The sequence below is a fragment of the Tyto alba genome, unplaced genomic scaffold, assembly GCF_018691265.1.
Source record: "Tyto alba isolate M040663 unplaced genomic scaffold, T.alba_DEE_v4.0 Super-Scaffold_7, whole genome shotgun sequence".
Taxonomy (NCBI): Eukaryota; Metazoa; Chordata; class Aves; order Strigiformes; family Tytonidae; genus Tyto; species Tyto alba.
Window position 1 is genome coordinate 31,159,517 of NW_024881328.1, and position 144,179 is coordinate 31,303,695.

Here is a 144,179-nt window from a genome sequence, read left to right on the forward strand (position 1 = left end):
TGCAATTTCAACACTGCACTCATTTAGATGCTTTAAAAATATTATCCTGGAAAGTTAGTTCAATATGGTAATAGTTCAAAAAACATCTTACCTCAGAAAGACTGCTTATTTCTATTGCAGTTAAGAGGTTATAATTCAAAAATGCTTCTATTTCTATAAGAGTTTTATTCTGCAGAAAAAGAAGTCATTTTAAAAATATATTTTAAGTGCTCTGGCTTAAGAAAAGACAAAATATAAAGGTGAATCTATGTTGTAGAGGTGTAGTGAATACTATGCTATCAGATAATGTAACTTCACAAATCTGAGATGTACATTTTAAATCACCATTTTAAGAAGCAATATTAAGTTTCCAAAAAGATAAAAGCTTGGTTTAGCTGATCTAAGTTTAAATGATATTATTTGCAGCATACCAAACAATTTAGTTTTCGACGAAGCAAGTTATTATGAAGCTTCAGCTTTTCTACTTCCTTCTGAAGAAAAATCTTCTCATTCTTTAGCTTCCGAGAATTTTCCTTCTCCACACTCAAAGCCACAGCTAATGCTTTATTATTTTGTTTTAAAGATACTTTAAACATAGATGAGTTATCTAAAGGAGACAAGATTGTATTATTTTCAACAACTTCAATTCCAGGCCTTCTCTGCATGAACTATCACTATATAACAACATTTGTATCTATAGGTTTTGGTGGAACAACAGCAAAGACTGATGTTTTCTAACATAAAACTGTTTCTCTTGGCTGTCATTCTGATCACTACTCTGTTCACTTGAAATTCATTTCATGCACTGATTCTGTTCTAGTCTGGATTTTTAAAAATAAGGTTATTTTAGGAAAAAATCCTTTAAAAATTGATAGTTTCACAGGCATAAAAAATACATTTTACAAATTAAAAAGTTCAAACATCTTGAGTTTAAATGTGAGTTTTGACAACAGAAAGAAAAAAGCTTTAAATTAGAAATATAGCTTCCACTGTCCTAATGAAAACCTGCCTACTCATATCTGTTACAGAATGTTTTAGGAACTTTTTTTTTCCCCCAGTGAGACTGCACATTACCAAGCTGGATTTTTTTGTACACATTCATAGTATACACAGAGTTAACCTGAACTCAAGGTAGAGACAAATCTGATTGTACTCCTTCAGTACAAAAAGGAGCAAGGTTAGCTTGAAATCTGCTCCAACTACATCTCTTCATTGTCTTATGTTATTACTTCTGTGATCTGTTATCCAAAATTTGTGAGGCCTTATTTCTCTGCTTTGAGAAACAGGCAACAGCAGTGGAATCCAGTTAATCCAAACATTAAGCTTCGAAATTACTATTCAGTTTAGTGAATTATTTGTATTACCGGAGTGTGGAGATTGCTAAAGGACATTATGCATCTATACTGTCTATTTGTCACAGAAAATTAGTATTTTTTACATAAAGCTACAGTAAGTTCAAATATATACATACAAATAACAACAACAAAATATATATATGCACTCAAACAACAAAAATTTTTGCCATACCAATCACAGAAAGAGAAGCAGCAGTCAACATTCACTTAACCATGATGCTTGAATTAGAGCTCTGAAATAAGTGTTTTACTACATCTATAGTTTCTCTACCTTTTGTACAAGAGGATCTGAGGTGTTCCATACTAATGTTTTTGTCAGAGCCAGAAACAAAACCCAACCACCTACCATGACAAACCTGTTTTAATTTAATCCTGATTTACTGGGAAAACAAAGTACCTTCTGGCAAGTGATTAAATCAGCAGATTAGTATTTACAGTTTTCCTTGATTCAGTAAATGACTCAAGAGTTTTATATAAATACTATTTTGCAAATAGGAATACTAGGTATTTTACCATGGCAACTGTATTTTAAAAGGTCATTGATTTTAGTCATTTTGGTACCTCAGTTTTCAGACACCCCAAATGGACATGGATGTTAGAAATGTACTTGAGCATACTCTTTTAAAAAACACTGGCATGCCAAAGAGCAAGCAGTGAAAATACTCAGATAATTAGGTGAATAAACAACTTACAATCACATGTTTTAACTGAGACTCTCTTAAAATTCTCAACATATCACATTAATATTTTTAATAGGGAGCAATTCACCAAATCATGTTAAATACAATTACTATTCCTTCTGAAGTCATACATTCTAAGTACAGTAAATGGCTTCAGTTTTAACAGGACTTACTTATTAATTTTGTTTTGATCTTAGATGCTAAAGCAGCACTGCATTTTGCAGTATGTGATGTTCCATCCCTCTTCTTCATATGTCCTTTAGCAGCATCCAAGGTGAAAATGGTAGATGATTTGGCAGTCACTTTCTTATCCATTGTCAAAATGAACCTGTACATTGTGAAGAGGAATGCCCAAATAATACATATCTGTCTCATACTTTTAAAAATTAAGTTTCATTATCAGGAATTGTTATCTCTGAAGTTGGGAAAACTGATTCTGTCTTCACCTTTGTTCAATTAATTCAAACAAGTTAGTGAATTGTTCCTTGAGGCTCAAGTCACACTATCACAGAGTGGCAAAATATTTAACTAATAAACATGAAGAATAACAAGAACACAGATTTTTGACCTTGTCCGTTCTATCGATCCAAGTTTATGCTTAAAAGGGAAAAAACCCCAAGGTTCTAACACTTCACAATATGACCAGACCAGCTTTTACTTTCACAAGTCAGATTTTAAATCGAAGCATTTAAACAAACCGCGGTGTAAAGGCTACAGATGTAAACACACAACGAGAGAGACTTGCCGCCCGGCCCAGGCAGCGCTCGGGCGGTGTCCCAGCCGCCGCCGCTCCCCCTCACAGCCGGGCGGCAGCGCGCGCCCGCCCCCGCCTCGCCCAGGGGCCGCCAACGGCTGCGCGAGCGCCAGCGGCCGTTGCGGAGCGGCCGCGGGGCAGAGCCGCTCGCGCGCCCCCAGCACGTGCCTCCGGGAGGGGCGCGAGGGCGGGCGGCGTCAGGCGAGCGCCTTTGCTAAACCATTTTAAATACCAATCATGAATAATGCTAAAATTAATAAATAAGCACTTTGTATAAACACTTTGCATCAATCCCCCGTACACTGTGAGGAAGGGATCAGGGAACTACAGTTATTCCACCTGCCTGTCAGAGATTTTTATAAAGACTTTGAGATATTTGGCGTTCTGTTCAAAGAGTTTCTTTCCTTTAGGTTAGAATGAGAAATCCAAGGAATTTCTTGTCAGTGGAAACTTCCATTTCTTTTTAGCTGTTCTTTAGCTATTAATAGATGACATAACAAACAATTATTAGACAGTCTTCAAGACACTTAAGAAAAAAAAATTATAAATTTAAAACCCAATACATTATAGCAGGTATGCATGATGCCTGCATACTTGTAAGGCTAGGCATCCCCAATGACAGAATTTGAGCTAGCCCACTTTTAGTTTTGTTTAAGTAATATTAGGACAGGGAATTGCAAGGAAGAATTTTAGTCTAATAAAATGCTTTTCCCCAAATTGCTTTTTGAGCCTCAAATCCCTTGCTCTTTAACACTCCTTTCACATACATTTTCTTTCACTGGCTATATGTGCCTAGTCCTACCATTAGTTCAGGTGGACATTAGTTCCTGAATTTGATGCAGGAATCAGTACATTTATAGAAAGCAGTTTTGTGAAAACCTTAAGAGAGTTAATGTTTTAATTTATTTGAAGATTTACAGAGATGTGGAAGGTTGAAATAAAAACCAGCATTAGGTTCTGTAATGCAGTAATCATCATTAAAATGTTATCTTTCCATGTGCTAACATTACAACGTGCTATAAGATATATCAAAGGAATCACACAGTAAGTATCAGTGGCATTATTGGAAAATGTACCATTATGAACTTACTCTTTTCATAATCTTTTTCAAACAGCATGTGGAAAGTCTCTCTCTTCTACCTTTTGTTAATTTGTGTATGATATATGGCACAGTTTCTCAGTGTGTCCCTGAAGCTGCAAAACCCTATGTTTCTATGTTATCCCCTTAAAATACAGATTTGATCCAGCACACCTTACATACCTTTGGTACATTTCCCCTTACAAGGCAACTTGGAAGTGACTGCAGCCACTGTAAAACTCTGGCCAAATAAAAAAGTAAATGACCTTACATAACTTTAAAAATAGAAAGCCAATCAAATAAAACTTACCTCTTTATCCTTTCCAGAAGGCAGTGTTTTCCTCCAGATCAAATCATGAGTTTTCATTTCCCCCACTTTTACAACAGTCCCAAGTCCTGAAGGAGCAATCACCAATTTGCCTCCATTTAATGTTTATGTAGCTACTGTGGGCAATAAATTTAAAACAAAACGTGAAGTATTGCATTTCCACCTGTGGTCATACTTTCCTTTACACTCTGCTGAGGAACTCCCACACTGTAACATTTCACATGCAAAAATCTCCAGTTAATTGCCAGCTGCTCAAAGTGAGGAAGATCTTAAAGCACTGCCAGATTTCACAGCCCATATATTTTACATATATATTAAGAGCAGAATTCTGGTTTTCAGGCTCCTATGACTGCAGATTCCACCTCTGAGAAGAATCTTGGTTGAGAAATTAATCCTGTAGGGTCTAGTAATGTGTGAGCTATGACTAAAGCACTTCTGGTGGGCAGATTATGTAGAACAGCTTCTCCTCTGTGGATTCTCTGATGTCCAACAAGGCTTGAGCTCATGCTATTGTTTTTTCCTGAAATCACAGTATTAAGAACACATCTTCCTCTAATCACACCCTTTCTTGTACAAGCTTAATGAAAATTCATTTCTTAATGCCTCTTCGCCTTCGTCAAATTTGATGAAACTAGTAAACTGAAAAATATACAGAGGATGAGGGTGTAAGCCTGGCTTCTTTTGGAAACCAGCGAAAAACAAACCAAAAACCTCCCTGTGTTCATTTCCCAAGAACATGCAGCTCAAAATGCAGTTTGCTTGTGCAGGTTGGTTACGCTGCATGCTTCTATACCAAGGACACACCGTATCAAGCTTGAATAGTAATGATATTTCACATGGTTAAATCTGAGGTCCAAAACAGATTGCATTTTGTTTGTGTGTGTGTGTGTGTGTACATATGTTGACTGAAACCAGTTGTGATCTCCCAGTGCAGAAATACATGAAGGAACACTGTTGAGACTTTTGATGAAAAACCAAGCCAGCTTAAAGGAGAAAAGTATGGAAAGCTGAGGCTTAATTAATAGAATGTTTTAGACTGAGAAAGACTGGAAGTATATTGTAACATTTGACAACAGTAGCCACATTTAAGTTGCAGTTGCCAGGTATGAAGGGAGTAAGGGACAACATACATTATATCCTTACTAAGGATATTGTTAAATCAGACACCATTACTCCACAAAAATAATCTATTATACTGTTTTTCATTTATTTTACAGGAAGTTCAACATCCATGAATTATCAGTCTGTATTGCATTCATTGGCACGTTGTAACTTGTGCGTTTATTTCATTAATTAGATATTAAGCATTAAAGACCTGGCTTCTAGGTACATTCTTAGCCAAGAACTGTTCAGAGAGCACAAGAGCCATAGTTCTTGGGATGCCATTTCCTCTCTTTGTAGCGACTGTAGCATGCTTAGTTGCTAAGAAAAATGAAACACATGAAGTATTTACTGTAGCTGTAACTACCATTCTAATGCAAATCTGCATTAAGATAAAAACAAGCGAGTTCTAAGTAGTAAGCAATCACTCAAAGAGAATTTATCTTCCTCCAAGGACCAGATGCAACATGATTTAGATGGCTCTTTCCTTTAATGTCCTTCACTTGACTGAAGGGAAGCGTGAATTACAAGTCTACAGTCCTAAATATTAACTGAAAACACAGTAGCCTATGAATATATAGGTATTCTTAAAATCAAAATGTAGTAACAAACCAAAATATAGTAAGCTACACAATTGGAGCTGTAGCTGCTCTGTGATTATTTGTTACACATCCTTTGATTTGTCCCTTTAGCAAATTAACTTGTAGTTTAAATACCTTATATATGGTAACAAAACACCTCCAAATGGAAATGATGAGTAAAAAACAAGGATAATACAAGACGAAAATCAATAGGAACTGTAGATATAACTGAGTGGATTTGCTAGGTAAATAAACTATTTAAATACAATATATGCACATTTCTTATATGTGCAGTGTACAGTTAAATAACTGGATTTTTACTGGACTTCGGATAGCAATTAAAAGATATTGCTACCATTTGGGATTTAGTTATCTCTTACTATATTTTCTAAACAAATAATCAGCTCATACATTCCAGAAAGCTTACAGAAACCTCATCTGTGTAAACTTTTGCATACAACTGCTAGTTATTTGGCAGTTTTATTTGTGGGCGTAGGTTCTTACTGCATATTATGACAAAAAATAAATTCTTTATTTGCTTACAAAGTTAAGTGGGAATGAGACAATGTTATAAACTTTTTTTTTAGAAAACACATCTGCATCTTAGAGCCATTTCTCATGTGCACAGTAACTTTAATAATGAGGCTGAGACAAAAGCATGAGAATCTGATTTCTTTACCTTTCCATTGTTTATGCACATTTTGTTGATCAAGCAACTGTATGTCAGACATTAGGAATTTAATAGCACAGTTTCTGCAAGTCTTTGTGAAATGGCTGTTTGAGGGTGAAGCACCTTGCCTGCATTCATCCATGCTATTTTAATGCATTAATAGTTTGCTCTGAAAAATGCATGTAAGTCTGAAGCAGAAAAAAAAAACCTCTTTCACAGGCAAGCAACAGGAAGCAAATTCAAAGCTATGATGCATGCATTCATATAGATTAGCTAGAAGTAAAGACTGCTACTGGCACACAAGCTAGTGAGTCTGCTCAAAGGACAACCAGCCGTGTCAAGAGGCCAGAAGACACCAGCTGACCTGAGGCTACTTTTTTCTGCCTTTGCCCATTTTAACCAAAGCAGACCTTTCAATCTTCAGACTCAGAGCACATACCAGCACCACATCACCCTTGTGAAATCACCTGTCTCAGTGCTGCCGCAGGAGAAACCAGCGCCCGGGCTTCCACCTCGGGCCAAATGGGAGCATTGCGGGTACGGCTCAAGATGTTATATTATTGAGCCTGCAGAAAAAGCAGTTGAATCAAACCCGCTTTGAGTAAACACTTGTAATTAAAAAAAAAAAAAAAATCACGAGGTTACGCGGGTCAGCATCGCTTCAGAGACCGCAGACAGCAAAGCCGTGCCTGAGGGACCCCCACCGGGAAAAGTGGGGACGGCAGGGGCAGCAGAGCCACGGGTGGCCCTCCACCCGGCTGCCCCGCCACCCTGGCCGGTCGGGAAGCCCGGGCGGCTGGCGGTGCCCCCGGGAACGGCGGTGCCGCAGGAGCACACGGGCTGCCTCCCCCCGCCCGGCTCCGGCCCGGCCCTTCCTGCCGCCCGGCCGCCATTTTGCGAAGCCGAGGCAGCCCCGCAGGCGGCCCTGCCGCGGGAGGCGGTGGCGCAGGTAACGCGGGACGGCGGCCACCCCCAGCCCGCGGCCGGTCTCCGGGCGGCCCCGGGCGGGGAGCTGAGCCGCCTTCCCCGGCTGGCTGCCGGAAGGGTGGGAGGGGTCCCCCCTGTTCGGCGGAGCAGCGCCCCACGACAGGGAGAGAGGGAGGGAGGGAGGGAGCGCCCCGGCCGGCGGTGGGGGTGGCTGTCCAGCTGGCTCCTCAGCAGGCTGCGATATCGTCAGTTAATTTTGGTGAAACAATAGCAGATGCCTGGGCAAAAGGCGCGGAGTGGGAGTTGGTAACCCTCAAAGGGCGTGCTCTAAACAAACTCGAAAATCAAACCTAAAAAACCCCCCACGTTTTGAAGATTCTATTCTGCTGCTTGCACCAGTTTTTCCTCCCCTTCCTGCAGGGAGCTCAAGGCAGGCCCAAGGAAGAGTATTTACTTGCAATGTGGCATTAATGATGTGACAGCTTCAACAACTAGTTAAAGCAGCCCTGAATAAAGATCAGATTTTAAAGAAACCAAGTTGTTACTAGTACAAAAATAATGCACTTTTAGTGCTGTAAACTACACTCAAGGTTTCCCAGAAAGTCCTTCCAGTGCTCTGCTCACACATACTGACCATGTAATTCTGCTTACCCATTCATCTCAAAAGAGTAATCTTTGTGTTTCCCAGCAAAGTAAAATGGCAGTTTTTTATAGTAAAGGTGTATAATATTTGCCTATTTGCACTAATACGTCTTCAGAAAGGTTTTCAAAGCTCATTTTACAGTATTGTGTAATGTAAGAGCTGAACTAATACTTAGGTCTTGTATATAATCAATCTTAACTGGCCTTACATTTGTTTGTATCTGTTTCAGGTTTGAATAGCTCGTAATTAAGATTGTAATTTATAAATGCAATGGAAGAGGGCAAGACTGAAGATGTCCAGGGTATTCTACGACTTAATGTGCGAGGATGTTTATACACAGCCAGGCGCGAGTCTTTATGCCGCTTTAAGGATTCAATGTTAGCTTCTATGTTTAGTGGACGCTTTCCTCTAAAAGTGGATGAATCAGGTAAATATGTTCAAGCTGTAAATATGACGTTCTGATCAGGGAGCTCTGTGGCAAATACATGCTTTTATATATATTTATGCATTTTACAGTACCTATCTTTTCCCAATCTGCTGAGAATCAGTTGGCTTCTTTAATTCCAGGACATTTATGCATGTATGACTTTATACTTACAAGTAATTAATCTGAATTCCACAAGACTACTTATGTTTGCAAACAGCCGTGTTTGTGCAGTGCTTACCTCTGCCTTGTCCCAGTCCAAACTGTGGCTTTGGAATGTGCTTCTTTAGTATGAATATGAAATAGATAAAATTGAAATTGGCAGAGTATTTGGTATTTAACTTGGATTCTGTTTATGAATGCCTGTCTTCTCCAGAGGCATCTCACTGTGTTCATTACATAAGGAGATTTGGGTCTAACCATTGTTTCAGAATACTTCATTACCCTGTAGGCATTGCATTTTTCACTACTATGGCATGATACGACAGCTTGAGCAAAACTATTCATGGGTCAAATTTCACACTTGTTTGTGACTTGGAAATCCTGCCAAAGTATGTCCAGTTTAAAGATATGATAGATGGAGAATAGTAATTCCTTAGACACTTTTGATTCTTTAAAATTTCTGAAATGTTTAACATTTTTATGGGCAGGGCTTTGCTACTGTTTTCCAGTTTCAGTGAACAGCCTATTATATACAGCTCTGTATAGTTTGGTAAGTTTCTGTAGTGGTCCTTGAGCCCAGCAGGCAAAGGAGAGAAAAAGAAACAAAAATATAATGTAAAACTTGAGCAATATTCTGGGAGGGTTAGACTAGAGGTACACTGGAGCTGATTTTACTTTTAACAGTTTTAAATTGCCTAGATCCAAAACTGAAAACATCTCTGCAATAGCGAGAAAAGATGTATCAGCGGTTAGAATTAGAAATGCATCTAGATATAGATTTTAGCATTTTAAGTGGAATACAGTACATCTGAGGTTGTACATTGGCATGGTCCTATGCAGATTAGTAATTTCACTGACATTCCAAAGAAATGTTTACTGCACTAAGAATTTTATCTTCAAATAACAAATATTCCAGGGAAACAAAATAGTAGGTTTAAAAGAATAGAGACAGTATACTTGCTTCTCCTAAGTAAGTAAAACTAGTACAGAAGTTTTATATAAATGGTTTACTTGACGATTTGATAGAATGTGACAAGTTTGTCTTTGCTTGCTGGAAGCAATATTTTAAATTGTTTTATTTATATTTTCAGGAGCATGTCTAATTGATCGAGACGGAAGCCTGTTTAAATATCTTTTGGATTATCTTCATGGAGAAGTTCGGATTCCTAGAGATGAACAAATTCGAATTGCACTGCAGGAGGAAGCAGATTATTTTGGCATTCCTTATCCATACAGTCTATCTGACCATTTGGCCAATGAAATGGAGACATATTCTTTAAGGTCAAATATAGAACTTAAAAAGGTCTGGACATTTCTTACATTTTAAAAGTTGTACTCTCTAATCTGTACCATTCATTAGCATCAGATACTAAAACTGTAGTATATGTGAGTTAGCACTTTTTAATCACCCTGTTAAATCACCAGTAAATTCAGAGTTTTAGGTTGAGAAATCCTAGAGTTGATAATGCAGTCGTAGTAGTTAAGGACATTCCCCATCATTGCAGTACAGCAACAGTTTAAATTTGACTCTGTTTTACATGCAAGTCTGTTGCATAGTAGGAGTGACATTGTTTAGTTGCCTATTTGGCTTCAAATTTTATTTGAAATTACATTTGATCCCTTCAAGATGTTTGTTTGTTTGTTTTTTCAGTTTCACAAATTCATCCTAAAACTTGAAAGACAAAATGTACTTTTCCATTTTTTCAGAACAAGAAAGGAAAAAAGAAAATTAATATAGTATTTAAAATCCTACTTAAGAGTATCATAACTTAAAAGCTAGATCTAATTAACTGATTGGAAATCAACTTACATTACCTGTCTGGCAGTGTTAGTCCTGACAGTCATCTGTGTTCTCTTAGTATGGTATTGTTCCATCTATTTCACATTCTCCCTTACTCATTTCCTTTTGAAAAGCATAAAACATTTACAGGCCTTTCAGTTTCTCTTCATATTAGGGATTAGCCATGCCTTTAAGTATTTCTGTTGTCCTTCTGTGAATTTCTCTTATTTTACAATATTCTCTGTTAACGTCAGATAAGAAATACAGCACACTTTTTTTATACATCCTTGATTTACCTAAAAGAGCTCACCAGTACAGTTAATAAAACTTAAATATGAAAGCTTATTCAACTAAAAATACTGTATTCTTACTAATATTTTGTATGTTTTATATTTTTTCCAGGCTTTGTTAGATTTCTGTGATTCTTATGATTTAATTTGTACCAAGCCTACAGTTTGGGTCCTGCACTATCTCAACACTTCTGGAGCAAGCTGTGAAAGTAAAATTATTGGTGTGTATGCCACGAGAGCTGATGGGACTGATGCAATTAATAAGGAATTAGGAACAAAAATTCATAGTAAAAGCATTTACAAAAGGTAAGATGTCAAACACATGAAAACACTATGAAGTGAGAAGGAACACTCATAATAATACCTAAAAATTATTATATATAGCATAATATAGCATTATTATACTATAAATCTGTGGAAGGAATCGGATTCTTTCCAGCTTTGAAAGCAGCTGGCTAATACAATGGTCACAATAAACAAATAAAAAATAAGATAAAAACTAAGCATGGAGTACAAGAATTTGAGAGTCCACAAGAGGTGGCTAGCATGCAGTTGCTGTAAGTTCTCATTATGTTTTACTTGCTATTTTTAAAATGTCTCAACCATTTAAAATTACTTTCTAATCCAGGATGATATTGACACTAAACACAGTGAATGAATCCCTATCCAGAAAAAGTTCCAGAAATATTCACAAAGTTGGTTGTGATTTATGCAACTGTATTTTGCAGTCTTCTAAGGTAGCTGAATGAAGTATTTCACAGCAGAAAGAACTGAAAATGAATTAATTCTTTAAAGAACATGTATGTCTCTACTACACTATCAATGTATTTTTATGACAGTAAGATAGTGGTAGACCTGTACTTCTGAGTGTCTGGAAGCAATTTGTCTTTTTCTTGGTCTCACAGTACAGTGTCAGAAGCGTACCTCACTGGGTACCTTTTGAAACATGATTAAGATAGAACTTTTGATGTTTCATCATCTTTATAATTAAGATGGATATTTTCCTAAATTTAGGCTCAGACCAGTAATACTTATTCAAAGAGTATTTGGACACATAGTATCAGATTTCTGTCCTCCTACTGTGTTTTCCCTTTCAAGAAATTATTGAGATTTAGAAGAACAGATTTTATACCATTAAACCTGTATTTATTCTTTTATGAACATCTATACTTTCATGAATAGCCATTTTTAGCAATATGTGTTCACAGGCATGCAGCTTATAGGAAAATGGCTATTTAGAACCTCTTATACAAATGAAAATGAAATTCAGGTAACATTTTCCTTTCTACTTTACCCAACATTTAGTTTTAAGTCCTTATAGTTAGGATTTGGTAAAAAGAATGATACATTTCACCAGTGTTATATTTTTATGGACTTAGCTAGATTTACCACATAACTGCTACCTTTAAAATAATATTTCTAGAGAAGCTGGAAATAATGTCCAATACATCTGGAGCTATTACTCAGTAGCTGAGTTGAAAAACATGATGGATGCTTTCGATGCCTGGGAAGGGAGAGGTAGCGTATTACTTTTTTTTTCTTCTTTTTCAGTAGTACTACCTTTTTTACAGAAAAATATTTGCCAATTAACTATGATAAAAACTGCATGCATTTTCACTCATTCAGTAAGTAATATGTTGTAAAATATCCCTTAGTAGTGGCTATTTCAAGAAAGAAAATAAGTCTTAAGGGATGTTCCAAGAAGGTGACGAGTTGGCATAAATGATGTAGTGAGAGCCACCACATGCAAGGGGCGATAGCCTGCTGGCATTGGGCACTCTGGTGGAAGCCCTAGAAGCACATTGGCTGTAAGCAGCGTTCATGTCAGCATAGTTGCAAAGCTGAAATTCTACATAATAAAATACACATGCTCATTTAGTCAGGAGTATATACACATAACATTATGTTCTCCCAGCTCAATAAACATCCCTTTGAAATACAGGTGTCAGCTACTGGAGAGTGCCTCAGGAGCTGATTGAATGTTGGACTCTTGAAGAACGCCCTTTGAAAGGCAGTTTGCATCATATGCCTCCAGTTCATAAAAGGTATGCTGATTTGCTTAGGTGACCTAAAGCAGAAATACAGCACATTTTTTTTTTTTTATGATTTCAGGTTCTCTGAATAGCTATGAATGTTGCATTTTATCTGTTTCTTCCTATTTACATTTTTATAAGATGCCTTAGAGAGCTTAATTGAACTGAACTTGCTGAAACAAATTACCTTTTTTAGGCTGCTGAAAGTCTCCATTCTATTCTACCTCTTCAGCCTTTAAAACATCACTTTAGAGTGGGAAGGAGTAATTTCAAAAAGTAGAGAACAGTATTATTTGAATGGACTGCTAAAAAAGAAATTTAACTGAAAACTTTCAAAGGTTAACTGATTTTCCCATATGTGAGATGTACATATTTTGTTTCTTTAATTAAAGTTCACTGTTTTACAGACGATTAATTGACTTTACTGAAGAGGAAGACTATTTACCATGTAAAGTGGGTCCCAAGCCAATTCGATTCTCAGGTCCCTCAACAAGCACCCACATCAAAGTCAAGAACTCAGCTTCATTAAAGGTAGCTGCTTGCAACACTTCACGTTCTGCTGTCGCTCTTAAACCACCCAATAGTGAAAGTTTGATGCTGCACAAAGTAGCTCCTGAAACTATACCCACAGCGTGCACACCGGTGCCCAGCAATTCCCAGGCTCCCTGTGGGAGGCAGAGTGCTGACAGTGGGACACAATGTCAAATGACATTCAAGATTGCAGTGTCTCGGAAGCCCAGAAACAACCGTGTAATAAAGCTGAAGCGAACTCCACTTCTTGTGACACCATCTCAGCCACCTTCTTCTGTATCCAGTAAAACAAGTGAAGAGGACAGTGCTGCTGTTGAAATTCCTACTACTTCCATGATACTAAACAAGAATGAATCAGTTGTATTAGCAGAGAGTATTAAACTTAAGAATAATAAAGTGGATGGATAATGTTTGACTCAGCCCAATAGACTGGATAGCTTTGCATCATCTGCTCAAAGAAGAGATCATCATCTGGTCATTTATTCAAAGATTTAGTAGAAAATTGTTATGAAAAAGTTTGTGAAAAACATAGGGTTAAATTGTTTTAAGTGAGCACTGCTTTATTTCTAAATATTTTTCAAATGTTGGGGAGGAAGAAAAATGAATTAAAAGTCCCCCTCAAACACAAAGCATGTACAGTCTAATGTTTCAGTATCTTGAATTTGTATTTTTGTCAGGCTGTACTAGTACAACTGACCGTTTTAAAGGGAGTACTTGCACAACATAAAAGAAGACCTCTATCAGATTTAACTACAGTTAATGTTGACTAGAGTTAACTTCTGTAATTTGTATCTTTAAAGTGGGGAAAAATAGATAACAATAATTAGCTTTCATTAGATACAAGTTGGCCACAAACATGCAACATACTGAGTAGTATGAAGATTCCAGAAGTTGCATGCACTTACTGGTACTTCTGGTGAGCATAAGTCACCATATTTTGTTATTAAGAGCAATGAAAGGGACCGCCTTTGCTTGTATACAGTGAGAAAATTCAGAAATACAGGAAGGGAAGAAGTATGCCTAGGGAGTTTTTTTCCGTGAACCCGAGACCTATGTGTACTGCTTTCCTAACGTGGTGTCATCTGCCAGGGGGTGAGGCTGCTGCAGGAATGTGGTGCAGCCTTGGCATTTTGTATCGCACCACCGTGGGATGTGTTTTCTACAGCTGCAAGGAACCTCACAGGTCTGAGTTACACCCGGCCTTCCCCTGTCCTGCAGGTCCTTTCAAATGAGGAGGGGCCAACTCCAACTTCTGTGCAGCAAAGTAGTGTTAACTGAGAAGCCCTGGTTTGAAGAAAGATCAAAGAACTCCTCCTTCCCCCAGAGCAGGATAGAGGAGGCCAGCTTGTGCCAGGGTAAATTGAGTAATGATACTGAAGAGCTGCTGTATGTTTCTGTCAGCAATGGACAGTCAAATTTGGCTCCCTGATTTTAAAAAGCCCTTTTAGTTGTTTAAATCAGTGAACGAAACTTGACTTGCTTTGCACCCTTGCTTGCTTACAATTCGGTGCTGGGTTATTTTGCTGGTTTTGCTACTGCATTTGCTTTTCCAGCATAGTAAATACAGCTGGCCCTAAACGTTGAGAAGTCCTATCACATTGCCAAAATGCAATGTTCTTAAAATTCCTGAGACTATTAGAATTACAGAAGGGTTCTTTAAATGTTTTATTTTCTAGATCACATTTTCAGGATTTTTTCCTAACCACAAGAACTTGAAACATCATTCACACAAGTAAAAACCCCAAATTTTCATGTACTAACATACTTTTAAGGAGCCAATTTACCATGAACAATAGTCACTATAAAGGTGTGCAGTACTGTAATTTTCTGCTATTAGTTGAATATATTGAAGACCAACTTACCTTTAGAATCTTTAAGCTAGTGATTTTTCTTAAAAAATAAAACTGAAGAGCAACAATCCCAAGGCTTTTCCTATCCCAACCAAAAAAAGTTTCACTGTAGGAAAGACAAGGCAAAAACTACGCAAAGATACTAACAGTGTAATCTCCTACTCTTTGAGCATGCAATTCATTGACACAAAGTTTGTGAAATTTACTTATCATGGTTGATTGAAAAGCAGTTTGTAATACTTATCCTCTGTGTGACTCCTTCTTCAGTATTTATTGAATAGCTGAGCACTTTACCATGCACCTTTAAATCTTTTTATGCTTCCTAAAGCAGATTTCCTTCAGGTTTTGATAAATTTAGAAGGTTTCTACAAACACAGAATCATAGAATCATTTGGGTTGGAAAAGAACCTTTAGGTCATTGAGTCCAACTGGCACTGAAGCTCACAAAGATCGAGTCCAACATCACCCTAAAGCTCACAGAAAGTATGGAATTTTGAATATGTACAAGAAAAAAACTTTAAAAATAATCCTACAGGACTTTCTGAGTTTGCACTAGCTCAGTGTTTAATTATTCTGGTAGCACAGTATTTTTCATGTAACATTCATGTCTGTCCTAGACATACTGGCTTGTGGTTAAAAGGGAAAAAGAAGGAAAAGAAACAAACAAACAAGAACTCCCTTGAATTCAATAGATGAAACTGGCTGTGATGGGGAGGTAGAGCAAGACTAATTATTTTTTGAGGAACTTGATTTTATTTATTTGTTTTTAATTGGATGAGGTGCAAACATGGCCTTTTAACTTCTCTGAGTAGGCACATACAGCATCTTTTTAATACCTGTGAATCTTGCTAAGTTTCTCTCAACTGATGGACTGATACTAAACAGTTCTATGATAGCTGAATATAATTAACTGTAAAAATAGCTTTGTTCTCTGGTGCAACATACATGAACATTTTAGTACAGTTTGTTTTAGTAGTTTGCCTTAATAAAATAGCTCTATTGTCTCAAATCTCTGGCAAATTTCTACTATATTCTCATGTGGGTATGTGGCACTGGCACTTGAGAACTCTGGATCCAAAGGGGCCTCTGCTGCAGTCACAAGTCTATGAACAGGAAGGATGCAGCTGATTTATAAAATCCCTATGAAGCCCAGTCACTACATGGGCAAACAGACTCCCACCAAGAACTGCCCTGCATACAAACTCAGACCAGGTGTTCCCCTACAACAGGGTGCAGGAAAGCGCTAGAGATCAGTTTCTCCCTTCCAGAATGACTAGCTTCTCTTTCAGGGTGACATTCCAAACAGGCCTAAATAATATAAGTTTTCCAAATAGCTTGGCTATGTTAAGTTACCTTTTCAGTTTTCCAGTTGTGTATCTGGTCCTTTATTTTGTTGAGTTCTGCCCTTACTCTGAATTTAATCTTACATAGAAGATAAACAGATCCAACCTGCTTTAAAATACTGCCCTTTAAGGTGTGTTTTCACTTTTGAAAGAGTGTACAAAGTGCAGTGGGAATTCCATGTCTGTGTTTGAATGATGCTAAACAGCTGTATTTACTTTGCAAATTGAGGGTGTTTTTCTAAAAAAGACATCTGGCCTAAAAGTCAAGCCTTGTCCTGCCCTTAATCTCCTCAGTGAATCCCTTACTTTAAAAGGAGTATCACACATATCTAGCTCTGTAATTACAGGATTAAAAAGAGTTCTGTTGAAGATGGGCCCAAGAGCATCCAATTACTTACAAGTATTGTGGACAGTAAAACACTCTGAGAAACTGACAGATGCAATTCCAAGCACAGAGAGACACAAGAAATGAAAGATGAAGAGATACTGTTCTGACACAGCTACACTTCAGTGCACAACCACCTCATGTAGTTAAAACTTGTATTGCAATACTAAACCACACTTGGTGTGCTAAGACTGCAGCATTCCCATAACCAGCCTAACCAAATCCACACTTATACCTCTCCTCAAAGAAATTGTGTTCGCATCACAGTCTGAAGAGAAATGCTGTCTCTCGCCTGTTAGTCCTGGGTCTGTCACACACTGAGCCGGCCATCAAAGGTTAGCTGGTACTAATGAGACCAAGGTTAGTGCAGAGTTATGACTTGTGTTACAGATTTTATTTATTTGCAGGAGCCAGATTGTGAGAAGCTGACTTATGGAATAAAATAACTTTCAATAATCCTGTCAAGTGGAGAAGCTATAAAGAAGGTGTAAAAGTCACTACAGATAAGTTAGATTTTCTGGGTTTTTTGGGGTTTGTTGTTGTTGGCTTGTTTTTTTTTTTTTTTAGAGGGGTTATACAAGGAGACAAATTAATTTCACAAATTATGTACGGACAATATAATAAGATTCCTGTGTAATATCTGCATGGAAGTTATAATTACATCTCTTACAGTGAGATTACAGGTCAAACTGTAAGGCAGCAGATAAATTTTGAAAAAGCTATCTATCTGATGGGTGTGCACAACAGATTCTGGAATTCCAGTTCCATTTACTAAAAACATTCAGCTTCAAAGCATGATAGGTAATTACCTAGAATAGGAGCAGTGCTTGCAATGCTAAGAAAGCCAGTGTTCAACTATGCATGTTTATTTTCTTTCACCACTCTTCGAGATGAAGATGAGTTATTTGCCTTTTAAAATCAGGTTTCACCAATATTCACATGTCGAAAACTGTATACAGATATCAAGAGAAATAAAAACAATTAAAATCACCCATAAGGAATGCACCTCACTCTACACTTTTGAGATTATTTTTCAAGGACCACAGATGAAAAGTAAACCAGTCAATTCTAAGGGAGCTTGCAGTCAGCTAACAGAAAGTATTAGGCAGAGGAAATTGGTAAAAAGCAATAGCAAACAATAACCTAGGAATAAACTTTTAAAGATACTCAGGAGCCCTACTCTTACTGACCTCTTACACCTTTCTGATTCTGACACATGGGCCACTAGTTCACTTGATACCAGATCTGAATTCTGACACTTTACTATGTTAATAACTTACACTAAAAGTATGCCCAGGATAGAGGGGGCTCTCATGGGAAAGTTGTGTCCACTTGTGGCAGTGGAATCTAGCTAAAAGCAAACGCCTAGTCCAATCCCAACTCAGCTGAAAGCCTCCCACTCATACCAGATGAATTAAGCAAATGCAATTTGAGTAATAACACAAAGGTTAGGCACTGCGAAGCAGCAAACATCAGAATATTTTAGAAAGAAGATTTTAATTTTTTGGAAGAAACAGATTTTCTGAAATACAGAGTCAGAACATTAAGACTAAGATATTTATTTTAATAGAAAACTTGGATGTAGTATCTGCTCAAATATGTACCTCCACATTCTGCTGCATGTTGCTGCAACAAATTTATTAGTCATAGCTCTTGTTACGGACAGATGGTTCCTACAGCAAAAATATAGAAAAATAATTCAGATTCAAGTCTAGAACACCTGCAACTTTTCATATGCAAAAAAATAAATCCAACTAGTCTTAGAAAAGTGGATGATAAGGATGGAGAATAGGTCTGTGCATCTGAATAGCCATGACTATATACATTCCGAACTTAAGAAATGAGCATTTTTCCTTAGCCTCATAAAAATAGTTTGTCAGTGAAAAATACCAATATGTAATACATTTAATACAATTTATACTTGAATTTAAAGATCTCAGATTATGGAATAAGATAAAATCAAATGTACTGCTTTTTCAAATGTTCTTGTATATAACAATACTCTGTGTATACAGTGTGCATGCATGTACGTGTATACACGCACAGAAAGAAAGAGATGTATAGAGATTTGCTGAAAAATTCTACAAGATTATCTGATTTCATTGCAGACCACAGCATACAGACTTCCTGGGATCCTTCTACCACAGGCTGCTCTAAAAAACAATAATATTGACTGGTATAACCACATATCTACAACAGATTTTTGCTAATGTGATATTAATTACCCATTTATTTTTCCAATCTATATTTCATTTTTCTAAGTAGTAAATGCTGCTTTGGTAAGATTCTGTACTCTTATGACAAAGTAACTGTGAACACATATTGGGGAAAGTCTTGAAAGTATGAATTAATTTTGATAATTAGTAAGTAATAGAGATACCAACAAGTTTTAAGCAGCAACAGACTTAAAATGACTATGTTCCGACTTATTTTCTTCACCAACAAGCATCTCGAGCAAGAAACTAAAGAGATTAAATTTCTGCCTGCCATCACTGTGACATTTTAAGCCACCAAAGTCACAGCTGGCACTGAAAGAACAGTGGCATCAGCAGAGACCTCCATCCTTGCAGGACATAAATTGCATTGCGACACTCGGCCAACACCGTCTCGGAAGGGCCTCTGATCTGTGGTGTCTGGTGTATGATGCTTTCGTCGGCTCTTTTCGGAATGTGTCGTATTCTCTGTGGTCCTTGTAGTTGTGGACTGCTCTTGATTTCTCATAGATCCTTTATTTTTAGATCTGAAGCTGTTATGTTGCTGTCTTCTGTGTTCAGACCTGGAACCACTCTTGACATTATTTTGATCTGCCTCATTACTGGCACCTTGTAACTTAAGAGACCCATTGAGCCGGATGTTTTGGTGCTGTGAGTTGAATCTTCGTCTCTGGCTGGAAGGCCCATTCTACCCAGAAAGAAATTGGATAGCTGTGAGATTATCTGAATCCTTCCAGCAAGACAAGAAGTACAGCAATCAGAAATAACAAAAATTGCAGAATACAATTTTTGGTGTACCTAGGAGAGGGAAAACACTATACAGTTTTGATTGTTGCTGGAGCAAATAACACTTAAAAACTGAACCATGAGTAACATGCTACATCTGAGTAGCATGGAAATACAGATGGCAGGTTCACCACTGATGCAAAATTAAAATCTGCCGTGATTCAAGAGAATACAGAAAAGGAGATGAAATACTAGGCATCTCAACAGCAGCAGTTAAGAAGCACTGAATAACTTGATACTGACTGATTTTTTCCAAAATCATGAAAATATCTTTCCTAGTAAAGTATTGTGTAAATACTACAGTATGACTGCAGGAAGAAGAGAAATTCACATGTAAATTAAAGTCAAGTTAAGAATCCACATGGTGGAAGATATGTCCATCTTGTGGTATCTTGCTCAGAGGAAGTTTTGATCCTTAGTGGGAACTGGCTAAATTGCTTTGTTTGCATGACTGCCAGGGCAGCTGATGCCATAGATGCACTGACATTATGTAAAGTTCCTATGTTTCTCTTCAGGCACCTATTCAAGCCTAAAATTCCTACTGTTATAAAATTCAGACCAACTTCAATGGCAGCTTTACCTAAGCACAAAGTACAAGTACATTCTAAGGTGCTTTTGTAATGAAATAGCTACCAATATAGCACAATACTATAAGCTGTATTATACATCTTCTGAAATAATACGCTTTTAAACCTGACAGAACTCCACTTTCAAAGTCTATCTAATAATCATGCTTCAATAGCACATCAACTGATCATTTGCCAAGGATCAGGAATAAACGTTTCTCCATTGTAGCATGTAGGGCATTCCGCTATTATTGAGAAATTTTCTTTTTCAGTCTATTGACTGCCACTAGTCACTTCTGAACACCAGACAGCGGTCTTTGCTGATATGGCTTTTCTGGTATTTCCACCTTGTACATTCCCACTACCTTGAAAATATACACTTGCATTTTTCAAAAATTTTTAATTAAATATATGGACTGCAAATGAGTATTTGCTTTCGTATAAACAGCTTTCAATGCTGCATATTTTTCTGAAATTTTTGAAATAATTTAGCTTAGTTCATAACTGGTTTCTTACCTGCTTATTTGTTGGGATTGCTTGGGAAGAAGATTCTGTAGGATTGGAAGAAAGATGACTTTGTACTTTAGTGCTGGCTGTTTTAATATCAGAGTTCTTGGCACTACTAGAGGACTTTCGGGTGTGCGTATTCTGCTTGCCAGTTGTTGCATGTGAGGTCATTGAAGACAGCACTGAACTACATGGGGTTCTTGAGGAATAGTTGTTCTTTGGGTGAGAAACTATAAAAAAAAGTATTCCGTGTTATCAGTTAAATGATCAACATCTAAACATAAGGCTGTATTCTTACCCTGCTTACAGTTAGTTTTGGTAGCATTGTTACAGCTTTACTTTAAATAATGAAGTAAGCTAGATAACTAGGGTCAGAATCAGGCCATGGCATTTTAATTCTGTAAAACTGCCTCATTGTGAAGCACTTCTGTAGGCAAAAGAACCAATGTGGTGGAACTGTGCTAAAACTGGCAGGAGTCTGGCAGTAGGCTAGGCTCTGGTCATCTAAGAAAACTTTTCAAATTTTGTGGCACCTCTTGGTGTGCTTGCGAACTTTTAACCAGTTGAGCTGAACACATGTGCTGTCCAGACTGCCCCACGCACTGCTGTCCTACCACTAGTGCTCCTAATGGGAGCCCTTCAAGCAATAAAGGAAGAAACACGGGAAGGAAGCGAGTGGTATGCCAGTAACTCTCACAACTGCTTGAAGTCAAAGGAAGTTGTGCCTGCAGACACCAGAGACTAAATTTGAATCCAAATTATTCTTTGATCATGAAAGGCTGAAGATGTTGACATTTGTGGTCTGTATATGTACTAGCTATAACACAGGTAACAGCCATGAAAGCTTCCTTAGTATGTCTAAATATTTTTGAAGATGAAAAAAAAAGTCTAGTGCCTGCTGCTCATTCCTCTCAAAGGAGATTGCTAACAAAGGCTCTTCTGTACCATGGATATATATAAGAACTGGAGCTGAATGCAGTGCACTAATCCACATCATGTAGATCACGGCAGTCAGCATCATCAGGAACCACTATTGCTCATCTCAGTATATTCCTGCTCCCTACTTCTTAGTGTTTTGAGACCACCTGATTTCTTAACCACTTCCATACCTGGATGTGAAGTGCACCAAACAAACCCTTGATTCCTACTTCTCTGCATTTCCACAAGCTCTTCAAACTGTCTGCCTCTGTGCAATGGCTCATAAGCACTCTCGAAGAGGACTCTGAGGCTATCAAAGTAAAGTTCTCGATCTTAATTTGCTGTTCTGATTTTTCCGATTATGGAATTTTCCTGCTTCCTTCTGGTACAGATGACAAACCAGAGGATCAATTCAGTGAAACACCTGTTGTTTTATTTAAGAGATACTTCTATTTTTCCACTTATAGTACAGAGAAAGAAGAACGTGGAATAATTTTAGCAACTGAGCATCATCTGTTACATTTTTTGAGGCTCTTATTCACTTCCGTCAACAGCAGCTATTTCTCCCACTAGGTGTCCTCTTCATAAAAACAATGCAAGGATCTGGACAATGAACTGAATTTTCTGTCCTAAGTTCAGTGAGGCCAGCTGTCACTGAATTCTACTGCTCTCATCTAAAACAGACTGCCGCACGTGGAAGCCCATATAAAAACACAGGTCCTTGTCATAAAAATGTATTTTTAACAAAAAAGATGTACAAGGAAGGAGTACAACCCACCGCCAAGCATTTTGGATATATGTCAGTCCAATTAGTTTTTTTCTTCCTGTCCTTCATTGTGAGTGTATGCTGCCTACCCTCTTCTCATGCTAGAACATGCCTTCCTTTGCACAAGCCCTGTGGTTTTGGTCGCTGCTTTTGTTAAAGGCCTCAACAGTGGCTGTTCTTAGCTATAGTCCTGGTATAAACTCTCTTTGAGGGGTATTTGCAGCTCCTAGCAGGGTATGGGCCTTGTGAGATGCTCCAAAGAGAAATGTCTTTTGCACTGAGGAGCTCTTATCAAAGACATGTCAACAGCATGAGTTGCTCATCTAAGGTCACTGAGGGCAGGTTAGATCTAAATTCTTCAGACAGTCAGTGCACTATCAGTCATTTGTATGATGGCACTACCTCCCTGCAAATAGCAGTTTGACTTCACTAACCTGATGTGTTGGTTCTGGCTGGGATAGAGTTAATTTTCTTCACAGTAGCTAGTATGGGGCTATGTTTTGAATTCGTGCTGGAGACACTGTTGATAATACTTAGTTACTGCTGAGCAGTGCTCACACAGAGCCAAGGACTCTTCTGCCTCTCTCCCCATCCCACCAGCAGATGATTTGGAAACAGGAACATTTAAGGACTACCTTTAGCTCCTGAAAAACCCAGTGAATACTGTCATCAAGTTGGGGAGTTACTTCCTAGCAGGAGAGACCTGAAATGGTCTCATTACGTTATTCACACAGAGAAGCTTCCAATTTGCTAGTTATTAATAAAGTACTGAATTTCAGTGTTCCCCAGAGCTGACCCTTTTTTCCACTTGGAAATCCTGTTTAGATGGAAAACTCCAACTGACCTGAGTAATACCTGGAAATCTCTAACAAAGAAGGCACTGTGCACATGCAGATGGACTGCACAGCACACGTATAGTGAGTCTAACGTGTTGCATATTGTCAAGTTAACTTCTGTGTGTTCAGCAAGTCTGCTGCAGCCAGATATACCTTTCATGTCAGGCTTGCTGCACACACACACACACACTGGCAGTACACATGCCATCATTTCTGCCAGCATTTCCTGAACAGGTATGTGGAACACTGTTTTGAGAACTTCAGTGTGAGAAATCACCACCACTTACTTTCTCCACAGAGCTGAATTTGGGTCTTCAGCTGTTCTGTATCACAAGAAAATCGGGCAGACCTGCCCAGTTCTTCATCATATTTCCGTTCACTCACAAAGTGCTGCAAAAATACAGACAAATTAACAGTGATCTGCATTCTGAGCAAAAGACTATATGGGTGGTACAGAAACCAATCAATACTTATCTTAAGTTCACTTTAAGGCTCAGCAAATACTTGACCCTGCCCTGTACACAGGATCTCTATGCAGAACCAAGTATTTTCCCATCCTTGCCAAATTGCATGTCTCACAGCCCAGCGATGAGTAGATCACTCCTGTGCTTGGGAAGTGGGTCATTTCATTGGAGCATATGTGTTTGATCACTGAACCTGAAGCTATCAGGTTTACCTGTTAACTGAGTCTGATAAATGATACACAAACAGCAGAACTCCCCACTGCTACACTTATGAGGTGATAGCTTACACGTCTCTGATAGCGCCTGTACACTGCTCAGAGGTGCTATAATGCTTTAAGAATGATATGCTTTTCCCACGGAAAGCTATTGACCCTTTGGCCCATAGCAGGAATGAACAGCCTGGGCATGTCAACATGACAGCTCTTTCTTGGCATTTATGCTAACAGCTAAAATACCCAAGCAGAAGTGAACGCCTGACCTTAATTTCAGCCCTGAGTTCAGACAGTTGTGCTTCAGCCATCTGACTGGCTAGGTCTGTCAGCCTCTTCAGCTCTTCAGCTTTCTTCTGTCGAGCAGTCAAGATTTCCACTGCCAAATGCCAATAGTAGATAATTAATGCTAGGAAGGTATGTTGCTCTGTAATTCATTACTCTTTGGGCATTAACACTGTGCATCACATGAGACAAACACACACATCTCTGACCCCCGACTTGCAACTGAACTTCTAATATGCTGCTTACACAGACTAAGACAATCACTGTTTTTAATTGAACTGCCTGATGTTCAAAAAGGTCTGGAAAGGGGATAGCTGTCAGAAAATTGAAGTTAAACCAATCCTTCAACATTTAGACAAACAGGGGCAGAGACATGTTTCTTTGTGTTTTCCAGTGCTTTATTTTTAAGCATAAAATCAGGGAACCCTCCGTCAAGACATGGAAAGAAACATTACATTGAGTCAAAATCCTGTTTCTGAAGACACACTGTATTTTATTTACACAGGGGCATTTCAATTCCTCTGAAAAAAATCTGGTCATATATAGTTCACGTTAAAATCACCGGCACTGTAATTTTGCTTTCAAGTACAGAATATGCAGTTACATTTCTAGAGCAAAGAAGTATTACAAACGCTAACAGTCTTTTCTGGTAGAAAATTAAATATATGCAAGCTCTATTACCTACATGGTGACTCAGTGTAAAAGCAGTAACTAATTGGCTGGTGGGATCAGCACTTATGGCAGAGAGGAAAGACAGCATCTAAATATAAAATAGTAGCAAACATAGTCTTTTGTCTAGAACTTATGCCTACAGTAAGGATGAGTGGTAGTTGTTATAAACTATCCTAAGGCCACAGACTGTTACAGCTGTGGAGACTTTGGCTTTTTTGACTTCTTTTGCCACAAATTTCCAGAGCAGACTTGGCAAGTCACCTAACCAGATCATGCTTGGTAATGTAATTTTTTAGGTGAGAATTAATAGTATTCCATAGAGCATTTGTGTTTCAACCCATTATCATTCATTTAATCAGATGGCACCTTCTTTTGAAAGTATCATAGAATGGTTTGGGTTGGAAGGGGACCTTTAAAGGTCACTTAAGTCCAATCCTCCTCCCACGGGCCGGGACACCTTCCACCAGACCAGGTTGCTCAGAGCCCCGTCCAACCTGGCCTTGATCCCTTCCAGGGAGGGGATGTCTATCCTGTTCCACCTACAGCATGGTCCAGCAGGCATGGGGAGACAGAGCTGCGGCTGTACAGCTATGTGGTAGTAACCAAACCATGACAGTGTGTGTCACACAGGGCAGGGAAGGCAGAAGGTGACTACAGTTCCTTTAGCCCTGTCAGTAAATCTGTGCCTACATTATTACTTATGCCAAGAACAGAGGTTTATTTATCTCTCTAGCTGATCCTTTAATTTAATTTTTGTGGAATATGGTCTACAAGTCTGAGAAACTTCTATCAGATTAAATGAACAGTTTACTAGCTGTTTGTCTAATAGTTCTGCTTTATAGCTTATTCTAGGTAATACTAATATTGTTTCTCCCCAAGGTCAGCAACCCCTTTGCTGAAGTGACTGTCCAAACCATGTGATCTCATCTCATACTGACACCTATCTCCACATGAGATGCCAGTCAAATAGTCAAATACCCTTTTTTTTTTTTTAAATTATCATATTTGCCAATTTTCCCAGTATTGACAGTAAGAGTAAGATTACCCACTGTAAAATAGTCCTCCAGTTTAGCAAAGAGGTGTGAAAATAAGTAATAATGTAAATCTTGGTTAGCACGTTACAGTTCTGTAGCAGCTTTCTGCCTAAAGTTCTGAAGGCACGTCACAACCCTGCAACAGCACTGAGAGACAGCAGAAACTACACTGTTAAACACAGGTACATGGGCCACCCAATGTCACATGTGGAATCAGCATGAAAGCAGGGAAACAATCTGCCATATGCAAATGCAGCACTTCACATACCTGTATATAAGAATTAGGTGTAATTTCCACACAAATTACTACTACACCTGGCCGAGATTAATGAAGGGGCCCTATGATACCATCAGCCCTGGACAATGGATTTCCAAAATGTGTTTTTGTTTATGTAGTTAGGCCTTAGATCTACGTCTGCTCATATGAGTGGGAATTTTACCATTGGTTTTCCTGGGATAGAGTGCTTGCCCTGTGGCTGATTATGGCTATCTGGTCTCTGCAGGTAACCAAAAAGCTGCTGATATGCTTCCATCCGCAACCTCTCCCCAGAATAACACAGAACTCCAAATCCACACCTATTTCATGTTAGTGGTAGAAATGTTAGCATACAAAATTCCAAACACAAACTAATGCCAGTCTTTGCTGTAACAACTCAGACCTTTTAGTTTTCACAAATATAAAACTGCAGGAGACTTAGCTAGCAATGGAGGATTTAGATTACTTTTTTAAAATAAAAATTTAACAAGTATACATTTGTGAACTAAGCAAGAATTCTAAATGCAAATGAAGGATTCAAGAATGTTACATATATTTGTGACCCTTCTTGGAAGGACCTTAAATTCAAATATCAATAAAAGGATTATATGCATACATAGCAATGATATTTTCATTTGCCAAGAAAAGTATTATTTTACAGTTACTCTTCAGTTTCTTGCTTAGCACTCTCTATTGAAACACACACCTCCTTGATTACTGGGCTATGAATACCATATCTCAGATGGGGTAGAAGACAGATATTATGGTATCCTAATACATGGCTCATCTTGCCTTTTTTTCCCCCCCCCCAAACCAGAAAATAAATAAATAAATATTTTATTTATATATATATATATATATACACACACACACGCACAGACACAGACACACCCTGCCTATGAAAAAAACAGAGACAACATGAAAGCCTGGAATCAGATTGACTCCCACAGATTAAGAAAACAGATTCTAATAAACATCTGGCGTTTGATTTTTTTATTGTTCTAATTCATAAATTTGTTCATTGTCCATAAAAGCTATGCAAGGCCACAAAACAACCTATTTCCCTAGTAATTTCAAGTATTCTAACTCATATAAGTGATATAAGCAAGCAAACTGTGATTAAAAAATGGAAACAAAATAATTGACAAACTGTAGAAATAGGAAAAAAAAAAAAGCATGGTCAAAAAGCTCTGATAAGTAAGCAGAAATAATTTAAATTTAAATTTAACTTCATATGAACTTCTGGTTTACCTTAATTTAATAATATTGAAATTTTGATGCACAATACTTACAGATAAAAACTATATAGACACTACCCCAGAACATTAAAGACATACTTGATTGTATATATATACAATGAAAGACGCTGGAATACTGCTGACCAAATTTATGTACTATGTAATTTTATGCCAAACAAAACAAATGTTTCCATGACTATTCCAAAAGTTCCCTGTGTATTTTTTTTACTTACTGGCTTCTTCTTTAACTTTATCAATTTCTGCCATTAATGACACTTCTTTGTCTACGATGCTAAAAAAGGAAAAAAAAGAAAGAAAAACCACAATTTAATCCATGGCTAGAACTCAATCAAAAGCTGTAACTACATGAAAACTTCAGACCTTAGTTATGGGCAGTTTTGAAATTAGTAAGACTTTAAAAATGGAAGCTGAAGAAACAGCTAGGCAAATTGACTACTAAAAATTAGTGATAATCGATGTATGCCGATTTACACAAACATCTCACTGGTCTGTCCACGTGTCTGCGCAGATGTGGAAGTCACTCTGACTTACCTCTTCAGAACTGCCTGGGCACAGCAGTCCTCAAATGACCAAACAGTCTTTTTCCTAATTAAGCCAGATATACCATTGCTGCTGCCCAGGTTAATACAGCTTAGCTCTCAGTAAAATATTATGAATAAAACAGAATTGAAGCCATGTGGAAAGAGATCCTTCTCTGCCTTAAATAGAGATATTGCAAAATATATCAGCATAAACAAGAAAACAGTTTGTGTGTAAATAAGCATTAATCTATCTCCATAACAGAGGTCAGCTTCCTTGCCCCCCATTCTCTCCAGGACCGGAAAACTGTGCTTCTACTTCTAACCTGGCATTCTTAGAGGTCTCATGTGCCTCTCCCTTCACAAATCTCTGGTGTGCAACGCCTGACAGTGCTTTTAAGCTGTCTAAGTGCAAACTGATCAGATGGGTCTAAGTGTAGGTAGCGGGTCTGGTAAATTCACCATCAACCTGGTGACATTGTTCACTGAAGCACCACCACTGCAGAATGCTCTCCAGTGGATAGTGCTTCGCTGTGCCACTTCATTTTCCCCTCACTAGATTATTCTTAGTCATGTTCACATTTAATAAACGCCACCAATGTCAACGTTTGTTTGCATAAGTGAGTAATCTCAAGCAGTTGGAGGGAAATTGCAAAGAATGTCAAAACACCAGGAGTTAAATCTAGGCATGCAGTCAAGGGAAGAGTGGAGTTCTCAACCCTTTCAGTAAAATCATCCTTAAATGTAAGCTTTTGCACCCAGTGAAGATACTGAATTATACGTGAACTAGCTTCCATCAGAAGGAAGATGCTATAGAGAATTCAAGACCAAAACATTTGTCTAAAGCACCCTTAGCAAGAAATGAAAGATCCTACAGAATTCAGTGGGCAGCAATCAAAGACAGATGACTTACAGAGGAGAGAATGACTGATGAGTTGTTAACTAAATCAGGGAAAGACTAGGCAGGGGGCAGCGTGGGGAACACATGGCAGATATACAGCCGACTCAACCAGAAACTTAGCAGCTAGAATGTGTTCAAGTGCCATGCAGCCTTCCTTGAAATCTTCCCATAAATTAACCAAGCCCACACAGCAGCTTTGCGACAGAAGTTCTGCAGAGTCCTACCCCGAGGCTTTATCAATCAACCATGCCACCTCTAGAGGAGGAAAGGCTATTACCTTTACACTGCCTCCCCATAGCCAACAAGAGGGACAGAAGCAGGTTGGCTGACAGCAAAGGATGCAGCAAGGCAATAAAATTGTAGCACAACACATTTTTCTGTTTCATACACATAAACAAGACTAAAAATATTGGTTTGGCCTGCCAGATCAATTTAGTGTGACCTACACACCAGAGGAAATAAAACAGCAGGGTTTTTTATGGTAGAGCAAATCAGTTAAGAGGCATACACTTACAATAAAAGGACACACTTGTTCCACTTGGCCTTCAATATTCTCCAGGCATAAGCACTAAGCTTGGACTCCAAATAGGCAGGTGATGATTCCAGCTTGCTAATTTAAATAGCAATAGCTTTTCAAAATGAATCTATTCTCAGTTAACTTCTGTAACTATATGGTATAATAAACCTTCTTGGCTGTCACAGCAGGTGGCTGAAATGAGTCTTGTAAGTTCTCACCTGTTTCTACCCTCCACAAAAAAAAAAATATTTTAATGGTCTCTAGTATTTTCCCCTAACTTTAAAATGTCTGCACATTTTCACTTTTGCTGTCTCTGTTACAAAAGTGCCTCCCTAGTGTACTAAACAGGTTATATAAACGTAAACTTTTGGCTAGAAAAAATATTCAAGCAACAAGCTCACAATAGCAGAGCTCATCAGAACTGTGTTTTGGCCCAGTTAATTCCATGACTGTCCTCTCCCCACTCCAACAACACATCCTTGCTAAACTGTTTGGCCCTTAACATTTTATTTTGACACCAAATAAAAACATCTTTAATACTAGAATGAGAACAAGGCCAGAGCAGTCCTATATTTATCATATTCTACAGTGAAATCTCATCTGTTACTAGACAGTTTTCTACTTCTAATGTTTTAGTGTGGTCTCTGATGAACATTTCAGGAAAGCATTTGGATGTAGTAGTAGAGGCCAGGGCTCTGATGAATTTGATGGAGAACAACCACTTGAGTGCTTCCCTTGTATCTACAAACTAACATTGGGAAAACTAAAGACTAAAACAAGAGAAAAAGTGTTCAGTGCCTCTGTCAATGGGAGACTAACTTAATGTGGTAAACGAAGTTTCTTTAATGGCCAGATCTTCATAGGGTTGCCCTTCCCTGAAGACAATGCAGCTGTACTAACTTATACCAGCTAAAGACATGGACTCTCTCCTGAAAAAAGGAAAGGAAGACACTAATTCACATCTGGAAGTGTATAGCCACATTTCTTATCTTAGAAATCATGAACTAACATCTGTCATGGAATAATAAGGGAAGTTAATGTTTCTTTAGAAATATCATAGGCCAACCAGCACTAGGAAATGCTACGTTTCTTCTTAGTTCACATAAGGGTCAAATATCAAGGAAATGAAGTAGGTATCCATTTGAATCATTTCTAGTCACGTAGAGCACTTCAGTGGAAAAGTGACCAACTCCTCCTCCATCAAGAAATTGGCAAAGTTATAAACAAACAAAAAAGACAGAAAGCTGGAAAACTGGACTGAGAAAAAAAAAAAAAGTCAGACAACACAAATACAAAAAGAAAACTAAATGCTCACAGATATAGAAGGAGAAAGGACAAGAACACTATGGAAAAATCAATTAATCAAATCTTGTCTCCTGTTCCTGCTAAGATGCCACTTTTCATATGAAGTTTGGACAGCCAGTTAAGCTGAACAGCTTCTTAACTCATGAAAAGTTTAAGTGATTTTAAAGTATTTTCTGGAATAATGCCCTACTTGGCTTCAATAGGATGATCATGATCAGACCACAGTGCTAGCATTATTGAGAATGCTCAGATGTCAGCTCAGCAATACCTCCTGGGAACTCATTTTCTTTCAATGTTTCTTAGTATCTACTTGATACCAAAATGTTATACCAAGCTGGTACACTCCAGTGCACAGCCTGCAGCCACTGATGTGCTGTGGAGAACTGGATACTGGGTGCTAAAGGAACTTTCTGCACACTCATGTATTACCAGATTTGGGCTCTAGCAGAGCAAGGAACAGAATGCATTTCAGATCTAAAGCCACCTCCGGGAAAATGTTCTGCTAATTTTTTCCTCTCTAGTTACGCTGTTTCTCTTTGGTCTTCTATAGAAATTAAGAACCAGGATTAAAATCATAAACCTGCTGCTTTAGCTGAGATTCTGGAGAGGTCATGCCCTTGTCAATTTTTCCTGATTACACCCTGCACTAGCATTCTATCAGGCTTCAGTCATCCCTTCTCCTTCCCTCCAGCATCTGCACTTGAGCATATTCCGTATACTGTTTAAGACTCCCGCGACAAACACACAGCTCAGCACCACCACTTCCCTCTCTGAAGGTACCTGAATCCATGCTCTAATCAGGAGTCCAGAAGATTCCCCTGCTGTAGTAGTATTTGTCAGTTCTGCTATAGGTGTTCAGTTTTTTATGATACATTTATAATACCACTGGAGCAAATACTGGGACTCCATTCTCCTCTCCCATTGACCAGGCTCAAGGACAGCTCTGAATCAAGGGACTCTTTACGACTAACGCCATAGCCAAAAGAGACTAACACTACTACCTCTTTCTTTTTTGTCTCCTTTTGCCACACCTCTTTTCTGGAAGGACCAATTCTGTCCTTCCCTTACCCCTCAGTTTTTCAGGATCAGGACTTGCGTACCAAACTCTATCTATCAGCATTTTATCATTGTTCACTGCAAGCGAGTATCTGTAGTTTGGAGCACAGGATTCATCACTGTTTGATTTTAACATTCAGACAAAGTTTTGCGGTGGGGTTCAGGACGGAGACAATTTTGTTGATGGAACACAGCAAGGCAGAGGTTTAACTAGAGGACATGCAAATGGGGCCAGGATACAGCCAGTGCTCGTGCTGTAGAGATCTGCAGCAGGAGAGAGTGGCTCTCCAGGATTTGTTTTGCTGAAGTGATTCTGAAGGCAAGAGCATAAATGTCCTATTCCTGGTCAAATGGACAGTATTTGTGCCTTTAACTTATGCAGGCTGGCAGAATTCACACTAGTATATAGAGGCAAAAGAGCTGCAAACACCAAACTGCAATGCGTTGCCAGCACATCAATGACAGGGCAAAATAATGCTGACAGCTGCCTCATTTCACAGTTTCGTACTCAGAACAAATTCTGAATTCGTCCTGACATTAGTGGAAACAAATTAATCTTCTTCTAGTTTACTGCATGAAATTTAGTGCTTGCACAGTGAAAAGAAAAGATATTTTCAGTCAGCTGCAATACCTCAAAATCCCACTAAAATGATTAAAGTTATTAGTGCTTCTTCAGAAAAGCTGCTTCACATTGCCAGGCTGGCTGATTTATAGCTTTACTGATGAGAATCACAAGGGTTCCAGATGACCAGAATCTTCTCTTTCCTTCTGCCTCTTCTAGGCATTATGATAAACCTATTGTGCCTGAAGAGATGGGGAAATAAAAAGACCAAGCTGACACGGAAGCAAACATGCTGACACAACTCACAAAGGTAAGCCACAGCTGCATGGCAGAGAGGTTATTGTTAAGAGTGTAATTCAAGTGAGTCCTTTCAAAACCCTGTTGAACTCCACAAAATGCTCATTTTCTCCTTGAGGTGTTTATTAAGCTACACTCTCCCCTGAACCAGCTTTGTGCATAGTTTGAGAGTGAATGTTGTTTTGGAGACTGAAGATGACAATCAGCTGTAGCATTCTGAACGACTACAGCAGGGTTCTTCCTCTGGAAGGGGGAAAGAGCTATTTTTTTGTGGGCATCCTCTGAGGTCTGGTTCAACTGGTGAGATGCCGAAACATCAAGGTACAATGTGTCTTTTTTTCACAACGGAGTTAGTTGTGGAACACTGCTGGAGCTCGATGACTTAGGCTTCAGAAAATTACAACACACCATCTCCAGTGACTTTGCTCTGTCAGCAGGCTTTGGAACAGACTCCAGTAGCTCCTCAAAGTTGTGCTGTTTATCAACCTGCTGATGAATTCAAGCAAGTTCAAGGGACATGAGCACTGTCACTGTCTCTGCTGTATCTGAGCTGAGATTCTATGCCAATTCAAGGGCTAGTCCTGATAAGCTCAGCATTGGTCTTTAAGTATTATGCCTTATTTCCTGTACATGTTTCCCTTCTAGCATGAACGTATTTGACCCCCAGGCAGGGTGAAAAGACAACTGATGAAAACCTCTAAGACAATTATATATTTCACAGAAAAATCCCCCACCTCAATCCAAAATTCAGAACCATCCCTGTGAAACTTTCAGTGCAAGAAACTAGAATGATATGTTGAGAATGTAAATATAAAGCCCAATCACCTGTAATGGGTGATTACAAGCTCTACAGGATTACCAAGTAGCCATGCTATTTTGTAATTGCAGAAGTGATACATCAAGTTTTCTTTATATTAATAAACCTGAAGGAAAAGCTACTGCTACATTAGATATTTTGCAATGTCTCAGTGAAGTATAATCTTCCAGTACTAGCTAATAGTATTTAAATGTTCATGGTGCTTGAAGGTTGTTATTTGATCACTGTATTAACACATGCACATAACAAACCAGATTACATGAATTTTCATTCTGACCACAAATATAGTCTGACAATAAGCAGATTAAAAAAAAGACAGAATAAATCAATTTCACTGAAATCCTTCCCTCTGCAGTGTGCCATCTAGTAAAAATGCCCAAAGGCTTTTAGCTATTCAAGTTTATTTTGTGTTATTCTTCCTCTACTTTCATTAACATTGTTCTCTTCAGCAAGGAGCTAGCACTGTAGGGTCTGGTAAAGCCATCATAATTAAAGGTTTATTTGCATTTTTCTTTTAAGATCTCTTTACAAACAATTAGAAATTTATTGCCTGATCATAAAAACTCGTTTAAGCTGAAAACTGACATGGAAAGCCTTTTCCTGAAAGAACACTTCTAAATTTTATTTATTTAGAAATGAAGGCATCACCTCATGATTTGGCAGAGTTATAACAATTCTAAGTATGAGCTGTACCATGGTTTGTTAGCACCCTGCACGTTTTTACTTAAATCTGTAAAGTATTTCTTTCCTATTTGAGTCTCAGTTCTGGTCTGACTACTGAAGTATCCTGTGGATCTTACTGGTTTTATATATTTTAGCCTAAACACACTGGTAAGGCAGAAGACTGTGGTCCCTGTTGTACTGCTACAGAGGAAATATAACTTGCCCAAAAGCACCCTGGAAAGCAACCACAAAGAAAGAAGAATCTGGCTCTTTGGTCTAACGTTTGTTGAAAGTTTTTGAGATAGTTATTCCCTATATGTATTTAATAAGTTAGATCTCTCCTTAGTCTGACACCAATGGGATCAGAACAGATATATTCACTTTTTCACAATGGCATGCACAAAAGCAACAATCTACCCACACGGCCCGCAAAAGCACATGTACTTGTATTTTACTGAGGATGACGAATACATCTATGGATGACTGGGAGGGAAGCAGGGAGACGCAAGGCCATAAAGATGAACAACAGGCTAAGAGACAGTGCAATGCACCTTTGGATTTCTCCTCTGTAACCTGTCTTTGCAAGCTTAGTGAAAAATATAGGGATGAGTCAAGTATATGTGAAAGACAAAGGGGTCAGAAAGGGGACATTATATATCTCATTGAAACCTAACACGCCACCCCCCCCCCCCAATTTAATGAGCTCCATTTGTTCTCTCCACTAATATACAGCAAGCATAATCCCAAACTTCTGGTGGTTGTGAGAAGAGAGCAAGCACAAGCCCCTCTCCCAGTGCTGCAGCTCTGTAGGCAGGTAGCCAGCATGAGGCCAGAGCTGTTGGATCAGGCCCTCCCAGATTGCCCAGGCAGCAGGGGCAGGGCCCAGGGGCCTTGGTAAAAGCACTCGTCCTGAAAACCCAGATGGGCTCGAAACAACCTAAACGCTTGGGAGACCATATTTTTCTTCTCTGCACTGTCAAGGTTACAAATCATGTAACTGACGGGCAAACAAATACCATAATAAACTGCAAGAGGATTTGAAAAATCTGTACTTCAGAGGTATAAGGACTACCAAAGGTCAGCTGGCGGACAGACACAGACAGAAAGCTAATAAGGACCGCCTGGAAACACAGCGAGAAATAGCACCGGAACTCTGTTCAGCGTAGAGCAACAGCAGTCCTGGCCCTTCCAGCCACCGGCCCATGCCCTGAACTACCACCATCACTAACAAAACAGGCAGCTCTTCATCTGGTGCCACTGATTCTGGGCTATGGGCAACAGAAAACCACCATTTTCAGTTTGCTAAGTAGGGGTCCCAGAAAGGGGATGACTGTTCACTCACTGCTCTGCAACTGTGAGCATTAACAGCATTGCTCATCACCCAGCTCTGAGTTAGTATAGACACAACTATGTTCTTTTAAATTATTTCTTCCCCCTTTCAACCACTACTCTGCTTTGATTTTAACTTGGAAAATAAGAGAAAAACTGCTTTATCTTCCCCCAACATATAGTACATGATTTCTAGTTGTTCCCCAAATGTATTTTAATATATTTTAAAATTGTTAGCATTGCCAAACTCCATTTTCCCAGCATTATGTTAGAGTCAATTTTTTTCTCCAGCCTACAGTAGAGCTTTCAAGTGCTTTTTGTTCACTCAGAAAAATAATCCACTGTGTTGGTTTTTATACTCTATAAAGCATTGGACATATCAATGTGTTTGAGATGCAAAGAATAAAGGAAGCTTGTCTGTCTTTGGTCCAGTTCTGCATGCAGTGTAATTAAACCTGGCCCTTACTATTTTCTACAGACTACTTTCCATTTATGGTTGGAAGTAGACCGTACGGGCAAGTAGCAGATGTTTCCTTTTAGTTCTCCATATGACTGTGTGTATGCCCAATATGTGAAAATGATTTTCTGGCAAGAGGTGTTATGGGGAACTGTGGCTCCTTTTGTGCTCTACACATTTCACTCAGATTTCCTGAGGTTCTCTTTTTATCCCCAAGATCATTATTCAGTCTCTTGGTGGAAAAGTGAGAACACAATTATAGCATATGGGTTTTAACATTGGCAACAAATGTCTCAACTGCACTATAGTGACAGGGGAATTCACCTAGCTTTTCTGACCCCCTCCTCAACTTAATCACTGGTTGGTATTCTTCTTTTCATTGCCCAACACTACTGTGAGACATGGCTATGCTCTGACATCTTTTACATCCAAGCAGTAAGTGAAGCAGCTATTGTTCTCACTCACCCAATGGTATTCCTGAAAACCATACATTAAAGCTGGATGCAGTAAGGAGAAATACTGGCTTAGTACTGTTAGAAGGATCTTCCTCCATAAACTTCAGGTGCACACATGAGTCTCAAACAGTGCCCTCCAATTTGCTCTGCTCAGCACTCTCATAGCCTTGGGGAAAGCACTGCCATAGAAAGCCCTGTAAGAGCAGGGGTGACGAGAGTGCTAGCTCACAGCAGAAGCACAATCTACATGAGACTGCAAAAGACTTCTTGCAGAGTGCCCTGCGTGGTTCAGCCCTTGGCCTGTAAAATGCTCTGGTGTCTTCTGCCATGAAAAGCACTGTATAAAAGCAAGTTGTTATCACTTGTTCTGAGCATGCAGAAATTCACTCCAATTGGCAGGACTCCTGAGAGGCTCTTTAAGAAAGAGAAAGTGAGCCCACTGCACTGTTTTAAAATAAACATCTTTCTGGGATTGTTTTTTGGCCCCATTTCATTAAAAAGTTAAAACTGGAAGCAAGCATTGCATTTTGTTTTCCAAGCATTGACAGGTGTTCACAGCACACCTGCTCCATACCCCTCCTTTTTCAGATTGTGAGGGAGTAGTATACACTGTTTTGCCACATAGGTGACTTCTTAAATAGCAGCATAATACTGACTGTGTTCAGGAATAACTTCCCTTCCTTATTTAGGTCAAGCTGTGAAATACTGAGCTAGAGAAAGACACTGACTTCTACTGGCAACCATCACTCAACCGTTTCTCCTGCTAAAAGGAAAAGTTCTTGTGAATCCTTCCGCTGAAGCTTTCAGGACACCTTAAGGCCACATGTGCTATTCATTTATCTACATAATAATGGTTTCATATGCTAACTGGAAGTCGGAGGAAGATGCATGATGTTATCTTTGCATTTCTTCATCCTTCCTGTGATTGGCAAAATCATGAAAAGATTAAAAAATATTATTACAAAGTCCAAAAGATTACTGACTCCTGAAATGCAGTTTTGATTCTGATCTTGATAGCAAAGGCAAAAAGAAGGACAAAAAGGGTCTTTTATCCTATTGCCAAAGGACGAAAAAGGAAAACAAACCCCAGAGAGAGAACAAAAAGTAGTACGTGTTTCAGTTGCAATGCAAGATGAAAGCTTCTGACTTAATTTAGCTTCACTAAAACCCCTTAGGTATTGACAGCTGTAACAGGAACCAGTTAAGCTCCCACCTAGGTTATGGTATTGAGTCCATTCAAGTATTCTCTACAGTTCTGACCACAGACAGCACTCAGTTGCTGACGTATGTTTATATGTTGTACACCTCAGCCAGTCCACACTCCAGCAGCAACTGGGGAAAAAAACTTGCAAAAAGGTATGGAACCACTATCATAAAGGAGACTAGATATCATTGCCATGCCACCCTTGCTTTTGGTTACTCCGTAGAATTTTGGGAGCAACAGTTTAGCTGAATTGCCTCATTTTCCCTTGATAGACAAGCTGACTGTGCCACAGTGAAATTCCCATGCCCAAGAAGAGTGATAAATATTCAAGAGGCTGAGTTCTCACTTAATTACCTTATCCTCCCACTACCACTGGTGATGCTTTGTTCAACTCTGAAACAAGGAAACTGCCATGTAAATAACACAAACTAAACCATTCAGCCCAGAAATATGATGTGTTCACTGTATCAGGTCTAAAGCTGTATGTATCACTGGTTCTGGTGATTTCTACTCCAATCCAGTGAATCTACAGCAGTTGGCAGCATGTTTTTATAAGTGAGACACTGAAGTGAATCACTACAGTGAGGCTCTTCCCATCTTTTTCAGAGTTTAAGCCACAAGGTCATATGAAATATCCCAACACTGTTTTTAATTTTAGCAAAGAAGGTGTTAAACCATGCATTTTACTGTTTAAAATCGAATTTTCCCTTTATTCATTTGAAGAAAAACCTAAATATTAGGCTTATGAGCTGTCAAAAGCAATGTAGCCTGCACTGAGATTTCCATAAACATGTCCTAACATTACACTGTCCTTGCTGCAATGTTATGCTACGTGCACAAAATTGCTTTGCAAACCCTGAGTATTCAGAGCACAGATCTGTTATGTTCTAGGGCTTCTGACAGACTCCAATAATTTAGGCACTGAAGCTAGCAGGAGGTAAAATTACATGAAGCCTATTCACAAGTTTTTCCAGGCTGTTTTTCATCATTTTAAGTCTACTTGGATTTAGATACTCCTTTGAGGTCATTCTGTCTTTTCCCCTATTAAGCTCACTTTAAGTAATATATTTTAGCATTAGGCAATACACTTTAGTGTTTTTCAAGTGAAAACATGGATACATGAAAAATTAAAAATTTCAGTTCTGAATTTACTAATAGAGCACGTCCTCCTGCATTCTTAGATCATGACGGAGTTTCTAAGCCTGTTCCACAATCAGAGCAACTATCATTTGAAGACTGAATTGACTGTGACTGCCTGCAAACAGGATTAGGTATGCAAGTGACATTATATATTTTTAACACGCTGACAAAAAAAAAAAAAACCCCTGAGTGAGAACTACATGGCAAATAAGACCCAACTATGAGTTTACTCAGAAAAAAGGTCAGAGCCTTCTTAGGAGAAACCATAAACATTTTATAAAAGCTTTCTGAAGTTATACAAAAACACCCCTGAAAACTACCAAAAAAGGTGCAAGGGGTTGATGAACTTTAATTTTTCTATACTAGCAATATAATTACTGCATTTCACTCTGTAAGCAATCATCACTATACTGGCTCCAGGGCACTCCTGAAACAACACACAGTTTAGTACAACTAGTGATCACAGCCCATGCTCACTGGAACACAGAGACAGAAACAAACTTCTCCCTGCTAGACAGTAAGGTACACTGTGGCTCAGTGCCGCAGAAGCTTCTAGAAAAACAGCTCAGTAGCACTTCAACTTCCGGCCCATACAGGTGTAGAGCCCCAGCAGCACTGGTCACTTTAGATGCATCACTGAAGACAATGAATACACCACACTCAAGTCCAGTTAACAAACTTTTGTCAATAATACAGCACTTTCATAAGATATGCTCATAAAAATACTGACAAATATTGTGGATGAACTATGGGTGATGAAAGGATTTTGTACTCTTTGTAATTTGTAACCAAACCTTGTACATTTTAGTATTATTTTTTTGTTTATTGCAACACTGTATAATACATAGGTTTTATACGGCATTTGTGCTTAACGAAAGGCTGAGTAAAATTCAAACCAGAAAATATTTTTCTATGACAAGTATATACAAAATATGCAACTTGCTACTACAGTAATTGCTTCTGCTACAAATTTTCAAAGGGCATAGACATATATGCTGAAGATCAGGAATAACTGAAACGATAATGGAAAAAATTTAGAAAAAAGGAAGAGATAAAAGAATGAGAAAAAATAATGAACTAGAGATGAGAACTGGAAATGAAGTGATGGATAGGAAAGTTAGAAGAAACTATCGGGGGAAAAAAAAAAAAGAATGGTGGGATAAGAAGCAAGGATGATTGGAAACGAAGCGAAGTAAAGGACTGGCTGCCAAACAATTAGATCAAAGTAGTATAGAAATATGAAATTTAAAGCAGGTAAAAGAGACTTCAGAAAACCCCAGAGACAGGATATTTGGGAGAGCTTTCATTTGCTCAGATATGCTGCCACTGAACTTGATACAAAAGAATTACGTCAAGATGGATCACTGAGGAAAAGAAAAAAACAACCACAGTAAGATTTTTTTCCAAAGAACTGTAGTTTTGTCCATTTTTATCTTTACATATGTATGTAAACATACAGTTATGCACATATTACTTCCTGGTTGGTGAGAAGTTACTTAATAGCACCACATATTTTTCTAATGAAACCAAATGCAGCAAATAAACAGGGTGTAGGTGATCCCTCCCTACCAATTCCAGTGGCCTAATTAGCCCCTCTTCTCAGGTGGTGCTGACAGATCTCTTATGCCTATTTACCTACCAGCTGTGTAATTCTGCAAAAGCAGCTTTGATCTTCTTCACCGAATTATCCACTTCCTCTTTGATCATCATACGATATCTGGTTAGAGAAACAGTGCAACGCTGCAAGTCTTTTACTGATTTTTCAATGTTGGGCCCTAAAATAGAAAACAAAAATTGCACAAAAGTCAGAAAGCTGGTTTGGGCTTTTCTGAATACAAGAACAGTTCAACAGTTCAACACTTTATTTGCCCAGATTAAGATGAGGTGGTTATCCTACTCAAGTCCATAAATCCAACTTTTCCATAGTCCTTCCATGGTGCTCTTCAGCTTCTAAACACGTTTACTCAAATTCTTTCCCAAAATCAAATAAATGTTAAAACAGCACTGCTGATTCCAATTATTTATTTTAAATTTCATTTAATATAATGTTAAATAGACCATAAATTGTTCTACTTAGTTTTGTTATGCTCAACACTATTCTGCTCTCACTTCTCAATACATCTCTTCATGCATGTGCTTTATTTTTTTTCCTAAAGGCCTCAGCTGTCTGATCACCTCCGCACACAGAAACCAGGGATCCAATTTACCTCTTTTTTTGACCGAATCATCTATCTTTGCTTCAAGTTGGGATGTAGCACTGGATGATTTAACTGAGGAAGATTTTGTCTTTGGCTTGCCTATGTTACACTGGAGTTGAACTGGTGACTGAAGACATTCATGCAATTCTACTCCATTTGTAGTCTTTGGGTTTAATTCCACAGATACTCTCTGGTGTTCTTGTTCTTTGTCTTCAAGAAAACATAAAGGTAGAGATCAGGGAGTTAGAGGGTTAAGATAGATATGAAACCTTATTGTTGAGTCTGAATGACTTTGTTATGCACTGGAAAAATCAAGTTCTTTACTGTCACACATTCTACAGAACCTCTGAAAGCAAAAACAGAAACAAAATGGGTTTGGTTATTAAACACTAATATGGACACATTGTGTTTCAACAGTCTAAAAAGAAAAACCCATTACAGAAAAAAATTAACTCCTCCATGCTGATATGAAAAAATAGCTCATAACATAGAAAGCATACTACCAATTGTAGTCTTTGCCCAGCTATTAGACAGCAGAACTAGAGAGGAAGTCTGCTATGGAAAGCATGAGAGTAATGTTGAGGTATGTATCATATCTCACACACACAAAATGTTCATCATTTAATCAGCATTTCAAAAGCACTGATTAAACATTCCTACCTGAAATACTTGCCTTGCCTGACTGCAGATTTGTATCAAAAGCAGCTGCTACGAGGGAACAAGCAGGAAGTAAAACAATGTCAAAGATTAGGCTCCCAGGTTCAACAGCTACAGAGGAATAAGATAATGATGCCTGAGCCTGTTTGGCTGTCACAAGGCAACCTGGTTTACTCTTTCCAAGACTCCAAAGGGATTCAAGATATCAGCATCATGACAGAGACACAAGCAGCTAGATAACGGCTATGAAAGCTGACAAGTAAGGCCAGCTATTACTGCCAATGTGAATTTTAGTTAAGGAAGCATGCATATAAAATGATTTGTTGTGTTAACTATTTTTTCTAATCTTTGCACTCACTTTGGTGAGTGAATGACAGTTTGCTCTGAAAATGCTCTTTATGCATCACTTCATTCAGCTGATGCTGTGTGGTGTCTTGAGAAAAGGGGTTTGTCAGATTAACATCTGGATTATAGCTCCTGGAGTGGGACTAACGGTTGCCACCTGGACAGCTCCAGGATATCAACTAGCAACTTCTCTGTGCCCTGGCCGGGCACTAGGATGGGTGTAAAGTACATCTCAGTATGTTTCCATGGCAATCACATAATGTCAGAGGAACAAGAAGGAACATTAATGCCCACATTTCTAAAACAGCTTTTGGTTATGGGCTTTAAAAAGTAAGTCTGCAAAGAGAAAAACTATCTTACATAAAATAGTATTTAAGAAAACAGCTAAAGAACTTAAAGGAACCTGTGTAACTGTGAAAGCAAGAAAGACCATGTATGCAGCACTCCGAACATATCAAAGATTCAGTGCAGGTAACAGTCTCACATACAGCCAGGAACTCTGTTCTGAGATAACTGCCATTAACCTCGTGCAACTCTGGCTGCACCTGACACTAATGCAGATAGCTTTGATTTATAAAGAATGTTCTTTCTACTGTCAGTTGAGGCTGGCCTCACTAAATAACTCCAACAGTTAGAAACAAGCAGTCTATCAGCTAAACTATAGAGAAAGGCCAGGGCTATTTCGTTCTGTCCCCAAGATTATATCTTTTGAAATTTGTTGTTAAAGTGCAAAATTGTTATTTACTGCATTTAATTAGCAACTTTGGTATATTTCTAAAGACAAATGACAAACTGACAGCTTTTCGCCTAAAGAAAGTCATCTAGCACAAGGATTATACTCTAAAAACTTTTTTAATCATCTTTTGTTTGGAATATACTTTGACATTGTTTCTTCCAAAATGACACATAAGCTACTTTGAAACCCATCAGCAAGATTACCACCACAGCCTAGCAAACAATACCTTAGTATGCTTCAACTGAACTTTCAGATTTGATTGAGGACAACCAACACAATTAAAAATAGGCGGAGAAAGTCTGCATCAAATCTCTGAAGACTTAGGCCAGCTAAGAAACATGTGTAACAAAATCTAGGGTCAAAGTCTCTCTCAAATACTTGAAAGAGAAGTCAAAGGTTTGGATAACAGTAGCTACAAGGAAACTGTTGCAGGGTTCAGTACAAGGTGGCTTGGAACTTCAGCACTAGCCTAAGGTGTTACCTCTGCTGTATTAACCATCAAGCATTACCAGACCTGTCAGTAATGGGAGCAGCCCAAATAAATTTGCTTTGAAATCTCCTGAGCTACCACTCTGAAACAAGTGGTTTATCTTTTTATAACAGCTTGCCATTCAAAACTTTTAAAATAAAGTGAACCTCATGGATTCTTGGCGGAAAGAAGAAAAAAAAAACCTTCCTTGAGAGATCAACAGGAAGTTTGAAGGATTCAATAAAAACCATTCTACATGAAGAACGATTTAAAAAAGTAGGCAAAAGATCAGTATCTGATTTGTATCTGGTTTTACCCAAGTCCCTGCAAAAGCAAAGCATGGCAAGGCAGCATTAAATATCCTTTCAGTGCATTCATGCCCCTTCTTTACAAGGGCATGCATAGAAAGGGTAGCTCAAAGGCCTTCAGATGCTATGATTGCTAAGGACTCTAGGAAGAAGAGTTGAAGGGTTTATTCTGGTCATTATTTTGAAATACTCTGGTTTATTGGGGTCCTTTTCCCCTTCAAGATATTGAAAGGGACAGCCCTTGAACTGACTCATAAGTATGTGTAACACGCCCTAATGTCCTGCATGATGAGGCAAATTTAGCTTTCCAGGGCCTTTCATTCAGTGCTTCATTTTCTCTAGCAGATATTGAATCCCTATACAAAACCATCACACAAAAAAAACAACTACTAAAGACTTCTAAAAAAAAGGAAGATGGAATAATGGCAAGAAATAATCAGACCTGAACTAAAGGTAATTGCCACACGTTCTCCCCTACCATCTTCTAGCATGGGACACATTATGGAGAAACACCAGCTATGCTGCATCCTCCCTTCTGGTCCCTGAAGTCCCTTCCAGGCAGCCAGGATTTTATGACTCTGAAAGATTTAACCTCACAGACTGTGAGTTAGTATAAGCAAAGTTTCAACATCATATTCCTCATGGGGAGGAAAGTATAAGGGACTGTCAGCAGACACTTGACTGATCCTTTTAAGCTGTGAGCTGTCTGAAGGTGACAGTGGAATGGCTACAGTAACACTGATAGGGATGGAACCAAAACAAACAATCCCGACAACGACAAAACAAGGGAGATTACAATACAAGAGGGAGCAATACGAAAGGGGGGTACTTTGGACTCACTTCAGCATTTCAAACTGCTTTGTAACAGTCTGTGGGACTTGCTCAGAAACCTCAAGGGTATAGCTGCTGGCCCTTGAGGGATCCTGATCATCCTTCTATTTTGTGCCATACACTTCAGCACAAATTTAACAGTAAGTACAGAAGTGTCTTCTGACCTTAAGAATGTAGCTATTATCCTGGATGCAAAGACAAGGATTCTAGTGCAACTGAAAGTGAAGAAGAAACTCTTTCCTCCTCTGTATTAAACAAATTGTCAGTAACTTACTTTACTATGCAAAGGAAACTTGAATATGCAAGTTTCAGGTTTTCCTTTCTCTCCACTTCCTTTCCACTCTTTTTTTTTATTTTATTTTTTTTTTTATTTTATCCGTCCCTTCTCCTGTTTCTGAAACAGGGCATGTGTGTAAAAGTTTAGAAGAGTTGTAAAGCTATGGCAATATCTTGTTTGTCACTTGTACAAGCAAAGAAAAATTCTGAGATACTTTTTGTCCTTGGTATGTACAACTCTACACTGTATCATGTCAAAGAGGGAAAAAAAAGGACTCTGTCACAGTGCCACCGTAGATCATTAAGAGCATGGGTACTCTTCTTGCATTCAGGTGTGTTACCTCCTAGAAAACATCCCCCATGCATGGACAATTCAGTCTATGTATCTTTATTTATGCATGTGTTTTTTCAAAAAAGCAACTCTAAGAAGTTTGACATGGGAGTCTGACATTTATATCACAAATGCTTACATCTTGCAGAGTAAGTGGCAAGTATGCTTTTAGTATTACGAAAAATCAGAATTTTCTGGCTTATGGCATATTCTAGCCGAAGTAAGTGGGAGACTTTAGCAAGGGCAGGAAGAATATCTCTGATCCTCTGTGAGGCACCTAATTCTTAGGACAAAATTTCCTGTTAAGTAGTTCATCTATTTGGCTGCTATAGGTTACAGAGTTTTCATTTAATTGACTAGAGGTTGGCACCACCAAAGTCACCTGGAAGCAGCAGAGAACTCATTTCAGGAAAACTATCCATTTGGCACCTTCCTTTAAAGTGAGGTTTGAGAGCTGTATTTGCAACCATGGAAAAAGGGATTTCAAGGAAAGTTCTTTTAATGCAGTCTTACATGCTGCTTAAGACATAGGGAGAAAATACTAACAGAAGCAATAATCTAGGGCTGTCACAAATCTGAAATGTGAAGACCTGAAAAGCCATTAGCAGTACTGACAGCAATTAAATACGAGCTTTATGAAAGGATACTTGAAGGCAAAAGCTTTCACAGAGCTTTTCCTGCAGAGGAGGAGGTTGGTTTTCATTTATGTTCCTATAATCTTTACTCTGTACCTACTACAACCCAGTAGGGAAGAGCTTTCTATGTTACCGTCCCCCAGAGTTTCAGAATCTGTACCTAGACACTAGCAGAAACACGGCTGTCCTAAGAAGCTATCAGACTGCCTTCCCTCAACACAAAGGCCCTCCCCTTCCCTGTTAGGGAAAGCCAGAGGAGTTCTACTGTTGACTAGCCTATTCACGGAAGATGAGAAAAAGAAAAAATGGACTAGTCTGGACTAGGCAATAAAGAGATCCTGTAATGTCACATGCTCATACTGCTCAGATGACTGCTCCAGATGAAGGACTTCATTGCTTCTGTCACAATTTCACACTCAAGCTATTTTCTAACCTTGCATTCTTCTGTATTTATATGTGTAATATTGTGTATCACCTGGGCCTCTCGTTATAGTTTGATCCTTTTGCCTCTAGGAAAAACCCACAATTTTGTAAGGAGACACACTGCAAGGTGAATTGTGCCCAGATATAGATCTACTTGCACGACTAACAGGCGATTATTTTGCACAAACAACTCTCTCCAACTTCTTTTTTTTCTACTTTATGGCAATAAAAATACCATGAGTTTTATTTAAATGGGGGATTGACTATTACCAGTTAAAAAGGTGTCTTGTGCCACATGAACTGACCTGTGATTTCTGGACAAACCAGCGCTGACTCTACAAATCCTGCGCCTTTGTTCTCAAGAGAAGCAGCTTCCAGCTTCTGACTGGCAGAACCACTGCAAGAGTTGTCCTTAGAGCATCCATCCAGATGACAGTCATATATTCCCTGGGGCTCCTGAGATGCCTTCTCAGGTCCACCATTCTTGTTTTTAGGATCTCTACTGCCTTGATGCTGTTTAGATTTGCTTCTTTTTCTCCTATTGTTCTAAATGGAGATATAGTACAAGAAAAGAGACATCACCCAGTGCAACTCACATAAACACAAAATATAATCAGTAAATTGTTCATAAAATAGAAATAATAAATAAATGATAAAAATGCCATACAAGTGACATCAATGTAATGCTATTTACAGGGCATACTGTTCTATACAACACATTGCACCTGTTCAGCTGAACGTATAAAGAGTTTCCAATAAAACCTGAAGTCCCAATCTGATTTTCCTCTTCCCTCCACAAAAATCACTTGCATTGCAGAAGGACAACAGAGACTCTACTAAGGTGCTGCTCAAAATGTTTGCAGTCATTTAGAACAAGCAGTTCCTAACCATCCAGGGGACATCTATACAATAACACAGAGAAACTTAAGGCATCACTCTGATGAGGTAGAAAGTGATCACAGATGACATAGCTTGGCTACTGCTACTGTAGCTCTCCCAAAGATAACAAGGAGGCTCCATGACAGTGACTCATAGGGCAGCCTCCTGGTACATCTCCAGCTTGGAGATACATAAGCATGAAGCTCATATCCCAAATATATACTTCAAGTAACTGACTTGATAATGTTACTAATACATGATTCCTAATGAATAAGTCCTATGCATAAATTATTATTACAGCTGGTAGCAAAAACTCTAGCACTACAAGCAGCTGTGACTATCCAGGACACAACTGCTTATTAAAAGTGTTTCTGCACATGGGCTGTTTTGGGGTTCATTCTGTACTTGTAACTAGGATCTAGCTTCCACACACACATACACACATGTGCTGTCCCAAAAATTCTCTCTGAACCCTGGACTAGAGAGACAGCAACAGATGAACAGGATTAAAAATAATACACACATTTGCTTTCAAGTATTCTGACTACAGGTGTGAATGAAGTCTCCTATGTTGTTAGCAAAGGCAGACAAAATACTGGCCAAAATACAAGTACTACATTCAACTACAGAGAGCTGATAAATAGTCTGAATGCTCTGATTCTCAAGGCAAGTTCTTACCTTCTTTTTCCCTGCCATATTCCATTCCTTTAGAACCTGAGTTGCGCTACCTAGAAAAAGATAAAAAATTTCAACAAAAATTCAGCTGTGAAAAAGAACAAGAGTGTTCCAGAACAGTTTTTAGTCTCCAAGCTGGGCAGCATTTCCACTTGTTGTTGCAAATTATCTTATGTGGGGAGAACAAAATGAGTACTGCCATCTTTCTCTTTTTTAGTTACCCATTTTATCCGATTATACTACGTACAGTGTATGGGCTACTTGGCACTACTGCTTTTTGTGGCCTTCATTCCACAATGTGATTAAGTGGGTGCCTAACTTAAAGCACTAGCATAAGCCCCAGAAAAATCAACACTCAGATCCCTTGCCTGAAAAGGGAAGCATCTCAGCACCCTAGTATAAACACTAGGTAGAATAGATAGTCCACCCTGGCTCTAGAGCTTCCAAAAGTTTTTAAATCTTTTGGCATTTTTATCACATACTTCTTACTTATCTGTCATATTCAGAAGACATTAAAACATCAAAACGAAGACTTCAATAGCATCCAAAAGAGTAATTTTGTTGACTCCTGCAGAAATTCTGCATCACACAAAGTAAACTCCCATCTGGCAGAAAAAAATGGCTAAAATTTATATTGAAACATAGTTACAATGTTGTATACTTGAAATTCCCTTTGCCAGCCCTAATGAGTTGGTTAGATAAATTTATGGAGCAAAGCAAGCAAAGCCTTGGTCAGAGCAGTGCCAGATGCCATGTTAGAAGAAAACTCTTGTGCATCTAGTTAACGTCATTATTTTGTTCTCCTGGGCCCTAAAGCTTAAAGTAGATGCTCATGGTAAGCATGCGGTCTGACCTGCCATCCAAACTACTATGGCAGGATCTGCCAAAATGATCCTTTTAATTGCAACCAGGTTAAAGGTCTTCTGCTTGAATTTAATAATCACTTTACCATCACTGCCTAATTCTAGTAATTACTCATTTATTATCCTTTCCAAACGGGTTTCATATTCAGCCCTTCTCACTTATTTCAGTGAACTCTTGACAATATTAGTGTTAAGAAGTAATGCTGTTTTCAGAGCACCATGAATCATCAAGTTGTATTCAGCCAGACATGAGGTTTTCAAATGTATCAAAATAATTTTTCTATCACAATAATCCAGATCCAAGATTATCTGGTGAGTCTATCACACACATTAGAAGAGATGACGTGTCTTGCTAGCAGTGCTAAGCCTAATTTGTTGATTTGTGAAAAAAATGTGTACAGAATCCATGAAAGCCATATTTTGTTTCCTAGATGACATGACAATGCAGACAGAAGGCTATAAAAACTTCTATTATGTGTATAAGTATGCATAAATTTAGTTATACACATACATACATATGTACAGATAAATCCAATCTCCTCTCCTAAAGGTATGATATCTTTTGACAGACACCATGTTTCAGTATGAAGAAATAAACCCAGACGTTTGCTGCCCATTTTACTCCATGCTGCTGAAAACATGCAATTTCACTTGACAGCTTTGTTAACTGTTTTCACAGTATCGTCCAACACTTTTTTTGTCTTGGCTGGTGGTGTCTTTGCTTGCTTCACTCAGCTTCCCTGTGAATACCATGCATGGTAAGAGTTATTGTAGGGATTCACCCAGATAACCCATTTCCTCCTGTTGGAAATGCACTAACTGTGCTAGTCCCAAAGCCCTCATTTGAACCTACCAGTATATTTTCTTGAACACATCTACAAAGCAGCTAAACAGACCTTCCGATTATGCTTAATCAGGTAAACACTAACATAGCAAATAAAATGTTTGAACTGCTATTTTAACTCAAATTTCACATATAGAAGTAAATTCATAGCAGAGGCATCTCCTCTATGCCACTTCAGATATGAAGCAAGATAGGAGCTGATCTCAGGAAACTGAATTTGAACATGACTTGATTCAGCATGCAGCACCTCTGGGAGAAGCACTGAATGGAGATGCTCAGCCTTCTCACTCGGCATGGCCGTCCCCATGTTTTTCACTGCATGTGGCAGTGAGTTCTCTGCAACTGGAATATTTCAATCATTGCAATTTTTGTCATTCATGAGCAAAGATACTTTAAGTGCTAGATTCATTTTATCCACAGTGGCAGCTAAATGAACGTGTCTTTTCTCACGTTGTTTCCAGACAGTAACAAATATTGTCTGTTTTCAAATGCTCCCTTGAGAAGACTCAAGGCACAATGATCATAAAAACTGGTGAAGTTCAACCAAAGATCATTTGAACTCAGGTTTCAGCAGCTTGCTTTTCTTTAAGACTTTGTTACACTCTTGGCAAAGCTTGCTTTTGCCCTACTTCCTCCTCATAGCAGATGACAACTCATGGCTATGAAAGCATTTCCCCTTCTGAGGAGCTATTGGAAAAAACACATAGACCACAAGCGAGCAATGGTAACTTCAGACAAAATAGACTAAATGAAAGGAACTTACTGAATAATCATGGAGCAACCCTCCACTACTTTCCCCAGGACATGTATTACAGGAAAACAAGATTATTGTTAATTAGATGCATCAGAGTTCCCTTCTGTGTGTGTGTGTACAAACAAACTCCAATTTCTATACAGGATCTGACTTTCTATGCTGATGCCTGAATCAAGAGGCACCATATAGATATGATAGAACAATCTGATGCATTTATAAATAGTCCAAGTTGGCCTGCATCTGCTTTTTGCATATAGTAAGCAATTCCTAGTTCATCGTGATGCTTTTTGGCTGATACATTTCAGTAAATTAATCCAAACTAAACCCAAAATTATTCTGAAGTAAAGTAGATATGAAGTAAGTAACTTGATGAGATGATAAATCAACACTATGAGGCATTTTTAAGATATACAGGACTTCTGAGACCACTGAGCTTCTTGTATGTTTTAAGAAGCCCCAAGCCACAAAGATTTTGTGAGGATTTGCTCATGGTATGCTATTATTCCTGAAAATGGTTTCTTACAGACTTTGGTTAAAGTTCAAAATACTTGCCATTATATGTTTATCAGAAAAGTGTTATTTAAATACAAGTGACCTTTCATTAGAGAGAGTATCATGATGGAAAATACAAACTCAGATCTAGATTTAGAATGGCTTGAACTTTCAATGGAGTCTTGGTTCAGTCATTATAAATGTCAAGGCTATTTGCAAAATTCAGATTGAGATTTGAATGTCAATGTATGCGTCAAGTTCAAGGGTTTAGGGTCCTGGTTACCTGTTTTAGAACTATCCCAAATTCTTATTAGTTACCGTATCTTCAATAGTGAATCATATTCTGACAAATTTACTTTAAAAAGCAATAACTTTAATGCCAAATAAAGTAGGTCTGCAACAAGAGTGCCACAAAAAAATGGCAAAGTCAGGTAGAACAGATAATCAGCCATGTCAAACTCACACTGTAAAGAAGCAACGACACAGACAGGAGGATCAATTATTAAAAAGTGAACTAAGTGTCACAATAACCTGAATTTCAGCAGAATAACAGAATATTTTTTGAGCCACTAATTACAATGAATACTTTACCATGCAGTTGATTCCCTCGTGCCTTCAGGAAAAAAGCCCACTGTACTCACCATCCATGAAAGCTTGAACAGCCTTGTCTACATTGTTATCAAACTGCTGCAACACCAGAACTATCTCATTATTGCTTTTGTTTGGAACAATTAATCGGATTGCATTGATCTGTAAGGAAAAAAAAAAGACAGACAACAACATATGGGTTTATCATACTCCTTTAGGTACCTCTGTGCCAACGCATGTTTATATAAATGCATGTTATACATGATGTGCTTACAAGTATACAACAACATATCTGTATGAAGCAGTATCCATCTTCTCCTTACGTGGACCATGCAAATAGTGAAAACAGTTTCTTCAAGAGATCAAATCACAGGACTGGTAGCCAGTAAGCCTGGAACCAAATCCTACCCTCAGTCACAGCAGGGGAACTAGTTTAACTGAACTGACAGAATTTGGCCTTATGCTTCTTTCCTAAATGCTCTATTTGCTGTCATGCAACTTGACAAGACACATCACCTATACAAACTTACAAAGTACACAATTACTTCAACAAGGCTGTTGCATGACATCAAAGTTATGAACAGTGGGGTTTTTGACATCTGGAAAACAGTCATATGCATAAAAATAGTCACAGGCTAAAAGAAAACAGTATATTTTTTAAAAGCTCTAGTGGCTGCTCAGCATAATTTCAGTTTGCTCTTCCACATGTATGTGACCAGGAAGCTTGTGTAACAAAATCCTGAACAAAGGACATGGAAAGCCAAATGCTTCCTTCAGGAAACTGCTGATGGATGAGGTATTATACCCACAGATGATTCTGGCACGCCATGCTTCAATTGCACAACATTTGCTATTGCTGTATGGTCTTCAGTATCCATTTATACCAAATGGTAATTTAATCCATAATGTTTTAAATAGAATATTCCTACTGGAATCATGTTGATTATTTACTTTCAGCTATATTACATGGGCATGAGAAAGTAAATATTTACATGAAACTTAACTACTGTATTGTTTTAATGCTAGACAAGCTTTACTAGGTATATTAAAATAAAAATACTTGATTACACATAATTAGGAAAACTAACAAAAGCCTATAGTAGTACTCCAAAAGAACAGGAGAATCAGTGCCAAAGCTAGTCTAGTTGTTCCAAATCAGCTTTCTGAGCTTCTAAATCAAGCTATCCAGCATGTATTTTCTATTAGAAACTTGTTATTGCACTGCAAATATCTATCCAGCACACTTCTTTGCAATCTTTCATGCCTTCATGTTAATTTCTGATTGTGAAGCACTTGTGGTCTTTTTCTTGTACTGTGAAATACAATTTTGAAAAAATAGTATGTGACGATAGATCTGTTTAAGGGAACTAGGGTGGCTTACAAGGTGAGAGCATTCACACTACTGTGTCTTAGCTGAAGAACAATCTTTCTAGATTGCCTTTATGGAGTCTTCATCAATGGAGACACCAAAAGGTGATTCAGAACACATTAAGTGCTCATATTTACGACCAAAAATCTTTTGCTGTAGTATGTTCACTCCACTCAACCACTGTATTTTCCTGTCCCATATACTAACATAAGCCCCAACTCATTTCAGGTTCTGTTAATACAGTGACTGAGGGTTCTGATTCGCGATGTCTGCTGGACTTAGCATCATCCAGAAAGTTTGATCCTGTGTCGATTTATCTGAGGCAAGTATCAACCTTTTGCAGTGCAGAAGCTTTCTCAATTAGCTCATCTCTTTCACGGTGTAAAGAAGGCCACCTTCTGACTTCAGCACACAACTTTAGTGCATCTACTTTGCACAATATACTCTGCTCCTGACCATTATCCTATGACACATCTCTTTGCAGCTTCACATTTGCCCACAACACATTTCAAGCAGCAAGTCTAGCCGCCAACAACTCAGGCCACAATCATAATTTAGAGGGCAGTGGAGTTAAATTGTTTGTCTGCTTCCCAAGGACCCTTCCCAAAGGCCTATCTAATAATTTATCTAATGTTACCACACTATGACTGGGCAAGGCTTGCCCACAAGCTAGGTCGCAACCCAACAGCTAGCTGGCTTTGAAGTCTCTAGTAAACACAGGCAACTTTATGTTGGAAGTTCAGACAGGCTAGGCTGTCAGCAGGACTGCTTGAACCAGAGGCTGTTGTTGCCAGAAACTATCCAGAAAATCTCTGTCTGCTCAAGCTTATCTCTTCAGCTGATGTGTATGCATAGGGAGGGAAGCAGCAAGTATAGCTCTCCAGGCACTGCAGGCAGTCAAGCTAAAACCAGCCCAAATCAACAGGATGTGCAGAGAATGCCCTGGAAAAAGTTTTATTCATCTTCTGATTGTGGGCACAGGCACGCTATTTACTGATAAAGCTGCAACAAGTATGAACTGAGCTGGCTCTATAACAATAAAAGTTGGCAAAGACACTAGGGTAGAACAGGCCATAAGCTGCAGTCTATTTTATGTTCAAACTGGTAGTTGCCAAATATTTCCACCATGTGGATTACATCATCATATTCTCACAAAAACCTCTTCTTTCACAACCATGTGGATCATTTCTCTGCCTACTCAAAATTGCATAATCTCCTTATGGCAACTGCTTACAGGAAAAATAGTAAAAGGAAGTATCTAGTGTATTCTAACCGTCTTTAAATATAAGCATGGGAATTCCATATGGCTTCTAGGTCCTTCTTTGCTATGAAAGGTCTGGAAGCCTTGAGAAGCATCTGGAAACAAAGTGAGGCCAAGACCGCAGGACGGATCAGGCAACTCACCACACACTGCACTTTGGAAACTTCTTAAAGACATTAAGAACAACATCTGTGGGGTGGAGAACACTGACATACAAGCACTCAACCAGGCAGACTATGTTTTAGACTACAGAATCTACTGAAGACTTTCTGTTTGCACTGTATGGTCTTTGTTAAGACATTTTTGATTAATGGAAGAAACAGAATTAAAAGCTAAACTGTCCTTCCATCCAACTAGTACTATGATTAAATACAGAAAGGTTATGGAAACATTCTAGTTGTGGAGATAACCCAAAAAAAGCAAGATGATGATCTTAGGAAGAATACTTGCCAATAAAGAGAAATTAAGTATATGACCAACGCTGTGGACAAAGTCCCGTTTTAGTTGGACTACATAAAAATTCAATCTAGGGAACATTAATGTACTGCAGAGCTCAACAGTTCTACTGCCAAAACTCAACAATATCCTTTGTTGATTGTTGTACAAAATATACATTTATTTATCTTTCCATTTAGAAAATTAAAAAAGTTAAGAAGTTTCATGAAAAAATTCCTCAGAAAAAGAACATCAGATTTCAAAGTAAAGCATCCAAGACTTAAAAAATTCCAAGTCAGAAATTGCTTATACTTTCTTAATCTGCTTCCCTTGTGTATGTATGCTATAATACTACAAATTGTTGGTGTTTCTGCTTCCCAGATTTCTGCAGTGACTTATGTGGGATAAGATAGATGAAAACTATAAGGAAAAAAAAAAGAAAATATATATATACACTGCTCTGTTCAGAAACAACAAAAGCAGATATAAACCCGTAATTCCAATAGGGGAGAAATCCCAAAAGGTTTTGTTCTGAAAAAAAATAATTTGTCTTTAAAGTTTTCAGGAACAAAATGAAATAAAGTTACCATATTTTTTCTATAATTTCAAACACAGACAGATCTGCATGCCAGACATCAAGGTCTCTCACACATGCAATGTTTGGCTGATGTTTTCATCCAGAATACACTGGAACTATAGTACACAGGCAGTGAAAAAGTCAGCGATTTCTGGACATCCAGAAATTATTGATAAATGCCTACAAGTCTCAGATTGTGACCTGACAGTGTATCTGGAGGGAGGAGGACAAGGTGTGCTGAGAGAGACTAGGCCATATGACAGCCTTAGCCAAGAAATGCAAATTTCAAGGTCCCTGATATTTTACCTCTTAGTCATTTCATCCTGGCTTCAAAAGTATGTGTAGGTTTCTATGCTTGATGCTTAGGTCTGGCCCCACATGCAAAACATGTCCCCTAAATTTCTGGAAATGCACATGGCCATATTAAAGATAAAGTCAAAGGAAGGGGTGCACAACCTTCCTGACAGCATAAGCCTAACACAAACGCACTTGTACAGCTGAAGGTCATAAGAGATATATCACAGACTGTGATGAATAGAGGCACAGCAAAGCTCCAGGAACACCCGACAAATACAAGATGACAAATGGGAGGTATATTAAAGGGCTGGAAGTGAGCGGGATCTAGGCACGCCTGTTATGCTTGCTCCTCTCCGGTTCACCTGCTAGTTCAGGTGATAAACCAGTCCTTTTGCTAGTATAACTATATACCTCAACTGCTTACAAGTCTCCAGCTGCTTGAGAGAAGTCAGTCACTTACCAATCCAGGAAACTATACAGAGCTCATTTTTATTAAGGGTGTGATAGGGTGATTCCAGGACAGGAGGTAATTCCCAACTTTATCTCTCTAAACTTTAGAGTCCTCAAACTTACCAAGAAGTTCATCTTTGCAACATGTAAGCAACAGATTATGGAACTAGAATAATCCAATATCATATGACTTCTCATCAACAAATTCCTTTTAAAAAAAATATTTGACATCCTAAAGGATGAAAAGAAGTACAAGAGACAAAGAGTTTCCTAACATGCAGTGATATTGCATTAATACCTAACAGTCCGCAAGAACAAACCCACAGCAGTCTACTTTATTAGATTTATTTCCGTGTATGTAGGAAAAAACAGTTTTTTCCTATTTTCTGAAACCTGATCGTAGGAAGAACATTACCTACAGGGAAGTCAACTATTTTAACAATTCTGTGATTCATCCTGTCTTTATACAGTGTAGATTCCCAGTGAATGTCTGTCATCATCTGGATGCTAGACAAGCATTCCAGGACACAAGAGAATTCAGTAACATACCTTCTGAACCACAGATAATTGTGCTGTTAATGTCAGCATTAGTTGAGAAGCTGTCACTGACAGTAGTTAAATTCCTGGGCTTTCTCTCCTGTAGCCTGATCAGAAAGCACATTTCTTTGTTTACTACTAAGACAACTTGCTCAGAATTGCAGTTTACAAAAGCTACTTCAAAGCAATCACAGATCTAAAATATAAAGCTGAGATCTTGAAAACAACTGTGTATGCTCAAGAACATGGAAGGCAGAACCCATGTCCACCTCCATTTAAACCCATGATCCAGAGACCTACCTTGCAAGCATGCATTTAATTCCTGTGGACCTAGCTATTCTTTGGGATAGGGCTAATGTTAGTTCAAAGTTTAGAAGGCTTTTAACCACTCTTCTGAGCTGAAGTCTTAAGCACACACTTAGCTTGAAATGCTTGCTCAAACCCTGCTGCAGTTGCTGCAATTTGAGCCAGGTTCTGTCTCATCAGGACCAGAATTCCACAGTCACAAGGTCATTTTTATCAGTTTCTTACACAAATTGCTGAGGACTGCCCAGAAGTGATCTCAAAATTGGAAAAGGTTCCAAGTCCCCTCAGATGAGCTGTTTCAACCCCAAAATAAAATCCCCAAGGTCTGATCAGATATACTGGACGCTATTTTTCTGATGATTACTGCTCAACTATAGGCAAGCTCACTTAGGGCGAATTTTTGGCTTGCCTAACTAATTAACTAAGTGCAGTAACGGATTACTTCTGAGGAACACGGCACACAGGAGAGGAGGACACTGAAATTCTAACCACTCATGGTATCTTACTCAAAGTCCTCATGAGAATCTATCTCATGAGACATTTCCGATAAGTCAAGCTCAAAAAGAAATACAGTCCGTCTGAAAGTTGACAGCAGATTACCTACTCCACACTCAGACCCAAGCTGACATTGCTGTGCATTCCTCTGAGTCCTCTAGGTTCTCTGTCAAGTTTCAAATGGTTCCCAGGCAACTGTAACAACACAGAATCAATTGCTGCCTGTTTTCTGCTCTACTCCATCTGCTCCCCCTTGGCATCATCTCAAAGAGGATGTTTCTGGTGAATAAGTAACACATCCGGGGTTCAGAGAACTTGTTTATATATTTCTGACATAGTGACAAATTAAACTTCTTTGCTGAAAGCTCATGGCTGTTCAGAAACCCCTGAACACAGCTGCTCTAATCTATTATGCTCACTTATTCAGTTAGAAATATTCTTACTTACGCTTGGTGAGGAACACTAATGCAGTTCCACCTTCACTTTGTACTAAACATTAAGATCAACAGATTTACTCTAAGTCAGGAGCTAAATTAATTTAGAAGTATGGTTATCAATGAATACACAGACATTTTCCTATTTTTACTGTATATACCCACTGCAACTGAGGGCAGGTAGCAGTGTAGGCCACGTTCAACTATATTACAACTCCAGTTGGGGTTGACTGAAATCCCAGAGAAGCAGGGAAGGAGGGCTGTCTGCAGAACTCTGCTCATTTCCATAATCTAGGAATTTAGTATTAACAGATGTCCTGGATACATTAAGCATGAAAATGCATTTCAGAAACACTTCATGGCAAAATTTTTTAAGGTTTTGAGAACTCCTACACAAACATATTCTGTAAATAAAATTTGACTTTGCTGCGCTAAGAGCGTATTTCATACGTCTGAGACATTTTTCCAGAAGCTTTACTGGGTTCATCACAACACACCAAGTGCTGTTAACATCCCCTTTCAGCAAAATAACAGCTTTATTCAGGTCTGCACCTCTCTTTCCATTACATGACCTGTTTCACACACTGATGCCTTCAGATCAATTATCCCAAATAAGCACAAAACAAATTGTACTTGGTGCAGTAAACTAGTTTAGGCAATCATCATGGATTTACTCTGTTGTCCCTGTCCCCCAAATCTGTAAACTAACTCAATGGAAAAAAACTGAATGGAAAAACACAGGCATTTCAGGAATCCTGAAAGAACATATTAAAAAGTGTGACTCAGTAAGAACTGTTTTGCTTGATTAATGACAGCAATATTTAGAGACCTGAATCTATAATATCCTTTATGCAAGTTAAATGGCTCATCAGGTGACACAAGTGCATTTTCATAAACTTTGCTGGTCTTTGGACTAAGTCCATCTACTTCAACACATGAGCAAGTAACAGCTGAAAAGATCAACTTTAAGGAAACCTAGGGAAATCATAGATTGGAAACTATCTGCTTTTGTAATGTATGATTTGAAATTTATATACTACTTTCACTCCTTCCACTATGAATCCTACTCTTCCCTTGCATGCTGACTATCATTTATGAAAACCACAGTTACAGTGTAATGTAAACAAAACTGTAAACCCCCCCAAAACACATCTGAATAAAATTTCCTTCCTACAGTTTATGGAACAAACCTGACCATCTGCTCTTACAGCTCTGACACTTGAAATCACACATGAAAACATAAGCCTTCCAGGAGAACTTCAGCAAAACTTCACTCTTAACAGAATCCCAAGAGGAGGATTTTCATCTGACTGAATATTTAGCTAATTCCAGCTGACACCAGATCTCAGTTGTTCAAACATGTTTAGACACACAATTAAGAAAAAATAAAGTCCAACAGCAAGTCCTGAAGTTTGAACAATTCCCAGTATTTCTTTGGATCAAAACCAAAATCACGTCAGAGCTGAATGGCTATCCTGGGAAGTGCCTGATATTCACTCATCTCTTGTTAAACTAAGAGGGTCTAACTGTTGCAAGAGACAACACACTGCTTGTACTCCTCACTCCAATTGTTTCTTCCTTGGGGGCCTTGTCATTCAGAATCTCAGCACCTCTCCAGTGATCTACTAGGTTAATGCTTGAATACCTCCATTAATTTTATGGAATTCCTTTGGATTTCAGCCAAAGAGTTGGGCCAATTTTATCCCTTAATCCAGTGAACTTGTGTGCATATGATCTGAACTACATATCACACTGTCTCTGAAAATCCTGATACTAGAAAACAAGTCCTTAGTTATACTGTATTTTCAGGCCCAGAAATTAGTATAATCAGAGGTGAGAGGGAGAGTGACATCGTGAAGGAAGACTATAGCAAGAATCAGGGCAAAGGGAATTATTCTGAGAGAGATCCTGATGGTAAACTTCTCCTTGTACTAGGTATGCATATAACGACCCTTGCGGCTGCTGCCATGCAGAACTTCTGTTATTCCAGAAAATCTGTGGGTTATATGCATGAAAATATGGTAATCAGAACAGTCCTGGCTCCCCACAAAAGTATCACAGCTGCAGGAGCCTCTGCCAACTATGGAAACTTCCATTAGCCTTCCTGTCATCACAGGCCAACATTTATATAAATCTCTTGGGGGACAAAGAAAAAAAAAGATATAGAACAATGTTTAACCTACTGACTTTGTGAACTATTTCAGATGAAATGCCAAGAATTAATTGTACAAGTATAAGAGAATGATACTGTAGTACTGATAAGTCAAATTAGGGGCGTGGTCTTACAGAGCCTGTGTGTGAGCATAATGCTCAAAATGTTTGCCTAAGTCTCACATCATCTTTAAAACAGTGGCAGAGGTCGTATTTCCTTGACTAACTACAAGTTGATCATGGAGACAACATGGGAAAAGACCACCATTAAAAACAAAACAAAACAACAAACATGCTAAAACTTCATGGGCTCTCTACTACATTTTCCTCACAGAGAAACAACATTCAATTTAAGGAGAAACTTGTGTTCTACTTCTGCAGAAATTCATAAGTATCTGTGTGCAGATATACAACTCCTTTGGCTTCATTCAAGTCCTAGCAGGATCAAAGTCTGAAATATATCATGATCTGCAAGCAATGAGGTAGAATAATGGGAGAAGTGGGAAGGAACTGTATTCTATTCTGTTCTTTTTAACAAGGCTTGTTTGTATCTGTGTTGATGGCAATAGATTTGTGGAGCTCAGCAAAAATAATTAGATTTATAAATCATGGTTTTGTTTCCCAGATATACTCCCCCCAAAAAACTGGATAAAAGTGAACATTAAACCCACTGCTTCAATGTTGCGTACCACGACCACATCTTGCTCTAAGTTTCCTAAGTGAGAAAGTGATTTGATTTTGACTCTCTTAGCAGGACACGGTAAATATGTCTGCTTTTCAAACATGCATATCAAGTCCTTACCTTTTAGCAGTCTATGTGCAAATATAACTGAAGCCAACTCAACAGGACATATCTGTTCAATCTTTTCCTTGTATTCCTAGTGCATTACTCACAGGGTTATAAAGCTACAGTTGCTTTAAAGTTACTCAGTTTGTTGCTGACAGAGTCACCATACTGTAAACCAAATATGAGATGTCAAATGGAGGTACTATGCCATCACAATCTCATTTTAAAAACAAGACAGCCTTGTCCAGGTAAAATGTCAAACTGAGCATGCTAGCTTCTCAGCTGATGTGTGTGGAGTTCATGAGGTTTATGCTGTTCAGTCACTAAATCTTTATTTAGTAGGCTATTAGTCTCTATTTTCCCGAATAAAACACAGTGATTTTGCAATAAAGTGTTAATTGCTGTTAAATTAAATTTTCGCTTTGGCATAGGGATTTAGTGGCGTTAAATATGGATGGAAGATACAGGAATAAAGAGAGGAAATATTTATAAGAGTGTATCAATCCAATTATTTCCCTACCTTAAAATGTATAATCTCTTAAACACTGGGTTTTAGATACTCCCAGTAGATATCAGACTTGGAGTAGCAGATATCTAGTGTGAGTAAAAGTCCTGTTGCAGTTCTTCATTTTTGAACTAGCAAAAGACAAACAAATGATTTATAAAATCCTGCACTTGTAAAACTTGACTAAATGAATTGAAAAAATCAATCTACACAATAAATGGGCAGAACTTCAATTAATTTACTGAGTTGCATTTTGAAAGTTAATGTAACTTACCTTCCAGCACTCCGGCACTGGGGGATAGGATTTGATAACATTAATTCTATTGCAAAATCCACCATGCTACTCAATATTTAAACCCTGTGCTGTTATTAAGGACTAAGGAAGATACTCATCACTGAAATACAGATTCATGTTGACACGCAAATCTTCAAGCACAATGAGTGATTTGGGAGTTAACAACAACAATATGAGGAAAAACTACTCAAAAAGCAGGCACCTGGGCAGTGCAATAGGTAAGGAATTGTTTCCCATCAGGGGATATAAAGCAAAAAAGTTCTACATCTTTTTGAAAGCAAAGCAAGTGAATGAGTAGCCGAAGATGGACACAAGTCTGAACAGGAACTCATTCCCACCTGAACTACTTAGTATAAATCATCATTTGCTATGCTGTTTCCTCAGCAGCTTCATGTATTGGTGGACAGGTAACAGTTTGTAACTGTTCTTTCAAGAAACATCATTAGCAAACTGAAATGTGAGGAAACCTAGCATCAGGCTCAGTAGTGGTCATGGTTCATCAAGTCTTTATTAATCAAATGTGATGTCTAAGCCATTAACTACTAGTCATGATCAATTCTGAGAAATATATGACTCAACTGAAAAGTTCATTATTTGTGAACTTGGAAGCAAAACAGGAAGTTAACTAAAAATGTGCCTACTGTCCTCTTAGTTCAAGGCTATTTCTTTGTCATGCTGTGGTGACAGAATTGAGATATAACCTAACACTCTTCTTGGGACTTTTCTGGATTGTAAAGCCACATTTACAGTATCTTGCACTCATTCCTCAGGCCAAATGATTTTCTTCCTTGCTATAGTCCACCTAATTGCAAAACTGAAGTTGGGCAAATCTTTTTCTGTTGAATTATTTTTTCTTTCAGATCAGGAAAAAAGTTCATCCAAGGAATCACACACAAATTTTTTTTCTTTTCCTTTCCATTGACAGAAAGAAAAGAGTATTTCACATACAAGCTGCTCTGCAGGATGAGTAATGTGTCACAGGCAGGTCTTATGATACAGTGGAAGATGACTACCTTTCTCAGATTCACATTGCCCTCACTGGTCTGTATTTCCTTGATATTTCATCAGTCTTGATCCCTTCTCCTAGTGCATCTTATGAAGTGAATGGGCCTAATCAACTTTACACTGATACCTGGACAAACTTGGGCTCACTGACAGAATTGGATTCTGGCCTTTGACATTTACCACACTGCCTCAAAATCTGTATCACAGAGCCACATTGGGCTTAATAAAAGTGTAAATAAAGGAACCCAGTAGTCTTCTCCTAACTTTCTAAACGCAAAGCTCCACGTCTCTTCCCCGACATGGAATAGAACAAAACCTGACTTTATAAAAGACAACGATTCAAGTGAATTCTCAAAATCTTGGCTTTTTTTAAAATACAAAACTATCATGTTATACTCCTACAGTCTTCCCACTTCTCGCTCTCTCATTTTTTTCTATTCTTTGACAGAGGTCTTGGTTTCTTGTTTATGTTGATGGGAAGTACCTATGGGTTAGATTGTCTCTTCACCATCTGCCTGCTGGGAGTCACAGAATTTCTCCTGACCTAACTCATATTTGTATACTAATTACCTTTACACTGCTTCTGAAAGGGTGGTGAGGCTCTAGCACTAGCCAGGATATGGAGAGGACATACTCAAGTGCATAGAACGCAGTTAAAAGCAGAGCTACTTACACAGGAGGAAAAAAAAAAAAAAAGGAATCTACTCTTTTCAGGCCCTGTAATTTTAAGGAATTGCCTTTAAGCAGTTCAGCTATGACATTTTTAGTCAGAAAAATTATTTTCTAAAGGGTGTGTTTCTTCAAAGGTTGTATTTTGTACAGCAGCTATCATTACAAAGTGCTATTTTCTACAGCCTCATCGTGATCAGGAATCACAAAAAAACAAGAAAAGACTATCTGACAGAACATTGTCTCTTTGCAGAAAAGCAAAAATGTTTCTCATCAACCAAGATTAATATACTAATCTTACTAATACCTGCCTGTGTCCTTAACTTTATGCACAGAGCCAATGCATATTAAAAAGCTAAGTATGCGAACAGTGTTTGAAGGAGGAGGAATGAAATATGTATGCAAATGTAATTTTGGTTTGCACTGTATTGTTACTTGAACTTACCTTTTCCTTGGTATTTACAGGAGAATTGATTTCTGCCATCTCTCTTCAGGTGAAAATATTCTCTGTGAAAGAAAAAAAAACAAAACAAACCCAAAAGATATTAATTTGGAGGTTTTAATCCCAGCCTGCCAAAGCTACACATATAAAGACTTATTGCATGTGCTTACCTATAAGCATTAGAGAAGGATGAGAATACTTAATGTCTTGCACAGCAGTGCTCAATCTTGCCAAAGAGCAAAGCTAGTCCAAATGTAATACTTTCCCCAGATTAATTCTGCTAACATATATTAAATATGTTTCATAGTTATGAACCTGGATAGATGGGGTATCATGCTTCTTCCAGACATGTCTCTTGGACCTTATTCATTATTAATTGATACCTTTGAGGCTGTAAAGAGGAGGAATACCTTAGATGAACTCAACAGCTCTTGTTTTCTCATTCACCAGCAACCACTTTTTTTGCTAGAAAATCTGTCTGAAGATCCTGTCTTAAAAAGCAGCTAAGTATTCCAGGAGGTTACACTGAACAAGTGCTGCATATCTTTTTTTTTTTTTCTTCCTTTTTCCCCAAGAACTAATTCAGAGGATTTAGCCACACAACTGCTATTGAAACTAACAGGGTCTGTATAGTTCAATCTCCAAGTGTGATCTGAAAACTTAGGCACATGAATGGAATTTGCATGTGATTAAGAAACCCTCCAATATGCTTTCTATTTCCAATTATGTGGCTAAGTGAGAGACACTGCACCACATGATGAAGAGTTAACACAGGGAAGGGAGTCCAGTTGCCTAATCCTGCTTCCATCAAAACCAACTGCCTTAGACTTCAGTAAGGAACAGGCTTCAGTCTTCTTTTTTTTAAAATTAAATTGCACACAAAGAATAACAGCAAAAACTAAGTCAAATTGAATAAAAGCTTGGTTTAGTCACCAAATTTAACTCTATTGTACACTGATAAGAATGTATAGATGTAGATAAATGAGAATGAAATCTTAGCTCTTCCCAAGTTTTTCAGTTGAAACACTTATTCTTTTTCCCTGTTTGAGCCCTTCGCCATGTGGACTGATGTAAGACTTCCCATAATTCTTCTAAATCTCTTTTAATGCACTTCAACAATCCTCCCTTAACTCCTGCTTTGAAACATAGCACTTCAGTGGAGTTCAAACTCTGTGCTTCTATTAGAGTATCCACTGATAGGATTTAAATCTTGATATTAAATTTTTGTATTCATCCTTTTTCTAACGAAAGATGAGGTTCAAGGAAGCATGTTTTCAAAAATAATATGACTTTGTGGTAAATGGGGAAGAGATGATAGGAAGTAGAAAAAGGAATTAATTTCTGAGTTTTGGTCTGATGAAGAGCAGACACTGAATTATGGAAATGCTCAAAAATAAGGTGCCAGAAAAAAAGAATAACCCTTTCCATTGCCAGTTATTAACAATTAAAAAAAAAAAGCTCAAAATGAGTAAGGTTCCTCCTGCAATCTCTATTTTACTATACCATGAGCTTTAATAGAGCTCATTCTCTATTAAAACGCACGTACCTTATATCTGTCTCAGTCAGTGGCTCAACCACTTTGCCAATACACTGAGCTGGAGTCTCACTATGTCAGATAAGAATTCTTCCTGGCAACTGCGCCACTGTGTCACTCTGAATGGCTTAGTCTGCTGGTATCTCAGATCAGAAGGTTCCTGTCCCTGCCCCTCCTTAAATCAAGGATGAAAGAGCTCAAATTAGTTTCTTTGACAAACACACCCAATGTTTAAGAGAATTGTAAAATGTCTGGATAGACCAGGGAGGAAGATCACACAGAATGTGAGTTTGGGGCAACTCTATTTTCAATATTTAGTGTTTCAAAAACTAGAGGAAAGTGTTGAAAAATTACTGGAAAAAGCTCTAAAATTACTTCAAGTTTTTATCTCCCTTATCACTTTTCAGAAAAGCATGCCTTCTACCTAGTGACATCAAAACCACGCTGAACGGATACTATTCTCTGTTTAATAATCATGTTATGGAATTTGACTAGTTCACCCTTATATCTACTATCTAGCAGTTTTTGTAATGTTACAGACAACTGATGAAAGACTACCCTCTTGCATACCAATTTAAATACGCTTAATCTGATCCAACACCTTATAACAGCATTAACAAAAAAATAGGAAAAAAACTGTTCCTGAGGAACTAACACACAGCACAGAAACAAGTGCAATAAGGATTATAGCTAACAAACCCTTCTGGCCTTAAAAGCCTATTAATCTATAAAAACCAATAAATAATAGGAAAAGATCTTCGTCACCTGAAATCTTCAGGTTCTGATTTTTCAGCATATATTTACTAATTTAATATCAAAATTGTACATTTTAAAACTGCATCCTGTATGAAGCAAATTAATCCCAATAATCATACATTGTGAAAGCCCCACACCTCTCAATTTCTGTTCCTTCAAGGACTCTAGCTAAATAACTCATCAAATTTAAATTCGATTTACTGATTAAACTCTACTACAGCACTTAGCCAAATTTACTCTTTGCAGCAATGCTTTGACTCAGTTTAAAACCAGACATAAAAATTTCATATACCACCTTGCCAGATTTGACTTGTCTCTCCTTTGCTATAAGCTCCAGGTATTACTATGATTATAGTCTTCCACTGATGAATGTGGTGCTGATTCAGCTAGCTTGCTACTGCAAACTGTTTCAAGAAGATTCAGCAAGCCACACAAAACATACCCTCGGTTTCTCTTTCTTCCTCTTCCCCCCCTACCCTCCTTTTAAGATCAAGAACTAAGAGGACACCAGATTTTACAAATGGACTAATTTCTCTACACTTCAAGCTCTTCATTAATATCCATATTACAGCTGTCAAAATGAAGGTGCTAAATCTGAGTTGGAGCAATTTTTTTTCATTCACCTTCTCCAAGGACAGATAATTGAAATAACCTGCATAAAACACTTCCTCATTTATAGGACTCAGTCCAGCACTACTTGTTACATAAAAAACAAATGATACATTGAAAGGAAAATGTTAATGTAGCACTGATTTTTAAAAATATCTTCTATGACTACACTTAATAACTAATCACTTTCATTTTCTCGTTGTAGCACAAACTGATTTATTAAGTTAACAGGTATTTTTCCTCTGATGATATTTTATCTCTGTATTGAGCAATTACCTCATTTCTAATCCAAAAGATTATAGCACATGAATAATTTAGTGAACAAAATAGTCCCCCTGAAGTTTAGAAGCTTTAGTTCCAGGCTTGAATCTGAATTTGAGCTGCTAATTTCTTACCCTGAGCTCTTCAGAGAAGCTTCTTTCTGCCTGAGCTACAGAACGTCAGAACACAGCCCTCAGTTGAACCCTAAAGCCCGGGAAGAACAATGCTTTGTATGTCACTAACAGCATGCACACAAAAGAATCTTTGGAGAAAGATCTTTTACAGAAGATATTCTGCAGTGGTGAAGATTAAGTTAACACACGCACTAAATATATAAGGCACAAAACATACTGTATATGAGAGGTTCTCAGTTTCAGTGTCAGCTTACATGCTTTGTCCTTTTCCACATCTCTCGCTTGTATTTGTGCTCCTGAAATATCACTTCATGTCATATCAACAGGACTTCCATGAAAAAGGAATGAAAGAAAAAAAATACTACAGAATCCCTTATATAAATGGGTCATTAATTTCTGATATCTATTTCCAAATGCATTACCTCGAACAGAAGATATTTCAGTTGCTTGTTACATCCTGACCTCAAACACTGATGGGAGTTATTTCAATACCTATTACACACGTCCAAATGAGACCTTTTACTTGCTTGTAAAAGGAAGCAATTCAATAGCTTTCAAGGGAATGCTGTAAAGAGTGGATTAAATTTGGCAGAGCCTTACTTCTCTCCCCTACCAAATGAAGCAATTCACATAACTCTAACCTGGTTTAAGCTAACATGAACCTGAACCAGGGCAGCTAAGGTGCTGGCACACATTCTGTCCTGCTGACCTTACTGCAAGCAGCAATGTCCAGAAGGGCAGAGAGCTAGAACAGCCTTTAACCACTGCAGCAAAATATGCCAGAGCTCATCTGTCACAGCCTTAGGTAGGTATGTGGCTGCTCGCCCAGCCTTTACAGAAGTTTCCTTTCTGTCTTCAAGCAGCTGTGTTCAATTTCCAAAAAATATGTGCCACCTTACCACTAGTACCACCACTTTTGAAGGTGTGTGGTTTACAGACACCTTCCAGCTAGACAGGCCTTTGGGTAAAGCTGACAAACACCCCATTTTATACAACATTTTGCATGGGTGGGTTTGCCTGCATCTCAAACATCAGATAATCAGGAAACCAAGTCTGTGCCCTGCCCCTACTGCAAAACCTGGCAATTCCCACCTGGCACATATAAATTTCAGACTTAGAAACAGTATCAGAATAAAGAAGAAACATGCTCCAAAAAAATGAAAAATAATTGCCTTGAAAATACACTGAGGGGAAAGGAGTTTATGAAAGTGTAAAGGCTTCCAGAAAAATAGAATTTGTGAAAAATACCCCGGCAAGAAGCTCTACCAGAGTGGAAGAGATTGTGTGACACCTGTTCCACCATTTCTGAGATCTGAAGATACACCTTATCTTTGGCAATGGGGAACAGAAGATTCCCCATGAAACAGCACAGAACAATCCAGTGTTGGAAGGGTTTCCCATCTGTAGGTTTATGGATTAATAGTCTCCTACACCCCAAACATGAGGTATTTCCTCATCTGCCCACTGCAACTGTTTCCTTTTATTATGCTCCCCCTGCCCCAGCACAACAGGAATCCCAGGTCTGACTTGACCACTGCCAGTGTTCCTCTAATCCCTATCTGCTTCTGCAGTCACCTACTGCACCTTGTGCTAACCCACTCCTTCCTTTCACCGTACTAATTTCTTTCAAATGTCTCAATGCTCAAAGTTTCACACACCACACCAAAAAACCCCTCTGCCAGGTTGTTTTGCACCACCCTCCTCTTCCCTTTTACACATCAGGCGATCCCATGGCTACAGATGCTTTGGGAAACAGCAACAGCCATACAGGGCAGGAGATACACAGATACATGGCCCTACCACTGATACACTTGTTATCAGCCCTATTAATCAAGACTACACACACTCAGTCACTGAGTAAGCTTCCACTGTTAACAGGGCAAATGAAGTTTACAATTTTGTCACTCAAATATGTTCATAAAGTAGAGCAATGCTGGAATGTGGATTTTAAAATTTTTAATTAAGAATCATTTAATTATTTCCAAACAGTTCAGTCAAAATCCCCCAGCTCCAAAAAAAATAGCATGCAAGGTATGGGTGGAACAAAGCAATCACAATTTTAGAGCCAACTTCAAAAAATAACATGTAAGTGCTAAGTATCTAATGAGATTGTAGCAGCCTGCACGACACTTTTTAATCTACGTATGTACTATATTACGCTGTCTTGCTTGCAGACTTCCACATGCTCTGGGTAAAGAAAAAACCCAGCAGAATCCGAGACACACGGCCTCCATTCCACATTTGATTTTGACCTCTATTATGAAGAGATACCAGAGAATTGCAGATGAAGGCTTCAATGAACACACCTTGACTGATGCAATTTTAAGTTAATAGTATTGCATCAGAAAGACTGACAAAACTGAAAGAGCGTGATTACAAAATTCAGTTATTTCAGAAAGAAATTCTTCTAGTCTTCACTCAGATTTTATTTAAGTAGCAGAAAAAAAAATCATCTCAGTATATCAAAGGCCAAACATTAGTGTGCTGTGGACAAAGCCCTGCTACTGTGGTTGCAAAACTACTAGAGACAGAATGAGATGTAGACACTTGTCTTCGCTATCTTGAGATTAGCAACAGGTATGATTTTCTATTTGCTCTAGCCTGGTGTCTAAAGATAAATACAATAATTAAAAAATAAATGCATGCACATAACCAGTGTCAAGAGCATCTAGGACATATTAGCAAGCATCCTCCCAGCTGTCCTTTTAGCATCTTCTGTCATATTATAAATGAACACAGCTAGTAAAACCAATGTAAGGTGTAATTAATACAGAAATGTTGTTTTTCCAGTACTGTTTTATGCCTTTCTAAAGAGTGTATTCAGAAATGGTACACACCATCATTTTGTATTTCCTGGTTTTCAGAAGTTTGAGATTAGGCAATTCAGGCTAGTTAAGAGCCTTTGGGTAAGTTTGGTGATATCTGAGGCCTTTAGTATAGTTTTCTTTAAATATATGCATAAACATATGTACACAAGTGCACACACAGTCCAGAAAATTCCCCATGTGCAGAGCACAGTCCCACTACGGTCCCCTGGCCATGCTTGTCTCAGCCACAGAACGCAGTTGCTGCCTCTGCATTCTCTCTTCTGCTCAGCTAACGCAGTCTGATTTCCCCATGGTCACCACACTCTGCCCGAAACCTGCTGGCTGCAGAGCTGGAAACAGAATGGAGAAAATAAAACATCGTCTCACTGATTCCACATGGAGGTCTGGATTCCTACAGAAAAGAGGCTGATGCTCCCCCATTGTTTATCCTCCCTCCTCGAGGATTTCTGAAATGATTAACGTTACAATCTGAGAAAGAAGCAGATGTGTCTGAGATCCACAGCCTTGCAGAATGCTTGCTTGAAAACAGGCAGTAGGGCATAGAAGTTTGCAAAATATGCAATGGTGCATGAGGAACTCAGTTATGTTATTTAACACTATGAAATCCATACCTGCGAGACCACGAGCCTATCTGCTATAGAGAGAAAAGGGACAGATGTGAGCAGGATATGACAGGAAGGACAGTCCTTGGCACCTGGGGCAGCATCCTTTGAAACCTGTCTCCTATCCTTCTCAGATTTCTGTCAAGGGCAGGAATTGCTCTAAACAGGCATCACATTAACACTGCGATGTTTAACCAGTGTCACAACAAAATGGCTAGGCATCAGTAAATCCTGTATCTCATTCTGAGATACCACATTGCTCTTTGATCTTGTTGTGCTTTCCTCTTCTAAGCAGAAATTATGCTATTAATATTACCCAGGGAGAGCCTGTGGTTCCCCTCTTCTGTCAGCTAGCTCACTTCCCTCTCCCAGTCCCAGTACATGAGCAAAGCCAGGCCACTACACATGGGGTTCCACAGGCACCTGTGCTTCCATGCTGTAAACAGCATGATGTGGTGTGTGATGGATCCTCAAGTCCTCCATGCACCTGGTGCTGCAGCCCCCACTATAAGAGTTCTGCAGAGGAATGTTCCAGCCCTTAACAAGGTCATTTCAAGAATCCCAAGCAAGCTACTTGACTGGCATCTTCCCCAAATCCCAGGAATATTTAATCTGAACAGTTTACAAATATTCAGTGATATAACCATATCTTTTGATATGGACATCACAAAAGATTCTGGCTGTATTTCCTATCATTAGTATACAGACAACACCACAACCTTGTTACTACAGCAAAGGCTGCTTGCAAACCCTCTTGCTGTACAGTCTTTGAATGCCGGGTCTGTCCTATCCAAGTTACAGTATTGACTTCCCCAAAGGATCAGTGAGTGTCACCGTTCTAACTGATGTTCATAGAATCACGGACTGGTTTGGGTTGGAAGGGACCTCAAAGCCCATCCAGTTCCAACCCCCCTGCCATGGGCAGGGACACTTTCCACTAGACCAGGTTGCTCCCAGCCCCGTCCAACCTGGCCTTGAACCCTTCCAGGGAAGGGGCAGCCACAGCTGCTCCGCGCAGCCTGTGCCAGTGTCTCACCACCCTCACAGGGAAAAATTTCTTCCTTAGAGCTAATCTAAATCTATCCTCTGATTTTTAAAACACTTACCCCTCATCCTATCCCTACACCCCAGATAAACAGTCCCTCCCCAGCTTTCTCCCTGGAGCCTTTTCTTCTCTAGGCTGAACCACCCTAACTCTCTCAGCCTGTCCTCATAAGGGAGATGCTCCAGCTCCCTGATCATTTTCGTGGCTCCCTTCGAAACCTGCTCAAGCAGTTCCAGGTCCTCCTTCTTTGGATGCCCCCAGAGCTGGACACAGCACTACCGGTGGAGTCTCACAAGAGCAGAGCAGAGGGGGAGAATCCCCTCCCCTCAACCTGCTGGCCACACTCCTCTGGATGCAGCCCAGGATGTGGCTGGCTTTCTAGGCTGTGAGCACATGTTGCTGGCTCACTGTCAGTCTTCCATCCATTAATACCCCCAAGTCCTTCTCCGCAGGGCTGCTCTCAGTGTTCATTTGTGCCAAGTGACTGACACCATGTGACAGTTACCATCCCAGAGAAGTGTAAGTGTAAGAATCTGCTTGCTTTGTAGAATATACCCTGGGCTGAGAAGGATCCAAACCAGTTGTTTATATTTAGGTCATTAACACTATCCTGCACCTGAGCAATGGCAATATATTTTAAAAAAACGCATAAGAAAGCATAGATTCTGGTACCTCCCAAACATGAATTACAAATACTGCTCAAGATTAAATACTCTGTAAGTGGCATTACACTGCAGTGAGATAAATCAAAGTGATTCTCATAGCCTCTGGCTCACAAAGGCAGAAAATTCAGAACAGCTGAACCCAGACAGCTGCAAAAATACATGCCTGCCTTTGCAATAATGATTAAAAAAATGGTAGTGAGTGGTAACATTTTGGTGATCTTTTCTTGCACTTCTGGGAAATTCCTTCAGGAATTTCAGCTTAATGCTCTTAAGATTACCAAACACTAGAAATTACTTTTCTTTTTACTCAAGCTTCAGGCGGAATTCTAAAGCCATCTCTGCTGCCACCTTGCATTTTTCCCATGGCAAAATGCAGTCCCTGCTCTTACTACATTTGTAATGAAACAACTAAGAACTCTGCCATCTGAGACACCTGAATCACAACACTGACAGAAGGCCAGCTCTGCATTAATTACAGCAAATTACTGGAATGAAGAACTGGGCCACAGCAGGGCACATGTCAGTCCTGTGTAGAGCAACGTATCCATGTTGCAACAGACAGGTACCAGTACAAAGTAGATCTTCTGTAACTGCTGATAAATGTATAGTGGCAGGCGCATACACATACCTAGAAACACTAATTCCACTACCTTCTTCTGTGAGAACCTATGAGCCAAGGTATATAAGGTATATATATATACACGCACCCATTTCTTCCTGTCTGTTAAAGAATCATCATGGCATCAGTAAATTTCACCAGAAAACACATTAACTTCCCCTGTCCAACAGCCCTCTTATTGGAACGAAGTTGTTTCTCTTCCTATAATATCTATTCCATAGCAATACACATATATTTTTACACCAGCAGTCACCTTCTGTACTTAACACAAGTAGTAAACAATTATTTGGTTCCATATGTTATGAACACTACTCCTTCCTTTGATGGCTACTTGGCTTCCATCCATAAAAAGATCTCTGATTCACAACCTCACATTCTGCACTTGTGCACTACAAATACATACAACACAAATATCCTGACTACCTTTGTGTGGCCTATTACGATCCATTTACTGAGTCCTGAGCATGTCAGTCATACTCTAGAGTAGCAATGAGTTTAGAATGAGTGATCCCCAATCTCTTTGTGCGGTGGGAAAGCAATCAGAAGTCCAACAACCTGCAAAGTTCACATTACTGTTCACTTTCTCTTCTCTGTTTGACAAATTTGTATTAAATTGCATTTAAATTCAATCATGGTAGTAGTTCTAATGATATCATGATTAAAACCAAAAGATTATGTCACACTGTCAGCAAAAACAGACATAATACTACAAGGTAGATCGATCTCCCACCCTCCATCTTTGTTCTGAACAAATAGTAAGGATGAAGAGGTGTTCAAATTTTATGAGGTCATTAAATATCCTACTAAAGAAAAGTTAATCAAGTCTTTGCTAATTTCTGGACGTCAAGTTAATTCAGAGTGTTCTGAGAACACATTCTAGTCAGTGCAGTAGTAGTTCAGTAGGTGGAAACTACCAATATAAAATGCTTTATGAAATAACCATACTTTAAAATAAATTTGGAAAAAAAACCCCACAAAATTATTTTAAAAAATAAATAGCATTCTAAACACTGAAAAACATCCCCAAAACACATGTAACAGTACATTTCTTAAAGAAAACCTAGGAATTCAGATTCAAAAACAAGGTCTAATTTCTGGAAGGGACTCTTGTTGCACAGTAGCAGGCCTTTCCATGAAAAGGTACTTACATGATGTGACTTACTGACTTAGGCACAACCTCTGAAAATTCCTTCCATACTCTTTTCCATACCAATTAGCAGCCAAACATTTATTTTCAAGCCAAACCCTTTCTGAAGCTGCATGACTGTTGCCATTTAAGCAGAGTGCTAGTAATTTGAAGCCAAAAGTTTCCCACCTCCATTGGTATATATATCACCATGTGTTTGAACTCCTTATCCATTTGTTTTGTGTTCTTGCTGATGTACCTGATCTGATTCGACCTGAACAACTGAGTATCACTGTATATCACTGAAATGATGTGAATGGTCAAATGCACATTTAGTTCAAAACTGAGGTGACAGTGCTTCCCATGCTCTTTGACACATAAAATTTATACCACCCTTTTTCTTAACAAGGAGACCACTCACCAATGGCACTGAAATTCTACTCCACATTAAGAAGCTATACTGAACTACAAAAAAATACTAAAATGCTGAAATATGGTAAGTCAGGAAGACTCCCAACAATTTCTTGTTTCAGAGCAGGAAATTATAAATTCCTTAAAATTGGAAACTCTGAAAGAATGAGACCTGTCATACAAATCCATCCAATAAATGTTTATTTAAAAAAAATGAAACAGCTCAAATGGAAGAGGCTGAAAAAACTCATCCCAGCAGACCAGTGAATGTCTCCAGCCTACAGATACTGAAGATCTAATTCCTGTTCTAAACCAGCCTCCTGATACACTAGAAGTATGCTTTAGCTCCTCGGTCATTCTTAAGAGGAGAAGGGGAATTCCTCTTAAATATTTTTCTTCTTCCCCTCAAACCCATCTACTAGTTTCCTAGAACCATTTAAGAGCCAGCAAAGGCATCTCCCAACTCCAGAGGTCCAAAGGCACAAATCCCAGCAACACTCCATCAATATCACAACTGCCAGGGCTGCTCAGGATAAAGTGACAACTTGCTTGGCTCCCGATGCTCTCCACTTGAGGGATTCTATACTATTCCTCTATACAGGGGCTCTATACCCTCCCCACTCTGCAACAGAACCGCTGCTGAGAGCCTAGAGCCTATGCTCTGCTGGCTGGCATCAGATGAGCATCTGAAGAGCACCACTCTGATTCAGCATAAACTGAAGATGTCCAAAATTCCTGGGTTTACTACATATATCTCGTATTGCTGAGCCCAATTCAAAATAGCTAGATTTAGCTGCATGGCCAGTAAAAATATTCCTCTCTGATATACAGGAGGGAAGGATGTGCAACCTGGAAAGAAAATTTCAAACTGAGAAAACTCACTTTCCACAGCAATGATTGCCAAATTAAACATTAGTGTCTTGCTCTTCCTCAAGCACCTGAAGGAATATTGCCAAACATACTGATAGAGCAGTGAAATAGTAAAATACAATCTACTCAAATTCTACATTTGCATGGATCTCCTGCAAAACCAAAAAAAAAGTTTACTTTCAGTTTTACAAACTAGGTATTATCTTCCAAGTAATTCTTGCCAGGGGCTTGAGTCATTAAGTCATTTACACTGGCTCTTATTTCAGCTCAGAATGGCATGCCAAGAGACAGTGTCAGTTAATTTGCTTCTGCGGTTGCCCAAATGTGGACTGTTAGCATTCCCATGCTATACTCTTCTAAGAGCAAAGTATGTAATGTAGTAGTATACCCTGCCTTAATCACAGCAGTTTCTCTAAACATTAAGAACAGAGCAAGAAAAGTGAATGTCAGGAAGTGTTCAAATTCACACTTGTTTTACATGTTAAGAAATAAAATTATCACACTGAATCAAACTTCTACCAGCAGACTGGTCCAGTGTAATTGTTACAATAAATTCTCATAATCTTGGAATAAATCTCAAGTTCAAAGCAGGTCCTGGAGCTATTCACATTTTAGCCTTCTTTCTATTAAGTGTTCTAAACCCACACCACCTTTTCTTCTCACTTAGACATCTTTGACCGGCCAGTTTACCATTGCCAGACATGGGGGGGCTGATTCTCAGTAAATACCAGTTGAAGCAACTCCTGTGAATTCAGGGAGCTACGTGGACTTGAACCAGCTGCTTGGCGGTCCCACAGGACAGGACAGGACAGCAGAGCCCCTCCCCGACTGCGGACATGGAGAAGGAGCCCCTCTGCAGTGGCGTTTTGAACACAGTGGCCAGAGCTGGCCTGGCCGAGCTCACAGGGAAGCACTGCACTCATGGTGACACGTTGGCAAGTTGATGGTGAGCTTGGGGAAGAGCTTCACCAGAGCTCTGGTGAAAACTGATTAAGTCAGATACTCAACTGGAGGCAAGACAAAACCAAAGAAGCCTTAACGCAGATAGGCCTCAGGTGAATAATATATGTTCAGAGCATATGTAAGCATACTTTATGAGTCAGTAAGGTTATGCATATGCTTGAAGGCAAGTACTTGATTTAAATGTGCCAGAGCAACCTGAACTTTCCAAAACTGAACATTTAAATACAGCTTTTCATTTTCTAAGACCAAGTCACCCCATATAGGTCCTTTGAAGATGTTTTTCCCTGAAGAGTATTCAAAATTATTTTTTAATATATATATGTACACACACACACAAAATTTATGTACATAAAAAAATCTAAAAAATGCTTACAAGTTCCTCTACTAAAATTACCTGATGTATAACCATGATAAACAGACACAGACCCAGCAGTACTCCCATGTTAACAGTACTCAGTCACACACTACACTGGAAGCAACACCGACACTTCGGTATTCCCAGATTTACAACACATTAGCTCTCCTCTCCTCCCCCACCTTCCTACCCACAAGGAAAACATTGATTTTTCTATGTTAACAAAAGGTATTCCTGGAAACAACAACAACAAAATCACATAAATAAATTGAGCTATAATTACTTATTGTTCATACAGTCCTTCAAAGTAATTGCTATTATACATTAAAATAAGTGTCTATTACAGTATTTACTGGACTTTGAACTGCACTTTTTTAGAGGAAAAAAACCCAAGAAACCAATTATGCTTTTTAGCTGAAACCCACACTATGCAGGTACGTAAAATTTAATTGTAAAAGTACAGTCATCCAATGCAGATTGTGTATTGCCAAAAATATGCAAAGGCGCCTTAACCAGTCCCCCCTCCAACACCCACCTCAACAGTCAGGAGACAACGCCAGAAAACTTTCCTGCATCTGAAGGTCAGCAGCGTTTGAAGCATTGCCTGACATGCATAAACTGAGGCCCTTGATTAGCCAAGCCCATAAGGGGCTTTTTAAAAAAATGACAGTTCTCTTAACTTGTCAAGGGCAATCCTGATAAAGAAAGCTGTTTGACTAGCCATGGAAATGAACAAGACGCAGACAGCAAATGGAGTAATTTTATCAACAGAATAAAGAGAAGGTATTTTGTTCATCTGTTGAGGAACATTTTAAAGAAAATAAATGCATGTTTTATTTTGAAGGTACTTTTTCTCAAAGGCATGTAAGACCAGTTACACCATACAGCACAGATACATACTCTAGGAGCATTTCTCAGCTCATCTGTTTTCTGCCCGTTCACTGGAGGCAATCCTTGGCATGCCACAATCCATGAATTGATAAAATCTGTGGCACATTAGACAGATCTTTACTTTGTATCTGTCCAGAATTTCTTCAAAGGAATATTTAATATAGCTTTGTAGGATAAAGTAACATATTTGCTCCACATAATCTAGTGGTCAAAAGCATCATATTAAGCTCTCATTTGCAGTTACCATCAATGCCCCTACCTGTTGAAACTGTCAGTGTGTTAAAGGATGCCATACCCACTTTTCTTGGGCAAACATGGATACCTGCACATTTCAGGCAAGTGAATGGAAAAGCATGTTTTGTATGGGAACTTAAAAATTGCCCTACTAAATCTCTCTTCCCACTGGTGTTAATTAGCAACATTACCACAGCTCTTACAAGCTCCTATATACCGCATGTAGGCACTATCAAAGAAACTGTGCCACTTAACAGAATTATCACACTAAGCAAGACAAATTCTCAGCATCTCAACTTGCTCTGACCATCTTGTGAGCAGTAAGAACTGGCAGATAATAAACCAGGCCAGCTAGGAATTTTCCAATCAAGCAGAGGGTTTGTTGGTGTGGGTGGAGTTACTTCATCATAACTGAAACATTTCTAAAACATCTGCTGAACAAGGCTTCTCCAAAAAACTAACAGAATTCCCTATGAGCCAGTTATCCTTCCCCAGAGAGCCAAAATCAAAGCAAAGCTTGGTATAAGCTAAGTTCAACTTATCAAAGCAGGAAGTTACTGTGGCTTGTGCAGTCACATAAGAGCTGACCACAGTGTTTATTATCAAGTAAGGCCCTGTATCAGTCATGCCTTTCCTTTGCTCTTCTAGAGCCACCCCAAGTAAAGGCAAAGGTGATTCCTGAACAGCTTGTCTTTTTTTAAGTGTCTGACTATATTTTCATGAAGCCATGCACAAAGCTATCATCTTCATTCACAAAGAGCAGTTCTGGCAGTTACTCATACAGATTTTTTACTGTAGACAAAAATCACACAGTCAAAACTGCCACAAATTCACATCTCCAATTTAGCCACATACCAAAATGCGCAAGGCTGGCTCTGCAGGCAGCAGATGTGAGCTGCGACTAGATCCTGTGGTTAACAGAGCTCTATTGCTGGCATCCACAGAACCAAAGATTTTGGCTGAAAAGAGCTGGTTCTACAGTTGCTCAATATTTGGACTTGACTCTTCAACAATAAAAAAAAAAAAAAAAAAAGACCCATGTACAAGAAGCCATTTACACAGGGTGAGATTCAGCTCTACTGGCTGTCTTCCTTAAATACGCAGAGTTCCCAATAATATTGACACACGTAGAGCTGTTCCAAGAGCTTAACTTTATGCATCATTATTTTTCCAGGGGTTCTGCTCATTACCTGAGACCAGACAGTCTAGCCTCCTTGCTGACAATCAGAGCGCAGCAAAGAGGGAATGCTTTGGTTATTTTTAAACTGCCTAAACCATGCAGTTGTAAGAAAAATACAAGAACTATTTCACCACTTCATGCCCACACGCCCGGTGCTTTTGGACAGGGCATGAATTACTGCCTTGGTCCTCCATTCTAGCAGAACACACGCTCCATCCTACTGCCCTGACAGAAGGTGTTTGTTCCTCTGCTGCTGAGGATAGAGATATCCAGAATTCTTCCAACCTACTCTGAGTGCATGCTCCATAGAACAAAAACACAAGCTATCCCTGGCAAAGAAAAACTACTTGCTCTGATCATGAACCATTACAGCATGAACCATTTCAGAACACAGTGGAGGGGGGCAACTCTGTCCTCCCTTTACTGCAGGCTGTTTTTTTAATATATTCACTCTTCCTCATCATTCAAGGAAACCTTCATTCAAATCAGTGCTTCAGTACTGAAAAGCCACAAGAAATTGCATAACACCTTTTATGAAGACACTGAAGTTTCAGTTTCACTGTGCTTACCATGTGATTCACCAAATCCCATAATGTCATGTATCTCTTGGAATTTGATAGCATTGGCTGACAAATTCAGTGAGAGATTCGAAGATGAGCACCGTGAACTCTTACAATTGGACCAGTCACACTGCTATACATTCACCAAAACCTTTGTAATGCTTTTCACCACCAGGAACAAATACTTATCCATCTTAATATTAAACAGAAGTGGAATAAAGAAGGGCCAGCAGTAACAACAGAGCAGTCCAAACATTGCAAAAATAAAGAGTCTCTTCAAGAATTCAAGAGTCTCCTTTAGCCTCAATGATTTCCTCAGAAAATTCTGTGAAAGCTCAACCTGCTTTCAGTTTCAGACTTTGATATTGATCGAAGTGATCAGTGAAATCCAATCTGAATTACTTCTTGAGCTCTTTGCGTCACACACCTGCCAGTTATTTTTCATTGACAGAAGCATACATGATCAAAAATAGTGTTGCAGGGAAGGACAGGGACACTGACAGTAAAGTAACTCCCTAAAATTTTTTTCTTTTTCATAAATGAACTAAGATTTCATTCCTTCAGATCTTATTTTTTAATTATTTTTATTTTTCAATTTCCTAGGATAATCACATAATTCTAATTCTTAAAGTTTTAACTTGGAAAGCATTTTATTTGTCCAGTCGCATGATAAAAACAGACAATTCCATATCAGAAGACTTAAAGAGTTGGTTATTTTAAGGCACAAAATTACATATTTATACCAACAGCAACAAGATGCATCTATATGTAATTACGGTACTACCCATTTCAGAGATAATTTGCCCAGTGTGAACATCAGACCTTTCTTCAGAATTGCTCTTGCAGGACAGCAGGACAGAGTCAGCTTGAGCATGCAACCCCTATTCAGAAAAGCACTTAAGTGTGACTAAATTCCATGAAACTTAAAACAAATGTTTTGAGACATTTTCAGAGAAAAATGAACTTCAGCACATACTTGGGGTGTTTTTGAACTGTTTCAGAAGTGCCGATGTTACTAATAAGAGTGTCACATCTATGCATGCAAGAAAACATTTTTAATCAATAAAATTCTGTTCTTAAGATAGGATTTTGTTCTTCTGATAATTCTTTTTTTTAGTACTACATTAAAAAATAAGCATACTGAGTCTGGCTGGGATGGAGTTAACTTTCTTCCTAGCAGCCCATATGGTGCTGTGTTTCAGATCTGTGGCTGCAACAGTGCTGATAACACACCACTGTTTTGGCTATTGCTGAGCTGTTCTTGCACAGTGTCAAGGCCTTCTCTGTTTCCACAACACCCCACAGGCAGTGGGCTGAGGGTGGGCAAGTGGCTGGGAGGTGACACAGCTGGGACAGCTGACCCACACTGGCCAAAGGGATATTCCATACCATGTAACTTCATGCTCAGCAATAAAAACTGAGGTAGAAGAAGAAAAAGATGTTTTAACTCCAAGGTGGGGATGTTTGGAGATTGACTGGGAATCGGTCTGCCTGTGGAAGGTGGTGTGTCATCTCCTTCACTTCCCCCCCACCTTTTCTTCACTGATTAAACTGTATTTATCTCAACTCAAAGAGTTTTCTTACTATTTTCTCTCCCTGCCCCACTGTGGAGATCTGGTGAAGGGAACGAGTGAGCAGTTGTCTGAGTGCTGGGCTGCTGATTAGGATAAAGTAACACAGTTATACAGAAAACCTTCTCAGATTCTGATGTAGAACTTGTTCCCATATTCAGTGTCTACAGTATTCTATTATTTCTGTAGATATCTGTATGACATTTTACAACCAAATATCTGTGCTGAATATAATCCTCAGCACAACTCTACAGTCTGGGAAATCACTTACTATCATTTTAGTGACGGGTAGAAAAGTGGAAAGAGACTATAGGAAAAGATTTTCAGAGCTAAATAAAAATTTTGGCCTCATTTCCAGGAATGACATCTATACATACCAGTCATTTTTAAGTATCAACCTGAAGGCTTCTCAGAGCTGAAAAAACAGCCCTTTACAAATCTGAAGCCTTTTTTGACCTCTCTACTACTGCCCGTCCAGGTACATGATCTAGTTCACAAACTTGGACCTTCACTAACAAGCCAGCAACAATTTCCTTATTTTCAGAGCTACAATACGTGATTCTGCTGTAAAAGACCAAGTGCAGCTGAAAAACTACCATCTTTTCCCCAACATCAGTGGATGCCAACGCTGCTCTTCTGAGATCTCTGTGCCGTGTAACATTGCTGACAAGGGTGGAGATGCTTCCAAGATATCTTGCTATCTAGGCAGGCCATCTGCTTTTGACAACTCAAGGTCTGGTCAGGAACTGATCCGATGATTCACTTAGTTGTAGTAAATAGAGCTCATAGCCAGACAAGTAGTATTTCATCATCTACTTGGCCACCACGCTTGAGATTAAGCAGATATGCAAGAACTACTTTGGGCACCCATATATTTTTTTCTTCTTCCCTCTGTGGAAGTCACACAGCTCACCACTACCAAGTTTAGTGTGCTAAACTATTAACTAAACAGACTGATTCTGCTCAGCCACTCCCTGTAAGTCTTCTACCACCAAAACTTTTGGAATTTTGCCATGTAACAGCTCTGTGTAAAAAAAAAAGGTTCAAGCAAAAAGGAAATCTTTAACAGTATAACCACTCTCCACAAAAAAAAACCAGAGTGCATGCAATGAATAACATGTGGGAATTAGTTGTTCTGCCTATTTATTATAATGTCTGAGCACTTCACAAACCTCAACACATAATCTATTTATTATCCTGACACTCATACTCAAGTGCAAGAATACTGTTATCTCATTTTGCAGATTTAAAATTGAAGCATTAAGTGACTCAGAAGATTTCTCAGGAAGCTATTCAGAGGGAACACAATCCAGATGTCCTAAGATGCAATAACTACAGAACCTTAAAGACATTTGAAAAAATGGTCATCCCCATTAGAATTACAGAGAACCATGAGGCCATTAGCCCACTTGTTAGACTCAGGCTTGGAACAGACTGAGCTTATGCTTTTGTAACATGCTGGTCAGAGAGAAACTGTTTACTTCCAGACACAACAGCAAAAGGAAGTACTTGATACCTTTAAACAAATATTTTCTTCAAACAAGTGTCAAAAGCCATTAGGTTCAGACCACCTCTGAACTGAGGCAACTGCAGAGGTCCCAACTCTCAGTTCTGTAGTCTATAGGTTTATCCAAGTCTTTATTACTATGAAGCTGCCCTTTCCCACCATCCTCTGAACATCACCTTGGACTATACTTAGTGTGAGATGATTTCAGAATACCAGGTCAGCAGAACTTTCAGTTGCAAGCCATGATACATCTTCACAGCGGTTCAAACAAAAACAGGATGAGGAGCAGCAGTAGGACAACATGGTATGAGGTGATCAACTTAATGACACAGAGAAAGAAGGTAAAAGAAATAAATGTATCTGGAGTGGTGAAAGATACACTATGCAGACAAAACAGGAACCAAAGCAGCTTCTGAGATGTTAAAATAGGCTGCCACTGCCCTGGTGAAAGAAGCCCCAAAGTTCCTGCCTTCTTGTTCCAACACTGACAGAGCTATAAATAAAGTACTTTCCTATTTGTTATCCATCACACACATACATAACGTGAAAGAGGGCACACTTACCCACTAATCTGTGTCTTTGTAAGAAGTCAAATCTACATAATCAGAAATTTAGAAAACACCGTTTTGCTAATTGTTGCATTGGTCTTTTTTTTTTTTTTTTTTTTGTATTCCCTGTGATCACTGTGGCACGTGGAACTATGATCAGCTTTGGCAGGATAGCTCAAGAAACCTGATGAACTCACTTGCAAAGTGTAGGTTGCAAGTGTGACTTACAAGTTCCCGAACTTACCCAGCTACATGCCAGTCACAATGATTAGCAGAGATATAAAAGGTATCTTACCACTGTAAATGACTCTAGTTTCTCTTCTTATTCTTCTATCTTCCCCAATAGACTGTATCTAGACTGTATCTCCTGAAAAAACTGATGGAAGTTAAAGAGAAAGGAATTAGTTATTTCACTCTTGATTTACTTTACTGCCTTCTCCTTACAGGAGACTTTTGTGAGAAAATATCCCTCTTCCCCTTACTGCTCCAATCAACACGTGGGGGTGCCGATAGATGCCCCTACCACTTTTTACAGAGCTTATCTTCACTACCATGCAAGCTTAGGCAATTTCCTAAGCCTTGTTAGCCCCATTCCTGACCACACATACAATTCACCAACCTAAAACAAACCTGTTTTTATAACTAACACATATTTTAAACTCAAACTAGCTAGCACACTGGGATGTGCTTAAAGATAAACCCAAGTGATGCAAACTATTCTAGCCATTAACGCAAAAGTGCTTTAGGTGCAAGTTACAGTAACTCATCAGTTACTAATCAAATCCCTCTGAGCAGCACCAGTGCAGTTTCAGTGTGGTCATTCTCCAATAAACAAAATTATTATCTCAAAAATATTAACTCAGCTGCAACAAAGGGAAGCCCAAGGAGGGACACCAGTACCTTGCCCACAGCACAAAGACTTTGCCGATTTGAACATAAATTTCAGAGGAATTCTTCCCAAAGTTAAAGACATACAACCACATGGACAGCTGAGTGCCTGTTTAAGTCCATACACCGATGAATGGAAACTCATTTCCCAATTTCATTAGAAGGAGGGGGCAGGGGGGTAAGTAACAGCTAAGTTTTGTCCTCTCTTCTGTAGTTAAAAGAAGGCAGTCATGAACGGGTCTATGACTTAACCATGCATATCAGACAGGAATTATTCCTTTTTAGTTGCTACTTGAGTTGCATGTTGTCCTTGTTTGCTTTGGAATTAGATCTGTTCAGCAGTCTCTCAGCTAACCCTAGAAGTTTAACATGACATTTCTGAACATCCTGACTGCTGAAATCAGCCCCTACTAAGCCACTATGACTGGATTGTCTTTGCAGACTTATTTTTCCTTCTGTATTACAAAATACTCTTTGTGATAGATTAGAAGCATGTGACTACTGTCTTATTTCATCCATTTTATCCTTACTGAAACTACGTATTTTGCCAAAGCAAAGTTTTAGAGTATAAAAGTCTTGTCCGAGTCACAGGTTTTATTTTAAAGCAAGGCAGAAAACTCGATTGCTCTGTATCTGAAACAGCCAGGTGTTCACCTGAAGCACTTCACCAAGAAAAGGTACCCACAACAAAGGCTCTCGATCTCAGAGCTTAGGTTCCAGAGTCCATTGCAATCTAGTCACACATTTCTGCATTGCTTGCTGAGTCACAGTTATGGTCAAAACCAAAGGAATTAATGGAGCAATTTAAAATGTGATGCTTCACTGAAGAAATACAAGTACTCATACATGTCACAGTGTTAAAGAGCACTTCTGGGTGTTGGAATCTACACAACAGGCACAGATCCACAAGATGAATAAAGGAGCTGGAAACCTGGTGAGGGAAGCATACCCACTTCTTAGCCTTTTGACAGAATATCCTAACCAAGAGCTTGGGAAGAAGCCTATGCTATGGCCCAACCAGCACTTTGTTCTTTGGTGCAAGCATGGGCAAGTCTTGGCTATTTATTGTCTTCAAAGGGACACAAGGAAGGGCTGAGAATGAGAGAGATGCTGTGCATCCCTTTTGTCTAGTGAGCACCCGAATTGAGATTGAGAAAGAAGTAACCTTCTTAATAGTTACTGCATTTCTTATTCCAACATATGGACATCTAACTCCTTCCACTGATATCTGCAGGTGGTATTTTTAGGGTATAAACAGAACAAATCAGATCATGCATGTTACTGTACCAAGGGACCTCAGTGATTCTTTTTTCCTGCATAACACACCACCTGCTAGACCTCAGTTTTGATCTTCTACAACCCAAGTTGGAGGAGAGATTCCTCTCTAACTTCGGTGGAAAATTAAAATCTGAAAAAGCAAATGGGAAGAGTTTTACAACTAAAATTAAAATTTCTCTCTCTCCTGCTGAGTTCTTTTGACAATTTTTGTCCTTTGAACTTTGTGAAACATTGAAGACCAAAGTGACAGGTAATCTCAGAATCCCATTTGCTCATGTGGTCTCAGGTATGAAATATGGCCACTGGTATGAAATGATTCAAGTTAGCATTGTAATTCTTGTACTTTGAGGGCTGTTACTATTAAAGACTACTCTAAAAGACAAAGAAACACAAGCAAAAAATTGAAGTAAAAAGCTCTTGTTTTGCATCACTGTAAGGTAAAAAAGCAGATAACCCAGACAGCTATATACCATATGTAAAATTAATAAAAACCAAAAAGTTTTATTAGCTGTTGTAATGATTTATTCTTTCCAAACAATACCCTGTCTATCAAGTTTGACCTAATGAGGTGTAATACCTTGGGGGGAAAAAAAAAGAAAAAAAAAAAGGATTATTGGGGGACATCTCTCTGTAATTTGACTACCTTCCTAACTCACCATTTTGCCCTTAGTTGATGTTTCATGGCATATTATCAAAGAAAACATTATGCAGGAAATAATGACTCAAGGGAAGAGAAAGGAAATCAAGAGTAAAGGTGCAACACTTAAAAGGAAATTTATTTCACTGTTGTATTATCAAAGAAAATATTGTTGCTTAACGTCTGCAAATATTTAAGGTAATTTCTCATCAAAATGAAAGGTCAATTCTTAAAGTGATTTTCATTTTCAAACAAAAAAGACCCTGAAATAGAAAACATGCTGTGACTCTAGATAAGAAGAGATTTTTAAAGCAGTGGCCCACATCTCTCTGTGGCAGTTCTACGGCCAATGAAGGCCATGTGTGTGGAAGTGATGTGAAACACACTCTCAGAACCTTCACACCATTGTCACCTGCTGCAGGGTATCAAGAGAAAAGAAGCATAACTTCAGATACCACATCATCAAACAGAGTTCAGCGACAAACAACTGCACCAAAACTAACATAAGCCAAAAAAAAAAAAAAAAAAAAAGCAGCAGGAATCAGTGCTCACAACAGCTCTACAGGCCTAGAGAACACAGAAATAAACCAAGTACTTAAATCAATCCCCATCTTGAACTCTGACCTTTTTTAATAGTTCCCTAAGCCGAGTATTAATGTGACACATGACACATACAAGCACCAGAACCAGATACTGAGATTAAATCTATATCACAACATCTATTCAGAGATGTGGGCCTTAATGAATCTAAAGAGCAGAATCAAACTATACCTGAGCTATACAACACTCTGGACAAGAGTCCTCGTCTTGTATGAATCTTCTTTACTCTTTGGACGAGTAAAACAAGCTCTCTGACTCCTTCTCTTATGATGCCTAGCCCTGACCCCAACCTTAGCCTAAGGTTTCACAATATACCTGTCACATAGAAGAGCTCAAAAAACTAAACACTGCAATCTGCTAATTGCACTGTAGACCCACAAGCCTTCTAAATCCTAACAATAAACATAACCTTCAATCCCTCCATTCCTGAGTACATACCCTAAACACAGTCCAAAATACAGTGCTAAGTATAGCCCAGTGACAAAGATTAGCCCTAAATTAACTGGAAGTTATTTGACCGTGTCTAAATCAGCTCTTACCTTTGTGGGACCCAGCAGTAAAAAAAAGTCTTCCAGTCCTAAATCAAAACTCCAACTTAAAACACAGCTATCATCCAACAGAATTCCAAATCTAAGCAGAAGCCACAAGATTCTGTCTGCAGTAGCCTGCATACAAGCAGAGACACACTGCAGGACTGAACATTCAACTGAACTCAACACTACATATTCATGAACTCAACGAAAGACTACCATGAGGAGGAGGGGAAGACCTCAGTTCTGCTAGTTTGCAGGGTCCAACGCTCACATTTAATTCTAAGGTCTCTACCCATCACTTCCACATTTAATGTTAAGAATAGTTTTCCTAGGTTTTGTTTTGGGTTTGTTCCCGCCCCCCCAGATGAAAAGCTAGTTTTATTACTGGAATAAGAGGCATGCTGAGCTGGGATGAATACTGGTAACACAAGGATAGAATGGACTAGCTAGTTTTCATTCCAGGATATTTTTCTGATGAGGCCACTGATCTAGGATGAGAAGCAAGTCAACAGCAGGCAGGAAAACTTCTATCGAATGCTGACATGACTGAGTGCAGAGACTATTTGAAGTCTGCTGGTACACATGAAAAAAGGTGAGATTTTGTTGAGGGTTTTGGCACTTGTTTTTTTTGCACTTTTTTTGGGTTTTGATTTTGGCCCAGCTGGTGAGTCAATCACACTTCCCTAATTGCCAATGCAGTTATTTAGCACACAGAAAGCAGTCCTCCATGTGTTCGACGCTTGGTCAAACCTTAATACATTTAGTCTCAACCTTATGCCCAATGCAGACTGTAAGTTCAGAGATAGTCAAAATAAATGAGGGGTGCTCCTTGTCTGTCACTGCTACACTTCAACACAGTTCCAAGATTCCTGTTTTGCATCTCTGTATTCAGTCAATTAACAACATCATCCTCCAAAGCTAAACTCTGCCTGCCTTTTTAACTAACCCACAATGTTCCATTTTGTGCACTGCAGTTTCTAATTCCAGCCAGGGAATGCAGTGTTAAGGACACTCAGCAGGATCCAGCCTTCAGAGGACAATTCCCATTGACATTTACAATATGCACTTCTTATTATAACAAAAGATGATTACAATTATAAAGCAGCATAAGCTCCCTGACTGAAACCATCCTCATCTGATATTTGCCAAAGATTTTATACCAAAAGAATCTGTTGACTTTAGAATTGGGAAACAACAAAATAAAAGCTTCAGGATTGGACCAGCTCTTATCCTATGCCAGATTTCTGTACAGTGACACAAGTGGGATAATACCACAGTAAGGCAAAGGAGAGGATACATGTTCAACACTGGTCCAGAAGGGAATTATATTAAATGAAGAACAGATGCAATGAGGAAGAAAACCTGTTAATGCTGTGTGGTCTGGTCAAGAAGAAAAATTATTCTTGAAGGTGCTCACATCAGAAAGCCAGCAACATAATCAGACATACAACTGGCACCACTTCATTTTCAGCCAGCATGAAATAGCATGGTTTAAAAACCAAACCAACTCTGGCGTTTACTATGATCTATACATCTTAAAGGACTAGAATATCCAGTTCTTCTAGCCTGTGAAGCTCTTGTTGGTTGTGTGGGAATTTTGGTGTGAGCTAGAACATGAAGATGGGCCTCAGACCCTTTATAGATACATTATTTTAAAACAAGTCCACACGTAGAGTCTGTAATCACCTCTCCTCTCCTAACAGCTATCTGCCATTATTTCAGTCTGTTACTCCTCCTAACTTAATGCCAGTCAACCATTTCCTCCATTTAAAGCAGTAAGGGCCTAATTCAATTTATATAGACAGAACTGGAATGGACTTGTAACACAGCCATATGTGAGCCGTATGACACTGGAAGTTCAACACTAGACAGTTAAACACCTAGTATCTCACTGGATGAGAAATCTTTCTTAGAAGTCCACTGTCAGAAGAACTGGACCCCCTGGAAACCCAAAATGGTTAAAGGACTGAGTTGGGGACCCCACTAAAGCACTGGCTTTCAGACAATGTGCATAAGGCAACACTCAGAAGTTCTACTTCCTACAAGAATTGGTCTGCTTCCTACACTTTCCATACTTCTGATACATGGGGATAGTTTCTTCCACAGTTGGGAATGTCTTACCTGGATGTGTTTATTTTTCTTCACTCTCTGGCTTACTCACAGGTACCTCCTTTTATTTTTCTTTTCTCTACTCTCAGAAACAGTAGGAGGGTTTCTGTAGCCAGCTCTAGGTATACTGTTAATGACCCTGGTAGATTTATGGAGAGCTCTCTGTTCATCAAGAAACTCATCCACATGTTCCCAGGGAAACCTTATTTTGGGAATTACCTTCATTAAAAGAAAGTTACACTTATTTGTAAGGTATCAGTTGAATAACTGTCTCAGAGTTGTTATCTATTTTCAGCCTGAAGGTGATAAAGAAAATGATACTTTTTCACCTTGCAGATTTCTTCTGTGGAGCAGGGATGACAACAGAATAGCCATGCATGCTATATTCAGTTCTCAGACCGAACACCCTGCAACACATGAGCCCACATGCCAAAATTGTTCCCTTAAGGGCATGAGGGGAATTCTGAAGCTACATTTGGAAATATTCACAAAATGACAGGAGATCCTCAGCCAAATGGTTACAATAATTCTTCATTATTATCATTACTAAACAAAATATTCCCTAACACATGCCAAGCTAAGCTTTGTGCCCTCTCCCTGCCCTGAACTGGGGATGCACATAAAGTATACCTGAAAAGGCAGTATCCCAGCTGGTGTTAACAAGACTGCCTGACAACACAAGCCATTATTTGTTATTCCTTAATTCCAGTTGGTATTCCAGCTTCAAAACTTAATGAGTTTGTGCAGAATCCTAAAAGTAGTCCAATATACTGAAAAAAACATATTTAAAATAGAAAGCCTTTGTGAGAAGCCAAGTGGAATTCTTGAGGAAAAAAAAAAGATCATTAAACAACCTGTGGAGAACCTATAATTCCATTTTGTTTGGATCTGTACAATAGCCTAGCCCATAAAGAAAAACCAGGGGGTTTTTACATTTGCTTTGCTTTATTCGAGAGTTGTGGGAATGATGGTAACCAAGCAACACCACAAAGCTGGAGAGCCCTAGTTAAGACAACTGCTGATACCCTGATGAGCCAGGATATGTTCAGTGCCTAGAGGAGCCACAGGATCTCCATTTTTGTATACTTCAGGGGCCGTAAGATCCTAAAAAAGAATGAGAAAAAGAATCTGTAAAGTCTGTGGACTCTCCATGTCTCTGTAAAAACTGTGTCCTCTGAACTGAATTCTGCTGCCACTCATAGAGTCCACTGTGAGTTTTATTTGACATTTTTTGCACACTGAAAGGTCAATCTGTCAGAAAAGCGTCCTCTTACCGAGGCTGGGGAACTCAAAAATAATGTGTGACGGCATAACTGTCAACAAGTTAAATATAACCTCCACAGTTTTATTAGAAAATTCACTGTGGACCCATGTGAATTTGAGTATGTTCATCTACACAGAACATAACCTTGTAATTAATTCTAAAAGGCAATCATAAAAAGTGTAACTAAGTTCCAAAAAACATCCACAATGCCATTTTCTGGGCAAAAACTATCCTCCCATTCATCTCTAGCAAATCAGAACAATTAAACATCTTACAGCTTCTACGATTAATGACAGCTGAAATGCCTAATTTTCAATTCAAGTGCAATCACCACTATTTTCAAACTGGCACATCCTCCACGTAATCTGTCTCCAGCCTCCCAACAGGACAGAAGCTTCTGAAGGAAGTAGTACTTAATATTTTGCATGCCTAAGCAAAATCAGCTGTGCCCTCACTCTGTCAAATGTTTTTTATTCAGCACTTTATAAAGCAATTTTTTAAACTACTCCAAAACCAAAATAGACATTTTCTTAATAACAAAGCCAATGCATATATTTTTGTATATACATTTCAAGAGATAATCATATTCTGAGAAAGAAAAGTATCTAAAAGATGCTTTTTAAAAATAGTTTAAGTTATTTGCTTATCCAAATAAGCAGTAGGCAGGGAAAATATGTCTGGCTGCATATGCTTTTAAGTGAATGAGGGATTATTTTAGGAGACAGAGTACCTACTGAGTATGTGTGGTAGATAGTGCATCAGGGCTGTGGATGCTGAGTTTATGCTGCAATTTAGTAGGCAGTGTTACAGCAGCTAAATATCACAGGTAAGGCAGCAAGATCAGTACCAAAAGCAACATAGCATAGTTATAGCAGACATGCACTTAACTCACAGATATGCAAATATTGTGAAATCTACAGGGTGCATTAAAAAGCTCAATCCTGAGGAACAAGTTTATGACCTTTCCTGATACTGATACCCAGTCGATACCAGATTTTACTGTGAATTATGAGACACTGGACACTACAATAAGTAAGAATCAAAATCACCAAAAAGCCCCAACTAGAGGCCACATCTAAGGATGTTCCATCCAAGTTACACTGGGACACTGAGACAAGGGGGCTTCAGGGGACCTGGCCTACTGCCACCCTCGCTGTGCTTGTGAAAAAACAGCATACGATGAACGTGAAAAACAGACCTTTTCATCAACACTAAGTCATGTCATAACAACAGTGTTGAGTCTGCCTTTATAACAACGTAAGTGGACATACAGTCCAAAGAAGACGACAGCATCTCCTGGGAATCCTTACTGGAAAGGAGCCCAGCAGAGGGATGTACACTCTGCATCGCCCATCAGAGCAGGGGCTGCGTCCTGCTCAGAGAGCAACCATTTTGCCCAGGGTCCAGTACTGCCACGGCAATGGGATCCTCAAGTCCAATTCCACCTCCCTCCATCAGGATGGAGGACTGAGAACTCCCAGCCAGGTACCAACTAAGCCGTTTTGCACCCTCCTCTCCTTCCTGGTGCTCCTACACGAGATGAACACAACCATAAAGTATGTTTTATAGTACAGAGCTCTTGAGATTAGATATATTCATTCTTATATAAAACTCCAATCCTTATTTCTCTCCATTTAGAATGGGGAAATAGCCACTTTTCTTGTTTCATACAAATTCTAAGAATGGAATCATAATTAATAAAAACTAATAATGAAATCAATTTACAAACATAAATAGTAACTCTAACCTCTTTTGAAGTTTTAATGGGAAGGAGGAACAAAATTACCCAGGGGATCTTGGTCAGATTCAGTCCTGAGTGTAAATGAGATCTCATTCCCATGTGGCATTTCACATCTCGAAGGAAAACATGCAGAGCTCTCACAGTCCTGAGACAGAAGGTTCCATGAAACACTAATTTGTGCGTCAAAGCAGCCTTTTCATGGGAATGACATACAAATAACAGAATAACCCCCAAAGTTTTGAAGCAAACTTCTCACATGGGAACTTACTGTTTCCTCTGATGACTTAAAATATTTTGGTCTGGGCTTCAGCTGAAACACTTGTGTCGGTCTTTTACTTATGAAATAATTTAGTTAAAATAAAGCAAAAATACAGCTTGGTTTTCTTTTCTGCTGATGAGTTTGGATAAAAGTGAGTGAGTGCTGGTGCAAACCTGAAAAGCCTTCCATGAACTCAGATACACCCTATCTAAAGAAAATCAGAATTTGCTTCAGTTTATTGGTAGAGCACCTTCTGTATGGATCATTTATTCAGAATTCCTGTCTGTATTTACTTTCCTAGGAACAAACATGTATTTAGTGCTGACACTGAGCCTCAGCAACTGACTTATGACTTAGCACCTCTGATCCAAGAACCTTTGAGATACCAAGAGTAAAGTTTGTTCCAGTAATATCCACTCACCCACAAGACAGTCTGCATATTTTATGGTACACTAAAAAAAGTAACACGTTACATTTAATGAACGGAAACTTGCATGGAAAACATTACGTGCATGCAACATGGCCAAGCTACCATCTCTAACCCAGCCTTCGCTTTGAAACTATCAGACTTCTGTTTGTTTTAGCTTTTCAAACTTTATGTTATTTATTTTTCCATTTTCTCTCCTAAGATTTTTGCTACTTAAGTAGAAGCAGGGAGAGGCACAATAAAAATAAATATGGCTACAACCTATCTTTCTTGTTTCCAAGATCTCCATGACTTTCACAGATGGACCTGAATGGTATAGGCTCTGCTCACATCACCCATGAAATCAATTCAACATCATCCTTTTAACTCCAGTCCTCAGTATGAACAACTGAAGCTTTCACATGTCAGCAAATACTTTAACATCCACACCTACAGATTTCAAACACACATGCTGCCTGACCACCACACATTCACCTTGATCACTAATATGTAAAAAACTAAGTTTTATCTCAGACACCTTAGTACATAAATACATCTCTTCTTTTAGTGAATTACTGAAGTCAATGAACTTGAGAAGCCATACGAGCAACTTCTGGTGTATGTTCAGGACTATAGCACATTGTAACAGCTGGCCATTAAAAGCAGAATTACCAAATTACAAAGCAAGAGTGAAATTATTCCATCTTTTCGCACCTCGTATATAATGAAATGCCTCATTTAACACAAATCATACTAACAGTGAACTATGAGTATTCAAGCCAGCCCTGAAGCAGGGCTGAAAATCCACTGCTGTCACTCCTCAGAGTTATTTCCTGTCAGCAGGATCTGATTAGGGAGCTGATGCACCTAAAGGACTATGAGACCCACTAGATCAGAAAGGGTGTGTTAGGTGCATGCTACTATGAATGCAGAATTGACTGGAGGCATCACGCGATTTCCAGAAATGAGCTGAGAAGGAAGAAAGAAGAAAAAAGGGAAGAAAAAAGGCAGACTTCTAGAATCTTAATTTAAATTCCTATTTAAAGACTTTTAAAACATTATACGCTTTAATTATTTTTTAAATTATGTTTTCTCTAAAGAGAAAGTAAAAGTAGATGAGAAAAAACATGATTTTTTTTTCTAAGAATTTTTTTAATGCATTACAAACACTTCTTTATATGGGTAAGGCATTTTATATGTGTGAATGGGAGGTGGGAAACAATTATTTTAATCTCTCATATTTTAAAAAGGGTAGCAGATAAAAACAAAACAGCCAGTCTTCACTGTATTAGAGGCCAATTTTTTTACTCAATTCCCTACGACCATTGTCAGAACTTTTAGCATAAGGGAGAGAATAAAGGAAAAACTCAGTACAGTCTTCTGACATAGCCAATCTGTCCATCCTCACTCCCAAAACCAAACATGTTGAAAATACAAAAAAGAAATGTGAACTATCATAGAAAATAGTATGTAACATTAGCCTGCTAAGGAGCAAACGTGAAACCGCTGAAACCATTTTCCTTCAGCACTGACACCTCATAGTTAAGTAAAAAGATGACAGAAATTTAAGGAAAACCTTCAAACTTTAGGGATGTCCAAATATGTCAGTATGTAGTTATTTTATATAATTTATTACATAAAATAATATTTTACAAAAAATTAAAAAGCCTGAAGACAGAAGTAGATTATTATAAAGTCTGGCACTAGATTATAAAGTCCAACAGTATACCAGAAATACCACTAGCTGGTCCCTCTCAAATGGCTGGCATTTAAGAGAAGACTCCTTGAAACAGCCTCTCCTTAGGGTACTACTTTGACCTAAATTTGACTGCTACATCATCATGGGACAGTAAGGGATAAAGCCACTGGGGACAAAAAGCAAACAAAACCCCCAACAATTAATCAAATAATAATTCAAAACCTCAGCAAAGTAAAGCCCCCGCAAGGGACCCAGGAAGAGAGAGGCCATGTAGCCAGAGCTGAGCAGGACCTGCAATCCAGATTGCTTAATAAATATCACTTAAACCAAAAGAACCGAGCACTGTTCAGTCATGTATTTTTTCACGATTTATGTAAGAGAGAAAACTAGAAACTGTCAAATCAATTCCTGTACAACTAGAATGGTAATTCTGCAGAATTAATGCCACAAGAGAAACTAAGAAAGTAACATTTATCAGCAACACAAGCAAGTTTCAGAGGTTGAGGTGTTGCTTTGGCCCTACTCTACATACATGTTGCATATGAAACTGAATTGGAGAGCCATTTTTGTAACAGCTCTCAAAGATTCACTCTCTGTATGAACACTTTTCTTCTGATGGTCTATCATTTTGGTGAAGAGAGGTTCAACACACTTAAGCTCTACGTTTCTCACAGAGGAATGCTTACATGTCACTAATTCCATGAATATTATCACACAGCTGTTAACATGTAATGGTTAGGGGACCATATTAGCAGTTCTCTTCCTATAATTCCTTGAAAGGAGAAGCCAAGAACTCATTTACTTCACACAACTTCAGTGCAAATTTTTATACAAACTGTCAGCCTGGATTTAATAACCACTTTGAGTCAAAAATTGACATAATCTATTTTTTTCATATTTTGTTTTAAAAACAAAAGAAATCCTACATCCTTATCAAAAGCAAATAGACACCTGGATAGCTCCAGGTTTCAGCCTATACCCTGAATATGGAAATAGGATTCCAAACAACCTGGGGAGACAGCTAGAAAGAGGTAAGTGTCGGGCCCCAACTCCTTCTAATGCAGAATCAAGCTGTGGGAAGGTAAATGTGGTAGACTCTTTCAAGGAAGAAGCTGCATGAAAATTTGAAACTGCCATGTAAAAAAGCATACAGAGTCAGACCAGAGTAAATCATACTATCTTCATCTCTGTATGTGTGACAAGACAGATCAGACATACACTTCTTATAATTCCTTGTACTCCATGTGCTGAACAACTTGCATAGCACAGTTCAGATCATGCTGAACATGGGTGGCTGATATACTCCCATCCCATCACTGCCACCTGACTGCTTTTTGGATGTTTCTTTTAACTACACACAGTTTATTTGTTTACTTTTGGTGTGTGTCTTTTTGTTGGGGTTTTCGTTTCATTTTGTTTCCTTTTTTGTTTTTTTAACTTCAGTCCATGAACAGCTACACTTCTATATCTGTATGAACACAGAGGGCTAGTAATTTATGGCCTATATCTTGAGGAGATCATCTGCTGCTCAAGAGCCTTCGTATCCCTGTATTTTTCCTTTCAATTAACAGCAGATTCCTTCCCAAATCTCCTTTCGGTGGCTAGTACTGCAATCTGAAAACATTCAAAAACGTAGCGTGTAACAGCTCGTGAGGTCCCTCCCAGAAAAATCCTAAACTAGCAAAAGGCAAAGCCTTATATGGAGTCTGGTATCAAATGCATTTAAAGACGAAATCCACCAAAACCAGCACACTCGGCGAGAGCCGTCCCGACAAGCGGCGGGTGCCAGCGGGCGCCAGCTCCGGCGGCTGCCAAAGGCCCGCAGCAGGGATGGCTCTGCCACAGCCCCGCTCCCACACGCCGTGGGGGAAGCACCTTCTCCACGCTCCTGCTGCACAGCCCAGCGTTTCAAAATGAGTTGCCCTTGCCCGGGTCTTTTGGCACTGCAAAGATCCAGCCCTTGCTATCGTGCTGCCTGACCACTTCCCTCTATCAAACCACTTCTGAAGAGCTGGGCTCTGACTCCGCAGGCAGCACAGTGAAGATGTAGAGACTGAGAGTCCCAGAATGAACACTATACCACGATACAAAATATCTGTTTTCTGTCATAAGTAACAACAACCTTGAGGTTTTTCTTTTTTAATTTACATAAAAAGAATCTTTAATATCAAGCTGAGCAGCTCTCCAGAAGGAAGAGGGTATTATTCACTTAAAATAGTGAATGATAGTTAAAGGTGCGCTATTCAGTTTAATTAATGATTGCATCTACATTGCTTCATTCCTTTTATATGATGCAACAATGGTAATAACTAACCTTTTTGCACTTTAATAGACCTTGCAACTGCAAGATGATCACTCTTTCATTTAACAAGCCCTTTGTTATAGCTTAATAAAGCTGATTTTGCTCTTTGACAATTCTCATTAAAATGCTTTGGAAGGTACCACCATTCACCTACAGCCTGATTCTCGGAGGATCTGACTGCACACAGTTCCAATTAGAACTTTCACCACTCAAGATCTCTGAAAATCCACCACCAGGAAGGCAATTAGAAGTTTCCAACCTTTCCTCATCTATAGAGTAATGTGCAAAATAATCAGGGTTGGATACAGTGTAACTTAAGAGAATGGAATTGCGTGTTAAAATACTAACATGGGAACTCATTCTGTTAGCACAGAGAAAGGCAACCCATCATTCTTTGTCAAGTGATGGCAGGGCAATGGATGAATTTACATACATGACCATCTGTTGCCAGATTACACAACAGAAAAGTGACTTTCCAGACTGTCAAATGCCTGCCCTTTCTCAGAACTTCCTTGATTTTGTAGGCTTGTTGGAAAATCGGTGAAGGAAAAAAAAATGTATAGGGTAGCATACGAACTTAAGCAATCAGTTGAACACCTGCAACATGTTGTCTGTTGCAAAAAGGTCCTTGAGCTAGGCAAGCGTGATAACCACCTCCTGGAAAATGCATAAATTGGGAGACTCCATGCATAAATTGAGAGACTCCTAATCAGAAGCCTCTGTCCTTGGAGATTAAGGCCCTCTGAAAAATAAAGAACTAGCTCGAGCTAGTCAGGAGATAATAAAGTGCAGACATTAACCAAAGAAAGGCCAATACAAAAGTGCAAAGTTCAAGAAAGGCTTCTCTCCAAAGACCATCAGAGACTGATAGAGATCACCAACGACCCCCCATGGAAGCCCCGCCCCCCCCCCCCCCGAAGCAAACCACATGCGTAATAACATGTAAATATTATAATAAGTTATAGGAAATTTGATAAATATTTAACAGCAATAAAAACTTTGGCTATTGTAACATACGGTGGGTATGTTAGGTGGAATGATTCCCTCATGCCCCTGTCAGAATAAAGTAATGCCTGCTCGTTAATGCTAACCCCAGTGTTAAGGAGTTTTCATTCCCGATTTCAGTGACAGGCTTACTCTCTTACTATAAAGTAAAACACAACACATTACAGACTACCTATCCTTCATCCCAAAACACTATGTGGACTGTGAACCCTCTCACAGAACTGCCAGATTTTCAGGTCTGAGCACTACATAAACACAGGACTAGTACACTGCTGAAGCCTGCTCCACAGCTGCCTCTCATGCCATATTCTTCACTAAGGGCATAAAACCAAACTCCCACACATATCAAAAACGCTGCAAAACTTCCAATACATGTAGATCTCTGACATGACCTTAGTTTGAAATATCACTTATTTAAAAATTAAGCCGCAGAGGACCTAGACTGTACCTATTTCAGACATGTGAAGGGCTTGTGTCCCTCGTGACAGGAAAAAATTGTGACATTACAGGCCATGCTGTGATGCAGACCCAATAGTACACCATTAGAATCACCCTGTATTAAAAAGCCCAGTAAATTTAATGTAAAAATAACTACACAAAAGGAGAATTTAATATAAATATTCAAAAGATCATAAGGCAAGATACTGATTTTACACCAGTATCACAAAAGTGCAACGCTGCTGATGTTGAGGATTTCCTGTCTTCAGCATGTTCCAGAAAAATTATGACATTTTCCACAGTCCGCTTTCACACAAAGTTAAACATTAGAGACTTGGAGTTTTTCTAATGTAAAGCTGATTATCTGCTGAGCTCCAGGCTTCCCCAACACACCACTGTTTGGATATTTACTTCTTTTAGGATAAAATAATAATTACCACATTAAAAAAAAAAAAAATCAGTGCAGCTATTGCAATCAACTTTATGCCAACCATGTTCTCTAGCCTTCTGCAAAACCTTCCAATCCAACAGCAATTCGGTAAAGAATTGGCATATATAGATCAATGAGGCATAAGAGCACAGATATTACAGACAGATGCATGGTTTTAGCAACATATAATAAAGGGAGAACTGGTTTTATTGAGTAACAAGGAAGCAGTAATAATGGGCCAAACTCTGGACTTGTGGATTTCAGTGTGCATAAGCCTCAGGAGTATCTGGTTCTGAATCAGTAACATATGAACGGCTGCAAGCCCATCAGATCCTTAACCAAATGACCAAACCTGAGGAGAACCTCCATCAGGGCCAGGGAAGCCCCGATCTTCTATTGCCACCACACAAAGAAGATATGTACTGTAACTCCCCTCCTTCACCCTCACCTCATGAGCTTTCATGCCCACTTAAGTATCTAAACATAGTCAAAAGCCTGATGCCTTCTGACTGACAGAGCTCCTTCCAGCCCCTGGTATCTTCCTCATCCTTCCTCCCTCACCAGAGCTCCTTCCAACCACCATCTTCTGCTCTCTTTGCAAGCCTCTGAGCACTATTCTTACACAGCAGCTGCTCTAGTTCATCTGTATTTGCCTCACACTGCAGACCGCTTCAGGGCACCATTGGCAGACACACCTCTTACCCTCCCCACGCTACAGCTCTGTGCATCTGATCGCACACACTTGATCTTTCAACTCCTTTCTGCTGCTCTTTCCTTATGTTTCAGACCTGGCTGCCTCTCTGTTGGCCAGATGAATCATCCAATCCTTTCTGGCTTCCACTGTGTTTGTACACAGTGTAATTTCGCTATTGTGGAAGCAGAAACGCTGAAGTTCTTTGAAGATTTTAATGAGAAGTAGATTTACTTCCTTCACTCTAGTAACAAAGTGGCTGGAGTGCATAGGAAACCTCAGGAGATTCGGAACAGATGGGGAAGCCTCTCTCCACCCATGTGCCGTGCTCTCCTCATCAACTCCAGAGAAAAGATGACAAGCTCTCATCCTAACACCAAAGCACAACTTCATGCCAGCAGCTTAAGAAACCAGACAACTCATAAGAATTTCTAGCCAACATTAAGTTATTATTGGAAAACAGAATTACAAAAAAGACAACGTTTCATTCAGACTGAGTCCTAAAGATCACCAAATCAATTCTGCACAGGCTAGTATTACTGCACATGGTAGTTATTCCCTGCATCAACACAAAAAGAAGTCCCACAGTGATGAAATTTTGGGACTTGTCATTTTTTCCACCACTAGTATAACCTACAGTCTCTGAATACATTCCCACTCAGAAGTACCACCACACCCAGACTGCATGTGCAAGGCTTTTATTGCATTTAATTTTACACAGAGAACTATACACAGCACTGTAATTTATATACTAAAACCAGATAGTTTAAGTGTAGTGCAGAAGTGGAAGCCACAAGCTGGATGCCTGTAGGACAGTACATACTGAAAGCTGGTTTTATATATTACTAAGAAAGCAATTACATCTGAAACAACCATTTCAGTACATGCTTGAGCTTAGAGTCATCCAAAGCCAAAATACTCTTTCTTGGCAGTTGTACTTGAACTAATAAGAAAGCCTTAAGTTCTGATCTGCCAGCTTGCATCAGTCTTCAGCAGCAATAAAAGCCACATGCCAAGGAGAGCACTCAGGTGGACTCTCAAGTGCTGATCCTTCAGGGCAAGCTCTGCACAGGTTTCTAAGATCAGCCAGGATCCTGAAGTACCATCATTCAGAAATGTCTCATAGAACAAACACTATCTTTTGGTGCTGTTGCAGATAAGGTTCAAACACCATAAATCCTTGCATGGATTTTGCATACAGTCAGGACAAACATCAGCCTACCTGCCCTGAATGTGGGGTGTTTGTTTTTAAATGCTGGCAGGCAGGTTGGCCTTACCAGCACAGAAGGATAACAACTCAGTGAGACTGTGCTGTCAACACAACAGTGGTAGCAGCTTCTTCAATGCTAACTCAAAACACACTCACAACTTTCAAGGATTGTCACCTCCCAAGAAATCATACCCACAGTCCACTTGGCCATGAGCAGCACAAACAGATAACATTGCTCAACACCACTCAGAACATAAAACTGCTTCAGGCCTCTTAGAAGTCTTCCTTCATGGAACCACTGGGTTTAAGTTGCCACTTCTTAAAAAAAAGAAATAGAACAGACCTTCAGTCAGTGAACATCAAATAGAACTGTACTGGAACAGGCCAAAATCTGTCCCCAACTCCAAGCAGTACTACACAGGTATTCAGAAACAGGTGAGGCTTCTTTGCCATTTGAACTCTTACCTTTTCAACACTTGGGAGATTAGATTCATCAGTAATTTAAACACTGGGCAGAGTACACAGCCATAGGCATTTTTTTCTCAGTCAGCAAACCACTACAGAGAATACTGAAAGGCCTATTATGAAGGCCAATCACTATCCTTTTCTTGAATGACCACATGAAAATCGGTGACTGTTCCACAATGGATTGAAAGGGCCTTTTGTCTGAAGGAAAAGGACAAGGAGTCACCAAGTATTGCAGATTCATTTGTAACTCATGGTTTTTGAAGAAACTGTATAGCTTCAGTTAAGAGCAAACCAAGAAAAGAACAGGCTCTGAAAATGTTATGCTACAACCCTTTCCTATTATGTATATGCAGAGCACATTTTTAGATAAATCTCTTTTGTATTACAAAAAGATGGGCAAGCATTCTATATTATTGTTGTTTTACATGAGAAGTTTAAAACACAATCAGAGTTTTGACTTTATTCCAAAACCCTAATTAGGGTCTGCAGCACTATTTGCCTTGTCTAAACAGAAAATCATGAGAAACTTTTTTGGTACAAGATCTAGTAAAAGCATAATTGCATTGGGATAGTAAGTGAAAACATTGCCACTGTTGCTTAATAATCACTTTAGTAATTGAACAAATTTGCCATCACCCATAAAGTACATGGTGGCCTATTCAATAGAAGATATTTTTTATACTGAGGAAGCAGCATTTGACTGTTTAATTTTGCAGTCTGTTTCTGAAGTCTCTCACAAAAAAGGGTCAATTACATCTGCTGACAACTTCTCAGAAGTAACAAATGTTTTACTTCTCCACCCGCCCCAATCACATTTTCAGTTCTCAGGTTTTACACACAAATGTACACATACCCAAAATGGGATTTGCACACATGATTTCATTACAGAGTTTCTAAACAAGTCTCACATGGACAAACTTTCAGCAGGAAGGACAGTGAGGGCTAATAAGCAAAACCAGATTTCTTCTAATCTGTATCCAGAAGTAGGGAATTACTGCACTTTAATTCAGAAACAAAATTCACAGCTGTCAGACTTGCCCTCTTCACCTGTCTGTTCCACTCATGTATTACGAAACTGAACAGTCAAAAAATGTCAGTTTTCATTCTCCAGCTTCTTGCCACATCCTGGAATTTATATTCCTTGCGCTTCCACAACCCCTCCTGAAGTCAAGCAACATATTTTGCACACACCATTGGTCAAGGTGCCAGCTGGATTCAGCTCTTCTGACCGCCCTATCAAATTATACCAGGCAAGGAGCCGGTCTTTGGCATGTTACACGACAGCACTACTGGGGCCAAAATCTTGCTGCTGGAATCACCCAGGATGCCACTTTCAGATACATATCGGAAGTAGAAGTCCTGCCATGCCAAATATATCCCCAAGGTAACTATACACCCCATCATCTCCCACTCTGTAAAACATGAGCCCGTAGCCCTCAGCACTGTAAAGAGATTCTTGCAAATGCAAAGTAGAGATAAAACAACGCTGCAACATCTTCTTGAAGCAAAACATGCTCAAAACCAAACAGGACGAAGAGATGTGAACAGCACAGCCCCCTGCTAACCTCAATGAAGCTCAGGGCCTGATATATTTGATATAATGGTGCTACAGAGTGTTGCTTTCAAACAACTATTAGCAGGGAAGGGTGCCGAGCCTAAAATAAAGGCACTCTGCTATCAGAATTAAATATTTAATTATTGTTCATTTTTGTACACGAAGCAGAAAACTTCAAGAAAGCTGGTAAAGCATCTGAGAAGGGAGGAAAAGGCAGGAGAAAGAAGAGAGAAACTGAAGGACTGGGACAGTGCAGAAAAACATATTTCCCCAGAGTAGCATGGACAATAAAATCCTTAATGTTAACTATAATTAACAGTTAACTGTAAGTTATTTTTCTTCCCTTGATCCTTCTGCAAAGCCTCACTGCCCCTAGGTCTTCTGCTCTAAACTGTTAACACAGCTTCACTTTTATCCTCCAGTGCACAGTAGAAAGTGGAGTTTGACCTTTCCTTTAGATGTGTAAAGCACCACACCAAATTGTACTGAGAGAATAACTGAGGATTTGTGGGGTGTTTTTGTATTCTGCATGATTAGCATTACTTAACAGTGTCCAAAGATGTCCAAGACATGGGCCCTGAAAATGTAATAGGAAATACAGTCCCTAAAATGACAAGAGTCAACACATGTGGCATGAAAAGGAACACAAATGTAACAGCCTTAGCGAATTAATAGCAAATACAGGTTGTCTAAAACTGCTGACTAGCACAGCTTTGGTACTTCCACCACTGCTAGAAGAAAACTGAAAGAAATGATAAAATACATTGCAGGCCATTGGAACCTTGTTGTGCTTTCTCTTTAAAAATAGCCCCGAACCAATTTCAGATCCGTACAGGTATTTCCTTAAAATTTGGGAAATGGCAGGAAGGTGTCCTGACATAGCCTCATTTCCATTTCTATTAGCAAGAAGGACTAGATAAGAGTAACTGATCTAGATTCAGAAACAAACCTTCCTCAACACAGAAAGTATTTGGAGATCGTTGTGTTCAATTTTTAGGCTCATTACTACATGTCAGAGAAAACAGTAACTCTTAAGCACATGCTCCTTCTCAGGCATCTGCCTGGGTATAAGGACTGTGACAACAGACTCTTCACTTAAGGATAACACTGAGAACATTTTGAAGGATGCTTAATCATAACACTTTCTTACACAGTAAATTTCCCAGAGTTGTGACCTCACCTCGTTACATGTTTATACAGCACCTGCCACAGTATAAGCCTTATCTTGATTAGTATCCCATTACATTTAACAGATCCTGCTGTTCTCATAAAGGGCTAAACTCCTTCAACTCCCATAACACAATTAGTGGGAAAACACTCACAGCCTAGGAGCACCATTCAGCTCCAGCAGGTTGTGATGATGCCTCGCAAAATTCATCAACCTCTTTTGACCTGGGAATCCTTCTGCGTTTACACAGTTTGACTACATTCACAGAAACAATTGTGGCAAGGGCGAAGTGCCCTGCTTACAGCAGCTTGAAGACTCCAGTTAGTGGCATTCAACAGGTTACCACCCAGGATTTCTTTCATGGCCAGTGCAACTACTTTCCAAATTAGCCGTAACATTCTACATGCAGCAGTATTTTCCACTTTATAGACAGAAAGCTGTTAGTTTACCCAACCACCACATTTTGCAAAATATTTTATGACTGCATCAGGAGCTCAAATAAACAGAAGAAAAATGCTTCACACATACACGTTAAAAGTTAATAGAAAATAATTTCCACGGAAGATCATTTGTTGCCTTAAAGCACATTTGTAAACTGGAATCAACCAAATCAATCCAGGGGAATGCGACCTGGAATGAAACAGATGGATCTTCTGTTGTGCCTCTTAGCTCTCCTAAAGAAAATAAATCTGATAGTACAAGTGATTCACGTCTCAGGATAGTGAGGCTGAGGGTGGGGAAGTAGCTTACACTATTCATTTACAACTCAACAAAGGAAGCATTGCATTCTGCTAGAGAATAAAAGAATATTGCCAGCTGCCACTGCTTATCAACAAATTCCACACCTAATGATGAAATTTTTCAGGCTTAGTAAAAAGACAAAGAATGTTGAAAAAACAAAACAAACAAACAAAAAAACACCAAAACACACACACACACCCCACCTTAGCAGTCTTCTACCTTGGCGCACGTAAAACAAACCCTCAAACGGGTGGACTCGGGCAGAACCCGTAGCTGGGGCACAGCAACCTCCGTCCCCCCCCCCTACCTCAGGGTGCGCTCGCAGCAGCGTTCCACAGCCCACGCAGAAACGCACGGCGGGCTCAGCGCCTCCGGCCGCGAAGGCTGCCCAGGGATAAACGGCTGCGCTCGGGCAGACCCGGCTCCCTCTTCCCGGGGCGGGCAGTTAATCATTTATGACCGGAGCTGTTACTGAATAGCCTTGAACAGCCCAGCCCGGCTTCGGCGGCGCCCGGGGACCGGCGGGAGAGAGCCAGCCGCGCCGAGGGGCTCCCGGGCGCTGGCAGAGCCGGGGCCGAGGCTGGGCCCGGCTGCGGTCCCCGTGCCGCCGAGAGGGTCCCGCCTGCCCCCGCCCACAGCCGGGGCTCGGCCCGGCGGCTTAGAGCAGCGGGTGGGGTGGCACCACAGTAACCGTCCCCCTCCCCTCCTCAGGGAAATCCCGGCGGGGCCTCCTCCGCCCGCCGCGGGTGCCGCCGAAAGCAGGGCAGGGCAAGGGCGGCGCCTTACCTGGTAGCGGCTGGTCGGCAGCGGCAGCGGGGCCCGGGGAGGCGGGATGAGGGCCGGCGGGGCGCGGCGGGGCGGCCGGTAGCGGGGCGCGGCCGTGGCTCCGCCGCCCAGCTCGCGGGGACGGGACACGCCTCGCGCCCCTCCCCTGCGCGCGCGCGCTCGCTCGCGGGACCGCCTCAGTAACGGCCGCAACGGCTCCCGCCCACACAGCAACGGCGGCAGCGCCGCCCCGGCCCGGCCCGGCCCGCGACCCGGGTGCGGCCGCGCAACGCGCGTCTGGGCTCCCCGGCGGGTCGGGGGGGCGCGGAGAGCAGCCCCCGGTGGCGATGATTTACTGCTGCGGCGGGGCCGTCGCTCCTGCCTGGGGGCAGTAAGTGCCCGAGACGCGCAGCGACAGCACTCGTCCTCATGTATTCAAGAACTTCTCACTAAACAGAAGGAAACGGGCGGCATCAACCCTTGCTAGCACATGAGTCTTCCTATCTGTGAATGCTCGTGGCAAACAACCAGAGCATAAAAATTTACTGCAAGGTTTTTGTTTTTTTTTTCAGTAATCGGTGTTTTAAAACACTGCATTAAAGCTCCAAAGGAAAGACGTAGTCGGGGTTGTTAACACAAAGCTAAAGAAGCAGTACATAACTGCCCTCTTAAATTTAAACACCAGAATGTGGAGGTACAACTATATGCTTGGACCTAAAAAATTCAGAGCAAATTTTCCATAGACAACTGTAATCTGGATTTACTATCAATATTGGTGTCTTAAACCATCATCAGCATTTCCCTTAACCCAAACACATACCACTTCTAATTTTTGTTAACAATATGAGCCACAAGTATTGGAAAATCATAGCATTTCCTCTCAAAATCGTTGCATACCTCGTTTCCTGCTAACGCGAAGGAGGCTCTTTTGGTCATAACACACCTCTACTCCAACTCCCTACCCTCAGCCATCAAATTAACTTCTTACACCTTTACACGCGGTTTGGAGGCAGCACTTATTATTTTCAACCAAAACTTCCCAAACTGCAGCATGGAAAACAATTCAAGGTGAGATTTACAATAAGTATGTATCCAACCCACCCTCCAAAGCAGGAAGAGCTGGCAGTGTTTCCCTGTGGCAGGCTTGTGGGCTGTTGGAGAACCACCTCACCACTCACGGCTCTCCGTGCCAGCGATTTCTACTCTATTCAGTTGCAGTGGCTTCACGGAATGAGTATCTGTTGAATGGACTCATCCACTTGCTGCAGAAAGCTAGGCATGAATTAGATATTCAATGTTTTGGTGAGGCCACAGGTTCAGAATTAACATTTCATTTGGAATCATGTCTTCAAAACTATTCAGAACTTCTGTAAATGCTAGTTTATTTTAAACAACGTAACTTTGAATGTCCAGACTTGTATTTGTGTTCTTTAGAGTGCTCTTTATAGTACTGCTGACATTTATCTGCACCCTGAGCTGTATGAATTTTGCCTGGGAGTTTTGGAAACGATTCTAAAGTTCCAGAGAAAGGTGCATTATATTCATAAAACAAGGGTGCCACTGACCTTTCAGCACAAGAGAATAGATGTGAATCATGGACCTAAGACTCATCTAAAGGAACACAGTGGAAACACACAGGATGAAAGGCTCTAAAGGCTTTACAAATTATATTTGGATGGGGGAGAGCAGGGAGAAAGAGAATGTGGGAAAAAGAAGAATGAAAAAGGATCCTGCTGTTTAGCTCATGCATAAACTGTATGTGCTCAGCCAAAGGTCACTCCTTTTATTTTCTCATTAATTTCAATGATGGTAGATGGTATATGAAGAACAATCTAAAAATAAGAACAGCCAGAAATAGCTTAGGTTTTTGTGTGTCAGTGTAATGAGAAGAAAAACCTGAGCTGCAACTACATTCTATAGCTTTACTTTTAACTTTTTAAAAAATAGTGACTTACATTTTATTTAAGATGAACTGTAATTCTATTTAGAAAATTAAACAAAAATTAAGAGGTGTGCTTTTTATGAATTTTACAATAAAATTTTTGTATCCCATATACACTGAAATTAATTCCTGTTTTGTTTTGTTTTGTTTTTCTACCCACCACTGTTGGTGAGAAATAGCGTATTTGGACAGTTTTGAGGGTGAGTTGTCTGGGTACTAAACATAAGTGAGGAAAACACTAATTACTAGGCTGAGTTGTAAACAAATAGAGAAGGAATAACAGCTTTGGGAAGCCTGCAGGTGCATGCAAAAGCTGGTACAAGGAAAGTGCCATCCACAGCAACTGAAAGCAGAGGCCCGTATGGGAACATAGAAGGGAGCATGAATATTCTGCAATGAGGATCATGAATGGCTGCCTCAAATCTGAAGGAAACAGGAGACCTTCATACAGAGATTGATGCAACATCTGCCAACTTTTTTCTAGGGAATAAAGGGCCAATATCTGGAAGCTGGTCTCCAGACAAGGTGCCACAGATTGTACCCCAGATTCTACCCCAGTGTTGAAGGAGTTTTAGCATTACTCCACCAGCTTTATAATTTTTGCAGAAAATGTGCAAATCTGCACTGACTTGCAGTATATTTGGCTGTATGCTGAGCCTACATTTTCAAAAAGAAGACACCGGCTGCCCAGAGTTCAGTTCTCATCTTCTGTTTATGCCAAATAGCAGTACGAACCTTATGGTCAACACATGTTGCAGTTTTCAGTTCCTCTGTAGAGGTTATTCACTGATAAAGGTAAAATGATAATCAACAACAATTAAACATCCCAGCTGGAAACTTTGGGCTATATTAGAAGTGAGATGGCTTGGTCAGAGCACTGACTTTGGATTTTGCATTAAATCCTCACTTCACAATATTTCATATACAACCACGGTCATGTTTCTGATGTGACCACAGGCAACTCATTTAATTTCTCTGGGCCTCGGTTTCCCATCTGCAAAATAAGAAAAGAATTTATAAACCTCACTGTGTATGACAAAGATTATGAGGTACTCCAGGTGTAACTGTACAATGTAGTAACTTTGGCAGTAAAGGTGCCTGAATGATTTCTTGCTCTCTTGCTACCTTCCTGTCTCCATCCTGGCACTGCAATCTGTTATTCTACTCAGTCTGTGAAAATTCCCTGCAGACCAGACCACTGGAATGACCTGGGCTAAAAATACTGCTCCCCCTTTCTTTAAAGATTTTTTAACTGAGATCCAGTTGATATTGAAGCTCCAGCAGCTGGTGACCTGTCATGAAAAAGACCTTGAAATCTGACGCATCATACGCTAAAATCAGATAATGAGCTGCAGTAATCCAGAGGGATGTCACAACACAACCTTTGTAAAATCATTGTATCCGAAGGGGAAGAACACAGTCACGCACAATATGGGTTTGTATCTTGTGCCATTTGATTACTGTTGGGACTAAAGATGGAACAGGAACCAAGTGAATGCAAAAGTGATAAAATATCTCCCTATGCAATTGTTCTGTCTCTTTGCTTCTTCAAACACCCACTGCTTCCACAAGGCCGACAGACTCCAAAGCTTCAGTTACATCAGTAACACCACGTCCTCTTGGACTGCTTCTCAGCAGTTTCACAGTACTACCCTAAGCAGGTCACTGACATTTTTCCTGGCTTGCAGATGAGAAACAGCAGCACAGAAAGCAATGGCGCAGAGAACTTCCTGGCTGCAGAAATGAGACACAGGTCTTCGGAGTCCTGCCCAACGCAGCAGCTACAAAGCTTCACCTCCTGCTCTTTGGTGGGACCTGCTGCCTCACTGAAGGGACTGGGTACTACTGGCAGTGACAGGACTGAAGACACAGAGCAGGGAGGAGAGGCGTCTGGAAGGGAGCTGAGGTGTGTGTCTATATATATTTGTTTGCTGGTTTAAATACCAGCATTGGTGATTAAAAGTTCGTTAAATGGCAGCAAATTAAATCAGTTGAAATTCACCTGGCACAAAACCGTTTCTGGCTTCCAACAGGGAAATTGATTCAACACAGAAATTTGGAAATAAACTGGTACAGTCACAGTGGTCTGGCAACAGATCTGAAAGTGAAGATAGGGAAACCAGCAAATTATGTAGCTCATGTTGTACAGCAGTTGCTAATCCGGGACATAAATGTAACAAGGCTCTTTTAAGGCAGCAGAAGTTCTGATAAAAACATTTTATCCTGTCTTTTGTTAATGGCAGTTAAAAATTGCAATGTTAATGGAAAGAAGTTCAAAGAGAGGTACCAGAAGTGATTAACAGGGATATGCCTTCAGGAGATAGATGTTTACATGCTTATCTTAGGAGAAAGCTGCCAAGCAAAGAGAAGACAGAAGATCCTTTCAAGGGACCTGTGTGGAGTCATAAAGAGCATTATAGAGTATCAGCATAAAAAATTCTGACAGTCACTCACAATGGACTAAAAACCTAGAGAGGATGAGTTTCTACACGTTATCAGCAGAAAGTTGTATTAAACATTCAGAAAATTTTTAGAAATAGAAAAGCCCCTGCATTTGCATGTGTGATCCCAAGCAAAAAAATCAAGGAAGACAGCTTTTTTTGGTTCTCAAAGCTACAGGTCAAATTCAGAAAATATAATTCACAACCCACACAAAGGTAATGGCCATTATGTTTGCTCAGACCAGGCCTGAATTTGATTAAACGGTTATGAGCACGCAGACTATATACTATATAAACAAAAATTGGTTTTGCAATGAGATTATTTATATCAAAGAAAATTTCAACTGCTGCTCTGAGATCTCACGTTTAGTTAAAAATACAATGTCCTCAAATAACTGACATTCAAAGTACAATATTCGAAGAAAGATTTCTATTTTTACTTTTCATAAGATTGGCAAACAGGCTGGTTAAACCCTTCACAGAAACATGCTTGAAAAAAGAACTTGAGCATTTTCTGATTCCAGAAGCAATACAGCACTATCTTGTGGTGTCTGTTTCAGAGTGAGTGGACTTGAGCAGGGTGGTAAACACTTAAGAATGACTGAAGTTCAAAAACAAACAAAAAGAAGCCTTGAGCTCACTCTTATAGTAAATGGGAAAGAAGTGAGGGAAAGGTTGGCAAAAATCAGCATAATAGTAGGCTTATTGTTGAATCTGAAAGCTCCACTTTCCAACAGTGTCCCTTTTCTGGGAAGCTGCACAACCACTCTGAAAGCGCTTTCTATAGAGATGATAAATCTATGGTGGAGATTTATGCACATTCAGATTAAGTCAGGAAATCAGTAATGAAAAGGATAATTAAATAGAGAGACAAAAACCTAGAAGAAAAATTACCAAAACCCCCAAAACAAACACAGCTAACAATACACCGTGATATATCAGGTCCTGGGATTCTGACTCTGACTTTGGCACCTATTCTTGATTGAGCAACATAGAGGGTAAGCAACCTCATCCTCTTCCTCACTGTGGTTCCCAGGATTCCAGAGAGGAGGACTCTGCACAAAAGCAGATTCTGGGCTGTAGCAGAGTGTGTGAACAGATGAGGCTTGGTATCTTTGGTCTTTCCATCTTAGGTGTTTCTTTTTGCACACTCTCTTAATTCATCAATAGATGGAAAGGCATAAGAAGAAAAAAATATTCTGTACTTATATATGCGATTGTTTGAGACCACAGCCTTTCTGCTCCTGTGGGGCATCAAAAAAGAAGCAAAAGATAGGGAAACAGCTCTCAGTGACACCAGCCAACCCCAAAAAAGGTTGTGGTTGCCTGGAGGAATTTCTGATAATGACTTGCAGTTCCAGGATGTTGAAGCTGTGTTAATGCTCATCTTCTGATTACTTCCACCATGCATGCAGGGTGCTGGTATGTGCTCAGCACTAAAGAAACATCTGAAGAGGTACTGCCTTTAGTTAGCAGCAGTGGTAGACCTTTCCTCTGTGGTTAGACTAGAGCCTGGGCTAAAGAGGCTAGTCTCACTGTTTAGCTTTAGGCATCCAACTCCGGTGCCTAGGCCAGCAGCCTTGGTGCCTAGGTTGTCAGGGAAGCTATAGGTGTCCCGCTGACTCTACATGAGCCTTCAGCCCCATAATCACCAGTTAGATGCCTGAGGTTAGACTGTGAAAAACCCCAGTGCAGGGATGACCTGAACCGGCACAGTGTTACTTGTGTTACTTCTCTGCAGCACTATCCTGTAAGGAAAACTACCCTCTAACCCAGAGACACCCTGCCACTGTCGGCTTCCAGCAGCTTATGGCTTTATGTTCCGAAAGGGCTTAGTCCGCACCCAAAACTCTAGCAACAAAAGAACACAGAACATCCATTAGCTGGTAGCACTAGTAGATTGCTGTCCTCTGTTTGGACTTGGTGCTGTGAGCAGAAAATCTGAGGGTTCATAAGCTAAGTGAGACATTTTTAACATTACAGTCTTCATTTTATAACCAACAGTCCAGGCTTTCCAGGCACAAATAAGTGAGGTGCTGTGAGAGCTGGCTCCTTGGACACAGGAGTCACCTCTTTCTTTTTGATTTTAGAAGATGTACAGCCAACTCAGAGTGCTGATGGTAAAGCAAAGACAATGACTGAACAAAATTTAGTGAAAAAGCCCTTCTCTTTCCCATTACTGCAACTCTAAAACATGCAAATTCAGTACCGTGTCATAGTCTAATGAGCAAACTACTCCAGCTTTGCAGTATAAAAATACTGCAACTCTGGGAGAATCTTTAATTTGTGCACCATGGCTTTTTAATTAATTTATTAAATCTTGTCCCATTTCTCTAAAGTGGATTCAGTCCTAGTGCCTGAATAATCTCATGTGGGAGCGAACAACAGACGCAGATGAAAAAAACTTGACATCTAAAAGATGTGAATCTGCTTCCAAGTTTTGCACTGCAAGATGATCTGTAGTAGAAACTATTTACAATCCTTTCTCCCACACCACTGGACAGAAAAAAAAAAAGTTCCACAGAAAGTGTGGCAATTCCAATTTCTACAGTTCTGTCCTAGGTGGTATACAGAATGGTTACATCAGCCCTTACCCTCTTTCTCCTTTCTGCTAACAAGAATAATTTACAACAGTTTGAAATTTTTACCATAGGGGCTGAGTGAGTTTATGGATGGCAATTTACTTTCTGCTACGAGTAAGCCAGGCTCAATTTGAACAACAGTCTTGAGGTAAAAATCACTGTATCATTTAATAATTGCACAAAACAAAACAATTTCCTTTAAACACTGCGTCTGATAGCAAAGTATTCCACTGCCATTTGGATATGTATGGTAGTTTAACTGACACATTGGTGTAATGAATGAATGTGTGTAACAGGGAACGATGCAATGTAGGGACTATATTCGAGGGCTGGCTTTGCATATGGACATTACTCTGGTCTCCTTCACATCAGAAAAAGTCATCTGCACAAGACAATCCTAGCCAGAAGTAAAAAGCAAAAATACTCAATGCTTTGAAGCATAGCTTCAAAATCTGGATGTCAACATGAAACTTATCTGGGAAGTAATGTAAATAGTGGAAGTGGCATATTTAAATTGTGATTTAACTACTGCAGTCAGGAGTTTGGCAGCTGAGGTTATTGTTGTTGATACAGTGACATGTCTGCCAGTATTGGTTGGCCAACAGGCAGAAACATATAATCAAGTTGGAGAAAACAATAAATGCAAAGATTACGCAGCTTTAGTGTGGTTACACAGCACTCAGGGAATTAAAGTAGTAAAAAAAGCTAATGACAGAAGAAATTAAAAGGTACCAGAAGAACAAGGGGTAACAAGGTTTGATCAACCAGCAGTGTGCTTTAGAAGTACAGCGATCATAACAGAAAATCTGGCAGCAGTGTGATTCAGAAATTACCAAGGTAATTTAAGGTTTATTTCTGAATGATGCTAAACACAGATTTGGTTTGTCTCTCAAGAGAAGCTCAGCATGGTAGAATCCAAATTCCTCAAAAGCAAAAGGAAAGTGTCCCCATGCCTCTGTGCAACAGGAATGCAGTACCTCTGTTTAACAGGGAGAGAGTCCCAGCTCAGAAAGTGCCTCACCCATGTCTGCATAGGAACAAAGGACTGAATGCAGCCCTCTAGCAGGACCCTACTTTATAGTAGCTGTTGAATGTTACCCTACAATTAAATCTGCTTGAAACAGTACTATGGCTAAAACAAGAACAAAATCTGCCTAGGTGCAGCATCTAGATTGATTTAATGCACTAACACAGCTTGCTACTTCCAAAGATCAGAAAGGACAGCTCATGGGCTGAGAGAAGACAGAGCTGACATTAAAAGAACAGAAGACAAAACTGAAAAAGGGACACATAGATATAGATACACACACACACACACACACACACTATTGAAGAAAAAGAAAAAAACCCAAACCAAACAACAACTTTGGGGTCATCCTTTGTACAAGTGCCCTACTGGGTGTAACAATTCAGACAATAGTTCTGTAGTCATGGTCCTCAAATCTTCTCGAATGTAATGAACATGTCCCATTTGCAATCCCTTTTATTATACAAGAATATCATTCCTTACTAATTAAAATCCTTAGCTGGCTTCAAAATTTTATGAGAAATACCATTATTCTACGTCAGAGCAAGCACTTCTCCCTGAAGGATATGTAAGGAGTTAACTCACACAGATGCATATTGTTACTTATCAGCACTTCACTGCCATTACCATGACAGCAAGGCAAAGACCATTTTGTTCTGTCCCAGTCCTCCCTCAGCAGAATGGCCTGTTGACTTCCAAATTCAGAATCTTAACACAAACTAATGTTTGAGGCCAGATTTTGCATTGTGTCCTAAAAACTCAATCTGATATGAAATCTAATGAAAAGTGGAACAAAAGGCTGACCTTTCATAAGGCTAACTGAACATTAAAAGGCTGATTATGCTGTTTGCAGTACAACATGAATAAAAAGAATCAAACAAAACTCAGACTGAGCATTTGCTGGGGTAAAATGTGCCAAAAACTACCTCAAGCTTCTTTTGTTGCTCAGAGACAAGCACAGGGATCAGCATGTTGCTGCTGCTGCCTACAGGACATGTATGTCTGACAAGAGGAATCATGGTACAGTGAAACGACAGTAGTTCATCAGGGAAGTATGTAAAACAGTGAGTGAAATGCAAAGGAACAGTCAAGAACATGTAACTCACCAGCCATCATTATACTTCTGATCTGCATATCCAATAGATTATAAATATTAACATAACTGCTGCAGGAGGAGGCTGGTAGGGCATCAGAATTACACTTTCTGATTTACTCTGACACTCTGCACACAGTTCATGCCTGAAGAATAAAGAGTAGATAGACAGAATGCTACAGACAAATAACATAAGGAATACGACCGCTTCTAGCTGTTTCAGGCTCTTTATCTGGCTCTACAAAGGTCAAATAATTAAGGAGTCTCTTGTACAATAAAAAATTCCTCCACCAATCCCATTCACCAAAGCTGTATGAGAAAAAACACAGATGTAAGTTCTCCCACCATTCCTGGGTAGAAACAGTTAGGATGAGGTAGAGAAGGAGAGCAAGGCTCAGTGAAACAGAACTCTGGCACAAACAGGCTGGAAAACAACTGGAAGGGAAAGATGAGAAGACAGCAGGATGCAGGTGAAGCAGAACACAGCAGATCTTACTCTCCTGGAGAAGAGGTTCAGTGTGTGTGTGTGAACATCATGATAGATCCAGATGGTCTTCTCCACCCAACAGTGTAGTTTGCTCATGTAGGTCTTGGAGGACAGTTACCTGAACAACCTGTTCCCTCCTGTAAAACTTGTCATGTCATCTGAGTTTACCCTGCAGAGCTAACCACAAAATAACAAAGTCTTGAGCTGTTCCTCACATTATATCACAAACACTATATAAGCTGTGTTTGTCTACAGCAAAGTCAGAGTTAATTACCCCACAGGAGCAGAGGCAGCCAGAGAAAGATAGAGAAAGAAAGCAGAAAGGAGATAGAGCTAAACTGCAGTTTGCAACAGTTATGCCATTTGATTCCCAGCTTCAAATAAACCCTTTGAAGTAGAACAGGTTTTTTACATTTTAAAAAAGCTGCTTTTCAATATGCATCATTGTTTATGGTTGCAAAAGTGACTCTACTTGAACACTGAACTGGATATTCAGTGTTGAAAAAGGCAGCGGAAAATTTATGTGCAGTCCCCCATCATTCACACAGCTCCCATGCCACATTCAACACTTAGTAGCTGCAACAGTAGTAAGCATTACAGTCACAGCTGACATTGTTTTCCAGGCACAGTTCAGAAACCTCCCCTTGATCCCTACAAACCACAAGCTGAATGGTATAGCTCCACAATTGCAAAGTCTGAATTAACTAACAGAAAAAAATAATGTACCATCTTTGTGAACTCTGCCTGTCAAAAAGATCTTCAAGAGCTACAGAAGAGAATATACCACATGAACAAATAAATGCTGTAGCTGCTGAGCTGGGTTTCAGAGCACTGTTCTCTCTTGTCTCTTCCACCTCATGAAATTAGACTATAAATACCAAGCAGAAGTGCAAATAACTTTTTAAGTGGAGAGTAAGTTTGCACTTACCCGAGGAACTCTGGCAACTTTGCCAATCAAATCCACATAATCTATTATTTTGTTAAAAACAGAAAGTTAAAGAAGAGGAGGCATGCCTACCAGAGCTCTCAAAATGATGGGTAATGTCAACAGAGAACAACGGGATAACTACATTGTTATTTTCTACCTTATATATCTTGCTTCAGTATTTAAAGGGTTCACCCTCGTCACCTATGAGATTTCTGGGACTTTGTAGACTTGACAGCACTTAAATATGTGTCAGAATTCCCAAAGTTTTATCTTCACCATGAGAAATAAAAGGTCTGTATCTACTGCATACATCAATGGATGATGAAGAGGACCTCAACAAATGCCTGCTGTGTATCTGTGTTTCTGTAAGTGACAGATGTAAGTTAAGGATTGCAGATCTGACTGTGCTATATTGAACCTTAAATCCCAGAAGTATTGAGCTGTAATGAAACAGGGTAGGGAGCAGTTGTTAATTTTAACTAAATTATCTACAGGAACAGCTGCATTTCCAAGAGCAAAGACCCAAACAACAAAAGGCAATGAAGAAAAGACAAGCCTATACATATTTCTTCTAAAATAGCTCTATGAAGGGAGAAGTCACCAGATTTAGAATAAAAACTATGGTAGGACTTAAAGGTACAGTAAAATGCAGTTTTGGTACTTGTTCCAGGGATACCAACACTTGGCTACAATCCCCTTATCAAAATGTTGTGATTAACAAGATAGAAAGCTACACAGTGGTCAAGTAATATGAAATGCTGGCGGTTAGCCAAATGTGGGTTCAGGAAGATATCATTTGTCATGCTCAGCATTCATTGCAATGGAAAAGCTGCTCTGAGATCAAAATCCTGATTGTAATCCATCAAACCAATAACCACAGTGAGTCGAATGGCTTAGCAATTGAGATGACAGAGCTGGCTGAAGGGATGGTGCTAGGAATTAATTTGTGAAGCTGCTATCAGCGTGTAAAAAGCTTTGGATAAAGGGAAAAGCAGCATGGTAATTGCTAATAAGCACAACATAGGAATGATATCAAAAGGGTTATTAAAAACAAACCAAACCAAGTCATGCTGATTTTTGAAGGAAAAATATTTAGGCCTGCTGCTCACAATTTAAACAAAAGGTAGGTCTACACACCCCTTCACCTGGTATGGGCAGAAGAATTCAGTTCTCTTCCCAGTCAACATCAGTCCGGGTCCATACTGAGTGATGTGAGTGATTTCCTCATCGCTGCCCTGCCTCTACTGCTTTCACAGGAACCAGCCTCCAGCAGCTACAGTCACAGGCTATGTTCAGAGTGGGAACATCAGGAGAGTTGGCGTGCTGGACCATTCAAACTAACTGAAAACAGCTTTTGCAGGTGGGCAGTAAGAATACCACTGTCACACAAAATTGATTCTGCTTGGGGCTACTGCTAGCACTTTGGCTCCATCTGGCCTACTGGACACGGTGTGGGAGAAATACACGGACTATCTGTGCAAAAGCAATCTGGCATGTCTGCAACCATGAAAGCAGGATCAATCTGACATTCAGCAAGACTCTGACCAAACCCTGCTTATCTTGCTCTGGAGTAAGTCACCTCAAAGAAGCCTTTGATATGATTGAAATCCAGCAACAGTACTCCCAGAAACTTTGGTTTCTGCTTCCTACTGCTTTGTCACTTTGACCCTTTATCTCCCATCCACGGGATTCTTGGCTTTAGTGTACTTTTTTTTTTTTTCATCTAAATATAGTAGCTCTTCAGCCTTTTTGTCTCTCTACTGCAACCTTGGATGCCTTTAATGGATCCTGCATGAAAATAGGCTTAGTTTGCATTCTAATCAACTTTGGTGACTTATGCTTTTAATTAGTCCTTCATATTCCTCCAGTCTGCATGGATGGTGCATTATAAAGAACCCTTTCTACATGTCATTGTGGTTTCAACTTGAGGGGAAAAAATATTTCACAAATGGGATGGATACAAGAAATATATGCAATTTATCATAAACCATTATGATTTTATTCTCTCCAGCTGGAGCAGCAGACGTGTTAATATGATTTTCCAATAGAAAATGTACCATGTGAATTATTATTCCATGAGGAGCAGGGGTCCGACAAGGCCCCTATTTGGATACAACCTCTATGGAATTCTCAACATATTGTAAATTGCTGGATCTGAGTAACCCCTTTCCAAAACCACAGTGGGCCTCTGACTGCCTTGCACGCAAAGATTTAACATGTTAATTGACCAAATCATGCTCACTTCAATAGCCCCTTTGTGTTCACGATTTGACCCACAGGAGAGCTCTGAAAGTCTAGAGCACAACATAAGTGGTAAGTACTACTGGGCCACATTTTGAGGTTCAGAATCAGTTGTTACTTAAGGTTTGTTCAGGCAAACTTCCATTTAAGTAGAGCACTGAATCAAAACCCCAGTAAGTACCTCCAAATTTTCCCCATAATTAATCATTTGATGTATCAATTAAATATAATGTTCTTTGACATCTTTAGTCTTGCAGGATTAAATATCATTCCAAATCAAAGATACTCAACTGTCACCTAAAAAGTATGATTTGTTGCTAGCCAACGTGCTCATCTGATAGTTGAATGAATTGAGAAGTTCCTATGAGGGTTCTTGAAACAATCTTTCATTACAGTTATATTTATTGCTAGTTTCTAGCTGTATCCAGCAATACTTAGAATGATTACTCCAGAAATGAGGTCTAGAAAAAACATATATCCTAAGAATATTAACTGTGTATAAACCAGCAACTTTAAGACGTCAAGATCTTTTCCCATCATGTCAGACGTATGGTACTGACATTAAATATACTTGCAACCAGTTTAGAGAAGTAGATTTCTTCATACTGATGAGTAGTTGTCTCCTACAAAATATGTTTTATTGAAGTATTTGTATCCCACTTCTTACTTGGAATAGAAGAGTTAAGAGATAAGCAGGACAGTAAAATTTTGAACCTATCATCTAAAACACTTGAGCCCATGAAAATAATACAGCAAAACTAATGGGCGCTCTGCCATTACTGCTACCAGGATTTCACCTTCTGTGCCCTGGCAACCTGGCAGTTTGCAACACCAGGACTAAAGGCATATTTGTCAGTCTCCTGGTTTTCACATATTATTTGCTTCATAAAGTAAAGTGTGATCATTTCTAGACTTCAAAGATGAAGAGACTCACCTCCTGTCAGCTGAGGAAGTGACATTTCAGCCATAAAAGAGCATTTGAACTTCTTAACATCAGTGGTGCAGGGTCAGATCACAGGTGTGACCTCGGTGTCTCATTCAGAGTCACATCCAGTAACTGATGCTTAAGAAAGAGTGCGACAAGAGAGAAAGCATGCAGTGCGGCTTCTCCACTAAACTTTCCCAGTTTCCATAAATGTGCAGCTTGGGCACCTTCCTTCTGGCATGGTGGAAATTATCAGGATTGAGATCTTAACCTTTCAGGGTTTGAACATGGGAAATTCTGAAGAGCACTTGAGTGTGTCACGTCATATGGGTGACAACTCCCAAAGTTCAAATAGTTGCCTGGATCAAGGCCAGGCTCCTAAGCCCCTTGAAGAACTGCAACATTAAAGTTTGAGAGACACTGGGAGGAGGAGGACATTGTCTTAGTCTTGGCTGATTTTGCTCTGAGGCTGCCAGAGTTTGAAAGAAGGCAAGCGTGATGTTCTCAGTGTTTACAAAAGCCGTCTTAACTCAAAGGTATATTCTGGAGAAACATTGGGCCAGACTCTGTGGAGATCTTATTCATTCTACTGCAAACTTCAAAGGAACTTTAACAAGATTTTATACAAGCATTATAATATTTCAGCATCAGGTAAATGAAGCTCACAAGGAAAACTTACTTTCTGTTTAATCCTAGGAATGGAAATAACCCAGCCTCTGAGATTGAATCTAACCCCTTTGAAGGCAACTGACTTCAGTAAGGGACAATTTTATCCCCATCTCCTGAACACACTAAATATATAATCATTATTGAATAAATATCTCTTGCATGGTTTTTTGGAATGCAAGTTTGAGAGACCAAAAGAAGTCTGGGATTCAGAGCTTCCTGCAAACAAGAAAATACATGTTTTTAAAGCCATCAGTGAGTGAAATTAATCAGAAAAACATTGTTCCGAGTGTGCAATAAATGAAGTGGAGAAATAATTTTCTATATTAACCTGAAATATGTACACACAGAATGAAAGGAAAAAGTAAATTATCACTATTACATACTCAATTTCCAGGGAAAGAGCCAAATGTATCAGGTTTGGGTTTTCCTCATGTGTAGGGCAGAAATATTTTATAATAACTTGCAATACATACAATAAAATATACAACTTTAAAAGCCAAATTATGTAAATCAAATACAGATCTGCTCTCAGCAAGCTCACTGTTACCTAGAGATTTCAATGAAAGCAATGTACAAAGTTCTCCCCTTTTACAAAATCCTTGTCCTGACAATCTTTTCTTTTGCTTTAACAAAAGCTGTCACTTTTGCCATTTGCACAAAGTAGAGACATTTCCTGTTTGCTGCATAGGAACTGAAGCAAGAAAGCATGTAAGTGCCTGTCAGCTCTCCTATCTGAAACACTGTGAAAATACATTAAAATAACATAGCACAGTCTAGACAGGCTCAGCACTGTCTACCTCAAAAATGTGATTCAGGCATATCCAAAAGCATGAAATTGTCTTTGAACTGTAGTATCTTCCAAAAGTAATTTGTTTACCTTTTAGGGTTTTTTTGAGCCTATGCTGTGATTCAAACACTTCCATGATGAATACATTTTTTAATACTAGTTTAGAAATAACAGACGCAACATTCACCTGATCATATGCTGCCAAGGAGCTGGAACTTGAAGAAAAATATAATATATTCCAAAAATAAAAATAAAATTGTGAGAGTGAACACTCATTTCAGGAAAAATTCAACTGAACAGGGGTTAGGAAAAAAAAAAAAACCATCCCTAAGCTAAGCATCCACAAAATTAGAAAAAAAATTGGAAAATTAGAAAACCAGAAGTTTTATATTGTTGTTATTACTTGAACATTAACAATATTAAGCATCAGCTTTCCATGAGAGAAAAAACAAGAATAACCTTGCCCATACTGTAGCATTAAAAGTCATGTTAGCATGAGAAAAGAGGCGGGAGGCAGAAGGGACTCCCAGAACAGACCTAGTCTGTCCTGGCAGGGGTCTATTCAACGTTGCTGAGGGAAGTTCCTCTGAATATGCCAGCATTTCAAAACCTGCATAGTCAGAAAAATCTTCCCTCATATCAAACTTCTGTTTTCCTTGCTTTAAATGAAACTAATTTCCCCATGTCCAGTGGAAGGACAACTTATCACCATTCTTCTTAGAACAACTTCAATACTTCCATTGTTATCTTCACTTAGCTTTTTCTTTTTTTTTGACTAAAAAGTCCCTTTCCCTCACCTTATCTCGTAAGCTATATTTTTTTAGTTTTCATTATTATCTCAGCTTCCCCAGGCTCAGGTTCTTTATACGGTTCTCACAAAAACTGGTGACCTACTTTATATATACCCAAAAAAGTGTATGTATAAATAGCACCACAACATTAAATCAGTCAAAAAAGAATGTTACAGTTTAATATATTTGTATTAACTTGTTGGTCAACAGTCTCATCACTGCCAAAAGATTCATGATCCCTCCACAACGATCTTTACCTTGTCCTGCAGTACTTTCTCCAATTATATTTGGTGCAGGAACTTTATTGATGTCTATCCTGTAATGCACCTTCCACATTTAAGACTGTATACAAAACCCATTAATAATATCACTAGCAGTTTTGAATTTTTAAATATCTTAAAGTTACTGGAACATTTAATTTTCTTATAAAGGTGATGAAATTTGGAACAAATGCAAATGCTTTGCCCTCAGAAAGAAGTCTGGGGAGTAGCTCAAAAGTTCTGAGCCATGGATGACAAGTAAGGGAGAAGAGATCAAAAGATCTCCTTTCCACAGATCCAACAAATATTAGGAGTAGCTTTCAGTTAATGCAGGTCAAGGGCAGCAAATTGTATGACTAATTTCACTCCATGTGAAAACCCAACATAATAAATGTTTTTAACCTAAAAATATGAAAAGAAAAGCAGAAAAGCTAGGGGAGATTGTAACTGACCTGAGAAGAAGAAATCAGCCATCTATTTCAGGGCCATGAGGAACTTCTGAAGCTAGGCAAGGAGACCTTCGCAGAATAATAGGTATGAGTGGGTCACTGCAAGGTTGGGGCTGTTCCCACAGGCAAATAAGGGTTACAAAGGCTCCTTAGCACTGTGAATTAGGGAGTGAAATTGGAATCCAGCTGCTCAAGCCAGTAACCTGAAATAATTGCTGTGCAAAGATGATGATGCATGTGGGCTGTTGATTTTAATAAAGACATTGAGAAACTGAAGGAATTAAGTGTGTTCCAGTCATGGGGAAATACGGCAGTAAAGGCAAAAGTAAGTTGCTCACATATGCCCCAAGAAAAATACAGAGTATATGCAAAGATGCAGTGACACAAAGTCTAGAGCTAGACATTATACATGGAAATTTGATTAAAAAACAGACACACCTTGTCTGGTAGTAAACTGTAATGGGGATGCAGCATTGCCCCAGAATCTCATAATAATGATTTTGACAACTGGCAGAGAACAAGCATGTTCTCTGTGCCTGCAACTCCATGATCTGCCAAGACAGGGGCAGACATCTGTCTTAACAGAGATCATTTTGAGGTATTGGATAGATAAGTAAGCATAAAAATACATTTGGGCACTGAATAAAACAAAGAGGGCTAGTAACTTTTTCTACTGGCCCTAAATTAATAATTTTAAAGAACCCGTGAAGATCTCCCACATGTACCAAGAAGCAAGCCAGGCTAAGCAAAACAGATTTTGCTGATAACATAAGAAAATATGGGTCCCACTGTGTTAGTGGAAAACACTACAGAAATAATAACATGACAAGTGAATAGGCCTAGGAGTTGCAGCAGCAATGAAATGTGGTAATCACCTGAGGAAAACTGAGTATTCAGTGTCTCTACACTGAGAAAACGATCCCAAAGAAAATGGGAAATCGGAATTTGTAACCAAGAATATATAAAGATAAACTAAAAAAAAAAAAAAAAAAAAAAAGAAGTATAATTTGGGGTTGTGCTGGATCTGTCTGGGATGGAGTTAACTTTCTTCCTAGCAGCCCATATGGTGCTGTGTTTCAGATCTGTGGCTGCAACAGTGCTGATAACACACCACTGTTTTGGATATTGCTGAGCTGTTCTTGCACAGTGTCAAGGCCTTCTCTATTTCCACAACACCCCACAGGCAGTGGGCTGAGGGTGGGCAAGTGGCTGGGAGGTGACACAGCTGGGACAGCTGACCCACACTGGCCAAAGGGATATTCCATACCATGTAACTTCATGCTCAGCAATAAAAACTGAGGTAGAAGAAGAAAAAGATGGGTTTTTTTTCCTCCAAGGTGGGGATGTTTGGAAACTGACTGGGAATCGGTCTGCCTGTGGAAGGTGGTGTGCCACCTCCTTTCCTTCACTTGTTTTTTCCCCGCCTCTTTTCCTCACCTATTAAACTGTTTTTTTTATCAAAACTCAAGAGTTTTCTTAGTACTGTCCTTTAACAGAGCTTACCTGGCTTCAAAAAAAACCACAAAACAACAGATCTAACTGCAGTGTTTGCATTTACTCCAACTACCCAGACTTGCAACCACTATTACAGGTAGAACAATACCTGCCTGGATTTTCTTCACTCAGTTGAAGAATCCTTCCCCATTTAATACTACACATTTTTAAGAGCATTTTATCTACATATATGCCTATTATAAAAATCCAAAACCAGAAATGAACAAAACAAATTATTATCAGTTATTATTTCATTCTCCAGAAAAGCAGTTAATACATCACTCAAAAAGAAGGCAATTACAAATACAGAAAGATTAATAAAATATCTCATTGACTAAGCTCATGTCCTTGAAATGCCAGCAATAAAATTCTATACCATGACCCAACTGGAGGAATAACATTTACAGCATGACATGGTCCAGAGCCACCAGGGATGCTTTATTTAGTGCTGAGAAAGAAGAAATACAGTGTTTATTCTTTAAATAGATAAATATTTGGCAACAAAAAGGGAAAGCAAGCAAGCCAGAGTGGAAGATCTAAAGAAGAATGGGGGAAAAAAGTACCACAAACTAATAAACCCTTTAAATGGTAGGAGGCTGAAAAGTAACGCATCTGTATCACCATTTTTCTCTATGTAATACTTTCAAAGAAATCTAAGTGAAAAGATGCAACATCTTAGACTTCACTCCAGCAAATGCCTTCAGGCCACTTATGTAGGTCTCGTCCATTTGGCACCCTGGGCCAGCTTCCAGCTGCCTGCTGAACGCAGCATTAGAGAGACCGTTTCACATTCAGATTGTACATCACCAATTCCTGAAGAACAAACCAAGTATTCCCATTTTCAGTCTGGTTAGCTAGGCAGTTGGCTTCACTGGAGACCTGATAAAAGTGAGATTTCTTCTCATATCCTGCAGCTGGAGGGTTCAGGAATATATAACCTAATCTTAAAAAGCTCATGTAACAGTTGATTTCACCATCTACATTTTAATGATTTTTAAATCCTGTTAATCTCTGGGACTTAAACTGATGGAACTCATTGACAAAGGACACTATACGTTATACAAAAGCATATTTATTTTAAGTGGTTTAAAATATCCATATTTCAGTCTCATCAGATAACTATAATTCTGTTCTTTTATAGTTTAGAGAATAGGTAAATTGTAAAAATAATAAGATTTTAAAATCCCGTATCATGCAGAATTTCTTGGCACCGGAAAAAATCCTGAGTATTAGACTTGATTCTGTCCAGAGAAATAGGAAAATGTTCGCATTGCAACCCTGTGCTCTCTTCTGGCACACTGCATCTCAATTTCATTTCCAAGAAAGTTAGATTGCAGAGCTCACAGACTGTGTGTGCCTGGGTCTTATCCTGACTTACCCTTTCTTAAGCCATTCATTATTTCTGCAGAATGGCAAAGGCAAATATACAAGTGAAGTCTAATCCATCTATTCCTCAAACACCAACAGAAATTCTAATTGAATTAGTGATTGCCTTCTAAGTAGCCTAATGGGCACAAGTCAGAAATAATTCATACCTGGGCTAAATAAAATGGAGTTCTGGCTTGATATTAGTGTATTTTCCAGGGAAGCAAAGTTTGTGATTTTTGACACAATGGTGAACTTTTACCATTTCCCTTTACTTTCAAAGGTTTCCCCCCTCACCTGGCTTGTCTGGTAAGGTTATAGAGGTTTTCTCTTTCAGTCCTGTTAAATCATCAGCCAAAATACAGGAACATTTTTTTAAAACAAAGCCCTACTAAAAGTTAGTTTCTCTAGCAAAACTATTTCATGCTTATATCATCTTTCCTTGCAGATCTCTCTCTAAATATTAGACAGAGACAATTATTGTCCATATGTTTACTGTTGTTCAAGAACACAGTGAACAGGACCTAGGAATCCTCACTCACTGTCATAATTATGCATTTTTAGAGCAACAGCCTGTCCTTTCACTCAAATGCAGATGTGATATATAGAAAACCAGGGCATAGTGAGATTGTCTAAGAAAGAAAAGATATTTTTTTAATACACAGAAGTGATAACAGATTTGATTAGGAGAAGATGCTGGAGATACCAGATTCTTGGCTGCTGGCTGGGTCAACATACCACAGGAACATGTGTGCTTAGTTTTTCCGCCATGCCCAATCAAAGGGTCACAGGCAAGAGATTTAACCACATCTCCTCCCAGAGATCCTCCATTAATCATGATTATCAATTCATGAGTTCATGATAAGCCTCTTTTTGTTCAATCTGATTTTTTTCTCCTCCTGGTGTAGAAGTTCAATTCAAGCATAATTACTTGCATTATGCCACTTTCAACAGTATGAGCTGATTAGCTTGTAAAGCACTGATTAGTTTGGGGCTATCTTAGTAGAAAACTATGAATTATAATGGAATATGCAGATAAGCTTGGAGAGGTGCTTATGATAGCAACCAAGTTAATTTTGCATATAAAAATATATATAATTCAAATTGAGAGCATTTCATAGCTGTAATCTATCATAGATGGAAAAGACGACACTGTAGGAATGATTGTGCTAATCTCATATCCAAACAACCTGCATAATTTCATAACCAGTATATCCTTCTATTTCCTGGTACAGCAACTTCGTGTCACAAAAGGTCCTCCCCAATTCCCACAAGCTCCAGCTCCTAGTGATGGACTCACTACATACCCAGCTAATGGGACAACATCATAATGGTTGTAAACATTTTGGTGAAACTGCTTACCAGTGGGTTACTTTACAGCATGCACATGCTGCATGTCAACACAGCTCAAACTCAAACCAGAAAATTTTGCATTTCATAGCTGACTGCTCTGCTCACTGAACCACTGGTGCTCTCGGGCCAGGGCACAATGGGTGAGCTAACCATAACTCAGTGGGGTATTTTCTGCAAGCCCTATTGGGTAATGAGATTTGGGAACAGAAAACACAGTCACAGCAAATGTTTTTAGTGCCTTTTCAGTAAGGTTTTTATTGTATTGCAGTATTTCAATTTGCATTTGTGGGATATTGGTTCTGCCTCTGCTGCAACATAGCATGTAATATGTGGGTGGGAAAAAAAGCACCAACTTACTTTCAGCCCAACCCCTGAAGTCACTCTAGATTACTTTTAAGTGATTAAACAAAAATTGGTAGTGCAGAATATTCCTTGGGAAAGAGAGACTAAACCCAAGTAAAATTTCCCCATGAAGAACTGCACGGAAGGAATCAGCTTTGGAAGAAGTCATAAGACTCTTCACCTGGCTGAGGTCTACTGTCAGAAGGCCCAATATTGCTGCCACTCCACTACAGTGAGGAGTGCGGAATTCCATTCAGAAGGATTCAGGGCCGCTTACACAGACAAAGCATCTTCCTTTGATGACAGAATCAGGAGTACTTTGACTGCTGAGCAAACTATCCATTGCTCACTGTTTATCAAATTCCCATTCCATTCTTACTCCAGATATCAGACTCAGGTTCATGGGTTGCAATTTATAGTAATATCAGACACTTGGTATTTCTTGTAGAATTACACGTTAGTTCACGTGAATGTGAAATGACTTTACACCATGCCTAATGCTGGTAGAATAAGAATACACAATACCTGAATGACTTGCTGCTCCATGATTCCCACAGCACAGATTGAAGCTATTCACAGTGTAGTGCCAGGGCACTAAAACTGCTGAGAGGAAGGGGGTGATGGGAGAACACACGTGCACACACACAAGGAAATTAGCAAAATGTATTTTCTTATTATTCTTGCAATGAGTAAAAGTTTGTGTCACACCAGAGTCTAAATGGCTATATAAAACATCATCAAACTGCAGCTCTGATGCCACTGGCCAGATCCTACACTGCATTGATGGATTTCAATACTATGGAACAGCACATAGGAAAATATATGACCTCTCTATAGTGTAAAAGCACAAGTAGTTCAGGATCCCCACCCAGTCAAGGGAGGCGCCAGGAAATGTACCACCAAGCTACAGCTTACAAATGGAAGCCAGTGTAGGGATGGACTGCTGACAAACACCATCACTCCCACCATCATGTATGTTCTGGATAACCCACCTCTGCTTCCATTAACCGAATCCTATGCAGATTCTTTATTCCTGTCACCGCTTTTCTACAAGTCTCAAGTCTGAGCAAGTGGCAATGTTAAGCAGTTGTTCTATGATGTGAGGAGAGTGAACTAAACTTAAGGAGTTATACTGACTAAGAGAACCCAGCTCTTTTTCTCTTGAAAGTTAAGCACTCATTTTTCTGCATGGCCTGGCAGATTAATATGCTGAGTATGTAGAAAACCCACTAATACAAGTAAAAAAATTCAATTCTCAGCACCTTGCTTTGCAGAGTTGTCCAGATATGAATATCATAATCTATTGCTAAGTGTCCATTTTGGAAAACAATGATTCATTTTTTCCCATTTAAGCTGAAGTTAATTTTACAGGATGTGATCCAACAGTTTTTTCATTATTCTACTCCCCTCAATAAATTGATTTACATGCTTTTGCTATTAGTATTAGGGTAAGAGAATACAATATCCTCTGAGAGAGTGTCTGCTTGTGCAAAATAACACAGATGCACTGACAGATTTGGAATGTGGTAGATTTACAGCAGCTGAACAATTGACTGTCCTCCAGCAAAACTGTTGCAAAGGTCACAGATGCACATATCCAAAACAGTATCAAACAATGCTTGCACTTCTATTTTAAGGTAGATTCTTTGTAGTTGCTAAAGTCACAGTAATCCATACTGTATTATGTAGCACCGATTACTATGAATCTAGTGACTATGTACACACATATGGTGTAACCTTGGTTACATTACTACCAAGTCAGTCTTTTAACTGGGCCTAAGATTAGATTACAAAGTGCAGTTGAAAAATGCGTCATGAGATGGCTGGTTTACATTTACAGAAATCAGATTTGTTTTAGCAGCCTTTTCCAACTATAGCTCACGATGTGGAATAGTAATGTTGCACTTCTGAAGTGTTCTTCATCCACTATTTATTATTTTTCACTAACAAAATTTGTGGATTTCTTCTTTAAATTCGACAGCAGATAAAATTATCTTTAAAATTGCCTTACTTTCTAAGCATGTGAATGGCACTTTTCCTACAGAAAATGTTTAGTAATTTCAAATGACTATGTAGCATTATGCATACAGAAATCAACGTGTAACATGCGGTCCTTCCTTCCCCCTCATGAGTAAAACAATGAAGTCAGTTTTCAGCTTTATTGCAAAAATCTACTACTTCATTAGAAAGTCAGTAAGAAAATTAACATGTTGATCACCTACAAATTTAAGGTATTTACTTTGGGCCTGATACAAATCATGCTATTGAATTCAGTAGACTTTGGATGATACTATAAGCTCTGTTTAGTTTTCTACCGACTTAAAGTTAGTCTCTACTTCACACAAAATCTTTTGCATTTTTAATGTCATTAAGTACACTGAGTACAGAAACTACAGGATTGATTTTGCAGCATCATACTGCATACAGTCATGAAGGAGATTTTGGAGAGTAATGGCATCACATGCTAACTAGTTAAGTATAAGAAGTCAGCCTCCCTCTGTCAGTAAAAATACTGTTTCAGAGAAGAAATTCCTTCTATATTCTTATAAACTCAAATGGATTCCTTCTAAATGTCTTCCTTTTTTACTTCCCTAAATGGACACATATTTTTCTTGCTACGCTCACTGCTGTAATATTCACAGCAGTGTAAGGAAAGTGTTTTGCATGTGTGTTTTGTTGTTTTTTTAAATCTTTGGTTTGAAATCCTCATTGAAATACCTTAAAAAAAAGCAGAGGAACACTTCTCCCAAGCACGATATCCAGAGGAGGAAAGTCTTGGGGTCAGAGAAAGAATGGTCCGGGCTTGATGGGCCTCATTTTTCAATGAATTCTCTTATGGCCAGAGAGATAGCCAAGAGCTCTGAAGGAGACTCAACCTATTTTAGTCACAAGGAATTCTCAGTGATGGACAACTTAAAATAAACACACCAAAGGAAAGCACAGTGTAAAAATCAGAAGGACAAAATAACCAAGTATCTTAGAGTCCTACAGCATAGACCTGTGCAGCAGTTACAGTAGAAAATATTCTCCTTGGAATTCAATACTTTGGGCCTTGGTATGTAAAAGGGCCTTTTGTCCTTCAGCAAGTTTTGAGGGTTATCTGAAGGACACATTCTTCTCTGCTCTTTTTAAGAATCCTACACTAGTTATACATCCTGTTCTTGGGTCTTCAGAAGAAGCGAAGATAGTCTTAAGTCTGTTAACAGCTACCCCACACAAGAAGGACAGTGCACATCACCGAGCAATATTCTTTGCATAGTTTCCAGTCCAACAATGGACTCCTCTGTGCTTATCATTCAATTACATCGACAATCAAAGCCAGCATTCTTAAGGCTTATCATTTACTCCAATCGGATTTTACCTGATCATCCTCTGGCCTTATGCCTCATTTCACTGTCAAAAGCACAGCCCTTCAATTCAGAGGAAGAGTACTCAGAGGTTATCAATGTGTTAATTTCTCTTTAGGGCATTTCATTAATGAGCTTGTTTGCCTGTCTACCACATAATACTTGCTCAGGGAAACAATCAGAAATGCAGCCCCATAGCTTCAAAGCACACATTAAGCCATCTAAGTAAAAACAGATATGGTAAGATAAACATTTAGCAGGAAATGTGCATTCCTGCCAGGGTACATGGTCCTAGTGAAGTGCATTCCTAACTGCGCAAGGATAATTTTCTGCATAATCCTATGGTCATTGATATGCTGTATATACACTTGCAACAACATCCATGTACTTAGTATATTTCAACACACATACATCTTTTATAAGCCTTAGAAAAACAGAAACAGACAATTAATTACTGACCTGTATTAGGTCTCCCATTTGCTCCTGTTACCCTCATTCCTTATTCCGAATGAATATGGAATCATGTACTTTTGACAGCAAAACAAGAAGAGTTCGCATGACAACACTATGACGTAAGCAGCAAGGTCTTCACATGCAGACCATTTGTGATTTACCAGGAGAGGAACCAGACATTTCAGAAGCTTTCAAAAGAACCATGTCGATCCTAGGGTTGCAGGGTTTATGTCTCCTGAGCATTAATATAACGCATGGAGTAAGCCATGATTGGGATGAGGTCAGGCTCTGATAAATCAACACCAATTTTTTGTTGAATGTAGGCAAAGATCATGACAGGCAGTTTTCTTCCCATGTTAATTCCCACATTTAGTCCATGTTACTCCTTTACAATGTTTTGTGGCTTATTTTCCTCCACATCTCTGCTCAGTGTCTTACCCATAACCTGATGTTTTTCTGCACAATCCCTCTCATGCCCTGCAATTTAAACTAAAAGCTGCAGCAATCACTCTAACAAATTTTTACAGAAAAGAAGCTTCTGCCAGGTCCCTGGAACCACACTGTTCCTTGACAGACACAAATTACTTGACAGTCATGGAGTGAGAACTGGATAGCTGGAAATGTCAAGTGCTCCTCAGCCTTTGGAACAAAGCTGTCATAACTGGACCTCAGAAATCACTTATCGGTGTGATCCACTCTAATTTGAAAGCCAATGCCTCCTTTGGCAGGATGATGCAAAGCCCATTCAGCTAAATATTGAAGTTATCTTAAGGCACTAAAGACTTCTTAATAAGACGACCATCAAAAGCCTCTGACATATTTTCTTCAAAAATCACCAACTAAGCAGGTTTTTACAAAGCCATTCCTGCCCTGTTGCTAGATATGCTACAGTTACACTGTGCCAGGGGATGTCATGTCAGTTTAACTGCCTTTCCAAATGTTTGCAACAGGGTTTCAGTTTTATCAGTTAGCCATGTCTTGACTGGGCAGAAACTTCAAACAAGTTACCCATTTATTTGCTGTACCGTATCCACAATACTTGGTAAAATATTTTAAGCAAAAAAAAAAAAAAAAAAATCTCAGCTTTTTTATTCCTTTTTCCTTATATACTCAACTTTTGAAGCTATGTGTGCTGGTCTGTTTTCAGTTATTTAAAAAAAAATTGTACACAGTACAGTATCAGACCAGTTAAGGTTTATATATGTGAACATATATAACTACATTCTTTCTCTTTAAGTAAACAGTGAGCAGCAGTGTAGTCCGTGACCTTTTGGAAAAAAGAGTCACCACTGGAAAAAATTGGTTAGTAGATGGCTTTATGAAATTGTGGCTACAATTCATTATGTCAAAGACATAAAATAAAGAAAAAAGCACAGCAGTCTATCCGACCCTGTTGAGACAAACACACTAGAATTATCACACATACATTACACTCCTAAAATAATCTCAGAGCCTAGCTTCTGGGAGTGGAGGTGGTAAATTCAAATTAAGGCTGAATCCCTGGACAAAGTCTGTATCTGATGTAACTTACTGGAGGCCCCTGCAACAGTCAGAGCCAACTGAGCAGAGCAGTCAGAGCACGAGCGGCAGATGCCGTTCCGCGGGCAGGCGCAGACAGGGGCAGGCAGTGGCACCCCTGCCTACGGCTGACAGAATGCCAGCATGGAAATGAAGACAGGCTTTTGAGTATTTATATACTGGAAAGTATGTAACTATCTTACACTCTCTGCAAGATAGCAGAGTACTGAATAAGCAATAGCTGCAAACAGTGGCTTGCAGCCTCAATTCCAAATCTCTTTTTTGCAACAAGATTTAAATCAGAAGGTGAGCTCTCTTCTCAGTTGTCTTTGATAGATCTTCTGCTGTCTTGCCCGGAGTTAAAATTTCACCCATCAAGACAAAAAGATATTTATCAAGTGTTAATTCTACCATTTTGTCTCAATGTCCACCAAAAGAAAGGAGCACTATGAAGCACTTGATTATAATTTCATAAAGAGGCATCAGGAAGATTACATACCTTCTAGTATACCACTTGTTCTCCATATACTCCACAGCCGTGTCAAACACATAATAGTACTTGTAATAGAGAGGTTATCTGGGCATGCATTCAGTAACACTGTTGTATCTACATCTTCGTAACACCTTTTATCCAGGAGAGAATTAAGATGTCAAGAAGCATGTGAATTGACAGGTTGAGCCTGGGATCAGTTTAACTTGCCTGGTAATGCTAAAGGGAGTTATCTGAATCCAGGATGCTGGCCAAAGTATTCACTATAGCAGAACTTTCCAGATCACTGAAATTTACTGTTTTAACCAGACAATACGTGTAAGAAAACCAAGTTGCCACTGCCAAATAGGAATGGGCAAGGAATGGCAGATGTTACACAGCTGAAACACTGCAGAGACACTGTCATCATGATTACCAATAACGGCAGCCCCATCCAGACCTCTATTTTCTATTGTGCTAGGTGCTGTACTTTCAAAGGCTCAATAGGCAAGGGAAAAAAAGCATGAGAAGAAAACATGAGAGCGCTGAAGTGATGCCTAACTGCAGAAAAACCAAATGACAGATATGGGGATAAGACCAATGTCTCTGGCCTTCCAGAGTAGTGTCCTCACCAGTCCCCCTTCGTTTTCTTGAAGTAGGCTGCTGAACAATTTTTTCCCCCTCTTCCATATATTTCTAAAACTGAATGAAACCAGAGAGCCAACAAGTAAAGTTCTCAAGACTTCTGAAGAAGGACACTGAGTCTTTGCCAAGCGTTCAGCTGCCTACACAAGAAAGTTGCACATAAATTGAGAACAAATTTTCAAATTTCCTTTGAAACTACAGAGTATTAAGCTTGTGTCCCATCCTGTCCTATCGTATTCCAACTCCCCTCCACTCAGCACACAAAGCATGTGCCCTGTTGGGGAAGAAGCACAATGAAAATCCACCTTTGAGCTTGTACTGCTCATTTCCCTGCACAGAAAAATGAGGAAATTTAAGCTGACAGTCACGAAAAAAGCTGTTGTAAATTTTACCAGGATGTGTAAGTAAGCCAGGTAATACCACATCCAAAGGTTTTCATATTTTATTGGTGATGAAAGTAACACCCACACCCCCACCATGGAAAGTCAAGTGGTTGGACAGAGTTTTCAGCCAGCTGACACTCTCATCCAAAGAAAATGCTTTGATAGGGAAAACAGCTGCTAGCATGGATTTGTGCAGTGTTCATTGGACCAAGAACAGTGTCAACAGCTGTCAGTGAAGGGACTATCTTGGAAGCAAATATATACAGCTCTTCCTTTCCCCTTCATGCTTTCCTTGCAAATGTGGAGAATCAGTGGAGACCCACAGTTCTGGCAATTGTACTACAGACCCCAGCTTGCGGGATGGCTTCAGAGGCATGCTGAAGCTGCAAGCCCTTGCTCTTCTATTCCATGGGTGGGGAATGGTTTTGCCATCACCTTGCTAGGGCCCAGACTTCTTGTCTACGAGCTACTCGGTTTTTGGAGGGGTGTTGACCATTATCACCCTCCTAGATTCTTTGCAGAGCCTGATGAGAAAATTAACACTAGCCCAGACAGGGTAGACTGGTTATCCCACCCATTACCTGAGCTGTTAAGTAACATGTCACTTGGTAAACAAACGAGATCTAGAGCAGCAATAAACATACACAGAATTTTCCTTGCCACATACAATCTCATCCAGATGCCTCAATGTTGTCATTTAAAGATCTGGTATACAAATTCTCTGCATCTCAAATGAGAAAATTTGAAAGACTAACGTAGAAAAAAATATGAAAATTAAACCTGTAAACATTCCAGAAAACAAGTAAATAAACAGAATCCCGACATCTGCTAACAATTGTCACTCACAGTTGCTAATTTTGAATTTGGCAGAAATTCCATTTCCAGCACTATTCTTCTGTATTCATACAGTCTTACTCATCTCTGAAGCCAAATAACTCTCTCATTTCAGTCAGCAATGCTGCATGATGTGGGGCCCACTGGCTCTGATGCATTTGAAAGTTTTCTATCCAGGTAACAAGCACAGCCTCTGGTTTCTGCCTTCTGGCTTGCCTGCAGTGCAAGTCCCCACAGGCTCCTCCTGTTTCACGTACCACTGGCTCACTTCTTGCCCAGTGACACGTGCAGGTTTAATAAACTAGCAGCTCTCCTGCAAACAATCCTTGTGACCAGAGTCTTCACAGCACCACCTGGCAAGTCAGTCTTTGTTTTAGAGGCAGCTCCCACAGATGGTTCTGGTCCTTAGCAGTCTCTGACTTTGTACAATTGACCGTCAAGCTTGTTCCTGTCAGTCTCTAAAATCCCACCACACCTGTACACTGCAGCTCAGCAATCTGATAAGGCCCAGAGAGAAAGCTAGCAAAATATATTGTTCTTAATTACCACACGTATCCCTAGCTTCTCAAAGAGACCAAGAGTTTAAGATGACTGTTAGATCCCATCAAGAGCTTCCCACAAGGATAATGCTATGGGTTTAGGAAATCCCTGAGATGCAAACAGCTAATGGCAGAACATACAGGGAAGCAGTGTTTTTCCCTGTCTTGTTCTCCTTGTTCTCCTTCTGTATTCTACTGTGATGGTCACCGAGGGGTTTTGGTGCAGGGAGAAGACAGAGCAAGCCTTCAGGCCACAGCTCAGCTCCACAGAGCTATTTAATAGCAAGTCCTCACAGCAAAGACCTATCAGATATTAAACAGACAAGAACAGACACAACAATCTTAGCCAAAAGGCCAAGAATAATAGGCTGGATGGACATTTGGTAAGACCCAGCACAGACACAAAAATTCTTGTGTTCTGCTCCAGGGCCTTTGGACCTTTCCTGTTACAAAGGCTATCGGGAGATCAGGTGATGTCTTCCTCTGTATTTGCAGGTTTTGTTACTTGGTTTCCTATTGAAGCTTTGCTGTGTCAAAGCAATTCGGGGTCTGGAACTGTAGTAAGAAAACTTTATCCAGAGGACTAAAACCCATCTGAGCAATTTTGCCAAGCAGTCAGCATCAGTTGCGGCTGTCTGTCCTGTCTTGGCTGCCGATCCTTGCAGAGTATCTTTGCAGCAAGACCAACAACCATGCCTACTGCTTCTTGCCAGCATTCCATGAACAAATTACTCTGTAACTTTCATAAATTACTAAAAACCCAACTTGTTTTGCTGGATGACTTTCATGATCTACCAGTTTCTTCACAACCAACACTTCATAAGGTAAACCTCACCCTGCATTTTGAGTTACTTACTCGGCCTTTAGGAGAGAGACACTTTTCACATGTGCAAGCTGGCTGATACTCTTTCTAAAAATCACTAACCTCTCAGCCTAGGCAGCTATCTGCTACCCCCATTTGCACAGATTTTCTATGGACGGTGAATAGGGGGTGATGAGCTTGACTCTGCATCTTTGCCTTTTTAATTGTGATTTGGATTGCTTTTGGCAGAATTCCTTAGTAATGCGAATATGTCAGATATTAAAAGCTAAAATAAAAATCAGTGAAGCCTTCAAATAAATTACATTAAATACAGTGCTGTCAACTCTAAAGGTCAGACTCCAGTTTTGTGAAAATTTGCTCAATGCAATAGGAACCACATATGTAAACACTGTTTTCTGTTGTATGCCTTTAGCTTCCAGGCACTGAAATCCTTTCTGTCCCATGCAGCTGACACATACCTTAAAACACAGCAGAAGAAATATCATAAATGCAAAATAAATAACAAATCAATCAATTGCCATTTGCCAGAAGGTAATCTTCATGCTGAACAAAAGAGTAAGTTACCCCCTGTAAACAGGACCATGTTAGCAATCACTGAAATCTAAGACAGGAACATAAATCACGTCTCTAGTTTGCTAGCCATTAGACAATGTTTTCAAAACTGTCAACAGCCAAAATTTTAAGTAGATAAAGATGCATATAAGTGCCCATGGGATTTTTCAAAACCACAAACAAGCTCAATTCCCACGGAAGCCAATAGGGAGTAAGCACCAAATGGGATTTTCAAACACGGTGAGGGATTTACTACCTTTTCTAAGTGCCTGTATATCTTTCAAACTTAAGTAAACTCCCTTGAGAAAATAGTTTTTCGGAAGTGACTTTGGGTTAACCGTGAAGTACATTTAACTTACAGCACACTGTGAAAAATCGAAGTTAGTCACCACAAGTCATTATGCTGACATGTCCCCTGAACCAGATCCTTAGCTGATGATAAATCAGCACCAATCAGACCTTTCCAAGGTCTGGCTTTATACACTTAAATCAATAAGAATAGAACCCAAAAGGCACAAGATTTGGAATCCACATTTTAATAACAGTTTTATGTAATGTCAAGCTTGACACATCTGTGTTCTTCTTAGTACTCACTGAAGGAGAAAGTGGAAACTAATGTTCATTTCAGTGTTCAGCTAGCAGCAGCTTCTGCTGCAAATTAATCTTCAAGCTTGATACTATCTAAGCACTGGGGTCTTCATTGATTTTTAAGCTGGTGTGTATTGTGCATGTGCTTAAAATAGCATGTGAGCTTATGTATTCCTGCATATAAAGAACATGCATACATGTTAAAAAAAATGTTGCAAGGAAAAAATGGCAAGCCACTATTTTGTGATGGATTTATCAGTTCCTTGCTTAAGCATATGTCTATGTATTTCTTAACAGAGATCATCTTAGTGTGGGGGGGTTGCTCATATATAAGCATATATGCAAGTATTCCCTATATAGGAGGTGCCCGCCACTGGTCATGTAGCCAGCATATTTGTAGAAATAGGTAAGAATTTTTCAATACGTGTATTTCTTCCTCACCCACTCCCACCATAAACTTAACACCCTTAAACCCTCATTGTACAGCTACTACATGCAATGTAAATAAAACATTCCAGGTGCCTGAATCAAATGTAGAATTTAAAGCTCATCATGAATCTGAAACCTTCTCACATGAAAAAAACACCCTGGAGGCTTACACAATGCCCAGCCCTGCTTCATGCTGCAGACACTTAATGTCTCTCTGGGTGACACTAGCATGAGGCCAGCACACCTTCCATCTCACCCAATCAAGCCTCTTCCCTGGTTTTACTGAGGCTCAGGTCCCGCTCACATGAATGGGAATTCTTTATAACTATTAATAGGAGCAAGCTCTGTATTACAATAGCACATATGAAGGCATACTGTGCCAGCTGCTATACAAATAATGAGTAGGCCAGTTGCTATACAAATAATGAATAGGAAGGAGACAGATTTGCCTGGCAGAATATGTGATCCTTACAGAACAACCAAACCAACAAATCTAGGAAAATGACCAGCTTCTTGAACAGATATACCCAAGGCACAGAAAGATCAAGTAAAAGTTGACCAAGATCATACAGGAAGGCTCACCAAATCTTGAACTGGCTATTCCTTGCCAAGAACACTCACATCACAACTGAGCAAGCTGAGCAATTACCTTTACTGCTTGACTGTGTTGAAAATGCCCTAATACATTCACCTCGGGTGCAGACCCAAAAGGCGCTGCTCTGTTTGCTCAGACAGTAGTCTTGCACTAATTAAGATTAGATCATTTCAATGCCAGTTTAGAAATTAAAGCAGTTATAGAAATAAGTAAATTAAATCATCACCATCACCCTGTTATTATCTTTGAAAAATATTTTTTTAAAAATAATGATTTACTAAGTACAGTAATTTAACACAAATATCCTCTCTACAGTCCAACTTCACCAATTACTCCAATTGTTCTTTGGTTACGTGCAATAGGGGCTGCCTCCTTCGCTCACAGACATCCAGCTCCTAGTCTTTAACTGAGCCACAGGGAAGCCAAGTGTCCTGGACAAGCTAAAATGACCATGTGTTCAGTCAGAATCCCAGACATTTTCTGGCAACATCTGATTTTTAAGATAACAAAATAACTTTTTTTTTTTTTTTTTGTAAGCATGCTGCTATTACAAGATTTTGAGTCAGCAGGACCATGTGTGTATTTTTCGGAGAGTATTTTTTTCCAGTGACAAAGTCTGCATGAATCCATTGAGAGATATGGAAGGGTCATTAACATTCACCTCAAGCAAGAGAGGAGCTTTGAGAGTGTCCACGCACATTTGCGTCACTCGAGCCACGGTTCACTACCTTGAATGCTTATTCCACCAGACTGTTTGGTCCTGGTAAACACGGGACAAGTTTTCCTGGCTCCTATACTTATTAAACCAAAGGAACATTTTGCTGACAAGTGTGTAGCTGGTGTATTTCAGAACCCAGAAAGCATTCACAGACTATTTTTGAAAAAGTCTCTTTCATACACGATCACAAACCAGGTCAGCATAGTAAAGAACAGAACTTTGGACTCTACAAAGCCTTTCAATATACCAGAACAACGTTTCAAAGATGGAAAAAGTGAATTCCCAAGAGCTTCCCAAATATGGAAGGTAGCTATGTAGTGCAGAAGGCGATTTGCAATTAAATTCTCTTTCCTACCAATATATAACATCTATGCCTTACCTACATGGCACTGATGCATCTTTCCAAACAAAAATGCACAACTGAGAGACATTTCTGTGAAGGCAAGTTTAATTTGTCAGTTATTCCCACAGGCCAAGCTGATTTTGTTCCCATCCAACTGCAGCCAGAGATCTGTTCTGCATGGAGCGCAGATCCTCCCGGACGCTTCCCTCCCGGACGCTTCCCAGCACTTTTCCCCCAAATGCCAATGGCATGCAAATAAATTCCACATGTAAATGAGCAGCTCAGTGAATGGTGACAAAAGCATCCTGTTATTCCAGTTCTGTGACTCAATAAAAACAAGGCAGCCTCACTACATATATGTTACCTTTTATCTAAAACCTCTGTTAAACATTTAGTGGCCAGATTCAGAATGACACACGTCTTGGATTGTATGCTAGTCCATGAGCTCATTTACTGGAAACCTAGGATTTATCACTCTGTTTGGTAGCAGGTAAAGGTGGCAAAATCCAGTTCCTAAAGGCAACAAAATGTTGCTGTATGGCTAATGATGATTCAGTTTCTTCTCCCTATGTAAAAACCTGAATAAGCTTTGTATGAGTTTTTATCAGGGTATCGGAATGAGGAAGCCTCCTGTCACCTACATGCTAAGCAGCTGAGTACTCATGGTTCCAGTCATCTCCACAGTCTTCCCCTACAGATTCACACTCATAGGCCAGGAAAGATCTACCTCTTTCTCCCACACCTCTTTTCCATGTCAGAGACCTGCACCATGGAAGACCAGTTGCACTCCATATACATATGTAGCAATTAATGATAAAGTTTTAAATATTTTATAATGTATCACATTATAAACTAACATGTTATTGTTTAGTTGTGCCAAAAGCTTACTGTACATTAGAAGCAAGAAGAACAATCGTAGACCCCTATCTTGCTTAATAGTTTTAACTTCCGCTAGATAAATGTGAAGGAAGAGGTGGTATCAAGAAAGGACAGACACATAATTTTTTTAAAGAGACTAGTATCAGCCCCAAACTACGAGAATTTCCAAATATGAAACCACTTTGCCTATGAGTTTAAAAAAAACCTACTAGCAATTTGTAGCTAGATTCTATTCCAGAAACTTTACAGATCCTCCTTTACAATAAGTACATGCCATACTTTAACATAGTGGTTTTACAGCTCACAGCAGTTTAATTATATAGAATCTCAGAACTCATTTCACTAGCAGCTCATTTCACAAAGTCATATCGCAGTACACTGCAAAAATCCAGATACCTTGTGTAAGCCCATGCAATAAAAAATTTTCTCATGTCATCAAGTCCTTGCAGGAAACAGCAACTTACTGGATGACCCGTTAAATACATCCTATACCCTAACAATTCCCTACTGGTTTCAGTAGAGTGTCAGATGCATCAAACATACCAAGAGTACTCACAACAGGAAAATAAATAGTGCCTAAAACTGAATCATGTTGGCCGTAATAAAACTATTTCAACTCCAGTGTTATCAGTACCAGCACTTCTTTTAACTATATCATTGAGTCCCAGCAATTAGCCATTATATCATATATTTCAAAGAACAATTTGCAAGGGCAAAATTTTGCTTTTCCATCTGAATCTACAATAATTACTAAAACTTTAATAATTCTTAGAGGCTAGTGTCACCTGTTTAAAACAATCAACATTTGCTAGGTAACAGAGACAAGAGTTTATTGTGCTGCTGCATAAGTGGGGCACAAACTTAGTATTAAGGCAATCTCAGGCAGTTCCAGCTATTATAAAGAACAAAAATTCCTGTATTTTAAGACATTTGTATGAAAAAGACACGCTAATAACAAATCACTGGACTTCAGCCCATCCTTCTCATGAAAATTAATAAAAGTCACACTGCATTAGTAGTAACTATAAGTAACTGTACTAGGAACTAGGAAGATGAAGACAAAAACGTTGGTTCAAAAGGTATCAGTCTGATTTAATTTTTACATTAGTAAGATGTCATGGTCCCCGGATGGACCTACATAATACGCAAAAGCAAGTATTGAGGCTGATGGGATTCAATTTCAAGAAATCCCCAGTCATCATTGGCAAGATGTTGCAGGAAACGTAGGTATTGATTTCAGAATAAGTGTGTTTCTAGACCAAAAAGCTTTTGCTTCCTTTACCTTTAAAGGTTAATTTCAACCCATGCACAAATGCACTGCAGGCACAATATCTAGCCAGAGTCCCATATCAGGGGCAGACTTACTAGAGAAGGTTTGAGAAGGCTCCCCCCCTCCCTCTCAGCTCCTGTCACATGAGGCACATACTCCCAGGACATCTGGTATTCATGCTACAGTGAGAATACACAGCCCCTTTGTGCCTGCATCCACATCTACCAAATGTAGTTATACTGGGGAAGCTGCCTGCTGGATGGACCACTGTGCTAGCAGCCCTGCCCCAGCTACACAGGTACCCAGTTCCTTTCTTCCCCAAATGCAGTGTTTGTGTGTATCCACAACCAGATTCACCTGTCTCAAGTCTCACCAGGAGCCCAGCATCCTCCTCTTCAAAAGTTTTGCCCAGCTGGTATTCATGGCTGTTTGGTCTTTGCATCCGGGAGTGAGGCATCAACCATAATGGCCTCAGGGACAGGTCTGAAGATTGCCAACATGCCAGGGTGCGTTAAAGCATTCAGCTCCATACGGCACAGCACAGAAGCAAAGCCTCTCCCTTGGGTGTACGGAGAGCCCTGCTGCGAGCAGAGTGCTGACACTGCACATCAGTGAGGAAAACACACTGCAGAGCAAAACTGGAAGCACTGCGTGACCTTGGAAGAGCCTGACGTCCCTGGGGAGATGCACAGCAAGAGCACATCTCCCACGGAGCCCACAGCAGCATGTATTTGGAACTCTAAATACAACCTAATGTGAAGACATTATAATACATTTCTTATTTGCAACTACCAGGAACTTCCTTGTATCACTGAAATCTCATGGGTCTGTTCTTCCCTCAGCCTTGCAGAATGGGTAGGAGCACTTTACTAAATTACCAGAAAACCAGTAGGAGCAAGACAAACTAAAAGATGTTTTTGATACAGACTACTGGTTAATCATTTGCCCATTAATTGAATCACGTAAACAAAGCTTCATAACAGAGATGTTTGTCAGGGAGCATTTATCAACTCTTTAATGTTTGTCATCTGAAAAGTTATTTTATTCTTCCAAATCATATCTTGATGCTAATTTTGTTACATTCAGCTCGAGCAATATGACCTTGTAATATAAAACAGCAGTGGTTATGCAAGAAAAAGAAATTAAGAGTGGGCTCAAAGGCAAATGCATGTGTGTTACAAGCTTTGTCAGTAACATGCATGTCCTGACAGATGCTGAGAGTTGAGTGGTAATTACGTATCAAGCTGAGATAATCTCTTGGTAAGCCTGTGTAACATGATCTGGTGATCACACCTGCACACTGTCTTAACAAGCAAGTTCCTTTCTATTACTACCCCACAGAGTAGAACTGACGACGGACTTGGACTCACTGTGGTTACTGTACTTTGATGTATCACTATAAACTCAGTGCCTGACTTTCAGCAGCAATTCTACTTTTCTGTCACTTAAAAAGACGCATACTTACTGGCTTTAAGAATACAGCATTTGAAGAGATAAATGTTAAGACTTAATGGTCATGACTACAGAATTTTTTTTTTTTTTTTTGAAATTCAGTGGCTAAACTGCAGATGTGTGTATGAGTGAGGAAGACATTTATTAGTGGTCTATCAAGAGGATAGCTCAAAAAAAAACCCCATCAAATATTCAGGATCAAAGGTCAAAGATGAGCTTAAAATAACACAGTTGTCATTGATGCAAAAAGTTGGGATGTGCTCTCTAAAACATCAACTATATAGTTCAGCTTAAAATTCTTCAGCCTGCCTGAGCAAAGACTGCAAGGTTAGGTTCTTTTCAGTTACAGTGCTGACTGTGCCAGTACGACAGATGTTTCCTGTCCTGTTGGGTCTGTTAGTGCTCCACTCTATTTCTATGGTTCCAGCAAGCGTTGACTAACTAATAGGTTTTAATCCTTCTAATTCGTGTTATTGCCTCTATATCAGGCCAGCACAGATACCTCCAAATTTATTCAGAGCATGAACATCCCAGATTCTTCACCTTTTGCACAAAACCCATGCATCATATTTTCTTATGTGAGTTTGCAGAGATGATTTGAAGAATTTTTTCTGTTTGACATATCATGCTTCTACCAAGACCTCCATACTTTCAGATCTGCACTACTTGCTTAAATTTTTCCTATTTTCTGCTTCCATTTTCCAAATATGCTCTTGGAATTGTCACCAGGAGGGAAGATTGAGGAAAAAAAAAAATAAAAAAAACATAACTAAGTGCTGAGCTCACTTTACCATATGTGAAATTGCAACTAGAAGCCAAGGCATTTTTTTGTATCATCTCATCTACTGCAGAAGATGCCAGAAAATGAAGAAGCCAAGAACTTAGCAGGTAGCAGGCCAATATGTGAGCACTGAAGACCTATTCCAGCTGTCAGCAAAAGCATTGGAAAGACTGGATCAGTGTCTAAGGTTTTTAAATCTGAAACTGGAAGGATCTCACCACAAGAAGAAAAATTTGGTTCCTGCTACAACATAATCAACTCTATTTCAACACTAACTGTAACCTTTTTTAGTTACTCTCAGTGTAAACTGCCTCTTGAGACAACATTGTTTGGTGCCCATGGACAAAAGTTGTGTTAAACTGAGAATACTTAAAAACATGGAATACATAGCTTTGTGTGTGTGTTCATCCATCAGATCACATAATAGACTTAACAATGACCATGGGCATTTTTAGATGACAAATGGTTTTTATTTTTCTCATTTTAAACTGCCACAGATGGTTTTTTTTCCTCGAGTTAAGATACGGAGGGCCCAAGTCTCTCTGGTACTACTGTATCTAACTGCCTTTACCTCAGATTTCCTGGGACATGTATATGGACAATGCCAAAGTGCCTCCTGTCTTCCAGAAACAATTCAATTCTTTCATATCAAGTCAGATGACATGGCAATGGGCTCCGAGACAGTAAGTATTAAGTTCCGTGTTTGTATGCAGGTGCCCTTTGGGGACACATTCCTGCTCACGCACAAAAAGCAGAAACCTGGTGCTTCACCTCCATGGAAACCAGCAGACTAGCTTCAGATCCCTCCATCTACTTGTACCTATGTCCTGCTCCCAGTCTAGCTTCCAGGGTTCCTTCTGCATGGCTCTAAATATATGTGCTGGGCTGAGGTTTTAAATGTCTTAATGCCTTTTCTTTTCCCACGCCCTCCACAAAATTTCAGAGAACTCATTCCTACCTGCCTCACCACATGGCTTTTTTTCTTCTTGATATAGAAGCTGTGCATCTCAAGAGGGTCAACACAAGATTTTCAGATCTAATACAACTCTTACTACATTTCAGCATTCAGTCACCTTCAACTCTCTCCATCTGTGCTAGTGAGGGCAGGTGAATGTCTCAAGGTTTACCCAGGGAGCCGGAGGCAGGCAGGAAAGCAGGATCCTCCACCCCTTTCCAGGGGCTGCAGTGCTTGGACTAGTCCAGAACCAATCACACCATCACACTACCTATCCGTTGTTATACAAAAAAAATAAAAGGACAGAAGCTTTCCACAGGGAAAAATGAGAGCTGGGATTCACTTAACAGAAAGATGTAAATAAAGAGCACTAGCAGAAAACCCACATGCTGGCTGCTGCTAACACCTGTCAGCACCACTGCTATAACATTTGTTTCACACATGTCCTGGCTTGGCAGGCACCTGATTTACATTTTCACACTTTGTATCTGCTTTCTACACACTTGCTCTCTAGCATATTGTTCATACATCAGATACCACCATCTTATTTTTCACTGCTAAGCGGTGTAACTAGGTTATTGCACAGGACAAAACTCTTGCTCTGAAGTGCACCTGCATCAGAACACAATAACCTTGAGGTAACATATGAATTAATGACATGGCAATTTTATTTTAAAAAGCCATTAACATGTTAATTACTATGAGCCTTTTTAATTTCCAGATTTCTCCCTACTGCACTGTAATAATGAACTCTGCCTGTTTAATTAAA

General features: G+C 39.3%; 2 protein-coding genes and 1 non-coding gene across 11 annotated transcripts; 1 reads left to right on the forward strand and 2 right to left on the reverse strand.

Annotated features, from left to right (window-relative positions):
• The first annotated feature begins 7,195 nt into the window (after positions 1–7,195).
• KCTD18 (potassium channel tetramerization domain containing 18) lies at positions 7,196–15,805 on the forward strand. Its single transcript, XM_042808547.1, has 7 exons — positions 7,196–7,475; positions 8,326–8,523; positions 9,774–9,985; positions 10,865–11,058; positions 12,176–12,270; positions 12,695–12,797; positions 13,193–15,805. Exons 2-7 carry the CDS (start codon positions 8,367–8,369, stop codon positions 13,722–13,724), a joined length of 1,293 nt encoding a protein of 430 aa, XP_042664481.1. The 5' UTR covers positions 7,196–7,475; positions 8,326–8,366; the 3' UTR covers positions 13,725–15,805.
• Positions 15,806–18,372: 2,567 nt separating this feature from the next.
• On the reverse strand, positions 18,373–121,316 carry SPATS2L (spermatogenesis associated serine rich 2 like). Of its 9 annotated transcripts, none has more exons than XM_042808543.1 (14): positions 104,683–104,821; positions 82,770–82,850; positions 64,752–64,914; positions 63,209–63,270; positions 51,244–51,352; positions 47,653–47,702; positions 46,401–46,641; positions 41,094–41,294; positions 40,526–40,661; positions 27,878–27,936; positions 24,429–24,538; positions 23,774–23,876; positions 20,976–21,196; positions 18,373–19,795 (listed from the first exon to the last, which is right to left on the reverse strand). In XM_042808543.1, exons 4-14 carry the CDS (start codon positions 63,245–63,247, stop codon positions 19,397–19,399), a joined length of 1,668 nt encoding a protein of 555 aa, XP_042664477.1. In that variant the 5' UTR covers positions 63,248–63,270; positions 64,752–64,914; positions 82,770–82,850; positions 104,683–104,821; the 3' UTR covers positions 18,373–19,396. The 9 variants fall into 9 exon arrangements, with proteins under 9 accessions (XP_042664477.1, XP_032866714.2, XP_042664480.1 ...); XM_033010823.2 differs by lacking the exon at positions 104,683–104,821 and adding an exon at positions 104,204–104,636; XM_042808546.1 differs by lacking the exon at positions 82,770–82,850.
• A 12,907-nt stretch (positions 121,317–134,223) lies between these two features.
• LOC116965834 lies at positions 134,224–134,391 on the reverse strand. The gene has a single exon (XR_004409696.2). It is a non-coding gene; the product is annotated as a U2 spliceosomal RNA (small nuclear RNA).
• Between the last annotated feature and the right edge of the window lie 9,788 nt (positions 134,392–144,179).

What these genes read in the sequence shown, in the direction of transcription:
- KCTD18 (XM_042808547.1), top strand. Translation starts at nt 8,367, where the DNA reads ATGGAAGAGGGCAAGACTGAAGATGTCCAGGGTATTCTACGACTTAAT. An exon ending in CAAATATAGAACTTAAAAAG is followed by an intron (nt 9,986 to 10,864) that starts GTCTGGACATTT and finishes TATTTTTTCCAG; the next exon opens with GCTTTGTTAGATTTCTGTGA. An exon ending in ATGCCTCCAGTTCATAAAAG is followed by an intron (nt 12,798 to 13,192) that starts GTATGCTGATTT and finishes ACTGTTTTACAG; the next exon opens with ACGATTAATTGACTTTACTG.
- SPATS2L (XM_033010827.2), bottom strand. Translation starts at nt 63,247, where the DNA reads ATGGCAGAAATCAATTCTCCTGTAAATACCAAGGAAAAG. An exon ending in CTGTAAATACCAAGGAAAAG is followed by an intron (nt 51,353 to 63,208) that starts GTAAGTTCAAGT and finishes TTTTCCTTACAG; the next exon opens with ATCAATGCAATCCGATTAAT. An exon ending in CAATCCCAACAAATAAGCAG is followed by an intron (nt 19,796 to 20,975) that starts GTAAGAAACCAG and finishes CTTTCTGGGTAG; the next exon opens with AATGGGCCTTCCAGCCAGAG.